Source organism: Pseudophryne corroboree, chromosome 6 (assembly GCF_028390025.1).
Source record: "Pseudophryne corroboree isolate aPseCor3 chromosome 6, aPseCor3.hap2, whole genome shotgun sequence".
In the NCBI taxonomy this organism is placed as follows: domain Eukaryota; kingdom Metazoa; phylum Chordata; class Amphibia; order Anura; family Myobatrachidae; genus Pseudophryne; species Pseudophryne corroboree.
The window spans coordinates 477952316-478096494 of record NC_086449.1 but is presented as its reverse complement, the minus strand read 5'-3'; the positions used below and the strand labels follow the sequence as shown (position 1 = coordinate 478096494).

At 42.5% G+C, this 144179-nt stretch overlaps 1 pseudogene; it reads right to left on the bottom strand.

The window, feature by feature from the left end:
• Positions 1-51852: 51852 nt before the first annotated feature.
• Positions 51853-123074, bottom strand: LOC134934600 (uncharacterized; annotated as a pseudogene).
• Between the last annotated feature and the right edge of the window lie 21105 nt (positions 123075-144179).

Below are 144179 nucleotides of genomic sequence, written 5' to 3'. Positions count from 1 at the left end.
TGTACCTTGTTCTGAGGTTGCCAGCTGATCAGGCAGCAATCACAGCCAGCCCTGGGACAATCTCTAATGCAGCCCTATAGCTGCCCAATGTCTGTCCATGATGATGGGCCTATTTATGTAATGTGGTGGCTACATATGTAACACAGTGACTACGTATGTAGGTGGTCATTCCGAGTTGTTCGCTCGTTGCCGATTTTTGCTATGCTGCGATTTGTTGATAAATGCGCATGCTACGCAGAGCGCATGCGCTAAGTTATTTAACACAAAACTTAGTAGATTTGCTGGTGTTCCTGCAGCGCTCTCTGTCGCACTGCTGATCGGTGAATGATTGACAGGAAAGGGGCGTTTCTGGGTGGTAACTGAGCATTTTCCGGGAGTGTGCTAAAAAACGCAGGCGTGTCAGGGAAAAACGCGGGAGTGTCTGGAGAAACGGTGGAGTGGCTGGCCGAACGCAGGGCATGTTTGTGATGTCAAACCAGGAACTAAACGGACTGAGCTGATCGCAATCTAGGACTAGGTCTGGAGCTACTCAGAAACTGCAAGAAAATATTAAGTAACAGTTCTGCTAATCTTTTGTTCGCTATTCTGCTAAGCTAACATACACTCCCAGAGGGCGGCGGCCTAGCGTTTGCAATGCTGTTAAAAGCAGCTAACGAGCGAACAACTCGGAATGACCACTGTAATGCGGTGGCTACGTATGTAATGTGGTGGCTATGTATGTAATGTGGTGCTATTTTTATAATGAGGTGCTATACGTGTAATGTGGTGCTATTTGTATAATGCAGTGCTATACGTGTAGTGCAGTGCTATACATGTAATGTGGTGCTATTCGTGTAATGTGGTGCTATATGTGTAGTGCGGTGCTATACATGTAATTCAGTGCTATACGTGTGATGTGGTGCTATTCGTGTAATAATGTGGTGGCTATGTATGTAATGTGGTGGCTATGTATGTAATCAGGGGCGGATTGGCCATGGGACAGAGTCTGCTGTGCTGGTCCCCTGTGTCTGTGTATCACTATTTGTGTGTGCTCCCTTCTTGTACTGTGCTGTATGTAGTGTGTGCTCCCTCCCTGTACTGTGCTGTATGTAGTGTGTGCTCCCCCTCCCTGTACTGTGGTGTATGTAGTGTGTGCTCCCTCCCTATACTGTGCTGTATGTAGTGTGTGCTCCTCCTCCCTGTACTGTGCTGTATGTAGTGTGTGCTTCCCCTCCCTGTACTGTGCTGTATGTAGTGTGTGCTCCCTTCTTGTACTGTGCTGTATGTAGTGTGTGCTTCCTCCCTGCACTGTGCTGTATGTATTGTGTGCTCCCCCTCCCTGTACTGTGGTGTATGTAGTGTGTGCTCCCTCCCTATACTGTGCTGTATGTAGTGTGTGTTCCTCCTCCCTGTACTGTGCTGTATGTAGTGTGTGCTTCCCCTCCCTGTACTGTGCTGTATGTAGTGTGTGCTCCCTCCCTGTACTGTGCTGTATGTAGTGTTTGCTCCGCCTCCCTGTACTGTGCTGTATGTAGTGTGTGCTTCCCCTCCCTGTACTGTGCTGTATGTAGTGTGTGCTCCCTCCCTGTACTGTGCTGTATGTAGTGTGTGCTCCCCCTCCCTGTACTGTGCTGTATGTAGTATGTGCTCCCCCTCCCTGTACTCTGCTGTATGTAGTGTGTGCTCCCTCTCCCTGTACTGTGCTATATAGTGTGTGCTCCCTCCCTGTACCGTGCTGTATGTAGTGTTTGCTCCCCCTCCCTGTACTGTACTGTATGTAGTGTGTGCTCCCTCCCTATACTGTGCTGTATGTAGTATGTGCTCCCCCTCCCTGTACTCTGCTGTATGTAGTGTGTGCTCCCTCTCCCTGTACTGTGCTATATAGTGTGTGCTCCCTCCCTGTACCGTGCTGTATGTAGTGTTTGCTCCCCCTCCCTGTACTGTACTGTATGTAGTGTGTGCTTCCCCTCCCTGTACTGTGCTGTATGTAGTGTGTGCTCCCCCTCCCTGTACTGTGCTGTATGTAGTATGTGCTCCCCCTCCCTGTACTGTGCTGTATGTAGTATGTGCTCCCCCTCCCTGTACTTTGAAATATATAAAGTAAAAAAAAAAATGGGTTTGTAGAATGAAAAATCAATAAAATCAGAAGTAGATTAAAGGCATGACAGCAGTGTCAGTAGATACTGAAAGTAGGCATATCAGTCCTTGTATATTCAGACGTATGGGTATACATCAGGGAAGGCATTGTAGCAGCATATGAATAAAGTCACAAATAAACATTAACATAAAGCAAAGGATGCCCCAACTGTGTCTATCTCAGAATAAGGACCTTTAAGGAATGAACCTGCCCTCTTGACAGACCCCTCCCCTTAAACAGACTCCACCCCCATAAGGGCTGCTTCCAAAAAATTTCCCATGCTGATGTTCGATCCCAAGCCGCCCCTGCCTAAAGGGTTACTATTTATATCAAAATATAGGTTGTGTACGTATATATATATATATATATATATATATATATATATATACATTCATACACATACTACACATACTTCAAGAAAGTTGACGTGAACAGTTATTTAGAATTTGATAGCTGTCATTATGCCCAGTGGAAAGAAAATATCCCTTACTCCCAATTCACTAGACTACGTAGAGATTGTACAAACATTGTGATGTATGATCAGTGATCAGCAAGCTGAAATCTACACAAATAGATTCAGAGAAAGGGTTTACCCTACCAATCTCATTTCACATTCCAGAACAAAAGCCAGGAATAGAGATAGAAATGACCTGTTGGTATATAAGAAAGAAGTCCCGGTAGATGAGTCTATTTCCACCAAGAAGGAACCCCTTTGTCCCTTCATCACCAATTACAGCAGTGATGCAGGATTAATTAAGAAGATCTTTGAAAAAAAATTGGCACATATTACAGATTGACCCAGTCCTGCCTGAACACTTACCTCAGTATTCCCACACAGTTTTTAGAAAAGCTAGGAACCTTAAATCAATATTATCCAACAGTAGGCTTGGAAGTGTGAAGGAAAATTCATCCACCCCCGTGAATATATTAAATAATCTGAAAGGTTGTTTTGCCTGTGGAAGGTAGATAAGAAAAATAAAAAGTTCAGTGATAGTAATGGGATTAAAACCTATGCTATTCAAAGTTTTATCAATTGTAATTCTATTTTCATTGTATACCAGATCACATGCCCGTGTGGACATATTTATATAGGGAAGACAAAAAGGCCTTTAAAAATTAGCATTTTAGAACATATGCGAAATATAAAAAACAAAGTTATGAATCACAGCCTTCTGCATCACTTTCTGGAACATCATAGAAGTGATCCACTACTTTTAAGATTTAAAGGAATTGAGCAAGTGCTACAGCCACTAAATGGGGGTAATAAAGATAAAGAACTAATTAAGAGAGAAACTTTTTGGATACTTACCTTAAAAACACTAACACCTAGTGGCTTAAATGAGGGATTTGAAATAACTCCATATACAGTATGACATAAAATTATTTTTCTCTCATCTCAATAATTTGTCCTTTTTAAATAAATGAATAAAATGTTATAGGAAGATGAAACCCTCATATACATATATGTGAACCAAAATGTTCATTTATACAACATAAGAGCAATTTGCAAGATTAGTTGTTCAGTATAAGGGTTATTAGTAGTGAATATAAAGCTAGTAACAGTACTCCTGAACAATTAACCGGTAAGATAATAGCTGTGTGGAAAAACTGCAACTTGTATTTGATACAAAAGTAGAGCAGCGATACTGTTACAATACTGTGTCTAATATGTTAGAAGTATATGGAGAATAGTTTTTTTTATTCTTTTTGCATTTGTCTCTGTTACTAAAAGGTTTCTTGTCATTATCTCTAAGATATGTGTATTTATTTGTAAACAGCCTGTCAGTCTGCGGAGTAAAAAAGGTAATGTAAATAGGAGCATCAATCCTATGTCTATTGGGTATATGTATAATCTAGAATGATCATTAGAATATACTAAATTATATATTGGGCTGTAGAATACGAGCTACACAGCCCGCGTCTAGATGCTCTAATAACATACCATCTTGTTATTTGATCACTATATATAATAATCATGTGTTCATTTAACCCATAAAAATATACTTGTTGGTATAATGGATATTTAGTATATAACTTATTAGTAGTTACGCTACAAGTAACTGATCCCCGTACAGCCTGACACCCTGTACTAGTTTTAATTGAAGTTGTTTAGACGAAGTATGTTATTAGTGAACGGCTGTGATTGGTCGTCATTTAGTTGAAGTATGTGCTCCAATGTCACAAAGCCCAGCCCTCTGACGAAGTCTATGACGAAACGCGTAAGGGCGGAGCTTTGTGATATCATCGTTCCCCAGCGTTTGCGAGATCCTGTGTCAGCGGCTCCACTGACCAGGCCCACGGCGGTCCCCGGTGGTGATCAGCAGCGGGTAGTGAGAGTCCTGGGCGTCCTGCATCAGAGTTCCTGTTACTGCTGTGAGGATTATCAATTTGCCATGTGGTAACCAGTCCACACTGGTTGCATTCCAGTACGAGGCTTATACATTCTATGCTGTACCATATTATGTGTTTTTAACAATTAAAATTGTCGGTTTTACACTACGAGGCGCCCTCTCTATATTTGATTGATAGATACAACACCTGTGGGATTCCAGGTTTCTGCAGGGAGGAGCAGTGGTCCGTTGTTTTAAAGACACTAGTGACTGTTTTATAGACTGGAGTGTACTGTGGAAACACCAAGTCTCATTGTGGATAAAAGACTTAACCATTGAGCTGAGAACAGCATGGTATTTGTAATTGTTATATATAACAATATTGACCGCTTGATGAAGTCATTGAGACAAAATGCATTGGGATAACCCTAGATGACCTCTATTTTAGATAAGATATATTTATATATTTATATATGCTCATTTTTTATATATATTATTTGTGTTCTTAAAAATGATTTAATAATGAATGTAAATCAGATGTGAATATTTTCTATCTTTTTTTAATACTATTTTTATGATCCTGTTGTTAAAATAATTTGTATATATATTTTTATATACATTGGGTATTGATTCCTTATTAGCCAAATTCATCATTATAACACTATTGGTCGCTTATATCCCCCCTTTTCCTTTTTTTCAATATATATATATATATATATATATATATACACAGGGGCTTACTTCAGCAACACAATGTACACCCTGAGATCCACATTGATTGTTTATTGCAAATGTTGGAACTAGTGTTAAAGCGTAGTTTTTTTATGTTTGATAAGTTTTATCTCCAAATAACTGGGTGTGCCACGGGATCTTCCGTGGCCCCCAGTTATGCTAATACATACATGTTTGATGTAGAAAAATCATTGCTCTTCGATAATCCTGCTGTGGCTGAAATTTTTTTGCTATATACAAGATTTATTGATGATTTGTTACTTATCTGGGTAGGTTCGGATATTGAGTTAAAATCATTGCTTGAGGTTCATAATGCTTCTGCCTCACCGGTTAAATTAGCTTTTGAGATGATCCAATCTGACATCAAGTTTCTTGATGTAAAAATTAGTTTACAAGGGGGTAATATAGTAACTACATTATTTTCCAAAGAGACAGATAGGAATTCACTCCTTCATTTCCAGAGTTGTCACCCACTTATTTTAAAAATGGGGCTACCCTTTTCACAAATGGTACGCATCATAAGAATTAATAGTGACGTATCCCAAGCATCTGACCAGATTGACTGGCTTATTGGCAAATTTCTCAATCGGGGGTATCATTTAAACTCTATTGTTGGCCAAAAAGAAAGCAATGTCCTTGGACAGACATAAATTATTATTGAAACAGACACCTAAACAAAACTCTAATAGGTTACACTGGGTTAATAAATTCAATACCCAATCACCTAAGATTAATCATGCGTCCAAAAAATTGTGGCCTATTATAACATCGGACTCAGACTTAGGACTGGCCAATACTACACTAATGACGTATTATTCACGCCCCAAAAATCTGAGAGACCTATTGGTCAAAACAGATATCTCAATAGGTAGAAGCAATGAGAGTAGGAATTTTTTGGCCAAAAGACAGAATGGATGCTTTAAGTGCCTTTGTACCACCTGTAGTTTTCTCATTGCAGGGGACACCTTCTGTCACCCTCATTTGGGGACTAGATACAAGATCCGTTTCCATCTGACTTGTGAAAGCTCTTATGTTGTTTATCAATTACTGTGTCCCTGCGGGCTTTCCTATATTGGGAAAACACAGAGAAAATTTAAAGAAAGGATGGGGGCACACCGCTCTGCTATACGTTTGGCCATTAATAATGGCTCTAGTGAGCAACCAGTAGCACGACACTTTCTGTTAGCCAAGCACCCTTTAAATAGCCTCAGATATAGAATGATCGACCACATTCCCCCGTTACGCAGGGGGGGCGATCGCAATGCATTATTACTTAAACGCGAGGCTGAATGGATTTTCCGCCTGGATGTGATTAACCCTAAGGGTCTGAATGATGCCATCATTTTTTCTACATTTGCCTGATATAGCATGTTGTGTCTATTTGTCCATTTTTAGGTAGAATTATCTGACATTGTTCTATCAATTTATGTTTGTGGGGAATATAAAAAATAAAATTCCCCCTTGGTATTGTGTTGATCTACACCTATTTTATTTATATACTGATTTTCATCTTGGTTGCATTAACAACCGTTTTTCCAACCTTTGTTGAATTGTTGTCATGGTAACACTCACTTTCCATTGTGATTATGTATTTATTGTGGTTGCATTGAGTATTATTATATAGTTTCGTGACTTTCGCTGAGTGGCAATGGTAATACTCACTCTGTATTTTAATTATGTGCTGCAATTTGATGCATTATTAGACCAGATTCGTTCACATCTGATTAGTATGTATGTTTACATGCTGACATGGCAACGTCAGTAACAACAGCAGTTTGTCCATTGACACTAGTGGGACAGTGGTTATTGGTATTCCTCTCTTGTTTACAGCCGCCGGGTTGCCATGGCAGCATCGGACGTGCGTCGCGTGGATACGCGATGACGTCACTACTCGGCGCCAGCGCTCGCGGACTCCCGCACCGGAGCGAGAAGCCGTCCACCTGTGGGTCACTTGTGAATGTGGTGGGGATATAAGGTGAGCTTTTCTTTATTTGTATTATGCTTGTTCCTGACAAAAATCCATAAAGGATTGAAATGTTGACCATACCTGAACTGGGGTCTGTGACTTCTTTTAAAATGTTCGTGAGTGCCGCATCTTTGCTTGTCTATATATACACACAGTATGCATACACATGATAACATGCTTATACAATATAGCACAGTTAAGAGAAATTTAGCGTGGAGTGATGAAACCAAAGGAAACCAAAGGAGGGAAGGTCTTTATATTATAAAGGGGTATGTGGGCGTGTTAGTAGTGTGGAGACAAAAAGTGGGTAAGGCATTTGGGGGTTGTACAGTGATGGTGCGGCCACAGTCTGGTCCAGCTGAATACAAAACTCTGAATATTGTCAGAAATATGCATTTAGTTCCATGTACAGCAAGCAATGCAGGATTTTAATTAGAATCTGTGATACAGTTGAAGTTATATTTCAGGAGATCAGAAGGCAAGGGATCGAGACTGCTACATTTAGGCAAATTGGGAACAATTTGTGAAATTATTTGTGGATTAAATTTAACAATTAATACATTCAATGCATGCATTTGTTTTCTGTTATTATTTTATTTCTTCTTAATCCGAAAGTAGAGATGGACTCTCAGCACTTAATATCTTGTCTTTTACTACACAATAAAATTAACAGTATTTGTGGGAAAATTCTGATAATCTGACGCCTCTCATTATTCCTTGTAAAATTTGTCTGCTTAATTTCCTTGTTTGATTTTGTAACTTTGCATATCATCTCTGCTTTTTATGCCCACATGCCTACTAAGGCTTTCTTTATCCTTTGATTTGACCATATTTGTCTGATTCTTTAGGACAGATATACTGAATTAGATGGAGCTACAGTGAATCTACATAATCTTGAAACAGCTGCATATGAAAGGTGGAACAAACTCACCACATGGAAATGTTGATGAACCAATTGATTGTACCAGTAGTACAGTATCTACAATATCAGTCACTGATGTTCTCCCCAAGAAGACATCAGTCCTACAATGCATCTAACTCATGTTGTTCTTTTCAATATGACAAAGGGATACCATGCTTGTGAACCAACCAAAGCTGTCCAGGGCTTGGTCTGGTTGAATTTGTAGAGGTGTATGTCCCCAGTTTATTCATTATATATTTATTTTAAATAAATTTTTTACACTGTGCATCATGTATGGAATGATTTAACAGTTTTAAGTCGATATTCGGCTGCATTGCAACAAACAAGATTTCTGTACCTTTATAGACCCTTAATCATTAAATTGTCACTCTAACCAAGTGTGCATTCACTGGTTGATATTTTCAGAAATGATTTTGCTGTTATATTTATATATAATTCTACAATTATTAAGTATTTTCTCAAAGTATGCTACTGTGTGCAGTGTGGCGTAATCCTCCTGTTTTAACTATGTAAAAATAGTACTCCCTATTTTAGTAATTAACAAATTTATTTTCTGTTTGTTGGGATTAAATGTTGTGTCTAACATTTTACATGTGAACTTGTTAATTTTGACAGTGTTTAGTGTTCAGAGGATCACGAAAGCTTCTTCATGGCAATCACTTTCTTTTTATCCAGGCCCTACCTTTATGCCTTCTGAATACCTAAAACTTTTATATCATTCTGTGTATTAATCAGAGAGATTTTTCATCTGCAGTCCTTGATAAGTCATGGAGACAGGTGCTATGAGGTGACCTTCTTGTCCATCAAGCTTAACATTGGAGTGGCTGCTATCTTACTTGCTATAGAGGCAGCACCTATCTAGTGCTAGACCATCCATTGCTAGAATTTATAGTACACGTCCCCCAAGCTGTGAATGCCATTATTACCATGATATCCATCCATTATAACCCAAAGTAGGACATCAGACGTACACATCAACTACTTCACCAAATGTGAAATAATAGTGGGCAATGGTATCAACTGAGTTTCTCACTGAAACCTACCACTATATTCCTATTACATGAGATAAACATGAATGCTCTAATGTCTTGATTCATTTTTATCTTGCCTTGACTTACTGGATGAAACAATGTCTAATTCTGAACCTAAACTGGTTGCTTATGAGTCTTCCTACATTGTAAATGGTGCATATATCTATGGCTTTTGTATCACCTCTGATTGATGTTCTTGAACCATGGATAAATCATGTTTGAGCCAAACTGACCATGGCAGAACTGGCTTTCCAAATGAATGAGGCAGTTAACACATGTTGATTGATTTTGTGAATAGTACCTTGGCTTAAGGGATTTTTTACTTATGCAATTATTTGCACTTATAAATTATGTTTGATTAGTGTTATTTTTTTTAAATAAATAAACAAATGTGGCTAAACCACCTTTATTTTATACAGTTTGCATGTCAATAATTATATGGGGTAGATGGGTACCTCCAAACACACAGCAGATAGAAAAAAACAGCACAACAGTCCAGGATTTTCATGCAATCTAGCTGTGGTTATTTGTATTGTGCAGTATAAAACAAAATATTAAAATAAATCCCAGCCCATCTGGCCCCTAACTGAGCATAATAGATTCCCTATCTCGGAGCGGTAGGACCTAATGCCCTACCACAAACATAGGTATATGCACAGTACTTACAGTTAGTACATCACAGTGTCTCAGAACAAGCTTGCTGTCTGTTTGCTAAGTAGTGATCTCTGAACCAAACCCTAACAGAGCTTATATCAGCCCCCTACAGGTGCAGGCTCTAATTACCCCTCTCTTAGGCTGAAGGCCTAAAGAACCGAAATGGGCCTTGTGGATGGAACCCTTCCTTCCATCTCACATCCACACCCCCAGGAACCATAACTGTCATCAAGTCTGTTTAGCAAAACAGACATTTCCTGGGGTTTTAAAATACATAGGCCAGAAATCTGGGACAAACATAGCTCCTGTCTATCACTTTTTACAGATTATATATATATATATATATATATATATACATACACACACGCACATACATACAGTACATACATACATACATACATACATACATATGCACAGTAGTTAGAACAAAGGTTATTTTGACTGTACAGTAGTTCTATAGTTCCATTACTTGTGAACAGTGATCCTGACACCACTAAGTTTATATGTGCATCATTTACAGTATGTCTGAAAGAAAGAGAAAAAAATTGTTACAGCACATTTATGGTTTGTAAAAGTGGATAACGTAGAAACTATTATTTTTATGTGATGGTCTGGAGCACAGAGATGTCTAGGCTGTATAAATCTTAAATATGTTTTAGAGAATAGATTTTCTTGTTTACCACTAAAGGTCACTGCTTATGAAATATTTTCAAAAAAGCGGAAACCTTCTCTATAATTGTGTCAGTGGCATTTGTTTCCACTTACCACTGCAGTCTGCAAATAGTCTTCATATGTGACAATGTTCCCGGAGGTGTGCAGAACCATTTTTTATTTAAACCCTTCAAGTTAAACTCCAAATAATGAAGAACTTAATATACAACATACCTTTCTTTTTACAGTATTTTATTTTAGTAAACTAATTGAAAATGACAAAATAAAATCAATAAAGTCTTATAATGACAGTGACATAATGTCTTATAATGACAGTGACATGAAAGTTAGATGTTATTGGTCAATAGTTGTTTGCTTTTTAATATCAAAGAAGTACGTCTGCAATCCTTCATAGTTCTGCATGATCCTTACATGTGTGAAGTTCATTGCATTTATACACACCCAGTATGAAGTGAAGTGATCTGTAGCCTTCCTAATTAGGCAAAAAATCTTGATTTACTATTTATTAAACAAAATTGATTATTACTTCATCAACAGCATTTACAAGATCATTAAGAAAGGTCTACTCAAGCAGCCTCAGGTTAATATTTTTAACAAGCACTTTAGTTGCTAATCTGTGTTATTGCCAACATATGTAAACTTCCTAATGCTAATTGCATTCAGCTGTGAATTGAACAATGTCTAATTGTCTTCAAGATTAATTATGCACGTGTTCAGACTGCATTTCTGAATATGACTCAGATACAAATGCACATACTATATGTAGGTGTTTGCTTATACTAATAAAATCAGCATCACTTGTGTAAACAATACTATTTAAAGCAAGTGGACAGGTACTACAGTAATTTCTGTGTGTTCAACTTTCAGAATGAGAATAAGGATGTCAAGCTATTCATAATAATAGTATGCACCAGACAAGCTGGCATAAGTTTTATATTAGGCACAGCTACAAAATTAGGTATTCAAGGACAGCAATGCCCCCTCGTGTACTGAAAATTGGCTATAACCCAAATGCTATGTATTCAACAATATTCCTATGGTTGGAAGCCAACTATTGATGAAAAGAACCAACAAAGGACTAGACAGATCAAGAAGAACACATGTTACAAGTTGACTGACACATTAAGCTATTTAATCTTTCCCTCTCCAATCTTCTGCAGCAGAAATATAGTAATTGAGAAAGAAAAGCATGATTATTGTCTTTTACCAGTATTTCCCCTACTATTACCAACACCAACTTCTTGCCATTAATGAAATATTCTACAAAAAAGAGATGTTGATCATAAAAATACAAAATAGAGGTACTGTATATGCTGTTTTGTTTAAGGAATTAGAGGAACATCTGTAATGTTGTGTGAAGATCTTAAATGTATAGTGGCCTGAGAGCAAACCATGGGGGTAATTCAGATCTTATCGTAGATGTGCTAAATTTAGCACATCTACTATCATTTACTCTTACATGTGAGGGGACGCCCAGCACACGGCTAGTCTTCCCCGCATGGTCCCCAATGATCCGGACATGCCTGCGTTGTCAGGACCGATTCCTGCCAACAGCATTCTAGCACCGTTGGTATGCCCCCTCCTGCCCCGTGACCGCCTCTGCCTGTCAATCAGGCACGGCGATCGCAGCCCAGAGATGCTGTTAGCATCTCACTGGGCTCCCGGGGTGTGCACATACAGTGCTCGTGCGCACTCCACATAGGGATTCAGACTGTGGTTGCTGCCACTGCAGCGATCCAGTCTTAATTAGGCCCCATGTCAAGGTGCTGGAGCACTGCCAATTGTGTCTTTAGTAGCCAGAGACTAAACTAAAATGGCCACTGGGGCATCTCCTGAAAAACAAGTGAGTAGCTGTTATGCAACCATTATCTACAATACAGCAAATATCTACAGGACCACCCATAACAACAATTACATTTCCAGCAAGTCCACTCTAACTATGTTTAACCAGACCATAAGCCATACCACCAAACTTAGTAAAAACGCTAATTGGGACCCAAATGGGCGTGGCCTATGACAAGAGGGGCGTGACTCCTGCTGGGTGGGCGTTGCATTTTGGCACCGACCCATATTTCCACATTATATGGGCGTGCCTAGCACTCCCAGAGCAGCTGGGCAGCCCCCACTGCATATTTCATCCTGTTTTCATTGTTGGCAACATTTCCTATCTTTGGTGCAAGTTATATATCTGAAATGACCAGATCTTTGTGTACACTGACCTCTGCAATCTTATCCAAAGTGCAAATGCTCCATTACCACCCAGTTAAATTCACTTGGCTGCAAGTTGATATCATGCTGCCCTCTATATTACTCTAAATATCCTGTAGATATACAGAGATGTGTAAGTATACCTCAGGTTAGGGGCGGATCCAGAAGAAAATGAAAAGGGGGCACCATGATAGTGGAAAGGTAATAGTTTACATGCACCTAAGGCACGTGTGCTCCCAGATAAGGAGTGTGGTATAACAGGGGATGTGGCCTCACAGAATACGCCATCAGGTAATGATTGGCTGTAGGAGCGCATCCTGGTTTATTGCCAATGTTTCACCCTGATGAAAAGGCTGATTGGGCCTTGAAATGTTGGTCACCTGTTACATTAGTTATGGGAGCCTGGAAGGCACCCAAGCACAATATAATTATTATAGTTTTTAGTTGGTGGTGGCAGGTGCAGCATACCTTGTTTTGGGCACTGCACTGAGACTCAGACTGCAGGACATGAACTGCCCATCTTTGATTAGCAGAAGCAGCCAGCTGGATCTCCAACAAGCAGCATAAGACATCTGCAGGACAGCCCTGTCACAATCACATGGGCCGCCTTCTCAAAGCTGAGGCTGAGTTTGACTGCACCTAGTATGGTGGTAAACAGGGGCTGGCTGGCAACTTTCAGCCTGGGGGCCAGACTCAAGCAAGTGGCCCAGCTTTTCACAGGGAATGCAGTGAGAAAATGGCCCTTGAACACTTAAATTGCACTGGCCCGGGGGGCAGATGGAGGAGGAAGCGCAGGGAAACTGTGTGGTGCAGTGAGGGCTAATGAAGCCTTCTGCGCCGTCATAAGTAACAGTCTTACTCGATGCTGGCATTTGAACCCCACGCCTTGGCTGGACTCTGGCCAGCTGGCAGTGGGGGAGGTAGGTTGCGGTGTGAGCAGGTGAAGGGTGGAGCTGCAGCCCCAGCCTCCCCATTGGTTACCACATGGACTTGCTGTTAGAGCCGTGGCCATCTCCTTTTGAACCCCCCCCAGAAATGACAGGGCGGGCACGGGCCCGAGGCCCGCCCCCCCCCCCCTGGATCCGCCTATGCCTCAGGTAGCCACTGGTACAAGTGCAGTGCCAAAAATTATAGCTGCTTTGCATGCGACTCTCATTCAGGCCCATATTGTGCAGGCTTGCAGCAAGCAATTGATGTTCTATGTATCCCTTCAGAGAGTTACTCTTAAAAAATGAAGCTTTGAACTCTTGGTTTTGCAGATCTTATGGCTTAGAGACTATACTGACAATGGTTAGATGATCAAACATGAGTCGGGATAAAGTTTTCTAAAATGATTTGTTGATTTGTTTTTGATAAAAAGTACAAATTTCAGGATGTTTTCTGCTGAAACAATGTTTCTCCAAATTACTCAACAGATATTTGTGTTGGCAAGGTAGCCCTCAGAGGACCAACCCTGAAGAATAACATAGTCCCCATATCAGAGATAACAGGGGAGCAGGGACACCAACATGGGAGGACCATGGGGCCATACTTTAGCAAATGAACTCAAAGAACCTTTGAGAATAATGGTCATGTACTCCATTTCTATACTTCCAAAGAGATGCGATTGAACAGGTGGCAGCACTAAGGATATGTCTGGTGTTTGAATAGATAAGGTAATGGTAGTGGGAGCAGAACATGTTTGTGGAGAAAAGGGACAGCAGAGCCCAGCAGGGATGTCAGAAAAGACTGGACCTCTTACCATAAACACTGTAGAGCAGGACAGGTCCACCAAATGTAGCAATAGGACCCTGTGTCTGAGCATGCCTCTAGCAAAGGGGGGAAGTAGAGGGAAATATGTAATTGAGTAGACACTAGGTACCATCAAAATAATAATTTATAACTATTCTCGTTGATGTCAGCACAGTTCAAGGACTTAGCAGCATCTGACCATATATCTGACCAATCCTCTGCATCTAGAGATTCATCCACATCCATCTCCTGATGTTGTTCATGAAGGCTTATAGAGGAAGGGGTGTTTGGAACAAGGACAGAGTAAAATAGAAGGGAGAGAAGGCTTTTGAACTTAGAATTTGAGATGCAACTGGACTCAAAAAGAGAGAGGGTGCTAGAAGAGACATGGGGGATGGGAATGGTACATGGTGCTGAAAAGAAATTGCTGAAAAGAATACCTGGTAAAGTGTAATGATTTTGAAAGGAAACAAATATGGGAAACACCCCACCTGGGGTAATATCATGAAGGTAGCGAATACCAGAGGCACCCCAGGGGTAAATGGTGGTAGGGGTAAGACCAGGAAAAAAATGGTAGATTATGCCAAAGAGGCATAAGAGGAGAGGGGGCAGGAGCTATAGAATAAGTTTTATTACAATGAAGCCACAATGTCAAGTAAGGGTTAATAACTGGGTGAGCATGAACAGATGCTTGCCAGTCAGAGCCCGTGGACCAAACAATAGAAGTGGTATACAGTGGGGCAAGTAGAGATGACTCAATGTCCACCAAGACACAGGACCACATGGATGAGTGCTAGTAAATGCTTTGCATTAGTTGAGTAGTATAATAATATTTTTGGAAATTGAGAAACCCCAGTTACCCCCAGAAAAGTGGCACTGGATAACAGTAACCCAGAGTCTTGATCTTCTGCCTGCCCATATATAGGTGGAAATCAACATTTGCAAGTAGGGTGAGAAAATGGATGAGAATAGTGATAGGTATGGTTAGAAATAAATAGAGAAATGAGGAAAGCACTTTTTATTTCACGGCCATGATGTGACAAATCCAGGAAATAAAAAGCTTGCTCCTGGAGGCAAGATCAGTTTTAAGGGAGCAAAGTAGTGGGGAAAAGTGATGTAAGATGTTTAGTGATAGTGATACACAAGTACTCGATTCAAGAGGGTTACCAAGTAAAAGGAAAATTATTGGATAGATGATACTTTGTGTGGGAAGAAATGAAGAAGTTAAGAATCTCAGTCTTGTCAGGGTTCATTTTAAAAATAGAAAAGAAGCCATAGAGTTGAAGTTCATAAAGGATATGGGGCTCAGGTGTTTAGAAATAGTCAAAAGAACATAATCAGCATAGAGGACAATCTTATGGTCACAGGAGCCAATCATAATTCCATAGTTACTTGAATGAAGTTGCAAGCAGGCCACGAGGGGCTGCATGAGAAGGGCAAAGATTATGGGGAGAAAGGGTATTAGATATAGTAAATGGTTCTGACAGGATGCCATTAACAAATACAAATACTGAGGGATTACAGTAGAGGGAAAAGACCCTAGTCAACAATTTGTCATTAAAACCAAAGGACACAAGAACCCGAGACATGAAGGACCAGTCAATGTGATCAAATGTCTTTTAGGCATCTAAGGCCATAATCAGAGATGGAAATCTAGAAGTGTTGATATGGTGAATCAAATCAATCACCTGTCTGGTATTATCTGGGGCTTTACAGCCAAGAATAAACCCAACCAGATCAGGATGGATAAGGTGAGGTAACCAGATGTTCAGGTGAGTTGCTAATGCTTTAGTAAACCAGTTGAGGTCAACAATGAGTAGGGTCTGTAGCATCTACAGAGAAATGGATCTTTACCTTACTTATGGATCGCCGTAACGGTAGCAATAGAAGTGGCTAAAGCAAAAGAAGAACCATCCCAGAAGGCATTAAAAAAGGCAATAAGGAGCAGAGCAAGGATACCACAAGGAACTTTTGAGGGCTAGGAGCAGAGATTGACTTCAATGCAGTTATAGAGGCCAGAATCTTTTCCACAGTCATCAGATTATTGAGGGCAATAGCAGCTTGCAGAGGTATGCAGGATATATGGCATTCTGCTAAATATTCTAGAGGACTGGCACTGTCATGGGGTTAGAAGAGACAGATTATAAAGATCACAATAGAAAGAGTGGAAGGCAGAAACAATAGTTTTATAGTCATAAAGTGAGAGACATAACTTTTATGCAGTATGATTATATATTCTGGAGAAATTATTAAATCATGCCCATGTAGCAAACTTTTCCTACTTAGATTAAATATATTATTTATATAGACATATGTTTAAATACATTGTGCACGTTATTATATTATATAATCAATTTCATTTACACTTTTATATATGTTTGATGAGTAATTAAGTGTTTTATTTTATTATACAATACATGTGTCTTGATTGGTTTCTTTCTGCCATATCAAACCCATAATGGTTTTAGGAGCACAATACCTTATTTGGTTTATGTTTATATCTTACTTATGCACTGATGATGATGAGGATGATGATGATGATCAGCAGCAGTTAACTTTTGATTGGCTGTTTACACCTGGATTCTCTATTGGGAGCATAAATAAATCAAATGTACATCATTATGTATCATTATATTTATTCACATTTCTTCACTGACATTTGTATTTGGTTCATGGCAAGAAAGAAAGCCGCCATTTGCTTTTAGAGGCAAAGGTGATTATTTTTGTATGAATTTAATTTGTAATTTGATTTTCTATTTTAAATGGTAAATGCAGATTTCAAATGTATAAATAGTACTATCCAGACACTATTATATGCATATACAGATGTAGCTATGCTCATCTTACTGTGATGCAGCATGTGACTATTCGCAGCTGGTGATCGCTTCATTAATCCTTTAGGAGCAAGCCACTGTATCACAGCAAAGATGAGCATGGCTACATCTGTATATACATACACAACACTTCATTAGAGAACAATGTTTTATTTTGATATTCTTGCAGTAAATCTACTGCATATCCTACTGCTGCAGAGTTGGATGTATCTCTCCACATGGACTTATGGGGGTAATTGCTAGGAAGCGATTTTGTATTTTCGCTGTGCAAGTGTGTGAAAGTATGTGTAGCAGAGCTGCACAAACTGATTTGCACCACTGCGATCACTTCAGCCTGTCTGGGACCGTATTTGACGTCAGACACCCTCCCTTCCAACGCTTAGACACACCTGTGTTTTTCCAGACACTCCTTGAAAATGGTCAGTTGCCACCCACAAACGCTCTCTTCCTGTCAATCTCCTTGTGATCGCCTATGTGATTACTTTTTTGGCACCATCCCATTGCTATGCACCAATGCCCGGTGCAGTCTTCCGACACGCCTGTGCATTGCGTTGCATACGCATGCGCAGTTTGGACCTGATCACAGACTATGAGAAAATGCAGCCTGAGTTACCCCCTATATCTTTTCTTTTGTACATATCTGAGGTCTGCATTTTCACAGAAAATGTGCCCAACTCAATCCACAAGTAATCTTTATTTTATTTATTTTTTTGAGAATGAAAGTGAACAGTCTGTAAAAATGTTAGAACATCCTACAGTATCACTAGTTTTGAGGTCACAAGAATTTCCCCCTTTTATCTCATGTTAGGGTGGAGATACGTTAACACTGATACTAGCTTTATTCTAACAATAGTACTTGAACGAAGTGTAACTATATCAAGGCCAAGAGTGTCAAAGGAATTCTGTAGTGGTTTTCTGCTAGTTCTTATGAAAGCTTTTCTTCACTGTTGATGTCTTTACTAGTAAAGTAAACTGACAAGGGCTGAAGAACTATTGCAGTCTTAAGGGTCTATTCACAAAGATTTTTTCCATGTATACTGGAAATTAACATATACCTTCATATGACAATAGGAAAAGTTATGTAGTCCAAAAATAAATATTTGCCTTTTGGTCTCTCCCAACATGCTGTGATATCCCATTTCACTGGAGAACTTCTACCAAGCCCTCAATAAGGTTTTATTCCTGTTGCAGACTGAGCTTAAGTATTGAGTATGTGCAGGTAGGAGATGCTGCATCTTTGAACGCAGCAGCTGGCAGGAAGTGTCGATTTACACAAAATGCCTCCTGCAGCCCTCAGTACAGAGCCGGCCTTAGGCATAGGCAAACTAGGCAAATGCCTAGGGCATTTGGTATGCTTAGGGGCACCAGCAGCTTCTGCTGATTAAAATGATATGCAGCATGCCTATATTCTGTCTGTGACTGCGGCTGTATCTGCATACAAAATGGTACGTTGCAGTGTATTCCTAGAAATCACTGTAATGTAGCATTTCGTATGCAGATAGAGCTGCAGTCGTACAGAGAATATAGGCATGCTGCATATCATTTTAATCAGCAGAAGCTGCTTGTGCACCCTAGCCACATAGTAATTCAAATAAATAAACAAAAGGCACCCGACGTTAGCAGAGCTGCCAGCTGACTCATGCCAGGCATCTCCTGCAGAACTAGCGGCGGTGCTAGGGGGCGCCAGCCAAAATCTTGCCTAGGGCAACATATTGGTTAGGGCCGGCTCTGCCTCAGTATAATATCACTCAACTGATGCGTGCAAAGATGCAGCGGCTGTGTGATCTGTGTCCATCTTAGGGCTATGGTAAGATGTGAATAACAGTCACTATTAGTGAAGCTTAAGCCTGTCTGTGAACCCCTCTGGGGTTAATAGAGAATGCATACACTGATCATATTCTCAGCATGGGGAAATTCTGCTTTCACATTGTTTCCCATTTAAAGTTTTAATACTCTGTGTCCGGCGCATCCTTAGAGCCTTGGAAGGCTGCTTATTACCTTATACTAATCCACACATCTATGCTGAATACACATCAGTCTTCATGTAGAAGGCTAGACTGCCCACTGCTTTTCCATGTGCAGCAGTAGCCATGTTCATTAGTTTTGGGACTTACAATCATGCTATGTGTAGGTGCAAATGAGCCATTTGTCTACATGCCACACATAAGTACAGAAGTCTGCCTACTGTACATGCTCACAATTCTCTTATGACACTCGCTTAAGATGGATCAGTAACTTGCAAATGCATGGTAGCCACCAGATGCTACCCAGAAACACTTATTTTACAGAAAGTGTGATATGTCAATGTACAGATCAAGCCATCTGCATTCATCATCTGTGGGCATATGCATTGTAACGTGCATGCTCAACCTGTGATTGCTGTCTATGGCACATGCAAACTTTGCAGATGTTCACAGGATCCATCTACATTTGGATTTGCATCCAATTCCGAAGCAACCCCTTGTTGCATAACTTGTGTTTTCATTATATATATATATATATCACTTCTTGTTAGCACCCCTAAATGTTGGATTCCTCTTGTTTGACACAATGGATTAAGCACAGTATTTGTTAACCACCCATGTGTCAGTCTCTGAGTGCCGCTGCATCCTAGGAAGTGCTATATATACAGTATATATATATATATATATATATATATATTTCTCAGCCAGTTCCCTCTTTCTTATACTGTGCCATCACTACCACCATCTTGATGATTTTGCCATTCCAATTGATGGCTTACATTATCTTTGGCAATTAAATTAGTCTCACGATTTTTCTAACCCTTTAATTCACATTTTTTTTAGTAAGCCACATCGCATTCCCCATACTTATAATGGGAAATGTGATCTGACCAGATTTACTAAAAATAAAATGTGAAAAAATACTGCAGTGTGCCCTGTGATAATCTCACCAGCTCAGGCTGGCGAGTTCACAGGGCTGCACTGCGATAAGCACCCTTTTGCCCAGCTTTCTCTGCCCCTGGCAGAGAAAGCTGAGCAGGGACCAGGCTCCAGTGATCAGCTCTGTGTGTCCGATGGACACACAAGTTGATCACTGTAAAAAAATATATGCTGCAATGTGACCCCTGTGCAGTAAAGTGATGCTGCAAAATGACAGCGCACTTTACAGCACTGTGGGTCACAGCGGAGGAGAAGGACTCGGTGCCCGGCAGCCTCCTGAAGCAGCGCGGACCGTTTCCCTGGAAAGGTTAGTATATTATCCTGCTGGAGGGGGTCCACTGCGTGCAGGGGTAGTCGTGATGGTGGGGTCAACTGGGCGCCGGCGGTAGCGGCGATGATGACAGGGGTGGCGCATGTGCAGCACGACATTGGGGTATTTTTTACGTTGATGCTGCGATGAGGCATCACAGGGACAGAGCTTGACCGCAAGCTCTGTTCCTGCTTACAATAATTGATACATCCCTGCGATGTAATCAATTATCGTAGTGCGAGTTTGGGCGATTTTATCACCTGTCATCCGCATCCTGGATGCGGATGGGGATAAATAGGCCCCTTAGCCTTTCCCAGAGCAGAATCTCTTCTACTGATCACCTTGGTTTGTTTCTCGTGATTGTGCTCAGTTGCTGATTTATTTAACACTCCTTTCTTTTTATCAGACCATCATTTGATCACTTCTAAACTCATCTCCAAATAGAGATGAGCAGGTTCGGTTCTCAGAGAACCGAACCCTACCAGACTTCACTACCCGAGCCCGGACTCGGAAACCAGAATGAGCAAAATGTCATCATCCCGCTGTCGGATTCTCGCGGGGTTAGGATTCCATATATGTAGCCGCGCGTTGCCGCCATTTTCACTCGGAAATGGAGAGTATAGAGAGAGGACATGTCTCCGTCCTCAGTGTCCTGCATCAGTTCAGTGTTAGTGTCTTGTGCTGCATCAGTCCAGTCACAGTGGTTGAGTCCTCTGCTGCCATATGTCCAGTGCTGCTGTATAAGTCCAGTCCAGTGGTGCTGTGTTGTGCTGCATCAGTCACAGTGGTGGTGTCTTTTGCTGCATCAGTCCAGTCACAGTGGTGGTGTCCTCTGCTGCCATATGTCTATTGCTGCTGTCTAAGTCCAGTCCAGTGGTGCTGTGTTGTGTTGCATCAGTCCAGTGGTGGTGTCTTGTGCTGCATCAGTCCAGTCACAGTGGTGGTGCCCTCTGCTGCCATGTGTCTAGTGCTCAGTGGCGGATCCAGGGTAGGGGCACACAGGCCCGTACCCCCCCTGTCATTTATAGCACATATTTTTCTCCCAAAGGTGAGCAGCAGCAGCACTGTGTGTGTCTGTGTGGGGAAGTGACAGTCTGCAGTTAGTGTGTGTCTGTGTGGGGGAAGTGACAGTCTGCAGTTAGTGTGTGTCTGTGTGGGGAAGTGACAGTCTGCAGTTAGTGTGTGTGTCTGTGTGGGGAAGTGACAGTCTGCAGTTAGTGTGTGTCTGTGTGGGGGAAGTGACATTCTGCAGTTAGTGTGTGTGTCTGTGTGGGGAAGTGACAGTCTGCAGTTAGTGTGTGTCTGTGTGGGGGAAGTGACAGTCTGCAGTTAGTGTGTGTCTGTGTGGGGAAGTGACAGTCTGCAGTTAGTGTGTGTGTGGGGGAAGTGACAGTGTGCAGTTAGTGTGTGTCTGTGTGGGGGAAGTGACAGTCTGCAGTTAGTGTGTGTCTGAGTGGTGGGGGAGTCCGTTTTCAGTCCAAGTGTGTGTGGGGGTAAGAGCGGTCCTAGTGAGTGTGCGGGATGGGGTAGTTTGCTGTTTGAGTGAGTGTGTGTGTGTGTGTTGTGGGGTCAGTGTACCACGTTGGAAATACGCCTTTACCTATACAACACATTGTATACATGTGTAAGATGCATATGGGTGGTATGCATATGTGAGTGTATATATAAATATATATAGAGAGAGATATAGCTAGCTAGCTAGCTAGATAGATAGATAGATAGATAGATAGATAGATAGATAGATAGATAGATAGATAGATAGATAGATAGATAGATAGATAGATATCCCATCCAGGAACAGCACTTGGAGACAAATAATAGCCAACTTGAAGTATATTTGGCTATTATTTGTCTCTGAGTGCGGTTCCTGGATGGCATTTACATGTTATATGTTTGAGTACTGGAGCAGATTGAATTTTTGGAGAGTGCCAGCAGTTTGTGGAATATATATATATATATACACAGGTTGAGTATCCCATATCCAAATATTCCGAAATACGGAATATTCCGAAATACAGACTTTTTTGAGTGAGAGTGAGATAGTGAAACCTTTGTTTTTTGATGGCTCAATGTACACAAACTTTGTTTAATACACACAGTTATTAAAACTATTGTATTAAATGACCTTCAGGCTGTGTGTATAAGGTGTATAATGAACATAAATTAATTGTGTAAATGTACACACACTTTGTTCAATGCACAAAGGTACAAAAAATATTGGCTAAAATTACCTTCCGGCTATGTGTATAAGGTGTATATGTAACTAAAATGCATTCTGTGCTTAGATTTAGGTCCTATCACCATGATATCTCATTATGGTATGCAATTATTCCAAAATACGGAAAAATCCGATATCCAAAATACCTCTGGTCCCAAGCATTTTGGATAAGGGATACTCAACCTGTATATATAAAAGCAAGGATGATGACCGGCACTCCAATACACTAGAAATCAGCTCGTCTGGGTGCCCTTCCTGAGATAATATAGAATGGGGGGAGATGGATGGCACTCCAGCATGTAAATAAATGATCAGAAAACCAAATAGGTAGCCAACGTTTTGGAGCGGTGCTATATTATCTCAGGAAGGGCACCCAGACGAGCTGATTTCTAGTGTATTGGAGTGCCGGTCATCATCCTTGCTTATTTTACTTAGTGGTGCAACCTTCTCAGGATTGTTCACTTTGCAGTCAAGGCACCCACATGGATCCTGTACATTTATCAGACTGTCTGTTCACTAGTGTTGTCACAGTGATTGTTCTTAAAATAATTTTTTTCACATGCTGTTATGTCAACTATGGAAGAAACAGCAGGATTCAGCAACCTCCAATTGCCATCAGGCGAGCAGCTGTCTCTAACTGATACAGAAGCAGAGAACATTATTTAAAGCTAAACTATTGGAATCTGCAGGCACTGAACCAATTGAACAGCTGGTGGCACAGTTATTACGACTCAAAAAGCGTGAGATAGATTTCTATCTTCACGGAGTATCATTGTCGGATTATTACCGAGACAAACGTATCCCACGTGGATTCCGTATTAGAAACATCCCCACCATCGGCAGATATAATGCAGATTTCTGCCGTCGATGGGCAGCAGTCCTTAACAAGTGCTCGTATGACTTAATTTTATTAGTCATAGAGGAATCTAGGAGAGAATTGGATATTGCTACTGAGAAAATCAAAATACTTGAGGAGACTCATTTAAACACGATTAAAGCCGATACCACGCAGGATTGGCTAAGTAAGCTGACCGCCCAAGTGGACAAATACCGAGTTGATCTGGTGAACTTCAAAAAATCGAAGCTGGCCACGGTTGTACGTGATTACGCAGAGTTCAAAGTATACAGTTGGGCATACAACCGAGGACCCAACCGTGAGCAGAGACCGAAGTTCCGTAGAAATCGTCGATTTCCACTAGAGACAGACCATTCTAGTGGGGCAGCATCCTCCAGTGAAACAGAAGGAGCAGAGCGAGGGGCATACTCCAGCAGCCAGAAGCCCCCTTTAGGGGTGGCCACACGCACCACCCTAGATTTAACAAAGGAGCCCCCACCAGGAGTGGGGGGCAGTGGGCGCGCAAAATCAAAGCGCAAGTACAACCAGAAGAGATAAACTTCAATCTGTCAGCTCGTACCTTCACTGTTGAAGAACTGAGTGTATTACACAAAGGTTTATCCTTTGTCCCTACATTAAAGCCAGACGGCTTTAAAAGTAAAGTGGACCTCTTTAAATTTGACCGACGCCTTAAGCTTAGAGAACATTTCGGCAAGACCGCTACCTCTACGACCAGCACACCAGTGTATAAACCATCGATGTTTATACCACAGTCCTTCAACTGCAATATCAAAAGCTTCACGGGACACATGGAGAACGTTATGGAACAACAGTGCCTACATAAAAGTAAGGCTGACAATAACCTTACCCTCTCTGAAAGAAACGCTTTCAGAAATTTAGGGGCATACCGTGACATAGTCATCCGCCCTGCAGATAAGGGCGGGGGCATTGTTATACAAAATCTGGACGACTATACTAAGGAAATATACCAGCAATTATCCGACATTCATGTTTACGAACAACTTGCCTCAGATCCCACTCAAATCTTCAAAAAAGAGGTTGATGAGATTCTTCTTCATGGCATGGATATGCATTTCATTGATTCCAAAACCAAAGATGCTCTTACAGTTGACTGGCCTAAAGTGCCAGTACTTTACACCATACCCAAACTCCACAAAAATCCTGACAAACCTCCAGGCCGCCCTATCATTGCGGTGAGGGACTCTCTCTTTTACAACATTTCCAGGTATCTAGACCATTTTCTACAGCCTTTAATTAACCAAGAAGCCTCTTTCCTCAAGGATACCACTACATTCATCTTGTGGCTACAACAACTCTCACCTCTACCAGTGAAACAGCTCATGTGCACTATCGATGTTGTGAGCTTATATACATCAATCCCACAAGAGCACGGCATTGAGATGCTTAAAAGGTACATCAAGGACCATCCGCTGTACACTGGGCCTGATGTAGAATTCTTTATCCAACTCCTACGGTTAACACTGATGCGTAATTATTTTACCTTTGACGGAAAGTTCTTCATTCAACGCTCAGGCTGTGCTATGGGCTCTTGCATAGCACCAAGCTTCGTGAATATTTATATGTTTGCAGTGGAAAAGGATTTCTTTTTTGCGGATGATACCCGACGTCAGCGGATCACTGGGTACACTAGGTACATAGACGATATCTGTCTATTCTGGAATGGGACACAAGAAACATTCCTTGCCATGATAAAGGACATCAACGATCAAGATAGCCCCATCAAATTCACCACTACTAGCAGCTTTGAGTGTATACACTATTTAGACGTCACAGTAACACAAAAAGAGGACTGTACTCTGCACACCTCTATGTATTTTAAACCTACCGACCGTAACACAGTGTTACATGCAGCCAGTCACCATCCACCTTCTTTAATCAAAGGTCTCCCATTCTCACAGTTTTTGAGAATTGTTTGTATATGCAGTGACCCTATGGATACCATTGACCAAATTGATAATATGCTCATCAAATTTTTGGCACGTGGTTATCACCCTCGAGCACTGAAAACAGCCAAACAAAAGGCTCTTTCCATCTCTAGACAACTGGCATTGCACAAAACCAATCCCACGGCATGTGAAGATCGTATTGTATGATCGTATTGTATGGACTCAACAATATACCACCTCCAGTGATGCGTTGATGAAATCTGCAAAAAATATATGGCCTATCGTTTCACAGGACCGCAGTTTTCCAGCACTGCATGACACTACTATCCTACCATCATTTTTTCGTGGAAGAAACATCAAAGATGTAGTGGTCCATAACGACATCAGCCAGCATACTACCACCCCAGCCACTCACTTCCGAAGCAGGAAGGGCGGCAATTATCGTTGTCTGGGTTGCACCACCTGCAGCTTCTTGGAGACTGGCAATACCTTCTCACATCCGAGGTCGGGCAAAGTATTCAAGATACTACATCCAGTTACATGCACGAGATTCGTGGTGTATTACATAAAATGCCCGTGCAGTCTACTATATGTGGGCAAGACCACGAGACAAATGAAGGAACGCATGACCCAACACAGGTCCAGTATACGTGCAGCCCTTGAAGGTAAAGATTGTGATCAGCCAGTCGCTCGCCATTTTAGGGATCTGCACCACAACCTATCTTCCATCAGGTACCGCATCATCGATTGGGTACCCCCTAATCTGAGAGGCGGGAACAGGGGCCGTTTCCTACTCCAGAGAGAAGCAAAGTGGATACATCTGCTACAAACGGTCCAACCATTGGGACTTAATGAATCATTAGCACTCAATTGCTTTCTATAAATTTAATTTCTGCTTTGTTTAATTTATCTTATTCATAATCTTTATTAAGATAACCTTAATTTTATATGTTATTATTCACCCTTCTGTGTGATACTGTTTACTCCATTCTATCTTTTAGTGACAGATCACCCAGACCAGACCAGACCGGATCGCCCCAAGATGTGCTTTATGGTATTTACATTTGTTCCAGCCCTTAGTTTATTCCATGGATATTATGCATTTTTTCACCGTACATGTTATGATGATCGTAGTATTTTGTCTATACATTTATTTGTCAGTTTCAGTCTTATTGATTGCACGGTGTGCCACACTATCAGACTGTTGCGTTTATCCATGGCTCTAGGGCTGTAAGTGCGGCTTATCATGTGCTGTCTTTCTCCGCAGTGTGTTTTCACATGTTACCATGGTGATGGTTAGTCACTCCCCCCGCCCTTAGCCCCTGTGACGGATCCTGGGCGCCGGCGGTTGCCTATGACGTCACACGGATTCCGGAGCAGACGGCGACGGCGGTTTCCCTGCGCACACGTGGTGAGTATACAGGTAGGTATATATATGTTATGTATGTTAGTATTCTCTAAAGTCTTGATAAAGGAGCACCGCTCCAAAACGTTGGCTACCTATTTGGTTTTCTGATCATTTATTTACATGCTGGAGTGCCATCCATCTCCCCCCATTCTATATATATATATATATATATATATATATATATATTATACATACTTATACGGTAACCCCCTTAAAAAACCTGTGTTTGACCTTGGAAGGTGCCGCAGGGTGGGATAGTGCTGTGCTGTGGAGTGGACACTGAAGGCGCCGTGATTGGGGGGAGTACTGTACTGATGACATTGAGAGTGCTGTGGTGTGGACATTGAAGGGACCGGTGGGGGAGGGGGTATTGTGGTTATTGAAGGGGGGGTTATTGAAGGGGGAGTGCTGTGAGCTGGACATTTCTTTTTAACTATGCTGTCTCCATTTTATTTTTACAACTGACTATAATGCACAGGCTGTGGAGAGGAGCCAGGCTGACATCACTTGGAACAGTCATCCGGAAAGGATTGGTCATCGGCTAGGAGACAAAAGACCCACTGCATGGCAAGCAGGTAAGTGGAATGGCCTTGTTTTTTGTATGTACCTCCCAGTGTGACTATAATGAGAGGTGTGGTTCATGGGGATTGCATATCTTGTGAGGCCATGGCCCTTGTAGTGAGTCCACCCCCCTTTTCTGTGAGCATGCGTGCAGAAGGTGCGTGCAAATACAACTGATACCAAAGACATTCTCCTCCTCCCCTGTCATGGTGCCCCCCCTTTTCATTTTTTTCTGGATCCGCCCCTGCTAGTGCTCCTGTATAAGTCCAGTCCATTGCAGTGGTGCTGTATTGTACTGCATCAGTCCAGGGGTGGTGTACCTGTGCTGCTGTATATGTCCAGTGGTACTGCCATATACAGTATGTCCAGTGATACTGCCGTATATATGCACATTGATACCGATGTATATGTCCAGCGGTACTGCCGTCTAAATCCAGTGATCCTGCCATATAATTCCAGTGATCCTGCCATATAAATCCAGTAATCCTGCCGTATAATTCCAGTGATCCTGCCGTATAATTGCAGTGATCATGCTGTATAATTCCAGTGATCCTGCCATATAATTGCAGTGATCCTGCCGTATAATTCCAGTGATCCTGCCGTATAATTGAAGTGATCCTGCCGTATAATTCCAGTGATCCTGCCGTATAATTCCAGTGATCCTGCCGTATAATTCCAGTGGTACTGGCGTATAAATCCAGTAATCCTGCCATATAATTCCAGTGGTACTCTCGTATAAATCCAATAATCTTGCCGTATAATTGCAGTGATCCTGCAATATAATTCCAGTGATCCTGCTATATAATTGCAGTGATCCTGCCATATAATTCCAGTGGTACTGGCATATACTGTAAATCCAGTGATCCGGACGTATAATTCCAGTGGTACTGGCGTATAAATCCAGTCCAGTGATACTACCATATATGTCCAGTGATCCTGCCATATATGTCCAGTGATTCTGCCATATATGTCCATTAACACTGCCATATACAGTATGTCCAGTGGTACTGCCGTATAAATCCAGTGATCCTGCCGTATAATTACAGTGATCCTGCCGTATAATTGCAGTGATCATGCCGTATAATTCCAGTGATCATGCCGTATAATTCCAGTGATCCTGCCATATAATTGCAGTGATCCTGCCGTATAATTCCAGTGATCCTGCCGTATAATTGAAGTGATCCTGCTGTATAATTCCAGTGATCCTGCCGTATAATTCCAGTGGTACTGGCGTATAAATCCAGTAATCCTGCCATATAATTCCAGTGGTACTGGTGTATAAATCCAATAATCTTGCCGTATAATTGCAGTGATCCTGCAATATAATTCCAGTGATCCTGCCATATAATTGCAGTGATCCTGCCATATAATTCCAGTGGTACTGGCATATACTGTAAATCCAGTGATCCTGACGTATAATTCCAGTGGTACTGGCGTATAAATCCAGTCCAGTGATACTACTGTATATGTCCAGTGATCCTGCCATATATGTCCAGTTATTCTGCCATATATGTCAATTAACACTGCCATATACAGTATGTCCAGTGGTACTGCCGTATAAATCCAGTGATCCTGCCGTATAATTACAGTGATCCTGCCGTATAATCCCAGTGGTACTGGCATATAAATCCAGTGATCCTGCCGTATAATTCCAGTGGTACTGTCATATAAATCCAGTAATCCTGCTGTATAATTCCAGTGATCCTGCCGTATAATTCTAGTGATAATGCCGTATAATTGCAGTGATCCTGCCGCATAATTCCAGTGATCCTGCCGCATAATTGCTGTGATCCTTGCATATAATTCCAGTGGTACTTGCGTACAAATCCAGTGATCCTGCCATATAATTCCAGTGATACTGGCGTATAAATCCAGTCCAGTGATACTGCCGTATATGTCCAATGGTACTGCCGTATATGTCCAGTGATACTGCCGTATAAATCCAGTGATCCTGCCGTATAATTCCAGTGATCCTGCCGTATAATTCCAGTGGTACTGGCGTATAACTCCAGTGATCCTGCCGTATAATTCCAGTGGTACTGGCATATGAGTCCAGTGTTCCTGCTGTATAATTCCATATAAATCCATATAATTCAGTATAAATCCAGTCCAGTGGTGCTGCCATATAAATTCACTGGTGCTGTCATGTGCTGTATATTATATACTCCAAATAAAAAGGTTATTAATATTTAATCCAAATAATTTTTACAGGGTTTGCTCTGTGTGGGGTAGAGGCACACTCTCCTGTACCGCATATTGGCCCTCATTCCGAGTTGATTGCTAGCTGCTTTCGTTCTCAGCGCAGCGATTAGGTCAAAAATCAGCACTTCTGCATATGCGTATGAGGCGCACTGCGCACGTGCGTTGTACTTTCACAAAAGCCGATGCAGTTTCACACAAGGTCTAGCAACGCTTTTCAGTCGCACTGCTGACCGCAGAGTGATTGACAGGAAGTGGGTGTTTCTGGTTGGTAACTGACCGTTTTCGGGGACTGTGTGTAAAAACGCAGGCGTGCCAGATAAAAACTCAGGAGTAGCTGGGGAAACGTAGGCGTGGCTGGCCAAACGTAGGGCGTGTTTGTGACGTCAAAACAGGAACTAAACAGACTGAAGTGATCACTAGCTAGGAGTAAGTCTCGAGCTACTCTGAAACTGCACAATCTTTTTTGTAGCAGCGCTGCGATCCTTTCGTTCGCACTTCTGCTAAGCTAAGATACACTCCCAGAGGGCGGCAGCTTAGCGTTTACACTGCTGCTAAAAGCAGCTAGCGAGCGATCAACTCGGAATGAGGGCCATTGGGCCTAATTCTGAGTTGATCACAGCAGCAAATTTGTTAGCAGATGGGCAAAACCATGTGCACTGCAGGGGAGACAGATATAAAATGTGCAGAGAGAGTTAGATGTGGGTGGGGTGTATTCAAACTGAAAGCTAAATTGTAGTGTAAAAATAAAGCAGACAGTATTTACCCTACACAGAAATGAAATAACCCACCCAAATCTAACTCTCCCTGCAAATGTTATATCTGCCCCCCCCCCCCCTGCAGTGCACATGGTTTTGCCCAATTGCTAACAAACTTGCTGCTGCGATCAACTCAGAATTATCCCCATTGTTGTATATCTCCAGAAAAATAATGGAGAACAAAAATTTGGAGGATAAATTATGGAAAGATTAAGAACCACTTCCTCCTAGTGCTGAAGCTGCTGCCACAAGTCATGACATAGACGTTGAAATCCCATCAACGTCGTCTGCCACGGCCGATGACCAATGTGATAGTAGATGGCATGTAAAATCCAAAAAGCCAAAGTTCAGTAAAAAGACCCAAAAAAATAAATTTAAATGGTCTGAGGAAAAACGTAAACTTGTCAATATGCCATTTACGACACGGAGTGGCAAGGAACGGCTAAGGCCCTAGCCTTTGTTCATGAATGCACCTAATATGCACATAACAAGCATATCCAAAATATGCCCTTAACTTACACAAGACACTGCAAAAACTCTAATCCATGCACTCATCATCTCCCGCATTGATTATTGTGATAGTTTCCTTACTGGTCTTACCACAACTACAATCCATTTTAAATGCAGCTGCGAGGCTAATATTCCTTGCTAGATGTTCTTCATCTGCTGATCTGCTCTGTCAGTCCCTCCATTGGTTACCGGTATTCTATCGTGTTAAATATATAATACTTTTACTTACATACAAGGCTATTAACCAAACTGCACCATCATACATCTCAAAATATCTCCCTACCAGACCTCTCCGCTCTGCACTAGATCTGCATCTCTCATCCACATGCATTACCTGTTCCCACTCAAAATTACAGGACTTTACCCAGGCTTCACCCACTCTGTGGAATGCCCTCCCACGCACAATAAGACTCTTCTCTAGTCTCCTAACCTTTAAACGTTCCTTGAAAACTCATCTCTTCAGACAGGCCTACCAAATTCCAAACCCACCCACATAACCTTCAATGCTTCCCTATCCTGTTACATCCTCTCTGTACAGTCCACATAACCTCGCATTTTGTCTTCCGACATTGCTGGGTGATCATATCATACAACCCATTAAGAACTTAGCAATCTGGTGGACTATTATGCAACAGGTAGCATCTATCCTTGAGTATCAATGCCTATTTCCCTATAGATTGTAAGCTTGTGAGCAGGGCCTTCCTACCTCTATGTCTGTCTGTCTTTGCCCAGTTTTGTTCTATAACTGTTGTTCTAATTGTAAGTGCAATGGAATATGCTGAACTATATAAGAAACTGCTAATAAATAAATAATAAATGACTAGTGGTTCAGCTTTACATGACGATGGAAGCCCTCATCCTCCCGCTAGAGAAATGATAAGCGTTAAGCAGGAAAAAGCACAGCAAAGAACTGTGCGTTCTAAGATGGTATCACAAATCCCCAAGGAGAGTCCTATTGTGTCAGCGGTTGTGATGCCTGACCTTCCCAACACTGGATGGGAAGAGGTGGCTCCTTCCACCATTTGCACACCATCTGCAAGTGCTGGAACGAGCACCCACAGTCCAGTTTATGATATTCAAATTGAAGATGTCACTGTTGAAGTACATCAGGATGAGGATATGGGTGTTGCTGGCGCTGAGGAGGAGGTTGATGATGAGGATTCTGATGGTAATGTGGTTTGTTTAAATCAGGCACCGGTGGACACACCTGTTTTCCGTGGCATGAATAAACCCATTGTGATGCCTGGGCAAAATACCAAAAAAGCCACCTCTTCAGTGTGGAATTATTTCTCCACAAATCCGGACAACAGGTGTCAAGCCGTGTGTTGCCTCTGTCAATATGTAATAAGTAGGGGTAAGGACGTTAACCACCAAGGAACATCCTCCCTTATACGTCATCTGCAGCGTATTCATCAGAAGTGAGTGTCAAGTTGTGAAACTTTGAGAAAGTCCACTGACACCTAAATCCCTCCTTCCTCTTGTACCCAAGCTCCTGCAAGCCACACCGCCAACTCCCTCAACGTCAACTTCCTCCTCAGTCAGGAACATCAGTAGTCCTGCAGGTCATGTCACTGGCAAGACTGAGGAGTCCTCTCCTAACCGGGATTCCTCCGGAGGATCCTTGAGTGGTACGCCTGCTGTTGTTGCTGCTGGGAGTCAATCGTCATCCCAAAGGGAAAGTCGGAAGACCACTTGTACTACTTCAACTAAGCAATTGACTGTCCAACAGTCCTTTGTGAGGAAGATGAAATATCACAGCAGTCATCCTTTTGTAAAGCGGATAACTGAGGCCTTGACAGCTATGTTGGTGTTAGACATGCATCTGGTATGTGCCATTAGTTCAGTGGGACTTAGAGTATAGTTTGCGGTATTGTGTCCCCAGTATCAAATCCCATCTAGGTTCCACTTCACTAGCAGGCGATACCAAGAATGTACAGAGACGTCAGAAAAAGTGTCCTCAGTGTCCTAAAAAATGCAGTTGTACTCACTGTCCACTTAACCACGGACATGTGGACAAGTGGAACAGGGCAGACTAAGGATTGTATGACTGTGACAGCCCACTGGGTAGACATATGGCCTCCCACAACAACAACAGCAGCGGCACCAGTAACAGCATCTCGCAAACACCAACTCGTTCCTAGGCAGGCTACGCTTTGTATCACCGCTTTCCAGAAGAGGCACACAGCTGACAACCTCTTACGGATGACACAGAGGTAGGTACAGCAGTGGCCTTCCGTACCGTACTGCTATATATACTGGTGGTCACTGTGTCAGCAAACTGCACAACTGAAATGCACCACAGGTATAGAATCTAGATGGATAGTATACTTGACGACACAGAGGTAGGTACAGCAGTGGCCTTCCATACTGTACTGCTATATATACTGGTGGTTACTGTGTCAGCAAACTGCAAAACTAAAATGCACCACAGGTATAGAATGTAGATGGATAGTATACTTGATGACACAGAGGTAGGTACAGCAGTGGCATTCCGTACCGTACTGCTATATATACTGGTGGTCACTGTGTCAGCAGACTGCACAACTGAAATGCCCCACAGGTATAGAATCTAGATGGATAGTATACTTGACAACACAGAGGTAGGTACAGCAGTGGCCTACTGTACCGTAATGCTATATATTATATACTGGTGGTCAGCAAACTGTGCAAAACTGAAATGCACCACAGGTATGGATGGATAGTATACTTGACGACACAGAGGTAGGTACAGCAGTGGCCTACTGTACAGTAATGCTATATATTATATACTGGTGGTCAGCAAACTGTGCAAAACTGAAATGCACCACAGGTATGGATGGATAGTATACTTGACGACACAGAGGTAGGTACAGCAGTGGCCTTCTGTACCGTACTCCTATATATTATATACTGGTGGTCAGCAAAATTATGCACTGTACTCCTACTATACTGTCTACAATGCAGATATGGAGTGTTTTTCAGGCAGACAACGTATACTGGTGGTCACTGGTCAGCAAAACTCTGCACTGTACTCCTATATAATATTATACTGGTAGTCCCCAGTCATCACAATAAAGCAGCACACTGAGCACAGATATGGAGTGTTTTTCAGGCAGACAATGTATACTGGTGGTCACTGTCAGCAAAACTCTGCACTGTACTCCTGCTATATAATACAGCTGCTCCCCAGTCCCCACAATTAAGCAGTGGGGGCACAGATATATGCAGCACACTGAGCACAGATAAGGAGCGTTTTTTTTTCATGCAGAGAATGGATAAAACTGGTGGTCACTGATCAGCAAAACTCTGCACTGTACTCCTCCTATATTAATATACAGCTGCTCCCCAGTCCCCACAATTATGCAATAAGTAAAGCAAGCACAAATATTTGCATCAACAATACACGGAGAGGACGCCAGCCACGTCCTCTCCCTAACATTTCCAATGCACGAGTGAAAATGGCGGCTACGCGCAGCTGCTTATATAGAATCCGAATCTTGCGAGAATCCGACAGCGGGATGATGACGTTCGGGCGCGCTCGGGTTAACCGAGCCATACGGGAGAATCCGAGTATGCCTCGGACCCGTATAAAAAGGGTGAAGTTCTGGGGGGTTCGGTTTCCGAGAAACCGAACCCGCTCATCACTAGTTTTAACGTGGTGGAATTTAACACTTTATATGCTTAAGAGGATATAGGAGCAGCAAAAGGCCATTCAAGCCTATATATCCACCTACGATATAGGTAAAGGAGGGTGAATGCACCTGACTTAAGCGCAGTGGAGAATGATTTCCATCTTGTGCAAGGTTCTCCAACCCTTTGAACTTGCCACACATGAAGTCAGTTCAGACTCTGCCAGCTTGAGTCATCAGGCTTTTGCAGAAGCAACTGGAGAAATTGAAGGAGGAGCTAAGACAGAGCGATTCCGCAAAGTATGTGGGACTTGTGGATGGAGCCCTTCATTCGCTTTGCCAGGATTCAAGGGTGGTAAATCTGTTGAAATCAGAGCACTACATTTTGGCCACCGTGCTCGATCCTAGATTTAAAGTCTACGTTGTATCTCTCTTTCCAGCAGACACAAGTCTGCAGAAGTTCAAATACCTGCTGGTGAGACAATTGTCAACTCAAGTGGAACGTGACCAGTCAACAGCTCCTCCTTCATTTTCTACCGCCACTGAGGCTGCATGGAAAAGGATAACATTTCCTAGCCCACCTGCTGGTGGTGATGCAGGGCAGTCAGGAGCGAAAGCTGACATCTGGTCAAGACTGAAGGACCTGCCAACGATTACTGACATGTTTACTGTCACTGCATATGATTCTGTCACCACTGAAAGAATGGTGGAGGATTATATGAGTGACAGCATCCAAGTAGGCATGTCAGATAGTCCGTATGTATAATGGTAGGAAAAAGAGGCAATTTGAATGCCCTTGCACAAACTGGCTTTATTTTACCTAAATTGCCCCCCCCCACCAGTGTGTACTCCAAAAGAGTGTTTAGTGCAGCCGGTAACCTTGTCAGCAATCGGCATAGGAGGTTACTTCCACAAAATGTGGAGAAGATGATGTTCATCAAAATGAATTATAAATTCCTCCAGGAAGACTTTGGCCAGCAATTGCCTACAGAAAGTACACAGGGACCTGTGATGGTGGATTCCAGTCAGTGGCAAATGCAGGATTTCTAGAGGAGGGTTTCCAAATGCAATCCACAATCTCCCACTCTGCGGAACATTGGAGCAAGAGCGGGTGTCTGGGGGAGTGGCAGAAAAACCCAATAACGACCATGGACATTAATGTAAACAATGGTCTTTTTATATATACTGGATACTGTGTTAAATACCGTATTAATATTTAAAACTATAGATTGTCTATAGTATAGGCTGTACCGAACATATTTAAATCATATAAATAAGATAAGTGGTCAGGAAAAGGTTAAGCATACCATAAGAAATAAATACACAAACATAACAGAACCAGTACTGCACTTTCTAAACACACATTCTCCCACCTCATAGTAAGGCTCCTGTCTCTTCTTCCTGGTAGCTACTATCTGGTCCAGTACACTGATTATCAGATCCACACACATAGAAAACTTTGTAGAAGAAGCTGCCACACTAGGCATGTGCAGCAGCTCTGCTCTGTCCCTTAAACTGCATGATGTGGCAGCAATTCTAGTAATCGTATTATATACCATTGCTATTGTAGTCATAATTTTAGCCACTTGCAAAGAGGATGGGGGTTTCTGTGCAACCAGAAACCCCCCCTGCATTTGCCTATGCAAGTGGAGATGAATTAATACTCTGTGAGGTGGAGGATGTACACAGTGAAAGGGGTGAGGAATCGGAGGATGAGGTCGACATCTTGCCTCTGTAGAGCCAGTTTGTGCAAGGAGAGATTGATTGCTTCTTTTTTGGTGGGGGCCCAAACAAACCAGTAATTTTAGCCACATTCGTGTGTCAGACCCTGTCACTGAAATGATTGGTTTGTTAAAGTGTGCATGTCCTGTTTATACAACATAAGGGTGGGTGGGAGGGCCCAGGGACAATTCCATCTTACACCTCTTTTTCTTCTTTACATCGTGTGCTGTTTGTAGCCTAGCTTTTTTAAGTGCCATCCTGTCTGCCACTGCAGTGCCACTCCTAGATTGGCCAGGTGTTTGTGCCGCACACTTGTGTCGCTTAGCTTAGTCACACAGCTACTTCATTGCACCTCTTTTACTTCTTTGCGTGATGTGCTGTTTGGGGCCTAGTTTTTTAAATCTGCCATCCTGTCTGCAACTACAGTGACACTCCTAGATGGGCCAGGTGTTTGTGCCGCCCACTTGTGTCGCTTAGCTTAGTCATACAGCCACCTCGGTGCAACCTTTTGGCCTAAAAACAATATTGTGAGGTGTTCAGAATAGACTGGAAATGAGTGGAAATGAATGTTATTGAGGTTTATAATACCGTAGGATAAAAATTACTCCTAAATTCTGTGATTTTAGCTGTTTTTATGTTTTTTTCAAAAATCATCCAGATCCAAAACCAAAACACGAAAGAGTGGGGAATTAGAACCAAAACTAAAACACAAAACATGAAAAGTGCCCACCGCACATCTCTATCTCCAACATTTTCACAATCCATCAAACCTCCATAATTTCTACGCAAATTTACCTCATCTTAGTCACAAGGAAAAAGCTTAATAGAGTTTTTCCAGATACTCTTTCTTCTCGTATTAGACCATAATCTCACCCGTAGCTACTGTAAATAAAACAAGTGATGTCTGCAATCAGGGGTGGATTGGGGAATAAAAGTGGCTCTGGAAAATTTTCTGGAAGCCGCCTCACATGGGCGACACCAAATCAATGGTAGGCGGAGCCAGCATAAAAGTTTACTACTTCACTTTAACTGGCTTAATTATATGTCTGTTACAATTGGAGATTGTGTGTGTGTGTGTGTGTGTGTGTGTGTGTGTGTGTGTGTGTGTATATATATATATATAAAAACATACACTGTCATGGTGTGTTACAGCCCCTTAATTTTGGGGGGGTCTTGTGCATCTTGTTGTTCACCGGGAAGTGCCGACATCAGATTTATGAGAAGTCATTGTACAGGTCTGGTTTGGTTGGGTGTTTAAGCAGTTTGGGCTATGGAACTGCTAATTATTGTAAGTGAAGCTGTTGCCCAGAGAAGAAGATAGACACCCACTGGAGATATTGCAGGCTCATTCGCAACTGCATACACATACACAGCCTATACGCAATAACAAGGAACATCAACTGGTAGAGTAGCCCTATGGCTACGTAGCAAGACATGGCCATAACGACCCAGGCATCAAGTTTTGTACATACATGATGGCATATATATGCCCTGAAAATGGCCATGCCTGCTTACTTGTTGTCACTTCCCATTACCTCCCTCAAACGATCACTTCCTCTCTATCACTCTGCAATGAAATTCTCACTCTGAGCAGAATCGCACAGGCACCATGGCATATGAACTATGCTATTGCAGCACATGCGCAATCTGCCAATAATCACTCAGTTGGGTGAACATCGGCATTGCGTGCAAACATGATATAGGGGGTCATTCCGAGTTGTTCGCTCGCAAGTGAATTTTAGCAGATTTGCTCATGCTAAGCCGCCGCCTACTGGGAGTGAATCTTAGCATCTTAAAATTGCGAACGATGTATTCGCAATATTGCGATTACACACCTCGTAGCAGTTTCTGAGTAGCTTCAGACTTACTCGGCATCTGCGATCATTTCACTGCTTGTCGTTCCTGGTTTGACGTCACAAACACACCCAGCGTTCGCCCAGACACTCCCCCGTTTCTCCAGCCACTCCTGCGTTTTTTCCGGAAACGGTAGCGTTTTATCCCACACGCCCATAAAACGACCTGTTTCCGCCCAGTAACATTCATTTCCTGTCAATCACATTACGATCGCCAGAACGATGAAAATGCCGTGTGTAAAATTCCTAAGTGCATAGCAAATTTACTTGGCGCAGTCGCAGTGCGGACATTGCGCATGCGCATTGCGATGCGAAGATTTTTACAGAGCGAACAACTCAGAATGACCCCCATAGTTACAATCAATACTCCCTGCTAACATGCCTGTTTTAATCAGTACTCCCTGCTAACTTGCCTGTTTCAATCAGTACTCCCTGCTAACATGCCTGTTTCAATCAGTACTCCCTGCTAACATGCCTATTTCAAGCAGTACTCCCTGCTAACATGCCTGTTTCAATCAGTACTCCCTGCTAATCTATATTACAAAATGCTGCTGTGAAATGATAGCTCATATGATAACAGCAGTGACAACTAGAAACAAGATTTATATTTTTTAAACAATTTGAAACATTATTATATGTAATTTATGCCCTGTCAAATTAGAAGACTAAGTTTTGTGCTGATATCGCTTATTGCTATAAATGCTGGCTACACTTTGCCTTATGAACTGCCTTATGAAATGCTGATTAATATAATTACAGAATTAAAGCATAACATAGGTTGTCCCGACATTTTATGATACAATTCTTTTCACGCAAATTAAATGCTTTTAATTCTACATTTCTGTGAATCATAATATACATCAATTAAATATATCTTATTAATGATCTTGTGACTTCAGCACCAATAATTGCTATATGGCGGTCATTCCGAGCTGTTCACTCGTTGACGATTTGTTGCAAATTGCGCATGCGCAAGGCACGCAGGGCGCATGCACTTAGTTATTTAACACAAAACTTAGCAGTTTTGCTGTGGCTTCTGTGGCACTTTTCAGTCGCACTGCTGTTCGCTAAATGATTGACAGGAAAGGGGCGTTTCTGGGCGGCAACTCAGAGTTTTCCCGGCGTTTGCAAAAAATGCAGGCGTGTCAGGGGAAAATGCGGGAGTGTCTGGAGAAACGGGGCAGTGGCTGGCCAAACGCAGGGCGCGTTTGTGACGTCAAACCAGGAACTAAACGTACTGAGCTGATCGCAATCTGTGAGTAGGTCTGGAGCTACTCAGAAACTGCTAAGAATTATTTAGTAGCAGTTTTGCTAATTTTTCGTTCGCTATTCTGCTAAGCTAAGATACACTCCCAGAGGGTGGTGGCCTAGCGTGTGCAATGCTGCTTAAAGCAGCTAGCGAGCGAACAACTCGGAATGACCCCCTATGTTATAAAGTGAACATCAGGCATGAAACAGTCAGTAGAATGTCCTGTAATTAAAGTACAGTTCGGCCAGAATTATTTCCATCTGTTGAATCCTGCATATTTGTGTTCTGTTGAATGTGAATTAATACCTCTGTGTTAATATCCGATTTAATATAAATACACCACACCTATTTTTTTGAACAACTATTTCTGCTTTACATGGCTCTACCATTCTATTTATAAGATGTGCCTGAGACATGAAGTAGGAAAGCCAGTAGAAAGACCCAATATTCTGCAGTTTTACACCTGACTAAACCATATCTAAAATAAATGATTTAACTTACTCCTGGGGTGTTGCACTGATAGCACACCCGCTGCTGCTCTCTGCTGTAATTCTGCTCCCTGAGGCTGCCTGTGTCTGTGCTACAACTCTCTCTGGGCAAGGAGTCACTGGCGTATTTAAAATGGATGCAGTGTGTGTGGTGCACATGGGCTTCGGAGTCCAGGGGGGACCACACTGCACATACTACACCCATTTTTTTCAATGATTACCCTCCGGAGTCCCGCATTGCACCAGCAGCAATGCAGTAATGGCACAGCAGCCATTTTCCTGGTGTTTTGGGCATGCGCAGTATTAAAATCACTGGGAAAATACTCACTGCCCTATTTTCAGGGAGACCGGCGCATGCACACTACACTCTCGGACAGTGCTAGGGTCCCCTAGTGACCATAATGCCCAGAGACAAGAACACTGCCTGCTAGAGAGGAGGGGGCCCAGAAGGAGACTACACACAGGCCTCCTCCACTCTTAAGACGCCCCTGTGAGTAGTGGTGATTGGAGGAGCTCAGTCTTACAAGAGGATGGCCTCTTCACGTGAAGCACAGAGCTCCTCCAAGCTGCGACCTGCAGTCCTGGGCTGTCTGCCAGTGCTTATTATAATAAAGAAGGGTGATTCTTATGAGTGATGAGCTACTAGGGGCAGAGCCATGCACTACTGGGGTTGGGGTCATATATGGCAAACAGCATCACAATCCCGTCGGCCTCCCAGGGAACGTGCCAATGATTTTAACTTGTCTGCAATTACAGACAACCTGCATATGTTGTTGCTTTAAGTTTTATACTTGATATGATTTTTAAACTACAGTACTGTATATTGCTATTTACCACTTCTACTGAAATCTTCTGGATACTGTCAAATATAAATATTTTTAATCTATCTTACCCTTTTAGCTTTTACCAATAAATACTACTGTATTTGTCCACACCAACCTCAATAACCACTGACTTTGGCCAAGATCTTGCATCCCATTTCAAGGACAATATTTACAAGTTCCAGCTCTCAGCTCCCATGCACCTCCAGGCCTTTTGAGAGGGTTACCTACACATGCGTTATGTTATTATTCTCCATAATAACAGCTGACTGCTATAACATTTTATTCTATTAAAGTGAAATTATGTTCTTATCTTATAAGGCTTGTTTAAATCATATGGACTATCTACATGAATGTTTTAATATGTGAAATATATGTTTATCTGTTCATTAATTGTTCTATAGAAATCTATTATATACAGAGCCGGATTAATAATGGGGTGATGGAGCTGCAGCTCCAGGCCCACACCCCAAAATAGGCCCACAGTTTCTGCTGCAGGAAGTCTGTGCTGTAATTAGGAAAAAAATCCTTTTACAGCAAGTGCAATGTCCTAGGCCCTGCTGTCAGTCCCCCTGCCCCTCCAGCATTAATACCCCACACTCTCCGGCTGTGGCGTCAGTGCAACAACAGCGGCCGCCGGCATAGACGTTTATGATAGCGGCACAGAGGAAAGCTTTCATAGCCCTCCCTGCGCCGCATACTCACTGGGACCTGGCACCTCCTCCACGCTTGATGTCACTGTCACATGGTGCCTCCCCGCAACAGGCGCGCCCAGATCCCCGGACTTCACACCACAGCACCTGCTGCCTGGAAGCCCAGAGATGAGGAAGGATCGGGCAGAGCAAGTGATGCTGCGGAGAGGCGATGTCTGGACAAAGCACATTAAAAGTTGTGCAGATGACGCTAATTGTATCCCTAAGAACCAAGTAAGCTGTACAGAAAAAAATGGTTAAACATTTTAAAACACAAAATATGTTTACACTCCTTCTGTGAAGGGTTAAAAGGGGAATCGGTATTGGTCCTCAGAGCAGTGATGGTGTAGCGGTAATGAGGTACTGTTCCATTCTGCTGAAGTGCAGCCCGCTGGTCTTTGTTTGTGCTCTCTATGCCACGTCTCCGGCCACGGCACTTCGGCAATGACGTCACAGGCCGCCTATGATGGAGCGGGAGGCTTTTGCTGGTGTCCGCTGGTACTTTGGACGCAGCACATATTTTACAGGTGAGTGTGCTCCACTGTGCGGTGACTGGTGCAAGCTGGGGGCAGGGAGAGAGCACTGCTGTGGGCACACATGGTAACACCCCCCACCCCAGTGATGTGCGTGTGGTCAGGGTGTCACCACTTCCATGCTGGCCACATCCACCAGGACCCCCATAGTTTAAGGGGCAGTGCACTAGGCAGGCCAGTAGCCGTTCCTTTTTATGTTCACTATGTCTCCACTCCCAGAGTCCACCCCCTCCATTACTTTTCCTCCTCTCCTCCCTCAACTTCCTCATTGGGGACTTTTGTCATGCACACAGTCCAAGAAAAAAACTGTATCTCTAAATCCCTATATTCCCATCTCTCTATGCCCTCCCTACCGTGTCTCTCTATGCTCTCCCTATTGCCCCGCGTCTCTATGCCTTCCCTGCCGCCCTGCATCTCTCTAAGCCCTCCATACAGCCCGCATCTCTCTATGCCCGCCCCACCGCCCATGCCTCTCTATGCTCTCCCTACTGCCCCACGTCTCTCTATGCCCTTCCTACCTCCCTGCATCTCTATGCCCTCCCCACCACCCAGCATCTCTCTATGCTCTCCCTACCACCCTGCGTCTCTCTATGCCCTTCCTACCTCCCTACGTCTCTCTATGCCCTACCTACCTCCCCGCATCTCTCTCTATGCCATCACTACCACCCTGCATCTCTATGCTCTCCCTACCACTCAACGTGTCTCTGTGCCCTCCCCACTGTCTTGCGTTTCTCTATGCCCCCCCACTGCCCCGTGTCTCTCTATTGTGTCCCTGCCGCCCGCGTCTCTATGCCATCCCTGTCACCCCACATCTCTCTATGCCCTCCCTGCCGCCCCGCATCTCTCTATGCTGTTCCTGCTGCCCCGCATCTCTCTATGCCATTCCTGCCACCCCACATCTCTCTATGCCGTCCCTGCGGCCCCGCATCTCTCTATGCCGTCCCTGCCACCCCACGTCTCTCTATGCCCTCCCTGCCACCCTGCATCTCTCTAAGCCCTCCCTACAGCCCGCATCTCTTTATGCCCCCTACCGCACGCATCTCTCTATGCCCTCCTTACGTCCCACGTCTCTATGCCCTACCTACCTCCCTGCGTCTCTCTATGCCCTCCCTACCGCCCTGCATCTCTATGCTCTCCCTACCACTCAACGTGTCTCTGTGCTGCCTTGCGTCTCTCTATGCCCTCCCTGCTGCCCCGCGTCTCTCTATTGTGTTCCTGCCACCCCGCATCTCTGTATGCCGTTCCTGATGCCCCACATCTCTCTATTCCATCCCTGCCGCCCCACGTCTCTCTATGCTGTCCCTGTCACCCCACGTCTCTCTTTGCCCTCCCTGCCAATCTGCATCTCTCTATGCCCTCCCTGCCACCCTGCATCTCTCTAAGCCCTCCCTACAGCCCGCATCTCTTTATGCCCTCCCTACCGCACGCGTCTCTCTATGCCCTCCTTACCGACCCACATCTCTATGCCCTCCCTACAGCCCCCTGTCTCTATACCCTCCCTGCTACCCCGTATCTCTCTATGCCCACCCTGCCAGGACAGTCGGGAGGTATGTAATAGGCCCTGCAGAAATTTCAGCTCCAGCCCCATGAGGACCTTAATCTGGCACTGATTATATGAATACATTACATACAAATTGCACCTAACAAAAGTGGGTATAAAATATCACACATAAATATACTATTTGCATTACTCAATCATATGCATGCATACATCGCTAGACATCTGTTATGCATATTATTATTTTGTTTTTATTGGTTATATGCTTATGTTGTAAGAAGAGACAATGGCCTCTCTCAAAATGAAGCTAACCTTGGACACTAATTTGCAGTTTCTGAGTTAGATGTGGAAGCTTGAATAGATAAGACAACATGCGAAGTTGTGGGTACAGTAGGTCACTGCCATTCCCAAATAATAGTAAACCATAGACCAAACCAAATAACTTGGGAACATGATACATAAAATAATCAAAACTACAATCCACTTGAAACTACCATTTAGAAAAAAACTCTCTAAATGGTCCACTAAATGTCTAATAGCATGGCACCATTTATTAGCTGTTATAATTGACCTCATTTATAAACCTGAATAACCTTAATAAACTACTTAAAAATAGCTGCCAGTTTAGCTGAGATATACAATTTTATATATTTTCTAAATTAACTTTGTATTCCATGTATGCAACATTGTATACTAATTATTAACACAGTAAAATATATCGTAGATAAGGGGCTTACAATTGTACACATACAGGTTGAGTATCCCATATCCAAATATTCCGAAATACGGAATATTCCGAAATACGGACTTTTTTGTGTGAGAGTGAGATAGTGAAACCTTTGTTTTTTGATGGCTCAATGTACACAAACTTTGTTTAATACACAAAGTTATTAAAAATATTGTATTAAATGACCTTCAGGCTGTGTGTATAAGGTGTATATGAAACATAAATGCATTCTGTGCTTAGATTTAGGTCCCATCGCCATGATATCTCATTATGGTATGCAATTATTCCAAAATACGGAAAAATCCGATATCCAAAATACCTCTGGTCCCAAGCATTTTGGATAAGGGATACTCAACCTGTATTATATGGGGTCTATTTATCAATAGTCACCTTTCTCCAGTTTTAAATTTCTATAATCTTTGCTTTTTCATGGTAAGTCTCTGGAATTTATCAAGGGTGAGCAGAAGGACAATCTCTGGTGAAATCCGCCCTTTCCTCTGCGTTAGATGTTTTCTCTCTTGCTGCCAGCCAAATGCTGCAGTGTGAGGTTTCTCTCAAGCTCCTTCCCACAGAAACAGATCTGCGTATTCTCATTGTCAAGTGTCTCGGCTCCACTCAACCCACCAGGCTGTACAGACATAGGTAAAAAGCATATACCATTGCAGCACTAGCTGACAATTTATGTAAAATATGACAAGATTACCATGGCTGTTCCCATGTTCCATGAGTGTATTAGCATATTGCTGCATGCAATGGCTGTACGGATGCAGAGCACCAGTGACTGCCATTTCTGAGCACATTAGGGTCTAATGAGAACTATGCAACAAGAAAGGCAAGTCAGATGCTTAGTAGAAAAGTGAGAGGAATCAGTAGCAGGAAAAAATAAGTAATAATGCCACTGTTTAGGTCATTGGTATGGCCTCATCTAGAATACTGTGTCCAGTACTGGAGACCATATCCCCAGAAGGATAAATCTACATTAAATAGCCTACAAAGAAGGACAACTAAAATGGTGCATGGCCTACATCACAAAATTCACCAGGAAAGACTAAAAGATCTTAATATGTACAGTTTGGAACAGAAAAGGGAAAGGGGTGGGGGGCACACAATAGAAAGGAAGAGAAGTATTAGAACTAGAGCACATACATTGAAACTGGAGGGAGGTAGTTTCAGGAGAAATTTAAGGAAACGTTACTTCACAGAAAAGATAGTGGATAAGTGGAAAAGCCTCCCATCAGAACTGGTAGAGGCTAAGACAGTAGAGCAGTTTAAATATGCATGGGATAGGCAGTGACAGGAGCCGAGTGCTGCGCAAAATGTAACAGTGCAGCACTCGGCTCCTGTCACTGAGCAGGAGCCAGCATTTTTGTGTCACCTAACAGCGGGTTGCACCCAGAGCTGGATTAAGGCTTCGGGGGGGCCAGGGTACTTAAGACAGGGGGCACCTAAGATCTAAAATAAAAATAAAATAAATTGCAATGGTGGTGGGCACTCATGGTTATGCAAGAAATGTAATGCTAAATGCTACTTTTTTATTAATGAAAATTAGAAGCATTTAACATTACGTTTCTTGCATGACCATGAGTGCCACCACCATTGCAATATAAGTATGTACAGTATATATACATATATATGCCAGCCTTATTATTTTTCACTTTGCTGGCAGGCTGCTGTCACACATAGGAGAGCAAGAGTTCCTCTCTCTTTGTCTCTCCTCCATGCAGCAAAACTCTCCACTGGGCGTTGGCTCCATACATTCCCTCACTCCAGAGGCCGTCCTCCTTGTTCCTTGCAGCCTGCGCACCCAGCCAATGGCTGAGCTGCAGGATGATGCTTCACAGATGATTGGGCAGCTAAGCCATCGCTCAGCTGCCCTGCCTGTAGTCCCTGTAGCTCAGCAGCCGTATGTGGCGTCACTGGCATGCGGTGCCGCGCCGGTGTTTTGTTATTGCAGATGGGAGCTAGGAGAGCCGGGACAGCCCTCGCCCAGCTGCCTGCCCTGCTTGTGATGTGGCCGCACAAGTGTGTGGGAGTGCAGTGGGGAACCGCTGCTGGAGCACAGCACCGCACCGCAGATCAGATCAAAGATCCGATCTGTGGTTGGTGGCAGGGTCGTGGGGGGCCCTTTTAAAAAGGGGGCCCAGGGTACATACTCCCAGTGCCCCCTCCCTTAATCCGGCTCTGGTGACACTCGGTTTCGTGCCGCACCCCCCACACCCCTCTTGTGACGCCACTGGTGTTATTCTTGCAAAGAACTTAAACCTTTATTTATAACTTTGAGGAAAGAACATATAGACAGCTGCTGGAAAGGAAGTCATAGCAGATAAAAAATGTTCACATTGACTGCAGAGTGAGTGAAGGGAAGAGAAATGAGCCATCTGTTGAAGGAATAGTGTGAATTATTTTTCTGTCAACTAATATATCCAGCCTGAGGTGGAGAAATGTTTTATATCCAGTGAAATATTTACTAGCTCATTCATTGCTTAATAAATTGCATCAAGCAATTCAGAAGACACACAAAATATGTTCTGCCAATAGGTGTTTATGCATCTTGCATTTCTCTTTGTGGGTTTATCCTGTTGTCCTTATGTTCCTGTTTTACCAATGAACTATTGGTTAATCATATAGCCCTGCTTTTATGGTACCTTGAATTGGCACTGTTAAGTAATCTGTATCAAATTTTGCTATCCAATATCTGTTATGAATATAACTACAAAGGTTTTGGGACACTGTGGATACAGATAGATGGACCTCAAGCCTGTGTCTTGATTTGACTCCACCTCCTGCTGAAGTGTTAGTACCCACCAGTCTACTATCAAGTGACTGATTTATATATTCTGCTAATTATGTAATAGAGTCCCTGAATGTTATTATATTGTTTCAGACATTGCCTATATAAGCATGTGGGTTTCTTTTCACACTGTGCACTGAGAAGTACCCATTTGGATCCTTCCCAGTGTCCCATGTGACATGCATGCCATCCGTTGCATGCAAAGAAGGACTCCTCGGTCATAAACCCAGCCGTTCTTGTATCACAAAGAGCAGGAGTACAGGAGAACTGTACTTTACAATTTTTTTTAAGCATACAGCAATACTAAATGCTATGCTTGCAATGAGTGGTGGGATGATGCATAACATGCAACATGCAAAGCTTGATGCATCACGCCTGATAGGAGCTAATGATTTACTTGTGATATATTTTTAAATATATATAGTGCCCATACTTTATTTTATTTAATCTTACCTTAATCTTTAAATATTGTTATAATGTATCAAACACAAAAAACACATACAGTATCAATCCCTCATTTCTAAGCTCCAAAGCTCCAAGCCTTGATAAAGAGCATCCTGCTCGAAACGTGTCGGCGGCACCAGTGCATGAACAGTGACTTCTATCCCAAGAGAAGACTTGCTTTGGACTGACCAGTGAGACAAGCTTTGGAGCCCAGCAGGGTGTTTTCCCAACACATCCTGCATTTACACCTGTGTTGCTCCATATCTAAACACGTTCTATTATTCGACATCACAGGATTTTGCTCTATTGTATTTTATGTTGTATATATGTGTATATTTTATTGGGTAGACGCATATCTCCCTAGCGCTTATTCTATTTGCTGAATTGCTATTAAAATACTCATTTTAATAATCGAGTATCAATTCATGATACATAACCAGTGCCTATAGGTTGGACACTACCATATACACATCTTTACTTCCCTGGGACACAAGGAAATCCCAAGTGTCCGACCATAGGCAGCAAAGGGTAGAGCACTCTGGATCCCCCCTATCCATATTCCCACTGTTTAAAAAGTAGTTATAGGAGCTACAGTTCTGTATTAGGTGTCCCTTATCCAGGGTCGGCCCTAGCCTAATTTTTTTGTTATGCGCATATGTAATTTGGTGCCCCTTAGTAAAATATATACACTGCACAGTAGAGCCCAATATATATGCTACGCCCATTATACATGCTACGCCACACCCCTGTATAGCCGCTTATACACGTTATACCACAGTACAATCACTTATACACGTTACACCACAGTAGAGATGCTTATACACATTACACCACAGTAGAGATGCTTATACACATTACACCACAGAGGAGACGCATATACACATCACACCACAGAGGAGTCACTTATACAAGTTACACCACAGAGGAGATGCTTATACACGTAACACCACAGAGGAGACACTTATACACGTCACACCACAGAGGAGACGTATATACACGTCAAACCACAGAGGAGACGCTTATACACATTACACAGATTGTATAGAGGGCACACTGACACACACATATATGTAACACCCAATTAAGTATTACGTGAAGGTGTTCGAAGGTAAGTATTTCGTTTTGTAGTAGTACCTTGTCTCTTTCTGTCTCACCGGATCTCCTAGAACTTCAATCTTTGCAGAGAAGCGAGGAAGAATCTCATAATCAGAACTTCTTTAAAGGTTTTGTTGCACAATGTATTTATTAACCAACGTCCTTTTATAATGGACTCAATAACATAACAGATTCACAACAGCAATGTATCATTTAACAGAGTTATGTTACTAACAATGCGGTATAATTTGCACATCCAAAACAATAAAAGAGTTTTATTGTACAGGAACACACCGTCGCCATGTCTTCTTTAACCTGGTTATGCTAGAATATCCTAGGCATAAATGGTTAGTGTAAATCAAATTTAAGTCAATACCATATCCTATCCACAACTGAGTTTAACATGCAATACTCCCTCTGGCCAGTCCAGCAATCAATATTGACTTAACTAAACTTCGGAGCATTCCAATTACAGTCTGGTTGACTCCACCACCAAGAATTTGCTGTAATGATCAGTGATGGTCAGGGCATACTGGAACCCAGCGTAGCTGTGCTAAAGTTTCACATGGTCTAAAGCAACAAGTTCAAGTGGACGGGAACTCTGTATCGGATGTAGAGGATACTTTTGGGACGAGTCAGCTGGTCACTTCAGATTACATATTCTGCAGTCATGACACCACTTGTCGATATCAGATCTCATCCCGACCCAAAAGAATCTCTATCAGATTACCGCCTCCATCTTCTGGGTCCCGAAGTGCCCCGACTGACTGTGATAGGCGTTAATCAACATATCAGCTTGCTGTCTAGGTACGACAATTTGTGAGATGGGCTGGTGGGTGCCAGGATCAAGGCTGGTGTGGACGACAAGGCCCTGTCGGAGGCAGATTCGGTCTCGGTGGTGCAAAAGATTGATTAGTTCAGGATCAGCAGTGGCTCTCTGGGACTTGGTAAGACAACTCTTGCTGCGAATGAGGCCCATTAAATCTTGTAATACAGGTCTTGCTTCCTGCACTTTCTTCCAGTCAAACTCAATATTGTCTGATGGGGCATCATCAGGTGTGAGGCCTGCAGTGGCGATAACAGGATCGGAGGTGACTACCGGCTTTCTCTTCCTGGGAGGCTTGAGCACAGGGATCTCGATATCTTCAGACCAGTCCCTTTCTTCTTCTGCGACATCGGTAGTTGGGAGGCGAGACAAGGCATCGGCATTTCCATTGGACTTGCCACTCCGATACGACACTGTATATCTGAAGTTTGCAAGATGTGCCATCCATCGCTGCTCCAGTGCTCCAAGACGGGTGGAGGAAAAGTGCGCCAGTGGATTATTGTCAATCACAAAGGGTGTGGCTGTTAGATAATTTTTTAACTTTTCAGTGACGGCCCAGATGAGGGCATGGAGCTCCACTTTAAAGGTGCTGTAGTTTTCGCTGTTTCTTTTGGTCTTCCTTAGACCTCTGCTGGCATACGCTATGACCCTCTCACGTCCATCTTGTATTTGGGAGAAGACAGCTCCCAATCCCCGGTGGCTGGCGTCCATATAGACCTGGAAGGTTTCTCATAGTCCAGATATGCAAGAAGTGGGACCTCCGTTAGTGCCAACTTCAACCGTTCAAAAGCATTCTGTTGCTCCACTGCCCATGGGACCAGGGCAGTACTCTGCCTCTCTTGTCCCGACTTGCGTCGTTGTAACTCATGAAGCGGGGCGGCCACATTGGTGAAATGTTAGATAAAGCATCAGTTTTATCCCACAAAGCCGAGAAAGCTGCGGATGTCTTTCACTGTACGGGGAATAGGCCAGTCCCGCACCACTAGTATATTTTTGGGATCAGACTTTACCCCTTCAACTAACTATGTGGCCCAGATATTGCACACTTGGTTTCAGAAGATGGCACTTGGACGGCTTTAACGTTAGACCACATTTGGTCAATTGGATGAAGACTTCTTCAAGATGTTTCAAGTGCTAGTCATAGGACTTCGAGAATATGATGACATCGTCAAGATACAACAGGACCATCTCAAAGTTCCTGTGCCCCAAACAGTGCTCCATAACTCGTTGGAAGGTGGCAGGAGCATTGCAAAGCCCAAATGGCATGCGGTCAAACTTGAACAGGACCATGGGGGTCATGAACGCGGTCTTTTCATTGTCTTCTGGGGCCATTGGGATCTGCCAGTATCCACTCATCAGGTCAAGAGTTGAAAAGTGCTGAGTTGTCTTAAGCACTGTCAATGATTCCTCTATCCGTGGCAGTGGATAAACATCTTTGTGCATCACCTCGCTCAGTTTTTGGTAGTCGACGCAGAATCTGAGGCTACCATCTTTTTTCTGCACAATCACTAACGGTGCTGCCCAAGGACTCCTAACCAGTTGGTACATGGCCGGTGGTAGAGGCCTGTGTCTCTCCTTCACTGGTGGGTTATTTCCAGTAGGGATGTGATGCTGGACTGTGGACAACCTGAAGTACGCCTTCACGCTGACTCTCCGAATTATCTGGGCTGCCGATCTGTACTTCACTCCACCATGGAGCCTCACAAGTGGTCATACTGGTCTGTCCAGCCACTGCTCCCTTGGGAATATTGGGTAGAGCCTCACCAAGGACGTCTTGAAAGTCTACCAGGATTACTCTAGCCACCGGACAGTGCAGAAACAATCAGACTGGATAGCTATGTTGGTTTAATATCCGGACAGGTACTTTCCCACGTGTCACTTTAGCCAGAATTCGTGCCACTGCGAATGGTTGCTGTCCATAATAGTCGCAGGGTTCTAGGATTGCCTCATAATCTTGCCCCCCAGGGCTGATCTGGGTTTTAAACCACACTACGTGCTCAGAATTTGGTCATAGGATGGCATGTTGGCGATCAGTGATTCTCACCTTTACAATTTCTCCTCTTGTATTGTTGAATCTCTTTTGCCCCTCCAGCAACCTTACTGTCTGCTGTAGAGTCTTCTGCTCCTTTGGGGCCACAGAATGCATTTCCAGTTTAAGAGCCTTCACCAATGCATCCGGACAGTTTTTCAACACGTTTAGCCCTAAGATGACCGGAGGTAGATAGTCATTGTACGTAGTGGTGACCAGACACCCTTGTCGCTCCAGGTTAGCCTTGCCAATAGTTAGGTCAGCCTCCCAATAGCCGCAGAACTTGATTTGCTGTCCATTACTGGCCAATAGCTGTAACCAGGTATTCATTGGGCTTACTATCTCGGATTCGTCCCAGTGTCTCTGAAAGTCTGCAAGTTGGATTGTCGTCACCTGTGAGCCTGTGTCCAGAAGAGCAGATACCTCCAATCCATTTACTTGAATCTTTAGGTGGGGACACTCTCTGACATATTGAGGCCAGCACCCTGGCTTCGATGGACCTACTGATGCATCTCCTCCTGAGGGTCAGTCCCTCGCCTCGGGGTCAGGTCATTTAAAGATTCATTGGGACACTGCCTCTCGATGTTCCCACTCTGTTTGCACCGCCTGCATATAGGTCTTCCTTGGGCATCAAATTGATTCATGGGATCTCACCCCAATCCGCGTTGCACATCCCGCTGTCGTGCTTTTCCGCCTTGATCCCAGCGCCATTCCTTGTGTTTAGCTTCAGCCTGTTCCAGCCGTATTTCTTTTAGCTCTTTCATCATCTTGTGGATGACACTGGTGAGCGCCCCAACTTGTTCTTGACCAACTTGTAACTGCTGCATGGCGGTTCCTCTGGAGACAAAGGGTTCAGCCATTAGACTTAATTGTGAGTCTCCATACACTCAACTCTCAAGTGGCTCTGACACAGTTCCACATTCGACAGCTGTATTTTAATTAAGGCCTAAGATGTCCATCTTCGCCTCTTTGAACTCGGCAAAAGTGCAGACAGGGTTTTGACACCTCCACATTTGCAGCTGTGCTCTTGTTGTTTCCCCTCTGGCTCCTTCTATAAGTAAATTTATCATGGTCTCATCCGCTTCCTCAGACTCTTTTGGATCTCTGGCTTGTATCGCCCGCATGGACTGTTGTAATCCCAGTGCGAAATCCCGTAAGGACTCATGTGGTTGTTGCTTCCGTGCATACAGACGACCCTTTAACTCTGCAATTGTCTGTAAGTTGGAGAAACATGGGCATCTTGTTCAAGATGATATCAGCTGTTGTTCGCTCCTCGTCAGACCAGGATCTTCCTTCCCTCAATGATGCGCCTTTTAGCTGTCCAATGATGACCTCTGCTTTTTGTTACTTGTTGAGGGGGTACAGCCTAAACATAGATCTTAATTTTTCTTCAAATTCTTTAAAAGGACTTGTGCCAGTTAACTTAGTATCTCCCAAGTATATTGGAAGCCATGGGGCCCAAAAATAATAAGTCATCGTGATCAGTGCAGCCTGTGATGATGCAGCTGGTGGTGACTGGCCTGGTGAAGCGCGTAACTCCTTCGGACTGTAGTTGATGTGGGCATCTGAGGTTCCTCTGGTACCGACATCCTGAATCCTGTTCATGGATGCCAAGTTGTAGCACCCAGATAAGTATTATGTGAAGGTGTTCGAAGGTAAGTATTTAGTTCTGCAGTAGTACCTTGTCTCTTTCTGTCTTACCGGATCTCCTAGAACTTCAATCTTTGCAGAGAAGCGAGGAAGTATCCCATAATCAGAATTTATTTAAAGGTTTTGTTGCACAATGTATGTATTAACCAACGTCCTTTTATAATGGACTCAATAACATAACAGATTCACAACAGCAATGTATCATTTAACAGAGTTATGTTACTAACAATGCGGTATAATTTGCACATCCAAAACAATAAAAGAGTTTTATTGTACAGGAACACACCGTCACCATTTCTTCTTTAACCTGGTTATGCTAGAATATCCTAGGCATAAATGGTCAGTGTAAATCAAACTTAAGTCAATACCATATCCTAACCACAACTGAGTTTAACATGCAATACTCCCTCTGGCCAGTCCAGTAATTGATATTGACTTAACTGGCAAAGCAATAAATCATTAAATTTACAGTACGTTTCCATATTTACTCTTATATCACAATCTATCTGAGTACTCTCTGACGTTGGTGCACATTTGAAGTGTTCCAGGTAATGAAAACAAGCGCTTTCTATGTCAGAACTACTTGAATCTGTGTTAGCTTTTGGAATGAGATTCCGGTTAAAATGACTAAAGATTTAATTAGGTTTGACTGAATCTCAGTTTATCTCTCTCTCTGTATGGATCCTCAGAATCTGAGCAAGAGTTAAGAGTGTTTAAACTCCAGTTACTCTGCTGGAAAAGCTGACTGTAACTTCTCAATAAAACAGGGAATATTTCCTGCTAAAAGTCCTTGTTATTTTGCTTACTTAAATGAATGCTTTAACTTTATACTGTCCTGGTCGCTGACTATCCTTTGCACAAGTAGCAGACACAGGTTTAATGTAGCACTTTAGAGGCTGACAGAAATGACAGTTTATATTCCTGACTGTGATGATGCAGATTAAGTGTTTCTTACAAGATGCTGCAGGCTTTTAACCTTAAATTATTCCTTTTATGTAGCCTAACTTTAAATGGTGGCTCTGCACTGATGACATCTGCCTGAGCTGCTGCAACAATCTCCTGTACTGCAGTCAATATGTACAGTTCAGGGCTACACAGGAAAGGACACTAAGGGGCCCTACACACCCGCCGACCCGCCGCCGAGCTGCCCGACGGCGGATACGGCCGACGAGCGACCCGGCGGCGGGGGGGCAGTGACGGGGGGAGTGAAGTTTCTTCACTCCCCCCGTCACCCGGCTGCATTGAAGTGCAGGCAAATATGGACGAGATCATATTGGCCTGCATGCACAGCCGACGGGAGACCAGCGATGAACGAGCGAGGGCCGCGCATCGTTCATCGCTTGAGTCTCCACACTGAAAGATATGAACGAGTTCTCGTTCATTTATGAACGAGATCGTTCATATCTTTCAAAAAATCGGCCAGTGTGTAGGGCCTATAATCCTTCCTGAGTAGGTTTATTACTTGTAACACTTTCTAGGGCCAGTCTCCATCAATAACAGTCTTGCCACTAAGGTGTAGTGTAAGGGGTTTGGTTTATATCTCTCCTGTTGGATTCCAGGCTGTCAGCAGCTGTCCTGCCTTTTGACTTGTTTAGAGGTCATGGATCCGCCTCCCATCCCGCCTCAGTCAGTCACCACTTGTCAGGGATGTAGGGGCTGCTTTGCTTGCTGCTGTCACTCTTAGCCTTGCACTACGGCCAGTAACTGTGCCAACCACCTGAGAGAAGGTTACACAGGGCATGGCACTCACTTCTCACTGCTCTGTTACCTCAGGAGACTCACCTCACAACAGCTACCGCAGACATTCTCCTGATATGATGAATCACTCTCTGGCTGAATCACTCCATCCCTCTCCAAAGAGACAGATAACACACATTAACTGCTCTGAATTACTCCACCCCCTCAATCTCCCCACTGTGAGGGATACCTGTGTATAGCTATGAACTTCAGTGTCACATGGTATTTTTTAATAAATGTGTTTAGAACACACACACACATATATATATATATATATCCCCCATACCACAGGGGTATGTTTCAGAGTGTCACACATTCGCCCACTAAAAAGATGCATGTCCTCATGCAAGGTTGCGAAAGCCAGAAGTTACCTGTGTATAGCTATGAACTTCAGTGTCACATGTTATTTTTTAATAAATGTTTTAAAACATATATATATATATATATTCTCCTCCACTAGCTGCACTCAAAAGCTTTTCCATAAAAAATGACACAAGTCGTCTGTTTGTGGGCAATGTTTCAGCGCCGTGTAGCGCTTTTATCAAGCCTTATGAAAAGCACTACATGGCACTGAAACGTTGCCCACAAACAGCCGACTTGTGTCATTTTCTATGGAAAAGCTTTTGAGTGCCGCCAGTGGAGGAGTGTATTGCGTGCAGCCGTGCAGGCTGTAATGAGGAAGGCACCGGGCATATTACACTTGTGAGTGTTCGTGGAGTGCCGGAGTGTATATATATATATATATATATATATAAACCCCGTACCACAGGTGTATGTTTCAGAGTGTCACATATGGTGCAGGTCCCAGGGGAACACTGACACTCACACATAGATCAGGAGCACACTGAAACAAAAACTGATTATGTATGAGCACATTGACACACACACACACACACACACATCCACATACATATACACTTTATATGCACACTGACACACACACAGGGACCAGGGGCACACTGACACACTAGATTGTATATGGGTATATTGACAAACACACACACACACACACACACACACACACACATTGCGCAGGAGGAGCAGAGAAACATACCTTCTAAATGTCCTCTTTCACAGGGAAGCTCCAGCTCCTCTCGTTTAGATGCTGCTGCACTTGCACTGTGTGTCCCAGTCCCTCCCCCTGTTCCCAGGCATGGAGGGAAGGGCTGTTTGCTCAGGGCTGCTGGAGACAGCCTCATCATGCGGCACCCGGCTAGCTATGTCTGCTCCCGCTCCGGCCCAGCACCATGCGGCTTTGGCATCCATTCTGACCCGGTAGATGCTAGAATCAAGTGGGCTAAGGGACCTTTTCCGTAAGGGGGAGGAGTTACGATGCAAGGGGGAGGAGCTAAGCCAGCGGGATAGTTCCTCTACTATCCACGCCACCAACTATTACCTTTAGTAATTAGGTGGTGAGCGAAGCGGAGCCGAGCGAGCCACCGTGCCCGAAGCGTGGCGAGCGAAGCGAGCCCGCGAGGGTACTTTTCGGGTACCCTGTTCGCCTGTAGCTCCTCCCCCTGGTGACGTAGCTCCTCCCCTCAATACGTCACAAGGTCCCTTCAGCCCCTCCGATATAGAACCAACCATTCTGACCCCCACTCCAGACCAGTTTGTGCATATGTAATGAGCGGCATGATGTCACTCCGCTCCGCCGCTCATTACAGATGCAGGATTGTTATCATGTGACCCTGTGGAGGAGGGGAGGGGGGAGCACAGGTCCGCAGCAGCAGCGCAGCACTGATTATCACCATCTGTCAATGTCAGACAGTGATGTCAGTTAAAATCGCGTACTGTGCATATGTGTGGGGCCGAGCCTGTTCTGATCCCCGGCCGGGCCCCTCTGACCCTCGAGGGCCCCATACAGCTGTTCCCTTTGTCCCCCCCTGTCGCCAGGCCTGGCCACAATATCTGCATTCCTCCTCTGGGGAGGATACATTTTTTGGTTTCTCCCCTATGTGGGAACAAAAGAAATGTCAGTCACTAGGGCAGGGATAGCATACACTGCCGAATTGCAACTCCCAAATTATGACATATTTCCGATAGACCAATATTTTGAGATGGGGCTGAGGGCATGACAGCTTCAATTTGAAGTTATAGTATGACAGTGGATCAACAACTGTCAAAAGCACATCATGTACCCAGAGAACAATTTAATATTCACACTTTTACCAAATTTAAGCAAATTTTCGTGGCTAGGGTGCCTAGTAATAAAGCAGTGAAAATAGCGGAGAAGTGAGCCAGTGAAGAAGTTGCCCATGGCAACCAATCAGCTGCTCTGTATAATTTTATAGTATGCAAATTATAAATGTTGCTTTAATGCTGATTTGTTGCCATGGGTAACTCTCCACTGGCTCAATTCTCCACACTTTTCATTGCTTCATGAAAAGACCCATAGGTGTTCAATCTTGTTGAGCACAAATACAGAAAAAAACTTGAAAAGAATTTCTCTTAGGCACCTGGGCTGCACTGGTACAACCCATCTCACACAGACAAACTCCAATTGGAGGGAGCGCAGACCACACCACCATCTGTTCAATCTTGTTGAGCCTTCTGAATGATGCTAGCTTACAGTAGAATTACTGGAGGGGATACAAGGGGAGGAGGAGATGTATGCAATTTGCGTTTGTGCTTAGATAACCTTGTTCACAAAAACTACTAATATAATACACAGCGCAAAAAACTATGCAGGCTATAATAAAAAACAAGCAAAATCCACCTTTTAAACTAAGAATAAAAAAAAATTACTGTGTATTGCATTAATGCTGTGTTAATGTCTCTCACAGGGTACACTGATCCATCAATATATTGATCTCAACCATCGGGCACATGCAAAAACAATTAAAACTAAGATATAACAATTGTGTAGTATTTTATAGTGTTTAAGAAATCTCTGTGCAGTTACAGCATTTCAATAGAAGGGTAGATAAATATCCTTAAGGCTTAGCCAAAATATAAAGCACTCTATTCCACACCCACCTGTGATCAGAAGTGTAACTCACCTCTAAAACACCCGGTGTGGCCGGGAGCAAAAGGGGCATGGCTTCACTGGATGGGGACGTGGCTTTCACGAGACAGAGCATGGCTAAGCAACCCGGCAGAGGCGGAACTTCCGCCAGTGCAACCAGTGCGTTGCACTGGGGCCCGCCTCTGTCCAGGGGCCCAAGGCATGTAATGAGTCAAACTGACTCATTACATGCCGCTGTGCGCTGCGGGCAACCGCTGCCCGCAGCGCACAGCCGCCCAGAGAGGAGAGGAGCAGCGGTACGGGGGAAGGAGGAGGAGGGAGGTGGAGGAGGGAGCCGCAGCAGCGCTTTGTTACTGGTTGAGGCGCTGTTGCTGCTGCCCCTCTGCTTCACTATAGGCTGTCTTCCGAGAACAGCCTATAGTGAAGCAGAGGGGCAGCAGTAGCAGCGCCTCCAACAATAACACAGTGTTGCTGCGGCTCCCTCCTCCACCTCCCTCCTCCTCCTTCTTTCCTGCCCGGGAATCGTCAGAAGCTGCACCGAGGAGCCTGAGCCAGCGGAGAGGGTAAATATAATTCTTCTTTCTTTCTTTCTTTCTTTCTTTCTTTCTTTCTTTCTTTCTTTCTTTCTTTCTTTCTTTCGACTGGCTGCTGCAATGTGTAAAAATGGGGAATCTGCCAGACGCAATGTGTAAAAATGGGGAATCTGCCTGCCGCAATGTGTAAAAAGGGGGAATCTGCCTGCCGCAATGTGTAAAAAGGGGGAATCTGCCTGCCGCAATATGTAAAAAGGGGGAATCTACCTGCCACAATGTGTAAAAAGGGGGAATCTGCCTGCCGCAATGTGTACAAAGGGGTAATCTGCCTGCCGCAATGTGTAAAAATGGGGAATCTCCCTGCCACAATGTGTAAAAATGGGGAATCTGCCTGCCGCAATGTGTAAAAAGGGGGAATCTGCCTGCCGTAATGTGTAAAAAGGGGGACACTGTCTGCCGTAATGTGTAACAAGGGCACGCTGTCTGCCGTAATGTGTAAAAAGGGCACGCTGTCTGCCGTTATGTGTAAAAAGTGTACGCTGTCTGCCGCTATGTTTAACAAGGGCACGCTATCTGCCGTTATGTGTAAAAAGTGTACGCTGTCTGCTGCTATGTGTAACAAGGGCACGCTGTCTGCCGCTACGCGTAACAAGGGCACCCTGTCTGCTGTTATGTGTAAAAAGGGGACGCTGTCTGCCGTAATGTGTAAAAAGGGGGACGTTGTCTGCCGTAATGTGTAAAAAGGGGACGCTGTCTGCCGTAATGTGTAAAAAGAGGAATCTGTCCGCCGTAAGGTGTAAAAGGGCCTCTACCTGGTGTAGTGGTGCTACTGTGCGGCATAATTTGAATAATGGAGACTACTGTGCACCGTTTTATGAATTGGTATTATTTTGTGGCCACACCCCTTCCCCACGAAGCCACGCCACTATGTATTTTTGCCCCTGTTTTGCATGCAGGGGTGGGGCTCCGATGCCGTTTCTTGCACACAGTGCTAAAATGTCTAGTTACGGCACTGTTGCTAGGTATCCATTTCTCTGGCTCTGAGCAGGTCCCCCTCACCAGATCCTCTCCAGGGGTGAGGGGGTGGACTTGGATGGGGTGGGGGCAAAGCATTTTGTCGCACCTGGGCCCACCGCTCGCTAGTCCCGCCACTGCAACCCGGCCCTCATTTTTGTCACCTCTGAGGTCCGAGAGAAGCTGCCTGGCCCTGGAGACTGGCATTTTTTCAGTGACAGTTTCTGCATGGTGACAGGAGCCGGCAATATTACAGTGCAGCACTTGGCTCCTGTAACTGAGCAGGAGCTGGCACTTTGGTGTCCACCCTCAATGGGTGACACCCTTGTGAGGGCCACACACCCCGCACCTCCCATGTGATGCCAGTGCCTGTGATTACCTTTTTTTAAATAAATAATCCACTTGATATTAGGTTTCTTTGAACTCCTCCATTTCTTATCTATCAAGATTTGTCCGCTGTATGTCAATGTATATGAAAATAAGTGGGAAGATATCTAGTGCAATACTTTTAATAATAACAAGATGTCCATTTTGGATTGAATGTGGATCAGATTATACAAAGAATTAGCACAGGTGGATGGTTCACCCACTGGTACTAGCTCTGGTTCCAGCCTGCTGCATTTTATTGTCACTCTTCCCTCTGGTCATTCATCTTATTAGTTCTCGGTACTAAATAACCTGGGCCCTCCAATCCTACCTAACTACCATTACTGCATATTCCCCACTGATATCCCAACTGTTTGATCCCAGACCTTGACCAATGTCTGCTCCCGTAGTCCATGACTTTAGCCAGCCGGTTCTCTATCCACCACTGACTCCAGCTCTGCTATTGAACTCCTCCACTGTCCTGAAACTCACTGAATCCTCACTGCTGCTGCTTTCTGGGGCTTTGTACATGATCTGGCATATCTCCAGGTTCAGTCCATGGGGGTAATTCAGACCTGATCGCTAGGCAGTGATTTTTGCACTGCTGCGATCAGATAGTCGCCGCCTACAGGGGGAGTGTATTTTAGCTGTGCAAGAGTGCGATCGCATGTGTAGCAGAGCTGCACATACTGATTTTGTGCAGTCTCTGCGCAGCCCAGGACTTACTCAGCCACTGCGACCACATCAGCCTGTCCAGGACCGGAATTGACATCATGAACCCTCCCTGCAAACGCATGGACACGCCTTCGTTTTTCCAAACAGTCCCAGAAAACGATCAGTTGCCACCTACAAATGCCATCTTCCTGTCAATCTCCTTGCGATCGGTCTCAATCGGCCCCCATGCCTTATACTGTAGGTCATGGCCTTGTGTCTCCACCTCTCTGGCCCACCACCAATCTAGTGCCTGGTTCTGTCAGCCTAATGGCCTACCTCAACACAGTGGTCCTGCACCTACCAGACATCCTAGTGATGCTTGATTTGCTCCCTGGACTCCTGAATATTTATGGCCTCTTGGTGAGATAGAAGTATGGTGTTTTCTTGTGAGAGTTTCTGCAGAAGCCACATATTTGGGCTCTAGGATATATTCAGATCACTGTTAGAATGTGCTGAATTCTATATTGGTCACATGAGTACAACATTATTGCGGGTGCCGTACGGTACGCCGGCGCTCGGGCTCCCGGCTACCGGCATACCGGCGCTGGGAGCCCAACCGCCGGCATACCGACAGCGTGGCAAGCGCAAAGGAGCCCCTTGCGGGCTCGCTGCGCTCGCCACACTGCAGGCACGGTGGCGCGCTACGTGTGCCACACTATTTTATTCTCCCTCTAGGGTGGTCGTGGACCCCCACGAGGGAGAATAGTTGTCGGTATGCCGGGTGTCAGGATTCCGGGGGTTGATTGACGTATTATAAACAGCCAAATACCAGTGCTTCTATTTTCCCTGTGCTGCATCTCAGGTGCTGCTGATTAAGCATTAGCAGTAGGCAGGAATTCCACTCCCAATGATTAGTTACCTAGCTTAAAACAATAGCCTTTCCTTTTCAACCATGCCAGATATATTGCTCAACAACTTTTAGCATTACTCCTGATAGGTTCTCGTTTGTGTCCTGGTGTTTGATTTTGGTTAGTTCCTTGACTTAGATCCTGTGTGGATGATACAGATGAAGCAATTAGTTCTTGTTTTAGAGGCTCATCACAGTGTTATCAGTGTGATTCTGATCTGGCACAAGTACTATTATAGTGGTCCTGATTCGGATTTGCATGTAAACTTGATGGTTTATGTACAAATCTACTGTGGGGGAACTGCACATGAGCAGGACAGGTTCTGCATGATCACTCCCAGTCTCTAGCTACATTACAAATGAAATACTGTTGCATTTGGGAGGTTATGAACAGGACCATTCTAAAAAATGAGGGCATGTCACCCCCGTTTTGTAGGTGTGTCAAGCGCAGGGTCTGCATTGTTGGATGCAGTCTTCTTGGACCTGGCAGAGGGGGTCTGACGGCAAGTCTGAGTAAGCTTTGGTTTGCTCAGACTGACTGAGGGTCCATGTCTTCCATGGCCACGTTGGTTATCTGATGTTGCACCTTCGGATACAGCACTCAGATTGCAGATGCTGGCAGGAGGCATCTTTTTCCTACAGCTGCCTCCTGTGCATTAGAATATTTGTTATCGGAATTAGGCCCACTGATCAGTAAGGGTTTGGATGTTAGGTGATTGAGTAATCAGTGATCTAGGAAAGGGTTTGGAAAGTTTATCCCCCACAGTTAAAGACAAGTAAGCTTGTTTGCATGGGCTGCTCAGATGCTGAGTCTGAATGGAGATGATTCAGAGGTGGGCACAGTTGCTGTAGTGACTACTGCATCTTTATATTAATGCCATAGCCGATGGGCAGCATATTGATGTGCATACAAATATGCACTATTGGCGCACCATTGCCACACCATCGGACATTGTATGGCAGGTGCAGAATATCTGAGTGACCATGGCCACCAGTGTTAGTGCATCTGCGCCATTTAGTCTTACTCGCTGACTCCGATATGCCCACGACTGTTAGCAACCCCCCCACAGTTAACGGCCTGAAATACCAATCAAATTTTATGGATCTCCATGCTATTTTGATCTGCATCTCCTGGTGGTAAACAAAGTGAAGCATGGGCAGTGCATTTTGGACATATGCGGAGAGGGAATCGCCCCCCAGTATCTCATCAAAAGATTTGTTTGCACTCTGATTATGTTTTTCTCATTTGAATGAGCAGATTAAATTGGGGGTAGCGGCTGTTGTGTGATGAAAAGAACATGACAAATAGCAACACTCAAACACATCTGACTCATTCAACCAAGACTTCATGCTACAAATCATTTTTTTAATCATTTAACTTTAAATTAGGGATAAAATCCATTGGAAGACTATAACTTTATCTTTTTTTCTTTAACTTACTTGACTCACTATGTTTCCACAATAAGCAACATCACTTCGGATTTTTGTGATTATTATTATATATTGTACAATATACACTTTTAATTCAGGTACATTTTCAAAACTTTACCTTTAAACTAAACAAAGGATTCAATGAATGTAAATAAGCAGTTTTAACATTAGTTATAGATTTTATAATTTATTGTACTTGACATTTATAATACAATGCTGGCAATTTGTCCAGTTTTTCAATTTTCATGTTGATTTCCTTTTAAATTCATATTTGTGCTATGCCATCTTCACCACTTTTAAAAACCATGTTATTGTGAAATACTAGCTCCTGAAGTGTATGTGTGTGTGTGTGTGTGTGTGTGTGTGTGTGTGTGTGTGTGTGTGTGTGTGTTGCTCAGAAGGAGGTAGACATGGATAATTACTCCGACTTGTACCAATTACCATTTATCTATATTTAAAAAAAAAAAAGAAAAACACTTTTCAAACGGAGGTAAACACAGGTAATTACCCATACTGTTACCAATTATAAACTACAAATTGGATATATTAGAAAAGAAATACAGTATTTCAAAAGGAGGTAAACATGGATAATTACCCAGGCTGGTAGCAATCACAAATTACAAGCAATTACAGCTTTAAACAGCTACAGGTTTAATACATATTACATGATTACCACAGAAACCAAACTTGCATGAACATTATGTGTGACTATATCAGATTATATGATATGTACAGATGTTTATTTTTAGGACTATTTTCAAGAATAGAAGTAGTGGTATCAAATATTTCATACGCTCATCAAAAAATGTATATTTAGCTTTAATTCCTGTGTTAAAAAAACACATGATGAGCTTGCAAATTAATTATTTAAAGCAATATGCATATTTTTAAAATCTAGAGGTGCAAGTACTAGAATACAACCGCCACAAAAAAATAAGGAAACATGGGATGTGTGTGTTTAGGATGAAACATTCAGAAGAATCACACAGACAGTCTTTGAACATTTTTTTACAAAATTATGGGCCTGATGTAATGACGTCCGAGATCGTAAGACGTGCGAGATGCTGGGCGTTCTCTGACTTTTCTTTAAATGGCAATCACTTACAAGGTAAAACCATGCCTTGTAAATGATTGCCCCTTTAAAAAACATTAAAAATTAGCCAACATCTTGCACCTCTGACCAGTGTTGGACTAGCCCACAGGGGAAACCCCTGGTGGGCACCAGCATTTTTTTTTTTGGGGGGGGGGGGGGGGGGAAGCCTGCTCCTTCTATAGGAATCAGGTTCCAGACTATGTACATGAATTATACATATGTTACCTTATACTACACAGGACTATGATGTATTCTCTACAGTGCATTGCCAATATTTATTTGGTACATTGCCATGCATGCACTAGCAGTACTTATATATCTAACAAGGGGCTCGGCCATGCACTCTTTAATGGTTAGGCAAACCAATGTATTGGCTGGCCACACCCCCTCTGGAGACTGGCCACACCACTAAACATGGGCCCCTATAACTGTATCCCCCGGTGGGCCCTTCATGCCCCAGTCCGACACTGCCTCCGACCACCTCGGGCATCATTACTGTACATCCTGACCTTATCTTCTCTCATTTTTCTTGTGTGTGATTAAGTCAAACATTCTTGATTAGCATTTTTTATTGTGAGAAATAAACATTTTTGGCCAATATATGGCTGCACTTTTCTGTGACTATTTCATCATCAGCATTAATATACTGTGTGTTCAGCTAATTTACTAGAACAGGTGTAGGTAATCCTTAGCACTAGTTCCACCAGTTGGCACTGCAGGGAGTTCAGAGTGGCTCCTACTAGACATGCTGTTACCCTCCTAGTCCACCTCCTTCCCTCATAGGGAAGACATACAGTACTATACTGCTCATAGTCGAATAACAGCATAAAATTAGATCTCCCAATATTTGAATCCTGCAGGTCAGGACAATTGTTCCTACTGAAGACATTTGTGCGCTAAAGGGGGTGTGGTCTTGTGTCCACTAGGCCACACCCCAATGTTATGTGATAATGTGGGGAGTGAGCCCAGCACTCCTGCAGCTGCTGGGCTTGCCCCCTGCCTCTCCTGTCACTAAATGGACATAGAGTGAGAGAGTATTCCCCAACCTTGCCCCCCACCCGCAGTACCCTGTAGCCAGCATTTGGGACTGCGGGCCAGGGCCTGAAAAGTGTGACTGTCCTGCTGAAATTGGGATGGTTGAACGTATGCAACATTGTGAATATGTCTTTATATCCACTTTGTAACACTTGCTTCGCAAAAAAAAAATAACACTTAAGTCCTTGTCATATTTGGTATCCATCTATTACTTTTGTTAAGGTTTAAATACCATATGTTGTTATGGTGGTGGTACTCTAGAAATAATTTTGGGCAGTAATATTAAAAGTCTGGCACATAGAGAAAAAATGTTGCCTACCCCTGTATATGGACTGAGAAGAGTTTCTATGGAAAATTTGGATAACAACGCTTATTCCATTATTTTTCAAAGGGATAACAATTAAGTGATAATGTATATATGGCAATTTATGTACAGATGTAGTCATGCTTATCTTTGCTGCAATGCAGTCTGTTGCAACATGGCTTGCTGCATGGCATGCCAGGCTATGACTATTCGCAGCCTTTGATAGCTCCATTAATTCCTACAGGAATTAATGAAGCGATTGCTGGTTGTGAATAGTTGCAGCCTGGCATGCCATGCAGCAAGCCATGCAGCATGCCATGATGCAGCAAGCTGCATTGCAGCAAGATGAGCATGGCTACATCTAGGTCTGGACTGGCCATCTGGCACTTCTGGCATATACCAGAAGGGCCGACGGTCTGGTGGGCTGGTAATGTCCTATAGAGAGCCAGGAAGGCTGCGCGCAGCACAGCTTTAGGCTCTCTGGTCTGGCTAACCCCCCGCCCAAAGTGTGTGTCTCCAAAAAAATGGGGGCATGCAATGAGTCAATGCCCCCTGACTCACTGCATGCCCCTGTGTGCTGTCTCCACAAGCGTCTGCCCCAACACGTAGTGTGCATTTTAATGAAAATGGGCGCATGCAAGAGTCCACACCCTCCTGACTCATGGCATATGCCCCCATGCACCTTGCCCACGTGCCCTCTCTGCCATGCACATTCACGAATGCCAGGACCGAATTGTGGCACTAGTCCCTCCCTGGCAACATCTGTATACTGCCATTGCTTTGTTTTTCGAGAAATTGAAAAAATACACTGCAGTACAGTATGTATAGTACTTGGTAGGTTAGATTTATTCGATCACTACAACAATTTAAAGTTGTATAAAAATACCACCATTGCAGTAGTAAAACAACAAAAACATATACTTTTAACAGAAATATATATGAAGTATACTTTTGAAATATTCTCAAACACTACACCATATAATCCATAAATTCTTAGTTAAACACAACATGAGCACATTTAAATGTTATAATTGTCAGACTCTGTGTCCATAAATGATAATAATTTAGATAGAGTAAATGTGACAAATTAAGTTATCTTAAAATCTGCATACTGTACAAGAGTTTTTGTTTTTGACATGAGTGTGTCTATGGAGCGTTAGCCTAATCCAGACATTTATTTCTTTTATAAAAGGTTCCTGTTTCAGAAGATAGAAAGCTGTACCGCCCATAAATATGTACAAATCACCATATGATTTACATCACAAGAGACTTGTCAATATACAGACATATTGGTTTTGGCACATTTTTCTGCTGGGACAATATTTGCTTTGAAGTGCTATATTTTCTTTTTTCACCAAGAGCCTGAAGGCTTGCAGACAACATATGCTCACTTCATGTCTTAACAAAATTGCTTCTGGTATAGCAAAGGATTTATGCATCAGGCTATTTTGTTTAACACGAGAAAAAAAAGAAGGAAAACAGATGTCACACATTATGGTCTGAATTTGATTGCTTTAATTGCAATATTTATACTAATTGACAAATCCCTAGAAATTAACAGAAGCGTTTACTATATTACTGCAACAGAATCTGCAAAATTAAAACAATCAGTTATACTGTACTAAACGGCATACTGGGAGATAAAGAATAGTGGAAGGGGTTCTGCCAAATCCAATGGTCTGATATCTTTATTGTTTTAAATCAAATAAGATTTGAAAGGAAATGCAACCTGTTGACATAACTTTGATCATGTATACAACATGATTAGACATAAAGTACTCTAAATTTTAGAACACTGATTAGGATTGCAAACCTTTCCTTCAGTTCAGAATATATTGCTGATGATCTGAATAGCTTGCTAAATTTTATTATTAGCTCAAAACAGTGAAAAATATGTAAAATTATTATGGATTGCAAATTGGATTCTGATTAAATTAAAAAATCCAAGTTTTACATATTTCAATAGAGCCTCAAATTTTCTAGAATTGTTGAACTCCTTGGATCTAAGAGCAAGGTAAAATGTAATTTTCCCATGATTGGATCTTGGATTATAAATCTGGCAAAATTTGCCTGATGTAAGACAAAACATCTGACTTTGGGCCTAATTCACTAAGGATTGCAAATGCAAAGCTGCTTGCAGCAGCTTTGCAATTGCAGTCCTTAGCAATACAAATGCAGGAGGAGGTGCAGACTACTCCTCCTTGCATTTGATATGCAATCGCATTTGTGATGAACATCTCGACCATAGGTTGCGATGTTCATCTGTGACGGCATGCTGAGTAAGTCTAAGTTTTCTCAGCCTTGCTGTCGCAGTGTGGCTTGCGAGGCCAAGGAAATGGCATCTCGCGATGTAGTCTTCAGCCTGAGCCTCGCCACTCCTGGAATACATGGGCGACATGCCCCTGTTTTCCCCAATGCCAGTCACCCCTGCCCATGTCCCATCCCCTGAACGCCTCTGCATTGACAGGCACTGGTGTTCACTTTCCTGCGCTGATAATGCAGGACCCGTTCTGCACATGCACAGAACAGGTCACCATCGGGGATTGCATATGCGAACCTTACTGATTTACCACCTTTGGCAATTGTATTTCTTGTCAGGTACAAATACTACAATGCTCAGCAATTTATATTTATTTAGTACCACATCAACATTCCAAATTTGTTGGGATTATTTTTTAACCATGATTATTACTACATTATTATTTTTGCTAGCATATATTTCCCATTCTATCTACAGTATATGTGCCCCTTTAACAACTTTATAAGTAGATATATAAATAAAATAAAAAACATACTTAATATATAAAGAGGGCCTATTTGGCATATTCCAACCTTATATTTAGTAAAATTGTCATTAACTACAAATCAATATTTTTACCTTCAAAGAGCAATTCACCCTAGCTTGTGGCTCTACATGTCACTCTAATTACCACCTTACACGCGTGGTTTTTTTTTTCTTAAACACTCATTTTGAGGGAAACAATGCACTGTCATCTAAGGTAATGAGTGGGTCTTAATGGATTGTTCCCTGCATAAATATTAAATCACTGTTTTCACTACATATATAATAATGGACTAAAACAGGGAGAGTGGATACCATGATAGCAAATCCATTTAATACTATCAATAGTGAAAAGAAAAGAAAACAGAAAACAAATAATTACAGCGCCTCTCAACCACCTAACTAATACAATTTGGTCGTATGTGTTGAAAAAACAATAGTGCAATAGTGCAGTATCAATAGTGCAATAATGGGATGTGGTAAGCATCCTGGTGGTGTAGATGCCGGTGGTCAGGTGACTGACGTCGGATTCAGTACACCACTCAGAAACCCGGAGCCAAAACCCGCGAGGATTAAAGTAAGGGCCTGTGTGTGTGTGTGTGTGTGTGTGTGTGTGGGGAGGGGGGGGGGTTAAAGTGAGGCACTACAGGAATAGGGGTAGCCATAGCTGCCAGCCTCCGAGTCTTAGCCCCCCGATGATTAGCCATAGCCGCCACCCCAACCACATTATTTTAGTCCTAGCCACCACCCCAGCCAGGTTAGGGTAGAGGGAGGTAGGGGTAAATTAAATACCCCGTCTCCTGTTGGCATTTTCAAAATCGCAAAGCTGAAGTTGGTCATGTGACCACCTACATTTCCTATCACACCTCTAATAACTTCCATGTAAGTTTTAATAGCTACATGGTATAATTATGAAACATCAAGTAAACATGTATTTGGCCACATACACATTTGTTCTAATACGTCCATTAATGTATTGCGATTATACAATCAACATATCTTAACTTAACAATAACCACATGAACACAGACTGCATTGGTTCAAAGGTCATAACTAATTTATTAAAGGAATGACCCTGATTTTTAATTAATTTGGGAGGCAAAGAAGGACACACAGCTCCTGCCAAATATGATATTACTCTATATTAGAGGGAGACTAACCTCCTCTTCCCCTGTGGTCAATGTAAGCTTAGCTGTGAGTACTCATTACCCTGTACTAAAATATAGTATGAGAGTGACTGCAGTGATATATGTACAAAGTCCTCCCACAGACGTCGTCGGCCATACTAGTCATCCTGCAAAGAGTAAGGGCCCCACATTTATTTCTTACACCCTACATTGCCACTGGTTTGTATTGCCTTCCCGCCACTGCCAGATTCCAAGAACAAGCAACCAACTAGACCTATTTTGGTAGGAAAAAATGTCCCCCAAGAAAACACCAAGCTTTAACTTACACAAATGCACACCATCAGGGCTCCCTAAATTCAAACAAAGATGCTGAACCACCACACCAGTGGGACACACAATTAGAAATAGTAATATTATCCTTCCTGCAAGTCTTATCTGAAGCAGCCAGGTTACTAGGATCCCTCCATAAAGATTGAGTGATGATCTTGGATCACATGATAAGCACCCCAGGCCACAGAGCCTGAAGATTGGACAAATCAGCCTTTATCCACAAGATCAAGTTGATGTCCTTCAGCTGGCCAAAATCATTGCCTCTAAGATGAAGCACCAAACAGTCTGAACACCACCAGCTCCATTCCTGACAAAAATAAAGGTCCAACAGGGCAGACCAACAATCACCTAGACCCCAAGCTACTGAACCTGACAACCACTTAACAACAAAGCTGCCTTATTCACCACATCATACCTCTCAGGCCGTTAAATAAAAGAATAGCCCATCAGCAACACTTGCTCAGAAGACACAGAAAACACAGTAAATGTAAAACAGGACTCCAACTGTTAGTACAGTGTGGAAACTGCAATGAAACAGCAATTGAGAGGAGTGGTTAGTAAAAACACAAGTAAAGGAGAAATCTAAATATATATATATATATATATATATATATATTGCCAGGTCCACGGCACTCCCAATTCCCAAAAGTCTCTGGATACAAGAGATATGGCCGGTGCCCTCCCTGGTTACAGCAGCGCTGTGTCCAATGTAGCATGCAAAATTGGGCGGCACTCACGGCGCAGGAAGAAAAACAGACAAGCAAGTCTGGAAGTCTCAATCAACGTTTCAATGTGTATTATAACATTTTCGTCACGAAAATGTTATAATACACATTGAAACGTTGATTGAGACTTCCAGACTTGCTTGTCTGTTTTTCTTCCTGCGCCGTGAGTGCCGCCCAATTTTGCATGCTATATATATATATATATATATATATACTCCCGTGGACCATGAGAACTATAAGCCAATTGTAGTGAAGGCCCTCTTGGAGGAAAAATTTATAAAATTCCTTCTCACCTCCACTTCCTGAATGCTATCCCTTAACAAACTGGCAGGTAAACAACCTTTTTAGGTCAAGAAAAACACAAATAAAGCTTATCACTTCTAACATTAGACTTGCAAGTGGACAACTTCCATCCACCAATAGCTTGAATGGCAGATAGAGGAAACACACTAGCCTCTGCACATGTCACCCCCACATGATTGGCCTCGTGGGTCAATTCCTGAAACTATCAAACTGAAAACATGACAACACATCCACAACCTTGTTCTCAACCCCTGGTACATGCCAAGCCTTAATGTTAGCCCACAATCATTTAAAAACAAGGTGCCTCAAGTATCGCAGAGCTGGAGGTGATTATTAATCATGTGCATCACCCCCAAATTGTCACTCCAAAAAAACAGTATTTAAATAAAAGAACATACTGGTCCACAATTCCATTGACACAATTATCAGGAAAAGTTTCAACAATAGCAGGTTGGTGTGTAAATTCTGTGAAAACTACAAAAACAGCTGCACTACTGATCTAAATAGCAACTTCAAAGTAAGATTAACTAAAAACAAAGCACACACCACATATTACCCCTTATTTTCCTAAAAAGCAGAACACTAAACTGAGGGTTAGAGACAAACATAATGATACATTCCAGCTTGAGGCAGAACCAGGAAAGAGGCAACACACAAAATGAAAAGAACTGAGTGTCACAACTGAGGGCTGGTGTTGGTAGCGGGAAGCCTCAGTTGTAGGGGCTGACATGTACCTGAACTTAGGAGGTGAGATGGGACTCCTAGAAATGCGCAGGGCAGAGCCGGATTAAGGGGGGTGCCCCGGGGGTCAGTACCCCGGGCCCCCCTGTTTTAAGGGGCCCCCCGGCCGAAGCTCTGCACCGTTCTACAGGTTGCCGGGGCAGGAGGGATCCACGCTGTGCATGCGGCTTCCTCCCCCCTCCTCTCGGGCAGCACGGTCGGGGACTGAGTCAAGCAATCTCCAGCCTTTGCTGCTGCCAGGAGAGATGCTGCTGGCGGCAGAGGCTGGAGATTGCTTGACTCAGTCCCCAACCGTGCTGCCCGAGAGGAGGGGGAGGAAGCCGCATGCACAGCCGCACTCCTCCCCCGGCAGCGTGGATCCCTCATACCTTGGCAGCCTGGTGTCTTCTCTTCTCCCTCTGCTTCAGCGCGGCTCCCGTTGCCTGTGACTGCGGGAGGTGAGCAGCGGGGTGGAGGGACTGTGGGGGCTGGTGGTCCACTGGGGGGCCCTGCTGTCTTTGGTGCCACGGGCCCCCCGAGGGCTTAATCCAGCCCTGGCGCAGGGGCTGCAGTACCAATGCCCGAAGGCATGACCACGACAACTGGAGGTGACTTTAAGGTTTTTATTAATTAATTAAAGTCATAGAAGGTGCAACAAAACAAAAACCATCAAAGAAAGTCTCTGAGTTCCTACTGGTTTGAGACCAGTAACTGGGAATTGGCTTAAAGTGCTTTATGATGCTTGAGATCGTAGATAAAGCATTTAAGTGATGCTAGGGATTGCAGAGATAGCACTTGACTGTAATAGCGGATTCTTGAAGACAGTGAGAACAAAGTACTGCTGGAGAAAAGCTGCTGGAAGCCGAGGCACACACTCTGCCAACGCAGGGTGCAATAGCAAGAGAGTCAGGCTGCACCACAGAGTGTAATCACAGGAGAGTCAGGCTGCACCACAGAGTATAATCACAGGGGAGTCAGGCTGTACCGCAGAGTGTAACCACAGGAGAGTCTCTAGTGAAGTTGAAGACTGGAATCACTGGGAAGACAATTGAAGCACTGACAATTTCCTGGGTGCTGGGATAGGATATTTATACCTGCTGGAGAGCAGGCATTGGCTGACAATTACACACAGGCACCAACAGCGCTGCAGATTGGTGAGAAGAGTGACATGTGATTTCATTCCAACATGGCTGCGCCCATGACAGAGTTTGAAGGGGAAAGATGATCTGAAGAACCATTTGCCAAACAGCCATGGCGGCGGAATCCGCAGCAGCAGAAGACTCCACGCTCTCCCACACACGCACAGCGGCCACAGGGATGGCGGTGGCTGCCGTGGCACACAGAGGACGCCATGCTCAGCTTCCATGTGGCAAGATCACTGGCGCGGCGGTGACGGCCGCGGCGGGACTGAGAGCACCATACTAGAGTTAAGTGAAAACATCAAGAAGGCCGTTGAGCCAGTGCTGCGGGCAACACCAGATGAAATGTGAAACAAAATATAGTTATGACCCGGCCCTGGCACGCTGAGCCAATCTCAGGAGACACCTAACTGGTAGAAAATGGCGTCCAGTTACCCAGATCGTGACACTGAGCAGTGACTGTGCCTGGTGCAACCGAACCCTATGGGAACTTAAACAAACATCAATCTGACCCAAGAGGCACTGAACCTTGTCAGCAGGATCCTACAAAAACTGACTAAAGTATTGACTTCAATGCCCAGATAAGACAAACTGGAAGTTGACCTGGTGCTTGTTTGGGACCCAACACCCAAGACAATCCTCTTCTGCATACTGCATCTACTGTTCAAACAAAAAAAAATCATCCTTTTAATGGGAGATCCCAACATGGTCTACATCAGCCTGTATGGTATACATCAGTCAGGAAAGAACATCATTTCTCAAATTATACAAAAGAGATACTGTACTGTACTGTACTATATAACAATCCATGGAGCGGCACCTACCAACAATAAACTGACCATGTAACTTAAAACCCTAAAAACACAGGGAATCCAGATGCAAAGGCAGGAGATGAAAAGCAGATTCTATGTCCAGCTTCGCAATCCATGCCCCTAGCCCAAACCCCAATTCAAGCATAGCTCTTCCACAAAAAGCTGATAGAAAAATTAACAGAAGAAATGATAATTTGGGTCATTCATTCACAGGTCCCGCATGTGGGTAAGATAAGTGCTATATTAGTGAAAACTTTCGAGGTACCTTCTCAGGAATAATACAAATAAAATTGAGGGGCAGAGAAGGGGTCACACATATGCTCCAATGCCACCTTAGCAAACAATTTCTGCCGCACTACATGTGGCAACTCCCTGGCTGAACACAGATGCCTAGCAACGACCACGTGCAAAGACCAGAAATCTGAAAATTAAAACCTGAACTAAAACTATTCAACAAAAACTGGCCATTATCCTGCAGAGGATACCAGCCAAACTATTTAGCCAACTCCACTGGAGAAAAATACCAAAATTTCAACCCCAGAGACATAGCTCTTGCCACCAGAACTGCCCTTCGGACCATTATAAAGCATATATCTTATAAAAATGAATGTGATGGTATCCATTTAATAAATCTATTTCTTGTTTACCTTATAAATATGGTGGTTACTTCAGTCATATCAGTATATAAGCAAAGTGATCTTAAGACTATGGCGAGACAGAAACTATCACAGCAATGGTTACAGCAGCAGGAAATGAAGAGACTATGGAGGGAAGCAGATCTGGAATGGGGCAGGTGGGTGAAGGTGGTGGGTCAGAGCAGGATTGTGCATTTAAGGGGGTGGAGATAAAGGTAGAGTGGGAGTGACCACAGATGAGCCCAGGAGAAAAGAGGGTGGGGGCAGGTGTCAAACCCACAGAGAGTGGGACATACTGCTATGGCCATGTCAGGGCAGGGTTAAAAAAAATGGGAAATGGGGCTGGGCATATGGGGAAAAAGAATAAGAAAGAGAAAATGTGGGATGCAAAAAAGGAACGAAGAAGAGAAAGAGGTATAGGGCTCAGGGGTGGGAATAAATGGGGGGATAATGAGAATAAGGTGGAAAGGCAGGAAAAGAATAGGAGGACAGAACGTGGGAGGAAAAAGCAGTGGACACAAAAGGATGGGTAAAATGGGGGAGAAACCCACCCTGCACAGGAAATGGGCTCAGTGCTGCAGTGACAAAGGGAGATGGAGCATCAAACTTCCACCCCATCATCAACATTGGAGACTGGAGCAAGGGAAGAAAGCCCTGCAGTGCCCTGTCCCTGCAACACAACAAGCACCAAAAAGGGGGTAATATGGGGCTGGCATTTAAAAAGGTTGCTGCATGCTCCTCAGCCCCTGCAGAGATGGGGGAAGCAGCTGCAACAGAGGGGGCTGCAGAAACACCTGCCACCACTGTGAGAAATGAGAGCAGTCCGGGACTGGGCAGCATGCAAATAAAAGAATGGCAGTATATTGCAAATAAAAATAGCCAGGGAAGGACACCCAGGAACAAACACGATCAAGGTTGATGGCTGTGCCTGCCAGGATCACCATTATTCCTAAATACTAGGAGAACTGCCACTACTATAGGCTCGCTATTAGGCCAATGCTAACCAAAAATAAGAATCCACCAGCCTAATCTACCTAGAAAACGCTGACAAATTCTGAACCAATTACAAAAAACTAAGCTTAAACAGCTTTCGACTAATCATGCTGTATTACATTAAATGGCATCTCCAATTTTCTTTTTTCTTTTTTAAATAACAAGCCAAGGATTAAAGATTATTCTATGTAAAACTTGTTGTATTGAATTTGAAGATGGCATGCCTTCATTATGACTGCTTCTTGTGGTATTTCCATTATTATTTATAGAGTAAATACAGCACATTATTAAATTCTATATGGGTTTGTATAAGGGTTGTTTTGTTTTCAGATTGGAGAAGGGCTGCCCAAAAAAATATATGGCTCCACGCATGCGCAGAAAGTCACAAATAATCTGGCACTGTGCATCAGCATATTTACAGTGATTTCCTCGAAAATATAGCACCGGAACCATATAGTATTTCCAAAGATATCATGAAATAATAGCACAGCTTGCAGCAGGATTGGAAGAAGGCAAATAACTTAAATATATGCAGTTCTTGCAGTGTGGGGCTACCTTTAACCAGAGACCCATGTGTACTGCACTGCACCCATTATAGAAGCACTAATCACCACATGTACTTTTACTCCCCCCCCCCCCCCCTCACTACCAGTGCCTCAGCCTTCTCTCAAGTGTAGCAACAGTTTGCAGAGTCCCATTGTGGAGACATCAGACTACCCAGCAGGGAAGAAGACCCAGGAGCAGTGCAGGGGAACCCTACCGAGGACATGGATGCAAAGTGGATATCTTGTGTGCGTCAGGGACATGTCTGGAATATGTGTGTGTGTGTGTTTGAAGTTAATATGTCCTGTGCATTATCAAGACCCTGTACATTCCTATATTGTACTGTATTATGACAAAGAGTCATAGGGTGGAATTCCAGAGTGGCACTACTGTAAGTGCCATATATGCACACAGTAGCACCACATCACATAGAATTGAATTCCCATTAAATTTCCCATGTACAGTATTATCCAGTAAAAGAGGGTCTCTGTAGACCATTTATGACTATTTTGTATAATTTCAAATTAGCCTCACATGTTTGCCATGCAAAGTTTAGCAAAATGCTTAGTGAGGGTGGGGGAGGAGACATTGTAGCATAGGTGTTAAAAACAACTGTGGCATCCCAATGATCAGAATCCCGACAGGTGAAGGTAGTATACTTACCTTCCCCTACTGGCCCCCTAACCCTAAACTTCCCACCCCCACAGCTTAACCATAACCATCGCTGGTCATGCCTAGTATTGTAGGCTTTATTTTATTTATTTGTATCTGCAGAGCCGGCCTTAGCTATAGGCAGGCTAGGCATTTGCCTAGGGCATCCAAGCATGTCCCTGCAGTATCTCATGCTGGGAGGGACAGTCTGCAAACTGTTTCTTTCCAAATGTATTCAATCAGTACTTGCATATACTGCTGTTTATATTTATCAAATAGAAGGCACACTGTCCCTTAAAGTTCCTCATGTTGGGAGGGACAGTCTGCAAACTGTTACTTTCCAAATGTATTCAATCAGTACTTGTATACACTGATGTTTACATTTGTCAAATAAAATGCACACTGTCCCTTAAAGTTTGTTAAACTCCCTTCGACATGCTTGAATGCCCCTGACTTGTGAGAGGACAGCAGAATCCTGGTAATTGCAATTCCTGGACATGTGACATTTTCACTGACTATATAAGGTTATTACTGGATGGCTCCTTATGATACCACATATGTATTTTTGAAGACTTCTTCACATAAATCTGACATCACCTATACTGCTTGTGCACATGGGGGAGGGGAACCCTGCCATCCTGTGTGTGTCCCTTATCCCTGTGCAAACCCCAGGTGTCTGCAGGGACAAAACATGGGTAGTGTTCTACCCACACTTTATTTCCTAGTCAGTCCATGCCGTAAAATTCCCCTACTGTAACGTGGTCAGTAAGTTGCATTGCGCCATTTCTATATGAAACATCAGTGCAGCGTGACTTTTGGACATGTCAGGCTGGAGGACAGAGCATATCACTCCCACAGTATAAAATAAAGGACATGCAGTTGCCAGGTGTAACAGACACCAGCAAACACACTGGACAGTGAAGAGAATGGACAGTTGCTACATGTTTGATACTGGTCTTTTTGTATAACCAGCAAGTGTGGCAGTATTTGGACATTACTGCCATCTGTTTCCAATGAGCAAGTGAAAATAAAGGGTGAGGCTTGCAACGGATGGCATACCCTATGAGGTCACATCCCTTGTACAGGTGCCCCTTTAATGGGTGCGAGCGCAAGCACGCACCCACCCATCCTGCCACCCCCATCTCACAAAACGCAGTCATAAGTTTTATAAAAAAAATCTAGCATTATTAATGTGGGGCATATGTGTTAGGTGCATTATTGTGTGGAATTAAGTGTATTATGGGCATTAATAATGTGGGGCATGTGTGTAAGGTGCATTACTGTGTGGCATTATGTGTATTATGGGCATTATTAATGTGGGGCATATTATGTAAGATGCATTACTCTGTGGAATTATGTGTATTATGGGCATTACTAATGTGGAGCATATGTGTATAGTGCATTACTGTGTAGAATTATGAGTATTATGGGCATTATTGTGTGGCATTATGCAGGGTTGAACTGGCCCACAGGGTAATCACCTGGTGGGCCCCACTGCCTGAGTGTTGCTGGGTCAGATACAGAACTAGTGGCAGTGCTAGGGGGCACCAGACAAAATTTTGCTTAGGGCATCAAATTGGCTAGAGCCGGCTCTGTGTATCTGCTCACATCTAGTAAAAAGGGAAAGGCTCACACAGACACCAATATAATTGTAATTTAGTTTATATTAGGCATAAGTCCTTTCCCCTTTCTATTATAATTATATTATATCTTCATAGGGGAGGTTCTCATGGAATAAAACAAAATGCATCAAGAACCAAAGGAGGAAAAGTATTCCCTATCATGGGCACTCTCAGACACTTACACTCATCTGATTGCTAAAAGTCAAATAACACTGGATATTTGACCACTGAATGTAAAATATAACTTTTATTTAATACTTTAAAACATCTGTGAAATATAGTGTTTGTGAAAATTGTGAACAAAATATATTAGCAATTGAGACAACAGTGGTTTAACATTTTAATTCATACATATATTTTGTTCACAATTTTCACAAGCACTATATTTCGCAGATGTTTTAAAGTATTAAATAAAAGTTATATTTTACATTCAGTGGTCAAATAACCAGTGTTATTTGATTTTTAGTAATCAAATGAGCGTAAGTGTCCAAGAGTGCCACATGATAGGGAATACTTTTCCTCCTTTGGTTCTTGATGCATCTGCTCACATCTAATTGGTTTGTAAAGTTGTATGCTGGTCATTTTGTACAAGTCCTGATGCAAGCCATGGTTAGGCTCTTATGTGTTAGGCAAAGTGGAATAAAGGAATTGGGTGGAATAGTTCATGTGACATCTAGAAGAGTGATGCAAAATGGGTGGTTGTAGGGTCCTAATGCTTGGAGTTTCATTCCATCCGTCAGTAATGCCTAAATCTGTGCTACTTGTTGAGCTTCACAGTATAATATTTTAATGACCATCCTCACAATGAAAGTTGTATCAAATAATTCATAAATACTGTGTGCAATTGCATGTTTTGTTTTGTGGACAATTATTATCAGGCAAGCTGAATATTCAATTACTGTACACTGTTTTAAACTTTACGGAGATAGCAATACTTTTAGTTTCTTTTATGATAGACATTAATCAGACCCATGCTGTTAGTGTCATAAACCCCATAAGCTGTACCAGACCCTTGCTGTCATCCTACTCTTCTTGCTTATAATCATCTACTGTATTTAAGTTTATTTCAATAATTGCAATCACAGCTTATCAACTAGGTCAGACCCAGGGCATCAAGTCAGAATATTTTACTTCAGATTAGGAAAAGGAGCGTTTTCTTTTTCTTGATTTAGTGACCAATTCTGTGACCCTTTGGAGATTGCTGAGCAAATATGCCCAATGTACTTTCATAACTTCTTATTTCATAGCAGCATAACCTTTCTTATCACAAATTGTACCAATCAGTTAATTAGTACTTTAATGAATACTGTAGCTTGAATTCTGCATGCTATGCAAGAACAATTATGATGTATATTTTAATAATATCCTTTAATGTTTAAACTATAAAGAATTGTGTTAAACAATGCACCATAAAATATGTGTATTAAAAGAAGAGGGAGAGTTGAAAGGTTTGCTTTCATTTTTCTTATTTAATAGAACAATTGTGCTTATGCAGTAATGAGAAAGACACTGGCAAAAAGCACATTTACCAAAGACTTTTATCTTAATTGAAATAAGGATCAGTAAATTGTGTTGTAATAAGCAGTTTTTTGCAAAGGGGAAAGTTTTACTGGCTTAGTGGGAGAAGTATCAAACCTTCTAAAGAGGACAGGTGGACAGTTAGCCAATAGCAACCAATCAGACTGTGCCTATCACTTTGTAGGTAAATGATACAATAGCTTGAAGCCAGGGGTGTATTAACAGAGGAGGAGGCCCGTGTCCATCCTCCTCCATCTGGGCCCCCTACTCCATAGCCTGCACCCCGCATTAGAGTCTGAGCACTAGAGGGGCACAGACTCTATTGTGCATGCATGAATCTCCAAGGAAATGGAGTGGGGACCATTTTCCCAGAGATTACCTTACTGCGCATGTGCAAATCTGTGGAAAAATGGCTGGAGATTTGTTGAGGTGAGGATTCCGGACAGGTGAGTGTTTAAAAAAATGAGTGCAGGGTGTGCAGTGTGGACCCCCCTGGACCCCGGCATCCATGTGCCCTGCACACACTGCACCTATTATAGATATTCCCTGCTTAAAGCTGACTGGTTGCATTTGGCATCTCCCCATTAATCTTTGAGTTCCGCTTCTACTTTACCTTAGAAGAGTGACAGAGGGCATAAAATATGCCTGGTGGCCATTTAAACACTGAGATTGAATCAGCTTACACTGGAAAGACAAGGCTATGTTTTGTCAGTAAACAAGCTCTTTTAGTTCATTGGTAAGGATTAGGGGTCTATTTTCTAAGCCTTGGATGGTGATAAAGGCGCTTGAGATACAGCACCTGCCAATCGGCTCCTGTCATGTCACAGGCTGTGTTTGAAAAATTACAGTTAGGAGTCAATTGGCTGGTACTTTTTCTCCATCCAAGGCTTAGTAAATAGACCCCTTAGTGAGTGGATTTAAGTGTGTGTTTTCAGTTAGTGTGGTCTGGCTGAAAAATACTGGTTCCTCTTTGTCTCTTTGTTCATTTGGCATCTGCTGGATAAGTAACTGCCATGTGGCTCTACTGATTTGTTTGGGTTATATGGACTCCACTTCCCACACAGTCACTGTTGCTCCCAACCAGGGGTGTATCTAGGGATCCGAGCACCCCTAGCACAGTAAGGGACTGGCACCCCCCCATATTTGAAATGGGGAAGGTGCGTATGCCAAATAAAGGGCATGGCCATACAATAGTACCCCCAATTCAAATTACACCACACAGTAGTATCCCTTACTCACAATACACATCACAGTAATGCTGAGGTCAGTATCCCTACTGCAGACGGTGTGGTTCATTAGGTCGACATGAATTAGGTTGACATACATTGGGTCGACCATGTTTGGTTGACATACATTAGGTCAACCTGATCGTTAGGTCGACATGGTCATTAGATCGACATGTACTAGGTCGACATGGAAAAAGGTCGACGTGAGTTTTTTTCCTTTTTTTGGTGTCTATTTCTTTGTAAAGTGACGGGGAACCCCAGTTAGTGCACCGTGTTCCCTCACATGGCTCACTTCGCTCGCCATGCTTCGGGCAACGTGCTTCGCTCCACTACCGCTGCACCCGGTACAGGTTAGCATTCCCAATTGTTGTCCACATGGATGGTTAAGTATGAAAAAGGTAAAAAAAAAAAAATTGTGAAAAACTCATGTCGACCTTTTTCCATGTAGACCTAGTATATGTCGACCTAGTGAACACGTCGACCTAATGCATGTCGACCAAACATGGTCGACCCAATGTATGTCAACCTAACTCATGTTGACCTAATGACCGCCATCCACTGCAGACATCCCAGCCATAAGTATGCTAGCTACTCCTAGGGTTAGGCTTCGGGGGCGGGGGGTTATTTGGAGGGGGTAGGTTTAGGCACCACTGGGGAGTCTATAGTAGGCTGCCAGGGAAGGGGGGTGGGTTGTGGGTAGGTTAGGGTTAGACACCACCAGGGAGGGTTAGAGTTAGACTGCGGGGGATTTTGGCTATGGAGAGAGGGGTTCGGTGTATGCACCACCACGGAGGGTTAGGGCCGCCACCTGATGTCCTTCTCTGTAAACATGAGGACCAGCACATTAATACAAAAAAAGTGATATAATTATAATAAAAATCATTAAAAGACATACATCAATCCTTGATGGTGGCATAACAGTATACTAAATGTCATAAATGGTACCGTGCAGCCCATGAGGAAGGTGTTTATACACCAAAATGGTACCATTGGATGCTGTTCATGATGGCTGGGTGACTATCATGAAGCCTATTATTTGACTGCATTAAAGACATTAAGCATACTGTTATGCCACCATCAAGCCTTGTTAAGCTGTTAAGCACCTATATATATATATATATATTTGTGGTAATATGATGACAATAGGCACTAAACCTTCTCTCTGAATGTGTATTGGATGTTAGCCCTAATAAAGTCTTTAAGTACACTCCCCCTTTGTTTCTTTCCTTGTTTTTTCCGGGGTGGCTTCCCTTTTTTCGATGGTCTGCTGTTCCAACAGGCCTAATGATCTGAAATAACAAATGAAAATAGGCGCCTCCTAGTGTATTACCATGACAATTTGGTACCCTCCACAACTTTTAAGACCCTATAGATGGGAGGTGTATCGATGGGAGGTGTACTGTTTATGGTGGAATTCCAACCACCTATAGACCAAGCATATACATTAAATAGCAAGTCACATTTCCGGTGCTCGTTTCGGCGTCAATGCAGATTCTTTAGTAGTCACTCAGTATATACTCACTGGCTGGTGAGCTGTATTGAACCCTACAATGCTGAAGCTTTGATCCATGAGAACCAGTGTGTATACAAATCTCTTTTCCATATATTTGGTGACACTTATGAGTGACTACTAAAGAATCTGCATTGACGCCGAAACAAGCACCGGAAACGTGACTTGCGATTTACTGTATATGCTTGGTCTATAGGTGGTTGGAATTCCACCATAAATGGTACAACTCCCATCTATAGGGTGTTAATAGTGGTGGAGGGTACCGAATTGTCATGGTAATACACTAGGAGGTGCCTATTTTCATTTGTTATTTCATATATATATATATATATATATATATATATATAAAGATAGATAAATATATAGCTATATCTATATATATATATATATATATATATATAGAGAGAGAGAGAGAGAGAGATGACACTCACAATCCACTTTGCAGTACTATGCCCGTGTGCCATCAATAAATCATATACAGTTCATATGGTGGATGCGGCACTCACATCAGATCATCACAGGCACCTGATGAAATTTATGTAAATAAATGAAATGTTGACAGCCAGGAGATGCCTGTGATGATCTGATGTCAGCAAGACCCATAAGAGCCGCATCCGCCACATGAAATATATATGTGTGTATATATATATGTGTGCTCCACATCAACGGCTTACAAGGGCTAAATAACTGTACACTCCAAATGCTGCGTTTGGAGTGTACAGTTATTTAGCCCTTGTGTGCCGTCGATGTGGAGCGTATATTAGGATCTTGCCATGGATCTAAGACGTGCACTGGGTAAAGCAATGTTTGTATTGGAGTGCCGGTCTGCAAAAGTTCTATGTATATATATGTGAAATCATATACTAAATATGACCTATACATTATATTCCTTAATAATATTCCTGTAATAATGTCTACAAATAACATTCCCATACTGATGTCCGCAATCATAAGCGTTTGCAAATATACTGCCTTTAGTTTACATTTATTTAGAATCCTTTTTATTTTTGCTTCTTTAAATAATGTAAAAACTAGGTGCCTATAAAACTATGATATGCTCCTGATGATATTCTCACTCTCTCTTATTCTATGTTTTACCATCACCATGGATACCGGGATATCTGACAAGTGTTTTGTCAGATGAACTACTTGAAAATGGACACCGCTACCTAGGAGATATATGGACACAAGCACACCCAAAATGGCTACTACTCTTGGGCCTGAACTGAGTGTGGCTCCTTCCCCCTGTGAACTACAAACACTGATAATAAGAACTGGAAAAGAACAGGAAACCGCCGCGGGCGCATGCGCAATAAGCACCGGAAGTGGGGCAGAAGTGACACGTCGGGTCCGCAGCCGCCGGAAGTGTGGCGGAAGTTCAGCATTATTATTTCAGAGCCGTTTTTCAATGTGTTTTATAGTATTTTCTAAGTGTACATCCACTCGTTTTTTGCTTGTATTAAGTCCAGCATAACATGTTCAGCAGTGCTTCCTTCATTTAAACAGCTTTATAGTATTTAATAGTTAATTGCATCACATGACTATATGTGATGTCATAGCCCTCCCACTGATCTCATCTGGCTATAAAAGCATGTACTGTCTCATTCTGTCCATACCCCTTGAAGAAGTCTCATCAGACGAAACGCGTTGGATGACCCATACCTACCTCATTCTAAGATAAGGAAAAATTCTATTTTATAACCCTTTTTAGTGCGTATATTCATTTAAGTGCTTTTAGTTCAGTTGTGTATATATTGTTGTCCCCATTTTTTATGTGTCTCTTTTATATTCATTTAATAAATACTTTTTAATATTTAACTGGCAAACTTATTTTATTGACAACTTGGTCGCTATATATCCCTCATCCTCTCCTTTTTTTATACATATATATATATATATATATATATATATATAAGGTGCAAGGAGCTAGCACTCAATGGATGATCCGTTAGTTGCCCGGTTGCCTTCCTAAAAATGCCTTGCAGCAAATTAAAAATAACTTCTAGAAGGCGGCACTCCTGGGACTTGCTTATGGATAATATAAATTGGTGACGAGCACCACAACAAGCTGTTAACATTTCAGATTTATTTGAAAAACTTTTGTCAGAACCAGGAGATGCCTGTGATGATCTAATATCAGCAAGAACCATGAGAGCCGCATCCGCCACATGAATTATATATGTGTGTGTGTATATATATATATATATATATATATATGGAGGTAGGGAAGAAGAACAAGCGCCATATGGTGTAGCAATTCGGGACACATATAGGACCGAAAGATGAGTAAAATTTGGTAAGTACCGGATAACGTCTTGGAATTAGGCCTGTCAGTCTCAGTTTTTCACATTGGCTGTCCCCACCTATAAGGAGACAAAGATCGTCGCCGTATAGTGAAGTACCTTCGTAAATACTTTAGGGTGCTCCCCCCCTATATTAAGCGTACCACATCAATATTCAAATATAGCATGTAGGATATGCTTATATCCAGATGGTTCAAGTAGGTCCGGTAAATGTGCTCCTTCAAAAAATTCCCAGTCACTGCACTGTATGATCATGCAATGTTTAATAACCAAAATGAGATAAAAAATATTTTAAACACAATAAATAAATAAATAAATAAATAAAAAGTCTTAGCTTAGTGATACAGGCAGTGGGTAGGTCAGTCAGGTTTCTCAACGCGTTTCGCCTTTTAGGGCTTTTATCTCATTTTGGTTATTAAACATTGCATGATCATACAGTGCAGTGACTGGGAATTTTTTGAAGGAGCACATTTACCGGACCTACTTGAACCATCTGGATATAAGCATATCCTACATGCTATATTTGAATATTGATGTGGTACGCTTAATATAGGGGGGGAGCACCCTAAAGTATTTACGAAGGTACTTCACTATACGGCGACGATCTTTGTCTCCTTAAAGGTGGGGACAGCCAATGTGAAAAACTGAGACTGACAGGCCTAATTCCAAGACGTTATCCGGTACTTACCAAATTTTACTCATCTTTCGGTCCTATATGTGTCCCGAATTACTACACCATATGGCGCTTGTTCTTCTTCCCTACCTCCACAGAATCGCATGACTGAACTTACCTAGGTCATACACTGAAGAACTGAGCTGCCACCGAAGAGGTTTGGAAGGTGTTTACTGAATATAGAATCCTCGCAGGAAGGCTAAAGACACGGACCCAGATAAGACTAATTGAGTCGCAGCTTATAGACAATTGGGCAAATCCCCCCTTTGGAAAGGGATTTTCTGAACGTTGGACAAGCGCACCGACCTATAAACAAATTTCTATATATATATATATATATATATATAGATCCAAAGAAAGAGGACGGCACTCACAGGATTTTGTTTAGAATGTATATTCAGAAGATATCAGAAAAGTTCACCCCTGAAGAAGTCGCTATAAGACGAAACGCGTTGGATGAAAGCTCATTTATATCATTTTATTTTTCACATGAATAATGTTGAACCATTTAACTATATCTTCAATATAAAAGAAATGCATCAGTCAGTCCAGTGACCACTTAGAGTGGTGGTTTCATCTGCTGCCATATGCCCAGTGCTGCTGTATAATTATCTGTGTTGTCCTGCATCAGACCAGTGGTAGTGTCCTGTGCATTAGTCAGTCCAGTGACCGTTCACAATGGTGGTGTCCTCTGCTGCCATGTGTCCAGTGCTGTTGTATAATAAGTCCCTTACAGTGTTGCTGTGTTGTCTTGCATCGGACCAATGGTAGTGTCCTGGCCATCAGTAATTCCAGTGACCAAGCAGTCACAGTGGTATACACTGCTGCTATATGTCCACTGCTACTGTATTATTATAATAATAATAATAATAATGATAATAATAACAACAACAAGTCCTTTACAGTGTTGCTGTATTGTGCTGCAGTGGCGGATTTAGGGGGGGGGGCACCAAGGCACGTGCCCCCCCTGTCATTTTTAGTTGATTTTTGTATTGCTGCGGGCAGTGCGGGGGCGCCACTGATTTAGTGCAGACTGACATGCGGACGAGCGTCCGCATGTCAGTCTGCGGTCTCGTTTCCTCCCCTGCTGTTAGGAGGGACACGGAGGGCACAGTGCACGCCTCCCTGTGTCCCTCCTGGGTCTCCGGCGGCCGCGGGTCTCATAAAGGAAGTGCCGTTCGTGAGCACTTCCTTTATTAGAGTGACCCGCGGCCGCCGGAGACACAGGAGGGACACAGAGAGGCGTGCACTGTGCCCTCCGTGTCCCTCCTAACAGCAGGGGAGCGGGGGGAGCGGCGGCGGCGGAGGAAGCGGGGGGGACGCACTGAGGGGGCATATCTGGCACTGGGGGCATATTTGGCAGGGAGGGAGGGGGGAGAATATCTGGCACTGAGGACATATATGGCACTGGGGGGAATATCTGGCACTGGGGGCATATATGGCACTGGGGGGGGGAATATCTGGCACTGGGGGCATATGTGGCACTGGGGGGGGGGAATATCTGGCACTGGGGGCATATGTGGCACTGGGGGGGAATATCTGGCACTGGGGCATATGTGGCACTGGGGGCATATATAGCACTGGGGGGGGATATCTGGCACTGGGGGCATATGTGGCACTGTCGGGGAATATCTGGCACTGGGGGCATATGTGGCACTGGGGGGGTATATGTGTACCTGGCACATGGGGGGGGGCTATATTTGGCACTGGGGGCATGTGAGTACCTGGCACCGTGGGGGAATATCTGGCACTGGGGACATATGTGGCACTGGGAGCACAGCCCTAGCAGCAAGGACTACCTCCTAGCAACGAGCATGACACCCAGTGCATGAAACCCCTGGCAACGAGCATGACACCCAGTGCATGAAACCCCTGGCAACGAGCATGACACCCAGTGCATGAAACCCCTGGCAACGAGCATGACACCCTGAGCATGAAAACCCCTGGCACCGTGCATGGAACCAAGAGCATGAAACCCCTGGCAACGAGCATGACACCCAGTGCATGAAACCCCTGACAACGAGCAGGTATTTGAAAAGTAATTAGAAGCCTTACTGTAGGACTTAATGTTTAATGGGCATTACGGTGTGTGGCATAATGTATCACGGACATTGCGGTGTGTGTCATAATGTGTCACAGGCATTACGGTGTATGGTATACTATATCGCTGGCATTGTGATATGTGGTATAATGTCTCAGGGTCATTGCAGTGTGTGGCATAATGTATCACGGACATTGCGGTGTGTGTCATAATGTGTCAGGCATTACGGTATGTGGTATACTATATCACGGGCATTGTGGTATGTGGTATAATGTCTCAGGGTCATTGCAGTGTGGCATAATATATAACGGGCATTGCGGTGTGTGGCATAGGGTATAACGGGCATTGCGGTATGTGTCACAGGCATTACGGTGTATGGTATACTATATCACGGGCATTGTGGTATAATGTCTCAAGGTCATTGCAGTGTGTGGCATAATGTGTCACAGGCATTGTATGTGCTATAATGTATCGGGCATTGCAGTGTGTGGTATAATGTATCACGGACATTGCAGTGTGTGTCATAATGTGTCACAGACATTGTATGTGCTATAATGTATCAGGGGCAGTGCAGTGTGTAGCATAATGTATAACGGGCATTGCAATTCCTGTCATAATGTGTCACAGGCATTACAGTGTGTGGCATAATGTGTCGGGGGCATTACGGTGTGTGGCATAATGTGTCGGGGGCATTACGGTGTGTGCATACTGTGTCATGTGCATTATTGTGTGTGGCATAATGTCTAAGGGCCATTGCAGTATGTGGCATAATGTATACTGGGCATTACTATAAGGAGGAAAAATGACAAATAATGTAAGGGGCATGAATCAGGATTATTTTTCTTTCCTGTGGTGGCCAACGTCAGGGCGCGCAGGTTGCAAAACTGGGGTATAAGGTAGTCTTTTCCTGCAATACCACGCCCATTCCAGCGAAGCCACGCCCATTCCAGCAAAGCCACGCCCCTTATGGTGCCCCCTTTGTAATTTTTTTCTGGATCCGCCCCTGTTGTGCTGCATCAGACATGTGATAGTGTCCTGGCCATCAGTCATTCCAGTGACCAGGCAGTCACAGTGGTATATGCTGCTGCTATATGTCCACTGCTACAGTATTATAATAATAATAACAACCACAAGTCCCTCAGTGTTGCTGTGTTGTGCTGCATCAGACCAGTGGTAGTTTCCTGGCCATCAGTAATTCCAGTGACCAGGCAGTCATAGTGGTATACGCTGTTGCTATATGTCCACTTCTGCCATATAATAATTATAGCAACAACAACAAATCCCTCACAGTGTTGCTGTCTTGTGCTGCATCAGACCACTGGTAGTGTCCTGGTCATCAGTCATTCCAGCGACCAGGCAGTCACAGTGGTATACGCTGCTGCTATATGTCCACTGCTACAGCATTTTAATATTAACAACCACAAGTTCCTCAGTGTTGTTGTGTTGTGCTGCATCAGACCAGTGGTAGTGTCCTGACAATCAGTCATTCCAGTGACTAAGCAGTCACAGTGGTAAATGGTGCTGCTATATGTCCACTGCTGCCGTATCATAATAATAACAACAAGTCCCTTACAGTGTTGCTTTATTGTGCTGCATCAGACATGTGATAGTGTCCTGGCCATAAGTCATTCCAGTGACCAGGCAGTCACAGTGGTATATGCTGCTGTTATATGTCCACTTCTGCCGTATAATAATAATAGCAACAACAACAACAACAATTCCCTCACAGTGTTGCTGTGTTGTACTGCATCAGACCAGTGGTAGTGTCCTGGCCATCAGTCATACCAGCGACCAGGCAGTCACAGTGGTATACGCTGCTGCTATATGTCCACTGCTACAGTATTATAATAATAATAATAACAACCACAAGTCCCTCAGTGTTACTTTGTTGCGCTGCATCAGACCAGTGGTAGTGTCCTGGCCATCAGTCATTCCCATGACCATGCAGTCACAGAGGTATATGGTGCTGCTATATGTCCACTGCTGCTGTATTATAATAATAATAATAATAACAACAAGTCCCTTACAGTGTTGCTGTGTTGTGCTGCATCAGACCAGTGGTAGTGTCCTGGCCATCAGTCATTCCAGTGACCAGGCAGTCACAGTGCTATACGCTGCTGCTATATGTCCACTTCTGCCGTATAATAACAATAGCAACAACAACAATTCCCTCACAGTGTTGCTGTGTTGTGCTGCATCAGACCAGTGGTAGTGTTCTGGCCATCAGTCATTCCAGCGACCAGGCAGTCACAGTGGTATATGCTGCTGCTATATGTCCACTGCTACAGTATTATAATAATAATAATAATAATAATAATAACAACCACAAGTTCCTCAGTGTTGCTGTGTTGTGCTGCATCAGACCAGTGGTAGTGTCCTGGCCATCAGTCATTCCAGTGACCAGGCAGTCACAGTGGTATATGGTGCTGCTATATGTCCACTGCTGCCGTATTATAATAATAATAACAACAACAGGTACCTTACAATGTTGCTGTGTTGTGCTGCATCAGACCAGTGGTAGTGTCCTGGCCATCAGTCATTCCAGTGACCAGGCAGTCACAGTTGTATACGCTGATGCTATATGTCCACTGCTACAGTATAATAATAATAATAACAACAACCACAAGTCCCTCAGTGTTGCTGTGTTGCCCTGCATCAGTCCAGAGGTAGTGTCCTGGGCATCAGTCATTCCCGTGACCATGCAGTCACAGAGGTATATGGTGCTGCTATATGTCCACTGCTGCTGTATAATAATAATAATAATAATAATAACAACAACAAGTCCCTCACAGTGTTGCTGTGTTGTGCTGCATCAGACCAGTGGTAGTGTCCTGGCCATCAGTCATTCCAGTGACCAGGCAGTCACAGTGCTATACGCTGCTGTTATATGTCCACTGCTACAGTATTATTATAATAATAATAATAATAATAATAATAATAACAACAAGTCCCTTACAGTGTTGCTGTATTGTGCTGCATCAGACAAGTGATAGTGTCCTGGCCATCAGTCATTCCAGTGAACAGGCAGTCACAGTGGTATATGCTGCTGTTATATGTCCACTGCTACAGTATTATAATAATAATAACAACCACAAGTCCCTCAGTGTTGCTGTGTTGTGCTACATCAGACCAGTGGTAGTGTCCTGGCCATCAGTAATTCCAGTGACCAGGCAGTCACAGTGGTATACGCTGTTGCTATATGTCCACTTCTGCCATATAATAATTATAGCAACAACAACAATTCCCTCAGAGTGTTGCTGTGTTGTGCTGCATCAGACCAGTGTTAATGTCCTGGTCATCAGTCATTCCAGCGACCAGGCAGTCACAGTGGTATACGCTGCTGCTATATGTCCACTGCTACAGTATTATAATAATAACAACCACAAGTTCCTCAATGTTGCTGTGTTGTGCTGCATCAGACCAGTGGTAGTGTCCTGACAATCAGTCATTCCAGTGACCAAGCAGTCACAGTGGTATATGGTGCTGCTATATGTCCACTGCTGCCGTATCATAATAATAATAACAACAAGTCCCTTACAGTGTTGCTTTATTGTGCTGCATCAGACATGTGATAGTGTCCTGGCCATCAGTCATTCCAGTGACCAGGCAGTCACAGTGGTATACGCTGCTGCTTTATGTCCACTTCTGCCGTATAATAATAATAATAGCAACAACAACAACAATTCCCTCACAGTGTTGCTGTGTTGTGCTGCATCAGACCAGTGGTAGTGTCCTGGCCATCAGTCATTCCAGCGACCAGGCAGTCACAGTGGTATACGCTGCTGCTATATGTCCACTGCTACAGTATTATAATAATAATAATAATAATAATAATAATAACAACAACCACTCAGTGTTGCTGTGTTGTGCTGCATCAGACCAGTGGTAGTGTCCTGGCCATCAGTCATTCCAGTGACCAGGCAGTCACAGTGGTATATGGTGCTGCTATATGTCCACTGTTGCAATATTATAATAATAATAATAACAACAAGTACCTTACAGTGTTGCTGTGTTGTGCTGCATCAGACCAGTGGTAGTGTCCTGGCCATCAGTCATTCCAGTGACCAGGCAGTCACAGTGGTATATGATGCTGCTATATGTCCACTGCTACAGTATTACAATAATAATAATAATAATAATAATAATGACAACCACAAGTCCCTTAGTATTGCTATGTTGTCCTGCATCAGACCAGTGGTAGTGTCCTTGGCATCAGTCAGTCCAGTGACCATTTAGAGTAGTGGTGTCATCTGCTGCCATATGCCCAGTGCTGCTGTATAATTATCTGTGTTGTCCTGCATCAGACCAGTGCTAGTGTCCTGTGCATGTCAGTCCAGTGACTGTTCACAGTAGTGGTGTCCTCTGCTGTCATATGTCTAGTGCTGTTGTATAATAAGTTAATTACAGTGTTGCTGTGTTGTCCTGCATCAGACCAATGGTAGTGTCCTGGCCATCAGTCATTCCAGTGACCAAGTAGTCACAGTTGTATACACTGCTGCTATATGTCCACTGCTACAGTATTATAATAATAATAATAATAATAACAAGTCCCTTACAGTGTTGCTGTGTTGTGCTGCATCAGACCAGTGGTAGTGTCCTGGCCATCAGTCATTCCAGTGACCAGGCAGTCACAGTGGTATACGCTGCTGCTATATGTCCACTTCTGCCGTATAATAATAATAGCAACAACAAGTCCCTCACAGTGTTGCTGTGTTGTGCTGCATCAGACCAGTGGTAGTGTCCTGGCCATCAGTCATTCCAGTGACCAGTCCACTGCTGCCATATTATTATTATTATTATAATAGTAATAATAATAATAATAATAACAACAACAACAAGTCCCTTACAGTGTTGCTGTGTTGTGCTGCATCAGACCAGTGGTAGTATCCTGGCCATCAGTCATTCCAGTGACCAGGCAGTCACAGTGGTATATGCTGCTGCTATATATCCACTGCTACAGTATTACAATAATAATAATAATAATAATAATAATAATAATGATAATAATAATAATGACAACCACAAGTCCCTCAGTGTTGCTGTGTTGTCCTGCATCAGACCAGTGGTAGTGTCCTGGGCATCAGTCAGTCCAGTGACCATTTAGAGTAGTGGTGTCATCTGCGGCCATATGCCCAGTGCTACTGTATAATTATCTGTTTTGTCCTGCATCAGACCAGCGGTAGTGTCCTGGGCATCAGTCATTCCCGTGACCATGCAGTCACAGAGGTATATGGTGCTGCTATATGTCCACTGCTGCTGTATTATAATAATAATAATAATAATAATAACAACAACAACAAGTCCCTCACAATGTTGCTGTGTTGTGCTGCATCAGACCAGTGGTAGTGTCCTGGCCATCAGTCATTCCAGTGACCAAGCAGTCACAGTGGTATACACTGCTGCTATATGTCCACTGCTACAGTATTATTATTATAATAATAATAATAATAATAATAATAACAACAAGTCCCTTACAGTGTTGCTGTATTGTGCTGCATCAGACATGTGATAGTGTCCTGTCCATCAGTCATTCCAGTGAACAGGCAGTCACAGTGGTATATGCTGCTGCTATATGTCCACTGCTACAGTATTATAAAAATAATAACAACCACAAGTCCCTCAGTGTTGCTGTGTTGTGCTACATCAGACCAGTGGTAGTGTCCTGGCCATCAGTAATTCCAGTGACCAGGCAGTCACAGTGGTATACGCTGCTGCTATATGTCCACTTCTGCCATATAATAATTATAGCAACAACAACAATTCCCTCAGAGTGTTGCTGTGTTGTGCTGCATCAGACCAGTGTTAATGTCCTGGTCATCAGTCATTCCAGCGACCAGGCAGTCACAGTGGTATACGCTGCTGCTATATGTCCACTGCTACAGTATTATAATAAAAACAACCACAAGTTCCTCAATGTTGCTGTGTTGTGCTGCATCAGACCAGTGGTAGTGTCCTGACAATCAGTTATTCCAGTGACCAAGCAGTCACAGTGGTATATGGTGCTGCTATATGTCCACTGCTGCCGTATCATAATAATAATAACAACAAGTCCCTTACAGTGTTGCTTTATTGTGCTGCATCAGACATGTGATAGTGTCCTGGCCATCAGTCATTCCAGTGACCAGGCAGTCACAGTGGTATACGCTGCTGCTTTATGTCCACTTCTGCCTTATAATAATAATATCAACTACAACAACAATTCCCTCACAGTGTTGCTGTGTTGTGCTGCATCAGACCAGTGGTAGAGTCCTGGCCATCAGTCATTCCAGTGACCAGGCAGTCACAGTGGTATACGCTACTGCTATATGTCCACTGCTACAGTATTATAATAATAATAATAATAATAATAATAATAACAACCACAAGTTCCTCAGTTTTGCTGTGTTGTGCTGCATAAGACCAGTGGTAGTGTCCTGGCCATCAGTCATTCCAGTGACCAGGCAGTCACAGTGGTATATGGTGATGCTATATGTCCACTGCTGCCGTATTATAATAATAATAACAACAAGTACCTTACAATGTTGCTGTGTTGTGCTGCAACAGACCAGTGGTAGTGTCCTGGCCATCAGTCATTCCAGTGACCAGGCAGTCACAGTGGTATACGCTGATGCTATATGTTCACTGCTACAGTATTATAACAATAATAACAACCACAAGTCCCTCAGTGTTGCTGTGTTGCGCTGCATCAGACCAGTGGTAGTGTCCTGGCCATCAGTCATTCCCGTGACCATGCAGTCACAGAGGTATATGGTGCTGCTATATGTCCACTGCTGCTGTATTATAATAATAATAATAATAATAATAATAATAATAACAACAAGTCCCTAACAGTGTTGCTGTGTTGTGCTGCATCAGACTAGTGATAGTGTCCTGGCCATCAGTCATTCCAGTGACCAAGCAGTCACAGTGGTATAAACTGCTGCTATATGTCCACTGCTACAGTATTATAATAATAATAATAATAATAATAGTAATAATAATAATAATAATAAGTCCCTTACAATGTTGCTGTGTTGTGCTGCATCAGACCAGAGGTAGTGTCCTGGCCATCAGTCATTCCAGTGACCAGGCAGTCACAGTGGTATACACTGCTGCTATATGTGCACTGCTACAGTATTATAATAATAATAATAATAATAATAATAATAATAATAATAATAACAACCACAAGTTCCTCAGTGTTGCTGTGTTGTGCTGCATCAGACCAGTGGTAGTGTCCTGGCCATCAGTCATTCCAGTGACCAGGCAGTCACAGTGGTATATGGTGCTGCTATATGTCCACTGCTGCAGTATTATAATAATAATAACAACAACAAGTACCTTACAATGTTGCTGTGTTGTGCTGCATCAGACCAGTGGTAGTGTCCTGGCCATCAGTCATTCCCGTGACCATGCAGTCACAGAGGTATATGGTGCTGCTATATGTCCACTGCTGCTGTATAATAATAATAATAATAATAATAATAATAATAATAACAACAAGTCCCTCACAGTGTTGCTGTATTTTGCTGCATCAGACCAGTGGTAGTGTCCTGGCCATCAGTCATTCCAGTGACCAAGCAGTCACAGTGGTATACACTGCTGCTATATGTCCACTGCTATAGTATTATTATAATAATAATAATAATAATAATAATAATAATAATAACAAGTCCCTTACAGTGTTGCTGTATTGTGCTGCATCAGACCAGTGGTAGTGTCCTGGCCATCAGTCATTCCAGGGACCAGGCAGTCACAATGGTATGCGCTGCTGATATATGTCCACTGCTACAGTATTATAATAATAATAACAACCACAAGTCCCTTATTGTTTCTGTGTTGTGCTGCATCAGTCCAGTCGTAGTTTTCTGGCCATCAGTCATTCCAGTGACCAGGCAGTCACAGTGGTATACGCTGCTGCTATATGTCCACTTCTGCCGTATAATAACAATAGCAACAACAACAATTCCCTCACAGTGTTGCTGTGTTGTGCTGCATCAGACCAGTGGTAGTGTCCTGGCCATCAGTCATTCCAGCGACCAAGCAGTCACAGTGGTATACGCTGCTGCTATATGTCCACTGCTACAGTATTATAATAATAATAATAATAATAATAATAACAACCACAAGTTCCTCAGTGTTGCTGTGTTGTGCTGCATCAGACCAGTGGTAGTGTCCTGGCCATCAGTCATTCCAGTGACCAGGCAGTCACAGTGGCATATGGTGCTGCTATATGTCCACTGTTGCAGTATTATAATAATAATAATAACAACAAGTACCTTACAGTGTTGCTGTGTTGTGCTGCATCAGACCAGTGGTAGTGTCCTGGCCATCAGTCATCCCAGTGACCAGGCAGTCACAGTGGTATATGATGCTGCTATATGTCCACTGCTACAGTATTACAATAATAATAATAATAATAATAATAATGACAACCACAAGTCCCTCAGTGTTGCTGTGTTGTCCTGCATCAGACCAGTGGTAGTGTCCTTGGCATCAGTCAGTCCAGTGACCATTTAGAGTAGTGGTGTCATCTGCTGCCATATGCCCAGTGCTGCTGTATAATTATCTGTGTTGTCCTGCATCAGACCAGTGCTAGTGTCCTGTGCATGTCAGTCCAGTGACTGTTCACAGTAGTGGTGTCCTCTGCTGTCATATGTCCAGTGCTGTTGTATAATAAGTTAATTACAGTGTTGCTGTGTTGTCCTGCATCAGACCAATGGTAGTGTCCTGGCCATCAGTCATTCCAGTGACCAAGCAGTCACAGTGGTATACACTGCTGCTATATGTCCACTGCTATAGTATTATTATAATAATAATAATAATAATAATAATAATAACAAGTCCCTTACAGTGTTGCTGTATTGTGCTGCATCAGTCCAGTCATAGTGTCCTGGCCATAAGTCATTCCAGTGACCAGGCAGTCACCGTGGTATATGCTGCTGCTATATGTCCACTTCTGCCGTATAATAATAATAGCAACAACAACAACAACAATTCCCTCACAGTGTTGCTGTGTTGTGCTGCATCAGACCAGTGGTAGTGTCCTGGCCATCAGTCATTCCAGCGACCAGGCAGTCACAGTGGTATACGCTGCTGCTATATGTCCACTGCTACAGTATTATAATTATAATAATAATAATAATAATAATAATAACAACCACAAGTTCCTCAGTGTTGCTGTGTTGTGCTGCATCAGACCAGTGGTAGTGTCCTGGCCATCAGTCATTTCAGTGACCAGGCAGTCACAGTAGTATATGGTGCTGCTATATGTCCACTGCTGCCGTATTATAATAATAATAACAACAACAAGTACCTTACAGTGTTGCTGTGTAGTGCTGCATCAGACCAGTTGTAGTGTCCTGGCCATCAGTCAGTCCAGTGACCAGGCAGTCACAGTGGTATATGCTGCTACTATATGTACACTTCTGCCGTATAATAACAATAGCAACAACAACAACAACAACAATTCCCTCACAGTGTTGCTGTGTTGTGCTGCATCAGACCAGTAGTAGTGTCCTGGCCATCAGTCATTCCAGGGACCAGGCAGTCACAGTGGTATATGCTGTTGCTATATGTCCACTGCTACAGTATTATAATAATAATAATAATAATAATTACAACCACAAGTTCCTCAGTGTTGCTGTGTTGTGCTGCATCAGACCAGTGGTAGTGTCCTGGCCATCAGTCATTCCAGTGACCAGGCAGTCACAGTGGTATTCGCTGATGCTATATGTCCACTGCTACAGTATTATAATAATAATAACAACCACAAGTCCCTCAGTCTTGCTGTGTTGCTCTGCATCAGACCAGTGGTAGTGTCCTGGCCATCAGTCATTCCCGTGACCATGCAGTCACAGAGGTATATGGTGCTGCTATATGTCCACTGCAGATGCATTATAATAATAATAATAATAACAACAACAACAACAAGTCCCTCACAGTGTTGCTGTGTTGTGCTGCATCAGACTAGTGGTAGTTTCCTGGCCATCAGTCATTCCCGTGACCATGCGGCCACAGAGTTATATGGTGCTGCTATATGTCCACTGCTGCTGTATTATAATAATAATAATAATAATAATAATAGCAACAACAACAAGTCCCTCACAGTGTTGCTGTGTTGTGCTGCATCAGACCAGTGGTAGTGTCCTGGCCATCAGTCATTCCAGCGACCAGGCAGTCACAGTGGTATACGCTACTGCTATATGTCCACTGCCACAGTATTATAATAATCTTAATAATACCGTATATACTCGAGTATAAGCCGACTTTTTCAGCACATTTTTCTGTGCTGAAAAAGCCCCCCTCGGCTTATACTCGAGTCAATGGCTGCAGCAGACGCCGTGGGCTGTGTGGGCGTCCGCTGCAGCCGGCTCCAGGACAGACACTAGAGGTCATTATTGACCTCTAGTGTCTGTGCGCGTTGCTATGGGAGAGACGTCATGACGTCTCTCCCATAGAGATGATCGGGTGCCGGGGAGCGGGCGGCCGGACAGAGCGGCGGCCGGACGGAGCGTGCGGCCGGATGGAGCGAGCGGACGGACGGAGCGGAGCAGCGCAGCAGCAGAAGAAGCGGTCGGGAAGCAGGAGCGGGGCAATGGTAAGTATTGTTTTTGTGTGTGTTTGTGTGTTTGTAAGCGGCGACGGGGGCACTGCAACAGGGGGCAAAGAAAGAAGGGGGCACTGCAACAGGGGGCAAAGAAAGAAGGGGGCACTGCAACAGGGGGCAAAGAAAGAAGGGGGCACTGCAACAGGGGGCAAAGAAAGAAGGGGGCACTGCAACAGGGGGCAAAGAAAGAAGGAAGCACAACTACTGGGGGCAATGAAAGGGGGCACAACTACTGGGGGCAATGAAAGGGGGCACAACTACTGGGGGCAAAGAAAGAGAGTGCATAACTACTGGGGGCAATGAAAGAGGGGCACAACTACTGGGGGCAAAGAAGGGGCATAACTACTGGGGGCAAAGCAACGGCAGCATGTTTTTATCTGGCACTGTGGGGGGATATCTGTTACTGGGGGTATATGTGGCACTGGGGGCACAACCCTAGCAACAAGCATTACCCCCTGGCAACAAGCATAACACCTACCGCATGAAACCCCTGGCAACGAGCATGACACCCTGAGCATGAAAACCCCTGGCACCGTACATTTCCCACCCTAGGCTTATACTCGAGTCAGTCATTTTTCCCAGTTTTTTGTGGTAAAATTAGGTATCTCGGCTTATATTCGGGTCGACTTATACTCGAGTATATACGGTAATAATAACAACCACAAGTTCCTCAGTGTTGCTGTGTTGTGCTGCATCAGACCAGTGGTAGTGTCCTGGCCATCAGTCATTCCAGTGACCAGGCAGTCACAGTGTTATATGGTGCTGCTATATGTCCACTGCTGCCGTATTATAATAATAATAACAAGTCCCTTACAATATTGCTGTGTTGTGCTGCATCAGATTAGTGGTAGTGTCCTGGCCATCAGTCATTCCAGTGACTAGGCAGTCACAGTGTCATACGCTGCTGCTATATGTCCACTGCTGCAGTATTATGATAATAATAATAACAACAACAACCACAAGTCCCTCAATGTTGCTGTGTTGCCTGCATCAGACCAGTGGTAGTGTCCTGGCCATCAGTCATTCCAGTGACCAGGCAGTCACAGTGGTATATGATGCTGCTATATGTCCACTGCTGCTGTATTATAATAATAATAATAATAATAATAATAATAATAACAACAAGTCCCTTACAGTGTTGCTGTGTTGTGCTACATCATACCAGTGGTAGTGTCATGGCCATCAGTCATTCCTGTGACCTGGCAGTCACAGTGGTATACTCTGCTGCTATATGTCCACTGCTGCCATATAATAATAACAACCACAAGTCCCTCTCAGTGTTGCTGTGTTGTGCTGCATCAGACCAGTGGTAGTGTCCTGGCCATCAGTCAATCCATTGACCAGGCAGTCACAGTGGTATATGCTGCTGCTATATGTACACTGCTACAGTATAATAATAATAATAATAATAATAATAACAACAACAAGTCCCTTACAGTGTTGCTGTGTTGTGTTGCATCAGACCAGTGGTAGTGTCCTGGCCATCAGCCATCAGTCATTCCTGTGCCACATATTCTGTTATATAACTCCAGAAACATTATGGAGAACAAAACTTTGGAGGATAAAATAGGGAAAGATCAAGAACCACTTCCTCCTAGTGCTGAAGCTGCTGCCACTAGCCATGACATAGACAATGAAATGTCATCAACGTCGTCTGCCAAGGCCGATGCCCAATGTAATAATAGAGGGCATGTAAAATCCAAAAAGCCAAAGTTCAGTAAAAAGACCCCCCAAAAAATGTAAATGGTCTGAGGAGAAATGTAAACTTGCCAATATGACATTTATGACACGGAGTGGCAAGGAATGGCTAAGGGCCTGGCCTATGTTCATGACTAGTGGTTCAGCTTCCCATGACGATGGAAGCCCTCATAACTGAGGCCTTGACACTTATGTTGGTGTTAGACATGCATCCAGTATCCGCCATTAGTGCAGTGGGATTTAGACAATTGATGGAGGTATTGTGTCCCTGGTACCAAATCCCATCTAGATTCTACTTCACTAGGCAGGCGATAGCGAGATTTTGCCATATAATTCCAGTGATTTGGACGTTTAATTATTAATTACAGTGACTTTGCCAATTATTTTCAGTGATTTGGACGTATAATTCCAGTGATTTTGCCAATTAATTCCAGTGATTTGGACATATAATTATTAATTACAGTGATCTTGCCAATTACTTCCAGTGATTTGGACGTATAATTACAGTGATTTTGCCAATTAATTCCAGTGATTTGGATGTATAATTATTAATTACATTGATCTTGCCAATTGATTCCAGTGATTTGGACGTATAATTCCAATGATTTTTCCAATTAATTCCAGTGATTTTGACATATAATTATTAATTACCGTGATCTTACCAATTAATTCCAGTGATTTGGACGTATAATTCCAATGATTTTTCCAATTAATTCCAGTGATTTTGACATATAATTATTAATTACCGTGATCTTACCAATTAATTCCAGTGATTTGGACGTATAATTACAGTGATTTTGCCAATTAATTCCAGTGATTTGGATGTATAATTATAATTACATTGATCTTGCCAATTGATTCCAGTGATTTGGACGTATAATTCCAGTGATTTTGCCAATTAATTCCAGTGATTTGGATGTATAATTATTAATTACAGTGATATTGCCAATTAATTCCAGTGATTTGGACATATAATTCCAGTGATTTTGCCAATTAATTCCAGTGATTTGGACGTATAATTATTAATTACAGTGATCTTGCCAATTAATTCCAGTGATTTGGACGTATAATTCCAGTGATTTTGCCAATTACTTCCAGTGATTTGGACATATAATTCCTTTGATCTTGCCAATTAATTCCAGTGACTTGGACATATTATTCCAGTTGGAATTGTTTGTGTCGCATGGCTTAGTTATACAGCTACCTCATTGCACCTCTTCGACATCTTTGCATGAGGTGCTGTTTGGGGCCTAGTTTTTGAAAAGTGCCATCCTGTGTGACACTGCCGTATGAGTCCTGGGGTACTGCTGCATTAGTCCTGGGGTACTGCTGTATAAGTCCACCAATTGCAGAATTTTTTAAAAGTGACTGGAGTGTGCTGGAGTTGCTGTCAGTGGACCGAACAATTGCGGCCCACTCTCGACATTCAGCCACAGCGTGACACTACTAGATGGGCAAGGTGGTTGTGTCGATTAGCTTAGTCATACAGCAACCTCGGTGCACCTTTTTTTCTTCTTTGTATCATGGGCTGTTAGGGGCCTTTTTTTGATATCTGCACTCCTGTCTGCCACTGCAGTGCCATGCCTAGATGGGTGAATTGTTTGTGTCGCTTGGCTTAGTCATACAACTACCTCATTGCAATTCTTTTTCTTCTTTGCATGATGTGCTCTTTGGGGCCTTTTTTTATATCTGCCCTCCTGTCTGTCACTGCAGTGCCACTCCTAGATGGGCCAGGTGTTTGTGTTGTCTACTTGTGTCGCTTAACTTAGTCATCCATCAACCTTGGTGCAACCTTTTGGACTAAAAGCAATATTGTGAGGTGTGAGGTGTTCAGAATAGATTGGAAATGAGTGGAAATGATTGTTATTGAGGTTAATAATACTATAGGAGCAAAATTACCCCCAATCATCCAGATCCAAAACCAAAACCAAAACACGAAAGGGTGGTTTTTGCAAAACCAAGCCAAAACATGAAAGTGGAATTAGAACCAAAACCAAAACACAAAACACGAAAAGTGCCAGCCGCACATCTCTAATATATATATATATATATATATATATATATAGAGAGAGAGAGAGAGAGAGAGAGTCCAATGTGCGGCACTCAGCTATCAAGAAAAAACACTGGAAACCAGTAGCGTATAACAACGTTTCAGTGCCCGTAAGCACTATCGTCAGGTTTATAAAGCACAAACAAACAGTTACATACCTTTTATACATAACCACCCGTGAACACTGCCACTCCGGGAGTCCCAACGATTCCTCCTCCTTTCCGGCTGCGGCTGATGACATCATCAAAAAGTGACTCCCATCACCATAGAAACACATAAACAAGTAGCAGCCGTTCTAAAAGGTATAATAGTTGTAATAATACATATCACCGGTCTTTTATAGCCATAGTTACTACTAATGCCTTATAATTAAACATAATAATCATACCAGCAATAACAGCTATAGCTCAAGTATTCATTTCATCCCCGTGGAGATAGTACATCTAGCCGATGTATCCACTCAACCTCCCTCTGGATTAATAGCCGATTACGATCTCCCCCTCTCATAGGTTTTTTGACACAGTCAATCATACGATATCTGAGACTAGACACGCTGTGCTTGAATTCTGCAAAATGACGAGCAACTGGTTGCTCTGATTTTTTATCACTATTTAATGCGGCCCTAATCGCCGACCGATGCATCGCCATACGGTCCTTAAATCTCCCCTGGGTCTTACCTATATAGGAAAGCCCACAAGGGCAGATTATTTGATAAACAACATAGCTGGAATTGCATGTTAGATGATGATGAATTAGGATTTTTTTTCCGGTATGAGGATGGTAAAAAGAATCCCCTGAAATTAAAAAGCTGCAGGTGGTACACCCACATCTGAAGCACCCCAGACCTTTCTTCGAAAGAAAGTGTGAGGGTCCTGCGTTTTCACACTTGCTGCACGTACTAGAAGGTCCCTAAGGTTTTGTCCCCGTGTGTAACACGGCATAGGATTTATATTCTGAAATGGCAGTTGTTGGTCTGATTTTATTACATGCCAATGTTTTTTAATTACTGTGCTTACCTCACTAGATTGTGTATTAAACTGAGTAATTATGGGCATGCGTTCACTCTCTGCCTTCACCTCAACTTTTTTTAACAGTGTGTTGCGATTTAATTGCAACACTCGCTCTTTAGTATGAGCAAGTAGATTCTTGGAATATCCTCTAGCACATAACTTCTCAATTAACAAATCAATCTGTTTAATAGCAATACCTCTATCAGAATTGATCCTCCAAATTCTTAGCGTTTGTGAGTACGGAAGGGAATTTTTTAATTTTACCGGGTGACAGCTATTATATTGTAATAATGTATTCCTATCTGTCATCTGTCACCTTCACATGTATTCCTATCTGTCACCTTCACATGTACCGATGTCTACATCAAGATAATCTATAAATTCCTGGCTCATGTGAAAAGTGAATTTAATTTGACCTTCACCTACATTATTACCTTCAATTAAATTGCAGAAGCTATCCTTAGATCCTGACCAAACAATAAATAAATCGTCTATAAAACGAGTATATAAGACAATCTTTGACGACACATCTTCATCAGAAAAGAATAATTCTTGTTCAACACTGAACATAAAAATGTTCGCTATTGCCGGGGCTACAGCAGAGCCCATAGAGCAGCCGCTCAATTGTACATAGTATTTCAGGTCAAACAAAAAATAATTCTTTTTGAGACTAAACTCTAAAAGAGTCAAACAAAATTCCACAAATGACAGATCATAAATCCCACTATCTATTAAGAAACATTTTACAGCCTGTAAACAGATATTATGAGGTATAACCGTGTACAAGCTGACCACATCTGCACTAATCATCCAAGAACCCTCCGGAATCTCGTGCAGTGTGGTCAGTTTGTTCAGAAACATAGTTGTGTCCAGAAGGAAATTCTTATGCCGTTGCACCAACGGCTAAAGAATCGAGTCCAAATAGGTGGATATCGGCTGTGACAAAGATCCTCTTGCCGAGACAATAGGACGTCCCGGTGGAGGGGTTACCCCCTTGTGTATCTTGGGGAGTGTGTATAAAAGTGGGGCTATGGGGTACTTTGGTAATAGCGCATCAGCCAATTTTTGCTCTATAATGCCCTCTTATACCGCTGTTGACAAAATTAACCCCAATTCTTTTTGGAACATATCCACAGGGTCTCCAGGTAATTCTTTATAGGTCTCCCCATCGTTTAGCTGACGTAAAATTTCCTTGCGGTAATCTTGAAGGTCCTGTAGGACGATCGCCCCGCCTTTGTCTGCCGGTCATATAATTAAATTAGAGTTCTTAGAGAGAGTTTGTATGGCTCTCCTTTCATCCGGAGTTAAATTAGGGTGTATCTCTTTTGGCCGTACTGTCACACTTTGAATTTCTTTATCTACTAGACGCATAAATGTCTTAAGACTGGGGTTGTTAGTATTTGGATCAAATGTCGACTTTGGGATAATTTTTCTTAGTTGTTCAGGAATAGGGTTTACTGAAACAGCTTCCTCTGGTTTTGTAGGTTTATTGAAAAATTCTTTGATTTTCAATTTTCTAAATAGTTGATGTTTTTCTTGTTGCCACTTGAAGTCGTCAAAATAGGCAGTAGGAATATAGGAGAGGCCTTTACTTAGTAAAGATCGTTCTGATTGAGACAGATCATAAGAAGATAAATTCAGTATTATTTCTTCCTTGATACCGGTGGTTTCTTTGCTGGGTCGGATCCTTTTATTTTGGCCCCCCCTCCTTGTTGTTTTCCGTTTTTTGCCAAGAATTTTGCCCAGGTTTGCGCACCCGAAGGAGCTGATCCAGAGGTTGTCGGTTCTGAATCACTGTTAGTACTACTATTCTCCTGTGAGGAGAAACCAGCCGGAAAGGAGGAGGAGTCGTTGGGACTCCCGGCATGGCAGTGTTCACGGGTGGTTATGTATAAAAGGTATGTAACTGTTTGTTTGTGCTTTATAAACCTGACGATAGTGCTTACGGGCACTGAAACGTTGTTAAACGCTACTGGTTTCCAGTGTTTTTTCTTGATAGCTGAGTGCCGCACGTTGGACTCTATATGATTGTACAGCTGTACATGTGAGGGCACCAGCGCAGCAATTACCTTACAGAGGAGTGCCGGCCCTACGCTAGTATATATATATATATATATATATATATATATATATATATATATATAAAATATTCTCACTGTTGAGGCTGCACCAGTCTTCCCCATGCCCCATGCAGTTCCTCACCCACAGTGACGCCTGGAACAACTACAGCAGGCAGTAGTGGCAGCCAGTGTTGTTTGTGCTGGTGTCCAGCAGCTCCGCACAGCACTACAGTAAAGAAACTCTTCATAAACTACAGCTCCCGGCAGCCCTTGCTGTCAGAGCTCACAGCTCCAAGGGCTGCCAGGAGCTGTGGTTTATGCAGTTTCTTTATTGTAGTGCTGTGTGGAGCCGCCGGACACCAGCGCAAATAACACTAGCTGCTGCTATTGCCTGCTGTAGTTTTTGCCGGGCGCTACTGCGGGTGAGGAACTACACGGGGAAGGGAGGAATGGTTCTGCCTCTAAAATGTGAGACTACCCCCTGGCCGTGGGTGGCACCACCAGTCCACACCTCTACTTGCTTGGCGCTTGCCATCCTCGCCAATGGGTAGATACGCCCCTGCTCCCAACTCCCATGCCATCACCCTCACTGGAGAAGAGACATTTCTGCAGAGACTGTCACTCTCTACCTAGCTCCACTTGGGCAATGCTGTTCATATCCCTGTTAGTTCACGAGCCACCCACTGGTGTATGACTATATGTTGGTTGCTGGTGGAGGCCATCTAAGCTACAGAGCCATTTTATAAGCACACGGCATTAGGAGGGTGCATTTTTAAAGGGCAACCACCTTTCTATGCTGTGTCCTCTGCTCCATTCCAGGGCTAGGCATCCTTGACATTAGTACTCTAGTTTCATGATGTTAAGAACTAGCATCTATCCATGAAAGCATATTGTCTTGGCAGTTATTGCTAATTGTTAAGGTGTAAGGTGTTACGTGTAATTCTGTACAATTTATATGCATTGTGTGTTATATATGTAAAAAAAAGTATATACAGTATGTATGTCTGTATGTGTGTATGTATGTGTGTAGATGTATGTATGAGATGCAGTCAAGATGCCAGCATTCAGCATTAAGACAGTCAGAATGCCAATGCCTGCATCCCTGCAACTGATAGGAATGCCAATGCAGGCATCTCGATATGGACAGCAATGCCGGCACCGGGATGCCAAATGCCGGAATCCCGATTAAGCTGGCACTGCAATTTTACACTGCTAAGCCATTGGGGGAAGGGTTAAGTTTAGGCTGTGGGGGTAAGGTTGTGGTTAGGCTGTGGGGGTTGGAGGGTTAGGCTGCAGTGTAGGGGGTTAGGGTTAGGCTGCAGAGTAGGGAGGGTTAGGTTTAGGCTGCAGGGAGGGACGGTCAGGGTTAGGCACCACTGGAGAGGTTAGGGTAAGGCTGTGGGGTGGGGAGGGTTAGGGTCAGGCCTCGGAAAAGATGGGTTAGGGTAGGGGGGACAGCAATCAAGGTTAGATTCCTGTATAGTTGTGATCTTAATCTCTGGAATGCCACTGTCGGTATTGTGACAGCAGGCATCCCAGTAGACAGGATATCGTATGTATTCCATGTGTGTAGGTGTATGTATGTATGTATGTATGTATGTTTGTATCTATCTATCTATCTATCTATCTATCTATCTATCTATCTATCTATATATCTGTTTTGTTGCTGTTGTAATATAGTGAAGAACTATCAGAACTACATGAGCTCACTTTCGCTGGGCTTACTGACTGTTAGTTTCGCATTTGCAACCTTAGATGTGATTACATACTAATTACATATATTGCTTTCCCTCATTATGGCCACTCCACACTGAGAAGCAGATGCAGAGTTGAACACAACTTAACCACAATTTTTACTGCATTGTGTACACAGAACTGAATGCATATATCCATCCAAATGCATATATGCATGTTATGGACAGACAGAAAAAACGATGTCAATGAATTGATACAAATCAGGCGCTAGAACTGAGCTGGTTCTCTAAGCTGCTGCTGGGTGTGGTGATAGGTGGTCACCCCATTGTGAAATAATATACAACTACATATGTAGTTGTATATTAGGTTACGGACAGACCACCATTATCCATAGGCTTAGTTTGATAATCATTATCATCATCATCATCATTATCATTGCCAGCATCATCAGTCCGCACTTGTACCAGACTGTACTTGGTGAAAATGATATGCTACGCATGTTTATGCTTCAATCCAAATCTGCTTAGACCACAATCGAACATAACCTCACTAAACATTTCTTTAATAAGAAAGCCCAATTATATTCCAATTACAGCTATATGAAAGTTTTTACCCCTTCCTTATTTCTTTTATTTTGTCACATTTAATTGTTTCAGATCTTCATACAATATTGTAAACACAAAATACAGTTTAAATAATTTCATTTATTGAGAGAAAAAGGCACAGTTTCCAACACCAATTGGCTTTGTATGAAATAGTAATTGCGTTCACAATTAATTATTCAAACAATTAACCAAAATTGATTTGATTTGGGTTGAATTGCACTAGACACAATCATGCTTGATTTCTGCCAGCCCTGTTAAATTTAAACATCATTAAAATAGAAGTTGGCTACAAGGTTTCAACAAGTAGCACAGTATGCCGCAAACAGAAGAAATTCCAGAAGAGATGATAAAGAAAGTTATCTGTCTGGAAAAGATAAAAAAGCCAGCAAACCACAGCTATTATATCCAAATGGGAAAACTTGAAACAGTGGTGAAGCAAGTGATGTACCCCTGTTTTTTAGGGACATTGCAAATGGTATCAAAGTAAAAGTATGCCTTTTTGCAGATGACACAAAATTATGCAAAAGCATGGACACGCCCGGAGGAGGGATGAAACAAATAATTGAGGCTTGGTTTTAAAAAACCAAAAAGCTAAATATAGTTTTAATGACACGTTAATGATAACTATTGGGGAGAAAAGGAATCTACAGTAGGAGTCACTATTTCAGGTGACTTAAGATGCATACACACGGTGCAATGTAACTTTACAATTTTGACTTTATAGTTAAAACGTATGGAAAGCTAGTGCAAATTGCACCACATATACACAACTTGCTATACTGATGCGCACTCCTGTGGGGTCGGTATCGCAAGAAAAGATAGACTGTGCAGGCAAGTCAATCTTGACTATATTGTGTACAATCTAGTACATAGTATAGTCAAAACTGGCACTTTGTCAAAATCTCACGTAGTCAAAATCTCAAGTAAAGATAGTCAATATCGGTGGTTCCGGGCTCCAGGAGTTCAGGGGAAATTGCAAAGTCAAATTTGGAGCTAGTCAATATTTCACCATGTGTATGCACCTTTAAAGGCAAGTAAGCAGTGGAATAAAGCAATGGGGAAGACAAGTCAGATGCTTGTTTGCATAGGAAGAGGAATCAGTTGAAGAAAGAAAGAAAGAAAGAAAGATAGAAAGAAAGAAAGAAAGAAAGAAAGAAAGAAAGAAAGAAAGAAAGAAAGAAAGAAAGAAAGAAAGAAAGAAAGAAAGAAAGAAAGAAAGAAAAGAAGTAATAATAAAACTATTGTATATAAGTCATTGATACTGCCTCATCTAGAACACTCTGTTCAGTTCTGGAGGCTATAACTTCAGAAGCATATAAATACATTAGAGGCTGTACAAAGAAGGGCTACTAAAATTGTGCATGGTCTACACCACAAGATTTGCCAGGAAAACTAAAAGATCTTAATATGTACAGCTTGGAGCATAGAAGAGAAATGGATGACATGATACAAACTTTCATATACAGTATATCAATTGTTTTTACAAAGTACAGGAGGGAGACATTTTATTAAAGGAAGAGAAGTATTAGAATATGAGGACACATGATCAAATTGGAAGGAGGTAACTTGAGGAAAAATAATTTTACAGAAAAGATCATTGATAGGTGGAATATCCACACATCAGAGGGGTTAGAGACTAAGGGGGTAATTCCAAGTTGATCGCAGCAGGAATTTTGTTAGCAGTTGGTCAAAACCATGTGCACTGCAGGGGAGGCAGATTTAACATGTGCAGAGAGAGTTAGATTTGGGTGTGGTGTGTTCAATCTGCAATCTAATTTGCAGTGTAAAAATAAAGCAGCCAGTATTTACCCTGCACAGAAATAAAATAACCCACCCAAATCTAACTCTTTCTGCACATGTTATTTCTGCATCCCCTGCAGTGCACATGGGCCCTCATTCCGAGTTGTTTGCAGCAGTTCATCGCATCGCAAATTGCGTAATTCCACAAACTGCGCATGCGCACATGCTGCACTGCGCATGCGCAAAGGGAGCGATACGACGCTTGTGCAAAATGACTAACTGAAAATCTGCTCATATTACAGCACCGAAAACAGGGAGTGACGGAGGCGTGACAGAGGCTCGGCTTCGCTATCTTACGAAATGGGCGTGAAAGTAGGCGGCTAGTGTGGGAGTATGCAACCAGCAGTAGGCGTGTTTTGAGCAGAATTGCGTATTCTATGGTAAAATGTACACAACAAATGTTCGCTATCTTGTCGCAGCCGAGGAGTAAGTCTGCAGTTACTCTGCACTTGCGAAGTACTGTTACAAGTGTGTCTGCCCTAATTAGCAATTATTTAGCAAATTAATTCACCTGTTGTCCAATTACTTGCCAAACACTGCTCTGCCAAAAGACTACAAACAGCAATTGTCTGGACACATAACATTTTGCTTGTTAGCACCTACAAATCTGACACGCTGCCAAATAATGCATTATTGATTTGACTTGCAAAATAAACATTGATGTTAAATGGATGTTGTAATTTTTTCTTTAATACTAGCAAATGCAATCAAGTGTGAATAACCCAAGTTAGAAACTACATCAGCTAAATGTTATCGACATAGACATATTCCTTTGTACATACCAAATAACATGAACAACATAATGCAGCCTACACTTAATGTTTTTTTTTTTTAATAAATTTAAATTTTGTGTGATTATGTGTCCATATCTAATATTATGTCATGTTGCCCCTAGTAACCCAAGGTCCTATTTTAATTTTTTTTTTTATATGCCCAGTTAAGTGTTGTGCAAGGCATACTTGTTTAAAATGATTTTATGCAATGTTTGCATGAATATTCTGATTGTTCCCTTGTTCCACACATGTCTATATGCCATGCTACAGTTTACAGGGCTAAGTTTTCCATAGTGCATAACCTTTAATAAAACACACAAACAATTTTGTAATCAATATTTTTTTACTACTAAAAATATATTACATCAGAAACGCAACATGGCTACAGATGAGCTTCACATACAAAGATGGACATAGCAACAAGCAGATGCCACTGACAAAATTCACATAGCAGAACCCAGTACTATGGTAACACCATCTTCTGACAAAATAAGATGTTTAATATTTAATAAGTATATGCTGTGAACCCCCAGCCAGACGAAACTTTTAGGGGAACTGAGGTCGATTCTGGAACCAACACACAAACACAACCATACACAGCACGCTAGGAAGAGGAAGATGGCTCAGGTGTACACGAAAATAACTCACAGGCTACAATTTAAAGAAACACAAATATACCCTTTCACTATGAGGGAGTTGTACATTCTGGCCACACAAGCCAAAAATATAAAAAAAACATTGAGGCAACATGTAAAACATGGGTGCTGCCCATCTGGAGAGACATCACTTTCTCTTCTTTTTACCCGCCTGATATAGTTCTTCACGGCTCGGTCTGCGAAGCGACCTTCGAGGGCCCTGCCCAGTGGGATGTTCTTCCTGGGCAGAGGGAGGGGAGGGAGCAGATGTGGCTGGCTCTCTGCCACTGTGGGCAAGGGAGACAGCGATGTCCTGGAGCCCTTGTAGAATGGAATTGGCAATACTTTGTAAGGAGGAGGCGAGTTGCTCTTGGCCCTGCCTGATCTCTGCCAGACCTTGGCAGAGTTTAGCTACACCTTGCTCCACACTGGTTCTGTGCTCAGTGAGCCGTACAGGTATCTGGCTAACCTCCTGGATCATCCTGTCTTGAAAAGCATTCAGGCTCTCACCATACCTTGCAATTTGAGACAGGATGTCCGGGATAGCAGAGGGTTGGGTGGGGGGCCCAGTTGGAATCTGGATGGATGGAATTTGTGGTCGCACAGTGCCAGAGACACTAGGTCCCCTTACCTCAGCCTCAGCCACATAACCCTCCTCTGACTCTACCTGCTCACCCACCTGTGCTGTGTTATGTTCAAAGCAAAAATTAGAATAAGTGGAAAAAGAGTAGAAAAAAACAACATGAGACTTTTTGTACCAGTAAATTATTTGCTTAGGAATCTGTGTGTAAACTTACCTGGCAAGTCATGTGCCATCAGTATTTCAGGCAGGTCCGTGTCCATATGAGACACCCCAACCCCCTCCTCGTAACTCACACACTCCATCGCCATCTCCTCAAGATCTGTGTACTCCACAGTGGCAGCGGGACCTCCCCCTGTTGCCCTCGAGGCATTCCACTCCGCAGACCTCTTGCCCTTCAGGTGGGATTTGAAGTCGGCCCAACTACATATGTGATGAGAAATAGGGGCAAAGTACAGAGAAGTTATGAATACTTGCTTTAATTGATAGTACACATGTTATGTATTTGGTTGCTATAGGCAACATCACTAAGGTTTTAATAATACTTGGCTCAGAAAATGGTGTGTCAATATACACTTACCGTCTTCTAACTTCCTGTGATGTGCGGACTATTGAGCCAACTTCATTAACAGAATCAGTGATGTCCCTCCAGATTCGCTCTTTGGATGCAGCACCCATGTTTTTTGGTCCTCGATGAATTTTGGACATGGCCTGTGTGACCAAAACACGTAACTCCCTCTTAGTGAAGGCGGGCTGTCTTTTTTTTATGTAGCCTGTGAGCTATCGTCTTGTCCCTCCTCACCATCTTCCTCTTCACTAGCTGCTTGTGTAGTTTGTGTTTGAGATGGTATTCCGGAATCTCCCTCAGTTACCCCAGTATCTATGTCTGGCAGGGGATTCACTCCTAACTCCTGGTTATCAGAAGATGGAGTTTGTACAGTACTGGGTCCTGCTACTTCAACTTCCAAACTTGCTGTTTCTAACATCTGCTTCCGCAGCGCTAGGCGCCTATGTGTCAAAGCGGACATCTGCTGCTGCACGCGTTCCATCTGTGCTGCCATCTGCTCACGAGTAGCCATGTTGCTGGTGGCATGTGTGTTTGCACAGGTGTCTAGCGATTTATAGCTGCGTGTCCAGTGCGGTAATTCGCACAGGTGTCAATTATGCGAATACTTCCAGTAATTGTCCAGCCTATTTAAAAGCCAGCTTTGCAGCCTGTGTGAGTGGGTGTATGATGCCAGATGCAGTTTTGTCCAGTTTCATACAAGGTGGTCGTGTTTGCTCTAACATTTCTGAGTGAGTTTCTGTTTCAGTATATTGCAGACAGATGTGCGTTTGTTTGCTTGCAAATGTTTTAATGTTGTGTTGCGTAGTGCTTATTTTATGCAACTGTAATTTTGTTACTATTCCTAAATTAGGATATTAACAGACCAAGTATGTATGGGTGTGCAATGGTTGTTTGTATTGTTTTAAACTGGGTATTAGTATTTTGGTGGATAATGTGTTTGCATATAAATTTAATCTCATGTACTATGTAATATTTTTGGGACCTGTCATTTACATTGTGTCTGTTCTATTGTTGCGAGTGTAGACTTTATTTCTTATAGACCTTCTCTCTCTCTTGTAGGTGTCTCATTGTTGGATTTATAATCCTCATTTTTTTTCTTGCCAAGTAGGCCTTTTTTGGGTTGTATTTTCTGACCAATTTGGAGGCTGAATTTATTGAGCAGGTAAGTTGCCTATCCCTGTGTGTCCTGCTGTGTGTTTGTTGCAAGTGTGTATCTGATTTCATATAGTCCATTTCTCTCTCTTGTAGGTGTCTCAGTGGTGTTTGTCACCACATTTATTTTCAGGCCAAGTCGGCAGTTTTGGTTTGGTTTTTTGCTCCCAATTTGAGCGTTCATTTATTGAGCAGGTAAGTTGCCTATCCCTGTGTATCCTGCTGTGTGTTTGTTGCAAGTGTGTATCTGATTTCTTATAGTCCATTTCTCTCTCTTGTAGGTGTCTTATTTGTTTGTTTACAAAGCATTTACTTTTGACAAAGTAGGGCTGATTTTTTCAGTATTTGCTACTAAAGGACCCCCATTTTTTGGGGGATATGTGTTTTCTGTGTTGTTTAATTTTAATTAGATTTATTTTTTAAAATGAGTCATACTTATTTTGTATACAGTATATTGTTGCATTAATTATATGGGTAGGGTTGATATCTCTAATTATTTATGATTTGTGATGTTAACCTATGTTGGAGCTAATTAGCTAATTTTAGAGTTCTTTTTTATCCAATTATGTGTTTTTGGTCCCTAATTAAATATTGAAGAAATGGAGTACGCACAAGCAGTAAGTTAACACCCATACACTTTGAATTTGATTATGGATGACAATGTGTGTAGTTTTAAAAAATGTTTGTAACATGATTCTTACCTTCATTTTAAGTTGGTGATGTTTATTCATGTGGCAGCAGAAGCACTCCCACCCCAACCCACAGAACCACTCCCACCCCAACCGGCGCAAGCCCTCCAACCCCAACCGGCTCCTCATCATCCAAGGCAATGGAGGCGTGCTAGGCCACCAATTTTCCGTACCCGTGTCCTTCTTTTTGGGATGCCTGATGATGTTGTGTTGCGCAGATACAGACTGCCGCCTCATCTAATCCTAGACACTCTCTCCATAATAGAGAGTGATCTAGAACAATCCATTAGGTATACTACAGCAATACCAGCATTGACACAATTCCTTGCTGTGTTACATTTTGTTGCCACTGGATCGTATCAGCATGTGGTGGGAGATCTGGTTATCATGTCGCAGGGCCAGTTCAGTAAGGTCCTGCGGCGTGTCAGCCAGGCTTTCATCAAAAGAGTCAAGCAATTTATATCAATGCCTTTGGATGTTGGTGCCCTGGATGTGGTGAAGCGGCAATTTCATGAAGGTGGTAGTCGCTTCCCACACGTTATTGGGGTTGTGGATGGCACACATGTAGCTATTGTAACACCAAGACATAATGAAGAAATTTCCAGAAACAGGAAACTGTTTCATTCTCTGAATGTAATGGTTGTTTGTGGGCCATCCCTCCAGATCCTGTCCCTGAATGCTAAGTTCCCAGGGAACTCCCATGATGCACATGTCATTAGACAATCAGGGATATGGCAGAGATTGAGATCGATGGAAGGACAAGACATGTGGTTATTGGGTGAGTTTTTTTGTTTCAATGTTTGGAACAGTCATATTTTTTTATTTTTTTTATTTACAATTATACTTTTGATTTTTTCATCTTATCAAACAGGAGACCGTGGATATCCTTGCACCCCCTGGCTCATGACTCCTTACAGTAAACCCAGGCCAGGACCACAGACGGCATTTAACTCTGCGCTTACTGCCACTAGACAGCTGGTGGAGCGCACGATTGGTGTCCTTAAAGGGCGCTTTCGTGTGCTCCACCGCACTGGTGGCGACATCATGTATTCGCCGGAGATGGTAAGTAAAATTGTGGTCCTGTGCGCTATTCTACATAACATCGCTGTAAGGAGTCGCGTACAGCTTCCTCAAACGGAGGAATTGCCTGATGAGGAGCCAGGGGTTGGCCGGACAATCGGTGGGGGGAGTGTGTCCCGGTGGGGGAATGAAATAAGGGCACGAATTGTCCGTGATTATTTCAGGTATTTTGATTTTTACCTTATTTATTCTCATTTTCCCAAAGTCTCTGTATTTGTATTGTAATTTTGGTCTGATGTCATTTAGATAGCTTGCTAAAGTTCTTTTTTTTTGTGTGTGTGAGTCTATATTATTCTTTGTTTATGTGAAAAATCTGAAATATTCTTATCATGTATTTTGATCCAATCTTGTTGTTGACAATGTTTTTTTTTATTAATGTCGAATTAATTTGTTTTTGGATAATTGTGTTAATTAATTTTTACATTTTGTTTTTTTGTTTGGTTTTGGCTTGTGCATCTGTTTACATTACAAATTACACAACATATGATCCTAAATGTCGAAAACTTGGTGACTTTGTGCAGCTGATTGTTATTGACAAATGTGGTGAGTACACAGATTGTAACAATTACTTTTCTATAAGTGTGTGTGTATGTGAGTGTGTGTGTGAGTGAGTGTGTGTGTGTGTGATTGTGAGTGTGTGTTTGTGTATGTGAGTGTGATTGTGAGTGAGTGATTTTGAGTGAGTGATTGTGTGTGTGTGTGTGTGTGTATGTGAGTGTGTGTGAGTGTAATTGTGAGTGAATGATTTTTTTCCTTGTTCTTCCGCGGCTGCGAATTTCCGCTATTGCGAACTGTACCCACTGTCCTTCACAGTAATGCACACATCAATAAAGTATATTAGATGACACCATAAATTTACAACCAATCACATGCCACCATACACTATAAATATAAGCCCATATATGGAAAACGCCATTGGCACCATGCGCGCAGCTGCATTTAGCCACCGTGAGCTGCGCGTGTTGGTCGCAGTAATGGACCGCCACGTAGGCCGCGCAGGGCCCTTTATCCCCAATAGGATAAAGCGCGAGACCTACGCGGAGGTCCGCCACATACTCCGCAACCGCACCCAGACCAGACGCACTATCATACAACTTGAAAGGCGCTGGAGCAGCCTCCGCCGTCGCACACCGGACCTGTTGGCGGAACTCCGCCAACAAATCCGCAACAGACGTAGGCGCAGTAAGTTTCAAATTACATTAAATAACAATAAGATTATTAGCAGACACTTTTAATGCAAAACTTGCATATTTACACTAAGTTATATAGTGTGAAAATTAGCACACTGACAATGTACTATTGTAGAACAAACATTACACAGTGTGTGTGGTTATGGCAAGCAGTACTGACTGTGTTGCAAAGTACTTCTGAAAAAGTGAATGTTGTACTGAGTTGCTACACAGGCTGGTGACAGAACCCAATAACTTGCTCTGTGGTTGAAATTTTCTAAGGTGGGAGTTTTTTAGAACTGGTGATGTTGCCTATAGCAACCAATCACATTCTATCTATTATCTTCTAGAAGCAGCTTGATTAATGTTAAGTATAATCAGATTGTTTGCTATGGGCAACATCACCAGTTCTTTCAAAAACAAAACATTAGTAAATTTACCCGTGTCTTTAACATGGGACAGAACAGTGTAATATTAAAATGCTGTTGGTTTAATTTTTAAATCCACAAACTAAATATTACATATGTCATTCTAGGGCAAGCACAACGGCAAGCTGCGGGGCAAAGACCGGACCAATCCCCTTCTCAGCCCCCCTCCCCTTCTGTGGCCCCAAGCCCCTCTCTGCACCCCTCCCCCTCTCTTTCCCCATCCCCTTCTCAGCCCCCCTCCCTTTCTGTGGCCCAATCCCCCTCTCCGCCCCCTCCCCCTCTCTTTCCCCATCCCCTTCTCAGGCCCACTACCCTTCTGTGGCCCAATCCCCCTCTCCGCCACCCTCCCCCTCTCTTTCCCCATCCTCTTCTCAGCCCCCCTCCCCTTCTGTGGCCCAATCCCCCTCTCCGCCACCCTCCCCCTCTCTTTCCCTATCCCCTTCTCAGGCCCCCTCCCCTTCTGTGGCCCAATCCCCCTCTTTGCCCCAATCAGCCTATCTTTCTCAATCACATTCTCTGCCCCCCTCCCCCTCTCTTTACTAATACCGCTCTCTGTCCCCCTCCCCCTCTGTAGGCCAAACCACCACTCTGCCACCTCCCCCTATCTGGCCCCCTCCCCCTCTGTTGGCCAAACACCCTTTCCGCCCCCCTCCCCTTCTCAATGAGACCCCCCATCCAGCCTCCTTCCCCCATCCAGCCTCCTTCCCCACCCAGTGAATGGGCAGCAGAAGCCCCTGAGGATATGGAAGGTGCTGTGCAAGTGCCAGATGAGAGTACGATTTTACACATTTTACATGTATTTGTTACCTAGTTTAAATTCAAATTCCAATACATGCAGTGTTGTACTGTGGCCCATCTTTGGCCATGGAAAAATGTTTGTGTTCTTCATCATGGTATGGATGTTGCATTTACATTTGTGTGAGTATCATTAGATGTACAGTGTCTATGTCTGCAATGTTTAGGGTGTCCACTCTAGGTCGACACTCATTATGTCGACAGGGTTGCCAGGACAACATGGTTTTTATGTGCTAGGTTGTCAGTGAAACAGTTAGACCTGAGTGGAGTTTAGTATGTTGTTGGTCTTTTACACCTGTGCCTGGGTATTCTGAATATTAGCACATTCAACTCGCATGCTTCACTTTGTTAGCACGGCTAAGGACACAGTGATTTGTGTTGTGAAAGTTACACTCCAAAAATGATTAATTTCTTATAAAATAACCTGTTTCACCTTATGTAGTAAGTCAGGCTTTCAGGGAGTGTGGGCATGCTAGGATATGTTGTCCTTCTGAAGATGTTGATATGCAGTGTGATGATGCAGGGCCAACAACAAAAAAGAAAAGTCTGCTTCACTCCAGATGTGAATGAATCCCAGCATGGGCTTACATTTACTAAGATGGGAGTTCGATTGAAGCTGGGATGTTGCCCATAGCAAACCAGATAATTATACTTCTCATTTATTTGGCACCTTCTAGAAGATAATAAGTGGAATCTGATTGGTTGCTAGGGACAACGTCCCATCTTAAATTGAACTCCCATCTTAGTAAATGTATGCCATGGTGTGGCACACTTTTACAATGAAAAATGTGACATTGAAAACATTGCTGAGCAGGCTTCTGTGTTTTTCTGCTACTGTTTTCTCATTTAAACATCCATGATGTAGTCACTTTGCCATTAAAGCAGGCCTGTCAAAACTTCTGCCCTCCAGCTGTGGAGAAACTACACATCCCAGCATGCCCTGAAACAGCTTTAGCATTCTTTGGCCGGAAAAATGTGTCAAGGCATGCTGGTATATCTAGTTTCACAGCAGCTGGAGGGCCACAGTTTGGACATGCCTGCATTAAAGTGTGCTTTGTGCATTGCTTGTATAATAGGTAATGTGAGTAAGTTAGTAATGTTTTCTTTGCCTCTTCATTTCAGATGTGGCGCCTTAAAGGGAACCTGAGGGCCGTCATTGAGGACCTAGAAAAATTAGAAAAGTTTTTCTAATTTTTTTTTGTTTTTATTATTTACATTAGTGTTTAAAAAAAATACATTTGTTTTTGAAGTTAAGCGGGTGTTGTGTTTATTAATGCTATATAGAAAAAGCAGATTTGCATGCATAAATTGCTGACCTACAACACTTCACACATCTTATTTAAGAATAGTTCAGTAAAATTACACAAACAAAAAACTAAAAAAACGATAGGAGCTTATTGTTTAAAAAAACATGTTAACACATTTTTTAACACACTACACCTCTACACCAAAAAAAAAAAAAACAGGCACATGTACCACATCTGCAAGAAAAAGCTGCAAGGTCTATGCAGCGAAACGCGTCAGGTATTTACCCTTTGGAACAGGACATCTTTGAATTGGACCCGAACCTGCCCAAACCGTTTACCAGCTATCCAGAGGAGTCCTAGAGAGGCATCATCCTATCTCCGCACTGCATGAGGTATTCACCATTTATGGGACATTGCAATAACCCTCTAGCGGCATATGGAACTTTTTTATGGACTCTCTTAAATTACCATCTAAAAGGGACTTTCTACAGTGGATTATAACTGGACATATCATTCATGGGCAAAATATGGAACGGATCCTATAGAATATAAACCATCAGTCCTGAACCAATACTTTGGGTAAACTCCATCCTTTGCATATAATTAGTAAAATCCATTCTTTGCATATATTTGGCATATTATCTTGCACAGAATACTGTTTTTTTAATGAGTTATTGCTTTTTAATAAATTGTTTTAAAAATTACACATTCAGTGAATGACATTGTTCTTTCCTCTGACAGCGCAGCCTCCTTCTTTCTTGCAGTTTCCTCTAGGGAGTGACTTCCCCGTAATATTGGCTGCTGCTTAGCCAAGCAACTCGCCTCATAGCGCCCGAATACCTTTGGGTATTTTTTACCTTATTTTTTGCATTTACACATTTACCACATCTATATTTTTAAATTCTTAATTTAAATGTTTATGTACAATTATGCCTACAAAGTGTTATTCTGGTATTCTTTGAAGACTTAATTGATCATGACCATTATCATTCATTACACTAATTGGTTTCTTAATTGCAGATGGCTTGTGGAGTTTGAACTAAAAGGTGTAATTTAACTTTAAAAAAAAACATTGCTGTGCATTTTTTAGCAAAAGCGTGTGCAATTTTAAGAGGAATGTAAATCTACGAGAAGTTAGGATTTTTATGATGAGGTTTGTGGTAATGCGATGGGTTCGCATTAGTGCGATGTCATTTGGCATACGCCTACTTTGTGTACTACTGCATATGAAATTGCAGAAATGCATTGGGGCGGATATTCGCTATTGTGGAACATATTCGCATTTTTGCGCATATGCTGTGCGAACGAAAAAAATAGCAAACAACTCGGAATGATCACCATGGTTTTGCCCAACTGCTAATAAAATTCCTGCTGCTATCAACTTGGAATTACCCCCTAAGACAATAAAGCAATTTAAACTTTAAGAATATCCTTACAAAAAAAACTAAGAATCAAATGGGGTTGAGGTTACAAAAAAGATAAAAAAGAAGCAGACCAAATGGGCCAAGTGGTTCTAATCTGCAATCAAATTTTATATTTCTACATTATTCTTCCCACAAGTGGCCAGCCTACCAATATTGGTCCAAGAGTGCATCAACTGCTCTTCCAGGAATTAACAAAAGAACCCAGTCAAACATCTAAGGAACTGCAGGCCTCGCTCATATACACTAAATTAATCTCAGCATTCATGATTCCACCATAAACAGAAGAAGAACATAAATGCTTGTCTCACATTTGCCAAAAAACACATTAATAACTCCCAAGCATTTTGAGTTAATTTTGTGAAGAATTTTGCTATTTGGAAGACATGGATCTTGTTACATCTGGCATAAAGCTAACACAACATTCCGCAATAAGAACATCATAAAAACAGTCAAACATGGTGGTGGTAGTGTGTTGGTATGGTGAATGTTTTTCTGCTTCATGGAATCATGAATATTGCTCCCTACCTGAATTTTTTGAGGGAGAATGTCAGATCATCAGTCTATTATCTGAAGCTCATGTGCAATTGGGTTATGTAGCAAGACAAGGCGTGAAGCACAAGAGCAAGTACTGTACACCCCTGAATGGCTCATAAGAAACAAAATTAAGATTTTGGAGTGGCCTATTCAAATTCCTGACTTGAATCCAATTTAGATGCTGTGGCAGGACCTTCAATAGAGTATGACAAAAATCCTCCATAGTGATGTAAAAGAGTGATCTTCAGTTATTGAAGCATTTGGTTGCAGTTGTTGCTGCTACAGGTGTTGCAACCAGTTATAAGAATAAGGGGGGTAATTCATTTTTCACATAGGTGATATAGGTGTTGAATAACTTTTTTTCCCCTCAATAAATGAAATGATTACTTAAAAAATGTTTCTTGTGTTTTTTTTAAATTGTCTTTGTTAGTCAGTTTTGTTTGAAGATCTGAAACAAATACAGTAAGTGTGACAAATATGCAAAACTAAAAGAAATAAGGAAGGGGGCAAAAACTTATTCCTGTTACTGTATCTCTCTTTAGTTGAAAGTGAAGTATCAACTAAATGTGTATAGCATTGCCCGTACTTGCACAAACTTGTTTCCAGCACAGTGTGAAAACATTTTTTATTTATGCAGAAAATTCCATTGCACTTTACAATTGGAAACAATGATAAAACAAAGGGCCTAATTCAGACCTGATCATAGATGTGCGAGAAAATGCACATCTACTATCAATTTCTGTGACATGCGGTGGTCGCCCAGCACAGTGCAATTCCGCCCGCATGCTGGATCCAGCCCCTCCACAGACATGCAAGAGCATAGCACAATGGCTATGCTTTCGCATGTTTAGAGTAGCTCTCTGCCTGCACAGCCTAGCTGTGAAGGCAGACGGATACCTGCCATGGTAAGGGTCGCAGCTGCTGTGTGTGATGTCACAGCCGCCATGGCTTGCCCCGGAAATGGTCCAGATACGCCTGTGTTGTCCGGATCACACCCCTAAAATGGAGCATCGATGCCCACAAAATGCAGCATCGATGTACCATTCCCATCCACCTCCAGGTTGCATTCTGAAGAGAATGCAGTTTAGGACCTTGCACATGCATGTATCGGCGCATGCGCAGATGTGCAGAAATCGCTTTATATCGATTTTTGCACATCAGCACCAGGGTCTGAATCGACCTCAAAACTGGGTAGTAACAAACCATCATAGCAGTAGGAAGGAAAAACATGCAAGATATTCTTCAAAAATGGGAGTACATTTAATGCTACTGTACAATACCCCCTGTGCTAGTATATTCATTTTGTGAGACTGATAACTTAAGTATAGTGCTCAGATTATGATTATGAGGGTCATTTAGACATGATCACATGCTAGGTTTTTTCGCTGCGCTGCGATCAGGTCATAACTGAGCATGCACCGCAATGCGCAGGCACGTCGCACGGGTACAAAGCGGATCGCTGCTGTGCGATGGATTGTATGAAGAATCCATTCGCACAGCCGATCGCAAGGTGATTGATGGGAAGAAGGCATTTGTGGGTGTCAACTGACCATTTTCTGGGAGTGTTTGGAAAAACGCAGGTGTGTCCAAGGGTTTGCAGGGCAGGTGTCTGACGTCAATTTCCGGGACCAGACAGACTGAAGTGATCACAGTGGCTGAGTAAGTTCTGGGCAACTCAGAAACTGCACAAAACTTTTTTGTAGCGCTCGGCTGCACATGCGATCGCACACTTGCAAAGCAAAAATACACTCCTCTATGGGCGGCGACTATCTGCTCGCAGCAGTGCTTAAAAAAACCCTAGCGAGTGATCAGGTCTGAATTAGCCCCTATGTCACTTCAGTGTGCTCTGTGGTGGATTGGTGTAGAAGTCTAGGTGGAACAGCAATGATAGGTTTAATTCTTTGCAACACGTTTTCTTGGTTGCTGGAGAAACATAGAACATTCTGTTCATCAATGCAAAATGAGGAGAAAATTCTGCCAAACCATTTTTACAATGTTTCTCAGAGTAATGTGTAGGCAAAGATTGCGTAATGGAAAATATACTGTAAGTAACATAGTAACATAGTATTTTAGGTTGAATAGAGGCAAATTGCCCATCGTGTTCAACCTGTTTTAGGTTGTGATGATTCTACATACTTGCTGAATAATGTTTTATGACTAGTTCGCTACTATAACTCATGTTACCCCCAGATTAACCACTTTGATATTTTAAGTATTATAACCTTGGATAGCTTTTTCATTCAGAAATGTATCCAGTTCGTTTTAAAATCCAATTACAGTGCCCGCCATTACCACCTTCCCTGGCAGGGAATTCCACATCCTGATTGCCCTAACAGTGAAGAACCCTTTCCCCCGTTGCGTTCGGAACTTTCTCTCCTCCAGTCGCAGCGAGTGCCCACGTGTCCTAAACTGTGTTCTTTTAATAAATAATTCCTCTGATAACTCTTTGTGATGTCCCTTTACATATTTGAAGATATTAATAATATCTCCTCTTAGGCGCCGCTTTTCTAGTGTATATATATTCAGCCTAGTAAGTCTTTCCTTATAGTCCAGTCCTTCTAGGCCTTTAATCAATTTAGTAGCTCGCCTTTGAACACTTTCGAGTTCACTGATGTCTTTTTTATACAATGGTGCCCAAAACTGAACACAATATTCCAGGTGCGGACGTACCAATGCCTTATACAGCGGCATGATTACATCCGAGTCCCTTGTCTCAATTCCCCTTTTTATGCACGCTAGCACCTTACTTGCCTTCTTTACTTTGTTTTGACATTGTGTATGGTTATAAAGCCTATTATCAATGAATACCCCCAAATCTTTTTCCAACTCTCTTTCCCCTAGGTGTTCTACATTTAATATGTAGGATGCAAGTTTGTTTTTAGTCCCAAAATGCATAACCTTGCATTTGTCTGTATTGAACCTCATTTTCCATTTAGACGCCCAGAGTTCAAGTTTAGATAGATCATTCTGCTAGGACTCCACATCCAATTCTGAATTAATTACCTTACACAGTTTAGTATCATCTGCAAAGATTGACACTGTGCTTTCCAGGCCTATTTCTAGGTCATTGATAAATATGTTGAACAGTAGTGGTCCGAGTACAGACCCTTGTGGTATTCCGCTGACTACTGAGGACTTCCCGTTGACCACTACTCGCTGTACCCTGCTATCCAACCAGCTGGTTATCCATGTGCAAATTTTTTCCTAGGCCAAGCTCCTTTAATTTGATCATCAATCTCCTGTGAGGAACTGTATCGAAGGCTTTTGCAAATGCTAGGAAGACCACATCCACTGCTTTTCCTTGATCAAGATTATTGCTCACTTCCTCGTAGAAGCTAATTAAGTTAGTCTGACATGACCTGTCTCTCACAAACCCATGCTGGTTCTTGCTAATAATCCTAACGGACTGTAGATACTCCTGTATGCCATCCCTTAGAATTCCTTCCAATATTTTCCCCACTATAGAAGTTAAACTAACTGGTCTGTAGTTTCCCGGATGAATTTTGGATCCCTTTTTAAATAATGGCACTACCTCAGCTATACGCCAATCCTTCGGTACCATGCCTGATCTAATTGAACTATTGAAAATCAAGTATAGGGGTTGTGCTAGTTGTGAACTAAGCTCCATAAGAACCCTCGGGTGAAGTCCATCAGGACCAGGTGATTTATTAATCTTAATTTTGCTTAGTCTCTCCCAGACTACTTCTTCGCTTAAACAAGTATCTAACCATGAATCATTACTGTCACAATTGTTATGCTCTACTCCCATCCTTAACTTCTTCACTGGTGAATACTGATGAAAAGAATTTGTTCAGTATTTCCGCTTTTATTTCGTCATCATTTATCAATTCTCCTAATTCATCTTTTAATGGACCTATATTCTCCTTTTTTAATCTTTTGACGTTTATGTATTTAAAAAACTTTTTGGGATTGGTTTTACTCTCTATAGCGATTTGCTTTTCATTTTCCATTTTAGCTGCTCTTATTGCTTTTTTGCCTTTCTTATTACACTCCTTGTAATACTTGAAAGACTCCTCCTTTCCATTAGATTTAAATGCTTTGAAAGCCCACTTTTTTATCCATTTCTGCCTTAACCTTCTTGTTAAGCCACATCGGTTAGAGTTTAATACTCCTGTGTTTATTGCCCATGGGAATAAAGTTATGAATATTGCTATCTTTCAACCCTTTTAAAACATCCCACATTTCCGAAGTGTTCTTGTTATTAAACAGAACCTCCCACTCTATGTCGTTAAGTGCACATCTAAGCATACTGAAATTAGCCTTCCTAAAGTTAAAAGTTTTGGTGGAACCCCTGTAGCTAGGTTTCCTGAAACTGATTTTGAATGTGATCATATAGTGATCACTGTTACCCATAGTCTCCCCAACTTTAGTGTTTGATATAATGTCCACATTATTAGTAATTACTAGATCCAGGGTAGTTTTACCCCTAGTTGGATCCTCGACTAATTGAGACAAGTAGTGATCCCTAAACATATTTAAGAACCTGCTTCCCCTCGCTTTAGCACATGAATCGTTACTCCAGTTTATATCCGGGTAATTAAAATCCTCAATCACAAGGTTGTCCCCCAATCCCGCAGCCGTTTTGAATTGCTGCAATAGTTGTTCTTCCTCATGTATGCTAATATCCGGCTGTTTGTAGCACGTGCCTATGACTAGTTTTTTTGCATCAATTCCCCCACTTCCCCCACATAGTTTCTAGCTAAACCCTAAACTTATAAAGGGTATATGACTGCACCTTGGGCCTGATTCAGATGTGCTTTGAGGTGCTATCACTGCTTCTTACATGAAAGCTGCAGCTATAGCACTAATATGTTAATACAGCAGGAGTTGCTGATATATGTAGAAGTCTCCTGCTTGCATAAGTGATTTGTGCTGCATCTGAGGAAGACCCCAAGCAATCCACTGTGTCACCACCACTGGATGTGTATAAGCCACTACCACCACTGGCTGTATTTTAGTATGCTACACTACCCTTAGTATATTTGTGTATTCTATACTACATGTTCTATACCTGCATTAATCTCATATGTTTTTCTGACTGCATTTGGGTACCTGATAGTGCACCTGCTGTCATTTCCTGCAATAATCCTGTGTTACCAGCATCCTGTAATCTGCCAGTCAATAAACCTACAAGCTTGGTTAAATTGTCAGATGTGGACTGACCTTCATCGCACACTGCTGAAACCTGTACTGACATCAATAATTTCTGCTAATAATACATGGCTGCACTTTTATGGGAAATCATATACTGTATCTAGGTGCTTTTTGACAAGGCTAATAAAAATGATGCAGACTCTGGGCCTGGCCAAGTGGTAACAACATGCACCCATTTTGAAGAATGGTGCTCATTGCTGCTCCTGCTCCATTCCCCAAATTCCGCAGCATGTCAATTATTCTGCAGTTAAGGGGGGACTCTGGGCGATATCAAAAAGATCTATTCTGCACATGTCCAGAGCACTTCCTGAGCCTGCGCAGACCCACAAACATTGAATTCTTATGTAAGCCATCCGTAAGCCATCCGGTTTGCATACAAATCTAGATCAGGCCATGTTACTCAGGATATGGTAATTCTTCTTTCTGCATTTGAAATTGTTTAAATGGCGGATAAAATATAGAGGAAAAACAAAAACAGGACTCAAGGCCAGGCTACATGTCCTGCATTCTGCCCAACAGACAGCATCCCGTCCTCACATACTCTATCTCCAGTCCAAAAGTCTTGTTTAAATTGAAGGCTAATCATTGCAAAATGAATCAGTGAACAAAATATATAGCAAAGATATCCTCAAGTATATAATAGTTAATGAATTGACTGGGGATATACATTTCTAAATAGGAGATTCCTTTTAGTCCCATATAATTTGCAGATTTATGCTGGGTGTGTAAGGATTTTTTTTTAAATAATTTAATATTACTGTATTTGTCACAGTAGTCTCAAAGAATACTGTGACAAATGTAAGCTCTTTAAACCAATATAATATGGTACTTCCTACAACTGACAAAAGTTAGAATTTTTTATATTTATTTAACAAGGAGTGTCAATCTCTTTTGGTAGACATGGCAATCCTTTCAAAAATACAGGTAATGTATACAGTGCAAGGAAATAGAAATAGAGTTAAAGAAAATGAATGTAAATACTGTATAATTCACATGTTCTTTCTGCACATTGTGGGGTCTTTTCATCATCACTTGATTTCTACAAAAGTAGAGAAAATTTAAATTTCCACCTACCTTGGTGTAAATTCATTATAAAGGTAACGCAGGAGATATCACACATATCTCCTGCTTACCTTTCAGTCCTGATTACACTATTGGGCCTTTTTCAGCTTGGACAGTTATTGAGACAGTAACTGCAATTTTCTCAGATCTGCTTCTGCTAAAATCCGCATGTGAAGAGCCGCCCAGAAAGGTAAAAGATGCCACACTGATGCATTTGCAGATTTGTGTAAGCATTCGCCAATTCCGGTTAACCTATGTATATGCAGGGTATACGCAGGATATACGTGGCTGCAGTTACCCCTGCAATATCCCAACCACTTCCCACAAATGCTGTGTAACCTCCCACAAACTATACTTCCTGGCAATTGCTATGTAATAGCACTTTGCTGGGCCCGCAATCGCATTGTGAATGCATTTCGACGTTCGCGCATGCACAGTTGTCCGATATTCACCTAATTTGTGAATTTGTAATATGCAACTGAAGCTGAATAAGGACCATTAGGGGGACCTAAATTCATCAACCTCAGTAAATACAACATTTTCTGAGTTTGATTGCGGGAACCTTCAACATTTTCCTATTTCAGATGTGCAACGGGCACGTTTCGTGTTTTGTGTTTTGGTTTTGGTTTTGGATCTGGATCCCCGCTCTTGTTTTGGATCTGGATTGGATTTGCCAAAACCACCAATTCGGGTTTTGGTTTTGGTTTTGGATCTGGATGATTTTTTTTTAAACACAAAAACAGCTAAAATCACAGAATTTGGGGGTCATTTTGATCCTATGGTATTTTTAACCTCAATAACATTCATTTCCACTCATTTCCAATCTATTCTGAACACCTCACATATCACAATATTGTTTTTAGGCCAAAAGGTTACACCGAGGTAGCTGAGTGACTAAGCTAAGTGAACCAAGTGGGCGGCACAAACACCTGGCCCATATAGGAGTGGCACTGCAGTGTCAGACAGGATGGCACTTTTAAATACTAGGCCCCAAACAGCACATAATGCAAAGAAAAAAAAGAGGTGCACCGAGGTCGCTGGGTGACTAAGCTAAGCGACACAAGTGTGCGGCACAAACACCTGGCCCATCTAGGAGTGGCACTGCAGTGGCAGACAGTTTTAAAAACTAGGCCCCAAAGAGCACATCATGCAAAGCAAAAAAAAGAGGTGCACTGAGGTCGCTGGGTGACTAAGCTAAGCAACACAAGTGTGCGGCACAAACACCTGGCCCATCTAGGCGTGGTACTGCAGTGTCAGACAGGATGGCACTTTTAAAAACAAGGCCCCGAACAGTACATGATGCAAAGAAAAAAATAAGAGGTGCAAGATGGAATTGTCCTTGGGCCCTCCACCCACCCTTATGTTGTATAAACAGGACATGCACACTTTAACAAACCAATAACTTCAGTGACAGGGTCTTCTACATGACTGTGGCTGAAATGATTGGTTTTTTTGGGCCCCACCAAAAAAGAAGCAATTCATCTTTCCTTGCACAAACTGGCTCTACAGAGGCAAGATGTCATCCTCATCCTCCAATTTCTCACCCCTTTCAGTGTGTACATCCTCCTCCTCCTCCTCCTCCTCACAGATTATTAGTTCGTCCCCACTGGAATCCACCATCACAGGTCCCTGTGTACTTTCTGGAGGCAATTGCTGGTAAATGTCTTCCTGGAGGAATTTATAATTCATTTTGATGAACATCATCTTCTCCACATTTTCTGGAAGTAACCTCCTACGCCTATTGCTGACAAGGTGACCGACTGCACTAAACACTCTTTTAGAGTACACACTGGAGGGGGGGAAACTTAGGTAAAATAAAGCCAGATTGTGCAAGGGCCTCCAAATTGCCTCTATTTTTCTGCCAGTATACATACGGACTGTCTGACATGCCTACTTGGATGCTGTCACCCATAATCCTCCACCATTCTTTCAATGGTGAAAGCATCATATGCAGAGATAGTAGACATGTCAGTAATCATTGGCAGGTCCTTCAGTCCAGACTAGATGTCAGCACTTGTTCCTGACTGCCCTGCATCACTGCCAGTTTGTGGGCTCTGAAATTTTATAATTTTCCTTGCAGCCCCAGTTGTGGGAGAAAATGACGGAGGAGCTGTTGACGGGTCATGCTCTGCTTGAGTTGACAATTGAGTCAACAGCAGGTCTTTGAACCTCTGCAGACTTGTGTCTGCCAGAAAGAGAGATACAACATAAGCTTTAAACCTAGGATTGAGCACGGTGACCAAAATGTAGTCCTCTGATTTCAACAGATTGACCATCCTTGAATCCTGGCAAAGCGAATGAAGGGCTCCATCCACAAGTCCCACATACTTAGCGGAATTGCTCCATCTTAGCTCCTCCTTCAATTTATCCAGCTGCTACTGCAAAAGCCTGATGAGGGGAATGACCTGACTCAAGCTGCCAGTGTCTGAACTGACTTCATGTGTGTCAAATTCAAATGGCTGGAGAACCTTGCACAAGATGGAAATCAATATCCACTGCGCTAGAGTCAGGTGCATTCCCCCTCCTTTGCCTATATCGTAGGTGGATGTATAGGCTTGAATGGCCTTTTGCTGCTCCTCCATCCTCTGAAGCATATAGAGTGTTGAATTCCACCTCATTACCACCTCTTGCTTCAGGTGATGGCATGGAAGATTCAGGTGTGTTTGCTGGCGCTCCTGTCTTCGGCACGCAGTAGCTGAATGCCGAAAGTAGCCCGCAATTTTTCATGCTACTTACAGCATCTTCTGCATGACCCTGTCATTTTTCTAGAAATTCTGCACCACCAAATTAATTGTACGTGCAAAACATGGGACATGCTGGAATTTGTAATGCACGCACAATATTGGTGGCATTGTGCGATATCACAAATCCCCAGGAGAGTCTAAGTGGGGTAAGCCATTGTGCGATGATGTATCTCAGTTTACGTAAGAGGTTGTCAGCGGTGTGCCTCTTACAGAAAACTGTGATACACAGTGCAGCCTGCCTAGGAAAGAGCTGTTGCTACTGGTGCTGTTGCTGTTGTAGCTTCGGGAGGCAATATATCTACCCAGTGGGCTGTCACAGTCATGTAGTCCTTAGTTTTCCCTGCTCCACTTATCCCCATGTCCGTGGTTAAGTTGACTCTGGGTACAATCGCATTTTTCAGGACACTGCGGAAACTTTTCTTAATGTCCATGTACAGTCCGGGAATCGCTTTCCTAGTGAAGTGGACTTTAGATGGGATTTGGTACCGGGGACACACTACCTTCATCAATTTTCTAAATCCCACTGAACCAATGGCGGATACCGGATGCACATCTAACACCAACATAGCTGTCAAGGCCTCAGTTATCCACTTTGCAACAAGATGACTGCTGTCATATTTCATCTTCCTCACAAAGGACTGTTGGACAGTCAATTGCTTAGCTGAAGTAGTACAAGTGGTCTTCGGACTTCCCCTCTGAGATGACGATTGACTCCAAGCAGCAACAACATCAGCGGCAGCAGCAGCAGTAGGCATACCACTCAAGGATCCACCGGAGGAATCCCGGTTAGGAGAGGACTCGTCATTCATGCCAGTAACATGGCCTGCAGGACTACGGACGTTCTTGACTAAGGAGGAAATTGACGTTGAGGGAGTTGGTGGTGTGGCTTGCAGGAGCTTGGGTACAAGAGGAAGAAGGAATTTAAGTGTCAGTGGACTGCTTACGCTCTTACCTAAAGTTTCTGAACTTGACAATGACTTCTGATGAATGTGCTGCAGGTGACGTATAAGGGAGGATGTTCCTAGGTGGTTAACTTCCTTACCCCTACTTATTATGGATTGACAGTGGCAACACATGGCTTGACACCTGTTGTCCGGATTTGTGGATAAATAATTCCACACCAAAGAGGTGGCTTTTTTGGTATTTTACCCAGGCATGACAATGGGCTTATTCATCCCACAGGCAACAACTGTCTCCCCTGGTGCCTGATTTAAACAAACCACATCACCATCAGAATCCTCATCGTCAACTTCCTCCTCATCATCAACAACACCCATATCCTCATCCTGGTGTACTTCAACAGTGACATCTTCAATTTGAATATCAGAAACTGGATTGTGGGTGCTCCTTTCAGCACTTGCAGAGGGTGTGCAAATGGTGGAAGGAGCCACCTCATCCCATCCAGTGTTGGGAAGGTCAGGCCTAGACATCGCAAATCTGGACACTCTTGGACTCTCCTTGGGGATTTGTGATATCTCTGAACACACAGTTGTTTTTTCCTGTGCTTTAACAAGCTTAATTTTTTTTGAGAGGTAGGAGGGCTTCCATCCTCATGAGAAGCTGAGCCACCAGTCATGAACATAGGCCAAGGCCTTAGCCTTTCCTTGCCACTTCGTGTCGTAAATGGCATATTGCCAATTTTACGTTTCTCATTAGATAATTTTTTTTTTCTGATTATTTATTTTTGCTTCTTGGATTTTACACGCCCTCTATGACATTGGGCATCGACCTTAGCAGATGATGTTGATGGAATTGCATGTGGTAGCAGCAGCTTCAGCACTAGTACTAGGAACTGAAAGTGGTTTCTTATCTTCCACTATTTTTACCTCCAAATTGTTGTTCTCCATTTCACAAGACAGCACCCCTTTATTATTACAGCACACAGAACAGTGCCCCTTTATTTTCGCAGTGCCCCTGTATTCTTACAGCATACAAGAGCAGTGTGCTTTTAATTTTTAACTGCACCCAAACTTTTATACCAGACAGGGCCGGTTTAATGTTATTAAGACATCAGCACCCCTATATTTCACAGCATACAGGAACAGTGTGCTTTTAATTTTTAACTGCACCCAAACTTTTGTAGCAGACAGGGCCAGTGTAATGTTATGAGGACATCAGCACCCCTATATTCCACAGCATACAGGAACAGTGTGCTTTTAATTTTTAACTGCACCCAAACTTTTATAGCAGACAGGGCCAGTGTAATGTTATTAAGAGATCAGCATAACTGTATTCCAGAGTGCCCCTGCCCCCTGTACAACACAGTGACAGCCAGGACAGCAACACACATGTACAGCTGAAGCACCCGGCAGTAACACCAGTGACAGCCAGTACAGCAGGGACAGCCAGGACAGCACCCCTAACACAGCACATATACACCACAGTGACTGCAGCAGCACCCCAACAGAGCACACACTAACCCCATGCCACCACCCACAGAGAGAGACAGAGGTCTGTCTCCCTTACTCTCCAAGTCCAGAGTGAAAATGGTGGTGAAGCGTTACTGTTTATATGGGATCCAAAGCCCGTGAGAATCCGACAGCGTGATGATGATGTTTTGCCTCGTTCTGGTTTCCGAGTCTGGTGGGAAGTCCCGAGCCGGGCTCGGGACGTGATGTCCGGTAGAGTTTGGTTCTCAGAGAACCGAACCTGCTCTTCCCTACTTCCTATGGGGTTTGTTCCAGCACCATGCACCTTCCATATCAGAAGGAGTCCCAGTTGCAAAGAGGTATCTATTTGGATTCCTCCACCACTACTCAGTTCCTTCTGCCAGATGTCATGCATACGCAGAAGTAATAAGTGGTGATATGTCTCACCGATACTAAAGTAGCAGTGAAAGGATTCACGTTGACAGCGAAACTTCAGATCAGCAGTTTATGCAATGGAGCAATGCTGAATTGCTCCAGTGCTCTCATTGAGTTAGATGCCTAGTTATTAATATAATGAATATCCCTCTATATCAGTTTCCCAAGTTGCTCATCATTGAGTGGTCAATTTAGCAAAAAAAATTATTGTTGGGGATATGTCTCCCTGCTTTCGCAGACAAATTTAACCATATTTATATGAAAACTTCTGCCAGGACTGTCTATGCGAGAAAAAGGGCTGTCCAGCGAGGAGATTGTTTGCACCTTTTGCACAAGTGAAAGATGTCTGTTCCTTTTTTATTGCTTCTGCCCATGCTGGAGAGACAGTTGAGAGAGCACTGAAAATAGAAAGGCAGCCGAGGGAGATTAGCCCAGGGAAGCAGATATTCGGCGGGTGAAGTGCTCATCAAAGAGAGGCAGCTGAGAAAGCTGAGATCTGGCTGCAGAGATTGGTGATCCAGCTGGGGAGCAGAGATCCGACATAGGGTGTGCTGAACACAGAGAGGCAGCCATAGGAGTGGAGATCTGCCTGGAGGAGTGGAGAGCTACCTGGAGAAAAGCAGAAAGAAGTGGCTCGTTAATGCTTTTCTCCATGTCATCAGGTAAATTAGCCACATATTGCCATCCGGAGATGGTGTTATGTTTGTTATAAAATATGAAAGAATCGATACTGTTCCTGCACAGCTTCCACTCAACCCAGTGAGTGCTGCAGGAGCATAACTGGAGAAACAGATAGGCATAGAAAACTGCACTTTTCAATTTTCTAACTTTGGAGATGAGAAAAGAATAGTAAGGCTTTTTCTGACCAAAATAATGGAGAAAATCTGTTTTTAAGTTTATTAAATAGAGCCCTAATTTTGGAATACAAAGTTAATGGACAATATTTTTTCATACTAAATAAAAAAAAGGTAACAATTGCAACAAAACACTTATAACACATGCTATGCATAACTATTTACTTAGATACCTAAGTTAAGCAGTGTGCATGTTCAGCAGTTTGAGATGCACTGTGGGGAAAAACTCCATTTGTCTTAAGTGCAGAAACTACAGTAGGTACTGCATTGGTAGAATCATCTATTCAATTCAAACAGCAGCCGGTGGATTGTTAGGAAAATGCTAGGGTGTGAGAATATACATACATAAAAAGGTTATACTACTTATTTGTCCTACGGTACATGCTAAACAATATCACACATGCAATCTGTTTAAACATACTGTACATCAGTTATAAAACATAATAAACCTCTTTGCTTTAATTTTGTTAAAATTGTAAAACAAAAACAATGTTTCAGTGCTTAGGAATTATACTAAACATCTCTGGTGTGCTAAATATTTTGTTTTGCATATAGTATGCATAACAACCTTGAGGGACATACTCAGTTTTTCAGAAATAGCATTTATTTTTAGAATATGTTTTCATTATGTACAAATGGATAATTTTGTAGATATTCTACAGATTTTATTTTCATTAATCATCTCACAAGGTATAGATAATTTATCTTAGAAAGCGTCAAAAAAAATCCCAAAGGGTAAATTACTCTAGAGGTCTCAGTGCCCTTATACTGTATAAAATTGACCTGTTATCTGTTTGCCATTTTTGTGTACTAGACATTGCTTATTTAACAAGAAACCAAATTATTGTGACTCTAAGAAGGTCCTTTGATACTAGTTTTGACATTCTACCTGAAAAATGACCCTTATTATGGAGCCTATGACAGGTTCTCAGTGTTCTGATTTATAGATACTGCACTGAAATGTCTAGTATTAGAGCTCCCCCTACATTGGATAAAGAAATCTACTAAAGAGTATTTTGTTCTATTTTTGCAAAATGAAAAACCATTACCAGATATTCATTTCACATATAAATCTAATAAAAGTATTCTTTTAGTTTTAATTTGCCCAAAGCATTACATAATACAATTACCCATATTACTTTGTAAACTAAATATTAAATATTATTATTATTATTATTATTATTATTACTACTACTACTACTACTACTACTACTACTACTACTACTACTAATAATAATAATACTATCTCATTAAAAGTGTATATTGTATAAAAAAGCAATGTAAAAATGTTTTGTGTATGCAGCAAAAAATAAAAGAATATAGAATATGCTAATTTATTGTTTATTCTACATTAATTCAAATGATAGAATACATAGTTATATGTTTGATATTATGGTGTCTTCTTATTAAGCTTTGTTATATTGCATAGTTATAACATGTCATCATGAAATATTGCTCACCACTCCAGTACAGTTTGCTAAAAAGCAGTCTTTAAACATTGAATGGGGATGAGTTTACCGTCTGTGTGAGATACTGTGATGAGAGCTTGTAAAAAGTTACTAAACTTGTTATGACATAAATGTGGATGGATTGAGTTTAACACTGCAAGATTAAGCATAATCTTCAGGTTTGGGACCTCCCTATTTGCTGAGGTAGAGAAAAGGCAGGTGTCATGACCCTGGGACTTGAGGTCTACTATTACCCATGCTAGTACATTGAGGTACATATACCCATAAACAATCAAGACCTATTGGCATTTTACTGCTCCCTTAATAGACTCAAATAAGAAAATATATTTTAGAAGAGAATGCAGTGTTCACTTTAAAGCAATCAAATAATCAACATTGTTATTTAATTATGAAATGAACTGCAATACATGGTATGTGACAAACAGAAAGAAAATGTGTTCCCTATAAATGTCAAATTGCAAACAAATGCTAAATGATAGTATAGGATATGTAGGATTCAATACCCAAGATACTTAGAGAGCAGGCATTGGTAAGCAGGAACACTTTGAATCAGTCATTGGGGGTAATTCTGAGTTGATTGCAGCAGGAACTTTGTTAGCAGTTGGGCAAAACCATGTGCACTGCAGGTGGGGCAGATGTAACATGTGCAGAGAAAGTTAGATTTGGGTTGGTTATATTGTTTCTGTGCAGGGTAAATACTGGCTGCATTATTATTACACTGCAATTTAGATTTCAGTTTGAATACACCCCACCCAAATCTAACTCTCTCTGCACATGTTATATCTGCCCCCCTGCAGTGCACATGGTTTTGCCCAACTGCTAACAAATTTGCTGCTGCGATCATCTCAAAATTAGGCCCATTGTCTCCTAGTGGTGAGGGTAATAGGTCGCCATATTATGGATGAGCCATGAGTCTCACTTCCATAAGCAATTTATAATTGATAGAACTGATGTGTGTCGGGAGGGGGGGTGCCATACATAGTTGCTCCAATAGGGTGAGGATCCTCCTGAAGTGCCACAATCAGCCCATAACATGGCTGATCTGTAATTAAGACAAATAATTAAATAGAGAGAGTGAAAACTTATCCTGAAGTTCCTGAAAGTAAGAATCCCCCATACCAGCTGCCGACACACTGGAAACCTCTGTGCATCCAGACCTCAAATGCGCATGATTAAAGTCCAGGGGTAAAGTCCAAATTGTGAACTACTGTAATGTAAAGGAGTGAGAGGGAACAAGCGAGAGGACACTCCTGAGTTAAGTGCAGTCTGTGCCAACAATTTAAAGTGGTAAATAGTTGGATGATGCAGTCTGGACAAGGGAGAAACAGTCAAGTAATTGTGGAAATAGGAGTCTGTAGGAAATAGTTATCCAAATGGACCAATTACTTTAGCCTGCACCCCTTACAGGAGCTCTTCCACACTGGCTCCTCATACTCTAGATAGTTTATCTCTATGTGGGGACCACCACCAGTGTGCTTTGCAGCTTTGTACTCCTCAGCCATCTTAGACTTCACTTTTCTCTTTCTTTGGGAGAGTTATCAAAGCTTAGAAAGATATAAAATGGATAGTTATGAACTTCAAACAATCATCCCCTGTCATGCGTCAAACACAGCCCATAAAATTATAGTTATAACCTATTGGTTAGTAATTAATCTATCTTTACTTTATCTCTTTCCAAGCTTTAGTAACTCTTCCAATATCTCTGAGAAGTGCTTACAACATTGGGACTTGCTTCTCTTAAAACAATTAGTAGCACTGTTGGCCTCCACTGCTACTGCCCACAGTCGCTTCTTCTACCTGCATGAAGTATTTGGAGCCTTCCTTCCAAAAAGTGTCTCATCATAATAAGTACCAACACATTAACCAGAGCCACATTCTCTTATCCCTCTTTTTCCTGCTCTATTTCCTGCATAGGCTCCTCTATTTCAGGCTTCCTATCCCTCCTCCGGTCCTCTCTGCTCCTTGCCACCACAGGCACACACAAATAAACACTGACAAGACAGAAAAAAACATGTACTGTAGACAAAAAAACAGGGAAAATCTTTTAAGACAAGACTATACACAATAAGACATGACGACCATCAACAATCAGAAATTAGCTTACCATATAACTATCCAAACTGCTAGCTTAAACCTCAAACTATCTCCAGCCACAACACTACACCCTCACAATGTGCTCTGGTGGTTTGGGTCATATTTTTAAGATTTAAAAAAAAAATCTAATTTTAACATCAACAACATACTGTATGATACAATGGGAAACAGTGAAAAATATTATGCAGAACATATGGTAATGAAACAATATAAAACAAATGACCATGTAAGTTACAGGAACATATAAGATTAAAAATAAATAAAAGTATATAAATAAAAGAAGAAAAAAAGGTAAAACAGAGAGTATTGAACAGCTGGTAGATTCATGTTGGATTTTAAGTTACAAACAATAAAAATAATGCTAATTGTAATACTAAATTTAATTATGAGATTGCCAGTATTTTCAATTCAACAGAAAGAGTTCCGTAGCAGATACAGTATTAGGGAGAAACCCTATAACATAACAGCCATGTAGAAAAATAACAAGCTGTCTGCAGAGCAAGCTAGAAATAGAAATGAAAACAAGATAGAAAACAAAGAACAGAAGAAAGAGAAGTTTGAAATGGGGATAGGGAGTGGAATAGGATAAAAAGGAGGGATAGTGTACCCTGGCAGTCGAGGTGCAAAGCATATTAAATCAAATGCTCTCACAAGGTGGAGATTTAGTTGGACCCAGGCAGCAGAGAATTCATGAACTGGAACTATGAAGCCTAGATCTCATGGATATTAGGGTGTGTCATTTTATATACTAGTACTATATTCCATGGATGCTATGAACCCAAACAGATTAAGCAATGTGATGTGTTGTGGAAGTATATGGGGGATAATTCTGAGTTGATCGCAGTTGGGCAAAACCATGTGCACTCCACGGGGGGGCAGATATAACATTTGCAGAGAGAGTTAGATTTGGGTGGGTTATTTTGTTTCTGTGCAGGGTAAAAACTGGCTGCTTTATTTTTACACTGCAATTTAGATTGCAGATTGAATAGACCACACCCAAATCTAATTCTCTCTGCACATGTTATATCTGCCTCCCCTGCAGTGCACATGGTTTTGCCCAACTGCTAACAAAGTTCCTGCTGCGATCAACTCGGAATTACCCCCTTGGTTTCCAACCTTTAGCACTGAGATATTTAGCAGCATTGCAGATGTGCATGAGCAGACAGTCATAGTACTTACTAATTTGCAGAACTTGGCAGTTAAGTGACTGCAGTGTCCAAGGGAAATGTGATTCCCTCAGGCATGTGATCAGGATCTATGCTACAGTATAGAATTGGTGGACATGAGTGCATGACAACTAACTTTGGTAAAAAGTGCTAACTACTACCACATTGCTACCAAGGTGTGGCTCAATTTTGAGGAAATATAGCAAACAGCTTGCAATATATACCAACAGAAGTAGGCATGTTAGCACAAAAGGAATAGAACTACATGACATAATTGAGGAAAGTAGATTTGAGAGTTTCTGAGGGGTACTCAAACCTTTTGCATTGATAGAAATGCAAAGGCAGTTTGGGTCACTGAGCAAATGCCTACAAAATTTGCCAAGGAGTAGAATGGTGAGGAGAGACAAGGAAAGAAGCAAGGGAGATACAAAGAAGAGAGAACAGAAAAGGAAATAAAAGGAGAATTAAAGAAGCATCTCATTCTTATTCTAAAGGTCGGGAATCTTTCCAGTCAGATAGATCCCAAGAGAGGGAGAGCTCAGGAGAGGGATGCAAGAAAACTGAGAGAAGATCTGGTAGTCTAGGCCCTGCAAATAGGCAGGATAGTAAAATCCTAAAGTATGGGGAACTAAAACTTATTGCTCTATTGTTGGCTGAATATGAAAACATATAGTTAATAGTATAAAGACAGTAGGCACACTAGAAATATGTAAAATATGTATAAATAACAGAAACAACCTTGAACGTAAGATAGTGTAAGGCGATTCCAGTCCATGACAAAGAGGAAATGACCATCAAATATGTATGAGCAACTCTAAGTTGAGCAGACTTATAATGTCAATCAGCTGGTGCTGGACTGGCATTCCCAGAGTGATGAATTAAACGCTGGGAAAGCAAGGTAAGTCTACTTAGCAGGGACATGTCCATCATCAACAGTGCAAATGAAGTGCTGTCTCTGCAAGTAGCAGAATCACCACATGTCTCAAGGGCAGTGATGCAATGGTCTGATGTAGTGACATCAGACTTCAACTCCCCAAATGCCTGTTCCAATGATGAATTAAAGGAATTTTGGGGGAGCAGCAATCATTAATTGAATAGCACAAATATCTTCCTTAGTGTAAGGGGCAGGGACAAAGAGGTTTCTCTTTACTTAGGAAATGTTGAGTAATTCCAGATATACATTTTTAACTTAGGAAATGTTGAGTAATATCAGGCATTTTGGTACTTGTGGTTGATTGGTGCATGATGTTTGGAGAAGTTCAGTTACTCAGTAAGTAAAAGCACCAGTAGACTGTGGTCTGAGGTAGAGAGTTAATAAAAAGGAGGGATAATGGTAGCAGGATGGTGGACAGCAGCTGGGGAAGGTTAGACTTTTCATCTGTTAAAGCTTTAAAAATAGATGACCAATTCAGTAAGCAATAGGGGGTTGTTAGTAGGACAGAATAGATTTCCACGAGAGAGGACACAGATTCAGGAGAGCAGGTGGTGGAATCATCGGGGTTTAAGGGTAATGCAGAAATTCACAAGGCATGGCTATCATGAGTACTTCAGCCAAACTCCTAGTGCTTGTGCCAGGGAGACAGAGGTCTGAGATATCAATGGACACTCCACAGGTTGTGATAACACCTCAGAGTGGGGGAAAGTGGGATGGTTATTTAAAGCTGAGCAGGAAATTAGGTCCAGCATTTTCAAAGCTGTGCCAGGCAGCATGGCCCAAACTGTCTCCAGTAAAGGCCACTCCAAAGTACAGTGTGCATGGGGGAGGAGAATGCAGCTGCCGTACCACTTAAAACACCAGTGGGGGGTGAGAAATGGAGTCATAAGGAGCCACCTACCAGGTCTCAAGATCAGACCCTTCACCTTGTAGACTGCAGTACACTCAGTGGGTCTCCAATGTAAAACTCACAGCACAGGACATGTCCCATTGCCTAGGAATTTGCAGGGCTGAGCAATCACTATGTACCAAGCCAAGATCATAAGGAGGATACTTGACAGGGAGCTCAAGCGGTCAGCCACCCTAGGGAAAGGAGGCATGCCACGAGACACAGCACCAGGGGGTCCTGCAGCAAAGAAAGTAAAAGCAGTGGATATAGGCGAGTAATTAGATGAATGCCATCTTAGCCACTCGGGCCATGCCCACTGGTTTTGGGAGTTATTATAATGGTTTTGTGATGTAAAAAATCCATGTGGTATGTTTAGACCAATAGAAAAGCACTAGATAATGTTTGGTGGATTTTGGTTGGTTTAGGTCAATTTTACACTGTATATCAGAAATTAAAAATCTGGTACAGTTTACACCTGCAAAAACCGATCAACTTTTCAGTTGGATTTCAATTGACACTGAAGACCAGTGGTTAGTAAATACACAATTTTTAGCCACTAAAAAGCAGTCCATGTCCATCGGTTTTGAAATGAACTCAAAACTGATGTTTTGAAAATATACCCCTAAGAATATAACCAAAACCTGCACTGAGAGAGAAATAGGATCAGGAGGACGGATGCAGACAGCTCTCTGGACCCTTGCTCTTGAAATTTGCAGCTGGATTCCAGGTCCAGTGACTGGCAGCAATCATACTGTCACTGTGCTTACATACAGTATGACTGAGAGTAATTAAATTGAATTAAGATGTTGTCATTGAACAAAACATAATCATGAACTGACAATATAAATACATGCGTACAGTAATTCATCTCAAGTTCTAATAAAAACAGATCATTGTACATAAAACTTAACTAAGAGCACTTATTTTAAAATGAATATAACTATTGCTTGGGGGAAAAATAAAATGTTTTTAACACATACAGTAGTGTGACACATTCCAGGGTGACTATTGTCATTCACAGGGCTAGTTGCCTTCTTTTGAATTTGTTTGTCATAAATCTTCTGAACAAAAGGCAGCTCCCTGCAAATCCCATATTTAGCTGATGTAAATATCCTCTCAAATGATCTATGGTCTGTGGCTATGGTATTGTCATACCACACCATTACACCATACTGTAGGTCAGGGCAATCTATACTACACAACGATAAAAATGATCATTGTCTGTGTTATTGGCCAGATCTTTATACCTTAGACATTCCAAGAAAAAAAGGCATTCTTTTCCACTTTTCACTAGTGAAAAAGTATTCCGAGACAGTAATAAATCATCAGATGTGAATACATCAAAAATTAAAGTATTCACAATCTCAACTTCCACCAAGTTCAGACATATTGGTTGAGGATGAGATCCCCTATTTAATCTAAAATCAACCACATGTTACAATATTTGGTCTTTTTAACATCTAATACCAAATGTTTCTTCTGACTCCATCCAGGGCCGGTGCAAGGTTTCTCTGCTAAATTTCTGCCTACTGCCCCTTTCCCCCAACCCGCCCATCAGGTGAAAGTCTGTTGCATGGCAGCTGCCCTATTACCCCCCTCATCCTGTGTGCATGCTCCTGCTGTTCCCCTCCTCCGATCTGTTGCATGTCTACTCTCTTCCCCCCCACTTTACCTGTCTGTGTGGGTGCCTGCTGCTTTCTCCCCCACCACTCTGTTAAATGGCTGGTGTACTATCCCCCCTAGTCTGTGTACATTCCTGCTGTTAATCCCCCCCTTCCCCAAGCTGCTGCTCTCACCCACAAATGCAGACAGTGCGCTCTGCAGCCACCTTACCTGCGGGCTGCAATGCAGAGTTGGGACTGAGTAGACTGGGAAGGAGCCTAGAATGAAGAGCAGCGCTGCACGTCACTCCCAGCCAGGACTCAAGGAACTGTCAAAGTTACTGCCTGTGCTGGGAGGATCCGGAGCTGGTGGTTGCAATATAAGACCACTTAGCGGCCGCGGTTATTGTAATATAGGGTGAATGGAGGGTTGCGGCGGCTGTTACTGGTGTGACAACAAGGTGTCCGCCACCTTTTTCAGGCAGACTCAGCCACCCCCTCAGGTCCTGTCACCCCTAGGCAACTGCCTAAACTGCCTAGTGGAAGAGCCGGCCCTGACTCCATCTAATGAGAAGTGACATTTTGTTACTGTATGCAGTTTTAGCCTAATTGCTTATTGATAAGGGATGCAGTCAATTTGCCGGCTTTCTGGATCTCGGCGGTAAGGATACCGATGCCAGAATCCTGACAGCCGGCAATGCTGCCAGCTGGAATCCCAGTGCAGCAGGGCTATTCCCACTTCCCACCCTGTGGCGAGTGCAGCGAGCCACCGAGCCCGCAGTGTGGTGAGTGCAACAAGCCTACAAGGGGATTCTTGCACTCGGTGGCATTTTGGTGGGCGGGTTGCTGCTGTCAGGATATGGACAACCGACATCCTGTCCGCTGGTAACACATACTGAATCCATTGATAACCTATTTTTTTCTGGGTGCTTGGAACTTTATGCATAAATATAAATGAATATACATTTACAAATAAAAGATTATTGTCATCGAGCAGCAGATACCCAGGTGTGTCTGTGCACACACACCAAATGAATGACACAGCTGACTCAATTAAGGAAAGCTGATTCCCCAGAGATCACAAAAAACCAAGAACTTTGGTACTGTGCAGTTAAAAACCAGGTGCACATGATGGCTGAATAAACATTCACAATACTCTTTTGTAGTTTATATAAAATGATTAATTACTACATTATAATGGTTTAAAAAGCCAAGCAATCAATTGCAGTCTAAAGAATATGCATGCAATAAAACAGATGTTGACAAAGTGGCCACTTGTTTCTTTCTTATATAAGAAACATTAGTGTCCAATATTCCTTTGAATTATACCTCCTCTGTTTGTCGTATCCAAATAAAATAGGTAGAGAGTTGCTTATATAAATATAATATGGAGATGTGCTCCTTCTGCTAATGATATTATAGCTACCAAAAGATGCTGTGAATAAATTGCTAGGAGTTTAAACACACAATTATCAACATTTATTCCAGAATGCTCAGCTATACATCTGATGTCTGCAGAGGTGATTGGTATGTTATTTAAGTGCCAGCCTCAAAGTGTCCCTCTGAGATCCACTGTCTGTGTGGTCATAAGGTGAAAATAGTCATTAAGGGAGCTTACCGCTGGCTCTGTAGTGCTGCTCCACACTGCTTTGTATCAGCAGTGATGCTGTTTGCAGCTCCACTCAGCATATCTCCCGCTGGCAACAGGATGTCCTCTGCGACAATCATTAAGACCCTTAACCAGATAATTTTTAGGTACAGGGACAATTAATATAGTTTTAAAACGTCTGGGGATACTGGGCCAATGACAAATTGAAATAATAGTTGAAACCCTTGCCAATTAAAAGCCCACTCCTGGAACACTATCAGGGCCTGATTCCTTAATAATTTTATTCTACACAAACTTGCCCTAACATCAACTATTTCCAAGGTAAATGGAACTTCCTCTGGCAACATTTCAGTTTTGTTGGCTGGTAAATTATTCTGCCTGTCAAATCATGCTTAAAATGATTTTATATCCTCAAGAAAAAAGGTCATCCACCCTTTCCGGCCAAGATGTTTCATTTTGTATCACTACTACTGGGAGAGTAAGATGTATCAGAAAGAAAAATAATGTAAACCCCTAGGTAAACATCAGTTTTCTGAGGATTACCACAAATACATATATATCCCTCATGCATCAAGCTCCAGAAAGATTAACTTTTGGAACTTGCCCATGCAAGTCAATTCAGTCAATAGAAGGCTTTGGCTATATAAGCTTATGGGCTTATTATTTAATAAAGTAAATGGAGAAGGAGCCAAAGGATCCCCCTCCATCTCAGGTTCAATAATCACGGGCAGGCCAGTGGGCGTACATGCACATTTAAAGCCCGTTATAGGAACCTGGAGCTAAAGTAAACTCTGGACAGATATGTATCTATTAAATGTCTTATTGATTGAAAGTGATATGATTTCTGTCTTCTGTTTTGTTTCAATTACATTGCTACTTACAGATGAGGTTTAAAATATATCAAAGAAAAGTCTGTTGAAGATTTTCAGTAACTCCTGTTGAACTTTGTACCATCATCAGAAGTGTTATTTCCAAGTGATGAGGGTTAAAGCACAGTTAATGTTCTCAATAAAGTGTCTTTTAATTAACAATTTCTATTATTTCATGTCTGATTATACTGTATGTTCTCACTTGAGTTAATAAAAATTTAGACAAGGTGATCAATTAGGTTTAAATAAAGCAAATAAGTCTGCTCACTCATTCTGCTGATACAACTTTTGAAATGCCTATTTCAAAGACAAAAGCACTAATTTCAGTTTAAGTGGACTTTCATAAACTTAACAAAATCTCAATAAATTATTTGGGGCAACACACAACACAGACCCCCACAGCTTGCAACATTTTGGGGAAAGGTCAGCATAAATAGAGGCTTGTTTCAGCTATATTAATTGTATTCATACTTCAATATTTTGTCTGCACACCACTTCACAAACAAATTGTCAGCAGAATTATCAAAACTAAAAATAACCACATCATTATCTGGGATGAATTCAGTTGAGAATTACATATACTGTAGCACAACCATGTCAACATAAATAGGTATCTCTCAATTTTTTTTTGAATACTTCATGAATACACTATATGAGGAATAATATTTGAAAATAATATCTCATAATTAAGGGGGGATATATTATTTTCAAACACAAGTTTTCCCTTAGGTATTGTCATGCTCCAGAGTTTTGGACTGTTTCCTACCACTATGGTGTCTGTCCTGGCCAGCGCTGAGGTCCGCCCGCACTGCATTTAAGTATCGCTCTCTGTGGCATGCTGCGGTCCCCAGGTGTCACCCTCTGCAGTGCTCCGCGATCTCTGGCCAGCATTCGCTGCATCAGTCTCTCTGCATGTCCACAACATGCTCCAAGCCAGAGTTACCCCAAGAATCAGTGCAAGGGTGCAGCCATGATGAATTCTGTCACCTGATTACTTCCAGCCACTCAGCACGCTGCTTCTAGTCAGCTAACTGCTACAACCAATATACTGATGTCAGTACCTAAAAATTGAGCTTCCTGGTTACTCTCAAGCTGCCAGTACGATGTTGCATCTCCTAAAGTCACATCTCTATGTTGAGCTCCCTGATACTTAGTGTCAGTACAGTTCCAGTCCGTTGGTATCCAGTTCCAGTCTGGTTGTCTCATAGACTCTGTTCTCTTAACCTTCCCGGTTCTAATCCAGTTCCATGCTGGTTACCTGTCTGGTTCCAATCTGATTGAAATCCAGTTCCATGATGGTTACCTGTACAGTTCAAGTCTGGTCACTAACATGGTTCCAGTATGGTCACCTATCTGGTTCCAGTCTGGTCGGTATTCCAGTTCCAGTTCATTCATCATCCAGTTCCAGTCCTGTCACCTACCTAGTTCCAGTCCAGGCACCTAACTGGTTCCAGTCCAGTCATCAATCCAGTTCCAGTTCAGTCATCATCCGGACATCAATCCAGTTCCAGTTCAATCATCATTTAGTTATATTACGGTTATCAGTCCGGTTCCAGTTCAGTCCCTGTTCCAGTTCCTGTACAATAAAGTTTATTATTGTATAGTTCGGGCCCACCTTTATCAAAGTATTTACACTACAGTTCAAGTCCACTAGCCAGCAGCTTCTGCTGAGTCCACATTGCTTCCTAGCTACATGAGCTGAAGCTGGATCAATCCTCCCAGCTTCCTCCACACTCCATCTCCGTCATCTCCAGCCACTCACACTTTCCTGAGCCAGACCCATCC